The 144,179-nt window shown below is 46.6% G+C and overlaps 2 long non-coding RNA genes across 2 annotated transcripts; both read right to left on the bottom strand.

Moving 5' to 3' along the window:
- Nucleotides 1-1,103: 1,103 nt before the first annotated feature.
- LOC121274769 lies at nt 1,104-78,439 on the bottom strand. Its single transcript, XR_005942299.1, has 2 exons — nt 78,309-78,439; nt 1,104-1,379 (listed from the first exon to the last, which is right to left on the bottom strand). It is a non-coding gene; the product is annotated as an uncharacterized LOC121274769 (long non-coding RNA).
- Nucleotides 78,440-87,939: 9,500 nt separating this feature from the next.
- LOC121274768 lies at nt 87,940-91,070 on the bottom strand. Its single transcript, XR_005942298.1, has 2 exons — nt 90,888-91,070; nt 87,940-88,232 (listed from the first exon to the last, which is right to left on the bottom strand). It is a non-coding gene; the product is annotated as an uncharacterized LOC121274768 (long non-coding RNA).
- Between the last annotated feature and the right edge of the window lie 53,109 nt (nt 91,071-144,179).

Raw genomic sequence — 144,179 nt, forward strand, 5'->3', positions numbered from 1 at the left:
CACAATTGGAACTTGCCTGGAGAGGCTCAAACAGAGACAGTTACACATTTAACGCTCAATTGCTGAACAGAGGCAATTCCCATGTGGGTAACCTGTGTGGGCTCCTCACGCCCACTTCCACTGAGCGTGGGCAGTGGGCAGCCTGGCACACAGCGGCACAATGCCGGATGGTTCTCTTACCAAGGGAGAGGGTGGGCAGGCTCTCGGACAGGGCATTGCAGGTTCTGGGGGGTAAGCTACAGAGGGTGAAGGATGTCCTGAACGGACAAGCACCAAGGGCACCGCCTCAACCTCCTGAGACTCTCCCCCAACATCAGTTGGTGCCTCTATTCCTGTTCTCACATCCTCTTCCCTCTCCCCCTCCAGGCTGGGGGACCTGTTGCAAGATGCCAATGACCAAGGTCTGGCATCATTCCAGCGAGCCCGAGTAGGTGCCCAACATGGTCAATCGTCACAAGGACTGTGTGGTGGTCATTCCTACCAACACCGTCAGGGACAGATGTATCTGCAGCAGGTAGATTGGTGAGGATGGGGTGGAGTAGAATCTTCCCTCTTGTTGGTTCACCTGCCTCAGGCCTAGTCTGCCTTTCAGGGCTCGGACACCTGGGTCTGTAACGGTGACCCTGAGACACTCTTGGTGATGGACATGCAGGTCCCACAGCAGAGAACATTATGTGCCCTCGATACGCTCAGTGCTTCCTCCATGTGGTGTTTAACATGGAGGAGGAGAGATTGATCAGATTCAGGAGAGCGGTAGGTGGGAGTCAGCAGGAGGTTTCCATTCCCCTGTTTGCCCTCATGTCTTGTGACATCAGAGAGACTGTGGACTTGTTGAGGACTCCCAGGACCAGCCTCTCCCGCCTGTATGTCACTGCTCTGTCACCTCTGGTGGGGACAGTCCTGTCAGAGGGACACGGGTTACCCAGGGAAAGGGGGGCACGCGATTAGCGCATTGTCTTTACGTTATGTTTCTGTGAGTGTGTCTACATTGGAGTTATAAGATGTCAATGTGACCCTGCCATTGTCTGACCTCCCCTCCCTCCCTGTCAATATGGAGACACACCGATGCGAGTGAGAAATGAGACACGGACAAGAGGCGGTGATCGATGCAGCCAGTTTTATTCACATGATTCAGAAAGCAGTGGGCCAGGGGTCATTGGATCCACACAATGTGTCAGAAGCAGAATTACAGGAATTACAGATAGCTTCAATCAGAGCCTCAGGCGGCTCTCACAGGGGGACATTTCCACTTTTTGTTACTCAGTCAGCCTTGCAGCACTTAAAAACGAGGAAGCATTTCTCCTTCGTCTCTGTCTCACCTTCCTTGCACCCGAGTGGTCTACAGGAGCCTCCAGTTTCACTACATCCCAAGGCTCGACCTAGGAAAGAGAAAGGAAGTCTTATTGATGCCAACAGTCATGGCCCTCGAGGGCCCAAGTTTAGTCTAACTGATGTACATTCAGAGCTAACCTGTAGAGAGTGCATCCGGAGTGATCTAACTAAGGGATACGGAGACACGAACTGTGCAGAGTGAGCCTAGTGTTGTCTAACCGAGGGATACGGAGACTGGAACTGTGCACAGTGATCCAAGTGTGGTCATACGATGGATAATGAAGATCAGAATGGTGCACAGTGCTCCGCGTGTTGTCTAAGCAAGGTATGAACAGTCCAGAACTGCTCTCAATCAGAATGCTACAATGTATTTTACACAACTGAATACCAGCACAGTCCTGATGGGCTGAATGGTCTCCCATTGCCCGTCTCAGTGTTTCTATAAATTGAGCACTGAGAGATGTACTCACTTCCTAATGTAGACGTTGCACTCACTCCTCCATCGGCAGTGATGGGCTGCACCAGCACCAGGAACCCAAGCAGCAAAAGCAGTGCTTTCCTCATTCTCCGCTGATCTCCCCCCAGTCACAATGAGATAGCAGGAGCACAGACGCTCTTTATATGTACACACAGAGCATTCTGTAGTTAATAATCACACACACGCAGAGCGGGTAGACTCTAACTTGGACACGTTGAAGGGAACGTTCACTAACTGAGTCCAACATGAACTGGAATCAAGTAGGTTTCTTTATTAATAAGAAGAGGGACAGATCTGAATAATGATTGAGCTGACAAAGGTTCGTAGGAATTGTTAGTTGTGTTTTTAATCTGAATCATACAACAGAGACGGAGGCCATTTGACCCATGGTATCTATGCTAGCATCTTGATCATGTTATCTCATTATTCCCAGTTTGCTCTGTGCTTTGCCCTTAGCTATGCAACATTTTCCCACTCAATTATTCATCCAATTCCTCTTCTGAAGTTTACTGTTCAATCTTCTCTGAATGTCTCTTCAGGAAGCGAGTTCCAGTTCACAAAAACTCCTTTAATAAACGAACATTCTCATCGTCCTCCATCTAGTTCTTTTGTCAATGAAATAGCATCTGTTTCTACTGGTTCCCTAATCTCACATCCTCGGAAATCTCCCACGATCTCTATTGGGAAAAAGGTTGGGGAGCTGTACCTGGTGTCCTGGGGCCAAGATTTATCCATCGGCCAACACAACGATCACATATTATCCAGTCGGTATTGCATTGCTGCTGGGATCTTGCTGTGCACAAATTGGCTGTCACATATTGTGGATTAAAACAGTGACTGTCCTTCAAATTGACGTTCAGTGAATATCACTCACTGTGCCCAGTGAGACCATGGTCCTTCTCTGGTGTGACTGAGCTCACCCAGAGATACATCCTCCACCCCTCCTTCTAGAGATACTACCATCTCTCCCACCCACTCCTATCCCCCCACACACCCCCACCCCCAAAACACCACATCTCAATTTTCTCCCCACTCGGCACCTCCAGCCCTGCAAGATTCCCTCCCTTTTACCTCATTCCCACAACCCTCTATCCATTCCCTCTTCCCAGGGCCCCTGTCCTCATTGATCCCTCACTGCCGTCTATCTGCATTGCCTGGATGGGCCGAATGGCTTCCTGAGCCGAGATGACCCAATGAATCCACCTTAATTGGCTGTTTAATTGTCTCCCAGTGATGGGCATTAGCTGGAGACTAAACTACTCTCCTGTATCCAGGAGTGGGATGAAAGTTTGGAGATGTCTGGAATGCAATGTGTGGATAAAGAGTTCCATGTCGGACATCAGAGTTGAAGCACAAATCAGCCACTTTGAGCAGTTTACCGGCCTGTTAAATATTTCCCTGGAACACGGAACTGAGCGGACACCAGGTGCCATCCTGTCTGACAGCCTTGAACAAGGTGTGAGGATCTGACAGGAATGAATCAGCACAGGATAGGGTCCAGCAGCTCACTGCCCGTCTGTGTGGACAATACACAGGCTTTAATCTTCTAAATACCCTCAGCAGCCCCTCCAGGGCTCTCACATCCCCCCTCATGTGTGGTGATCAGAGCTGGATGTATTAATCTAGCTGCGGCCTAACCAGGGCTTTATAATTGTTCAGAGTATCTTCCCCTGATTTTGCACTCAGTACCTGTACTTATGAGTGTCAGGTAATGACCATCTCCAACAAGGGAGAATCTAACCATCGCCCCTTGACATTCAATGCCATTACCATCACTGAATCCCCCACTAACTTCATCCTGGGGTTTACCATTCAGCAGAAACTGAACTGGACCAGCCATATAAATATTGTGGCTACAAGAGCAGTTCAGAGGCTGGGAATCCTGCGGACAGTAACTCACCTGTTGTCTTCCCAAAAACCTGTCCACCATCGACAAGGCACAAGTCAGGATTTTGTTGGAATACTCTCCACTTGCCCGAATGAGTGCGGCTCCCAAAACACTCAAGAAGCTTGACACCATCCAGGACAAAGCAGCCCTACTTGATCAGCACCCCATCCACAAATATTCCCTCACTCTACCAATGACACACAGTAGCTGCAGTGTGTACCATCGACAAGATGCACTGCAGGAACTCACCAGGACAGCATCTTGCAAACCCACGACCTCTCCCATCTAGAAGGACAAGGGCAGCAGACAAATGGGAACACCACCACCTGGAAGTTCCCCTCTGAGCCATTCACCATCCTGACTTGGAAATATATCGGCCATTCCTTCACTGTTGCTGGGTCAAAATCCTGGATCTCCCTCCTGAGCTGCACAATGTACCTACAACACAGGGACTGCAGCGGCTCACCACCACCTTCTCAAGAGGCAATTTGGGAGGGGCATTAAATGCTGGCCTAGCCAGCGATGCCCACATTCCATGAATGAATTTTAAGCAATGGAGTCCAATACCCTCCACGCTTCACTAACTGCTCTCTCATCCTGCCCTGCCAAATGTCAAAGATAAAATTTCGGAACACCCCATATCCCTCTGTCTCTGAACGCTCTTTAAAATTGTGTCTTGTAGCCCATAATGCCTCTCCCTATTCCTCCTGTCAAAATGCATCACCTCATACCCCTCTCTACAAAATTCCATCTGCCACTTTTCCGCCCATTCTGCCCTCCTACCTACGTCCTGTTTCCATCGATATCTATCGGCCTCACTGGTTGCCATGACTTCAAGTATTGTTTCATCGACAAGTTTTGGAATGTCACCGTATTCCTGATGTCAGTAATTGGAGGAACAGCACTGTCTACATGCTCCAATCTGACAAACAGCCCTTTACTCCAAGAGCACTTGTGCTGGATCATCGGCTGAGGGAGGGCAGTAGATGAGAATCAGAGGGAGCCATTTTCTTGCCCATGTTTGACCTGATGTCATGAGTCAATATTGAGGACTCCAATGGAAACTCCCTCCCACCTGCAGAGCACTGAGTCACTGCCGGTGGGACAGGGAAATACCCAGGGATGGTGATGGACACGTCTGGGACAATGTCTCTGAGACATGACTCTGTGAAAATGATTATGCTGGAGCTACAGGACCTGAATGTGGCCCTGCCATTGTCTGACCTCCCCCTTCCCTCCCTGTCAATGTGGAGACTCACCGATCCGAGTGAGAAATGAGACACGGACAAGAGGCGGTGACCAACGCAGCCAGTTTTATTCACATGATCCAGGAACCAGTGGGTCAGGGGGCATGGGCCCTACACAGTCCGTGGAGCCTCTAGACGGTGCTGGAGTCATGAGCCTTGCTGACCCAAATGTGATTCCTCCTTTTATGATTCACTTTACCACGCAGCATTCATACAACCAATAGCACTTGTAGAGTGTCAAACCCTTGTTTCTGCAGCACTGTCCCCATTGACAGGTTCCCCCCTTAATTCTGTCACATGCAGAGACAACACCTGAAATGCAGAAAGGAATCCGCTGTTGATGCCACCAGTAAGGACCCTCAACTCTCGCTCAAACATTCATTATGTATCACCCTCAATGTTTAAGTCCCTCATTCACTTCAAAATCCTGATATTGCACTATCATCAGTTTGGTCTGTGAGGCCCAGACAAAGGACATGGAGAACAGGACTACTCACAGCGTTCGATGGGTGGCCTAACCAAGTGATATGGAGAGCAGAACTGAGCACAGTGCTTCAATTGTTGTCCATCTGAGGGATATGGAGATGAGAACTCTGCACAGTGTTCCAGGTGTGACCGAACAGAGGGATATGGAGACCAGAACTCTGCACAGTGCTTAAAGTGTCGTTAAGCGATGGATATGGAGGGCAAAACTTTGCACAATGCTCCAAGTGTGGTCTAACTGAGGGATATGGAGAGCAGATCTGTGCACAGTGCTCCAAGTGCCGTGAACCTAGGGAAATGGAGTCCAAAACTGTTCACAGTTCTCCGAGTATGGTGAACCGATAGATGTGGAGTATAAAACTGTGCACAGTGCTACGAGTGTGATCTACCGGTGGGATTTGGAGACCAGAACTGTGCAGAGTGTGACAAGTGTGGTCTAACTGAGGGATATGGAGTCCAGAACTGAGCACAGTGCTCCGAGTGTGGTCTAACTGAGGGATACGGAGTCCAGAACTGTGCACAGTACTCCAAATGCAGCCAGGCCAAGGGATATGGAGACCGAAACTGTGTTCATTGCACCATGTGTCATCAACAGATGGATATGGAGGCCAAAAATGCACAGTTCTCCGAGTCCGGTGAACTGAGAGATATGGAGGACAAAACTGCACGATGCTCCGAGTGTGGTCTAACTGAGTGGTATGGAGACCAGAACGGTGCACAATGCTCTATGTGTGGAAAGGCCCAGGGATATTGAGACTAGAACTGTGCTCAGAGCTCCACGTGTAGACAGGCCAAGGGATATAGAGACAAGAACTGTTCACAGTGCTCCAAGTGTGGCTAAACAGAGGGATATGGAGGCCAAAATTGAGCCAGCGCCTGCAGTGTGGTCAAGCGAGGGACAAGGAGGTCAAATCTGTACACAGTGCTCGGAGTGTGATCTAACTGAGGGATTTGGAGACCAGAAAGTTGCCCAGTGCTCCAGGCGTGGTCTAAACGAGGGATATGGAGACCAGAACTGTGCACAGTGCTCCAGGTGTGGCCAGGCCAAGGGAAATGGAGAACAGAACTATGCACAGTGCACCAAATGTCATCTAACAGATGTGGTCCAAACCAGGGATATGGATAGCAGAACTGTCCACAGTGCTCTAGGTGTGTCAGAACAAGGGAAAAAGAGGCCCGAACAGTGCACAGTGCTCGAAGTGTGGTCTAACCGAGCGATACAGAGACAAGAACTGTGCACAGTGCTCCGCTGCCTATCCTTTGTAGGGACAGTGTATCACTCACTGCTCCCAATGAGACCCTGATCCTTCTCTTGTGTGACCGAGCTCACCCAAAGATAAAGTCTCCACCCCTCATTCCAAAACCCCTATCTCCTCTCCCACCTGCCCCCTCACATCATATTTCCCTCCCCACTCGGTTCCTCCAACCCTGGAAAATCTGCTCTCTACTACCTCATTCCCACAACACCCTATCTATTTCCTCTTCCCAAGTCTGCTCACCTCAATGATCCCTCACTGTCAGCATGGACTAGATGGGCTGAATGGATTCCTGAGATGGCAGATTCCCTTCCCTAAGGGAATGAGTCAACCAGGTGGGTCTTCACCACAATCCACTAGTTTCACTCTCACCAGCACCGCTATTTGTGTTTTATTTTAAATCCGGGGTTATAATTTCCCCAACCCCACACCCTACAGTGAGTCTGCAGTCAGGGGCCCGGACAATCCTCCAGGCGGCATTTCCGGGGGCTGTGTTCAGCATCGTGAACTCTATCCTTTGTAGGGTCAGTGTATATCACTCACTGTGCCCAGTGAGACCATGGTCCTTCTCTGGTGTGACTGAGCTCACCCAGAGATACAGCCTCCACCCCTCCTTCTAGAGACACTATCATCTCTCCCACCCCCTCCTATCCCACCACACACCCCCACCCCCAACTCCCCACATCTCAATTGTCTCTCCACTCGGCACCTCCAGCCGTGCAAGATTCCCTCCCTTTTACCTCATTCCCACAACCCTCTATCCATTCCCTCTTCCCAGGGCCCCTGTCCTCATTGATCCCTCACTGCCGTCTATCTGCATTGCCTGGATGGGCCGAATGGCTTCCTGAGCCATGATGACCCAATGAATCCACCTTAATTGGGTGTTTAATTGTCTCCCAGTGATTGGTATTAGCTGGAGACGAAACTACTCTCCGGTATCCAGGAGTGGGATGAAAGGTTGGAGATGTCTGGAATGCAATGTGTGGATAAAGAGTTCCATGTCGGACATCAGAGTTGAAGCACAAATCAGTCACTGTGAGCAGTTTACCGGCCTGTTAAATATTTCCCTAGAACACGGAACTGAGCGGACACCAGATGCCATCCTGTCTGACAGCCTTGAACAAGGTGTGAGGATCTGACAGGAATGAATCAGCACAGGATAGGGTCCAGCAGCTCACTGCCCATCTGTGTGGACAATACACAGGCTTTAATCTTCTAAATACCCTCAGCAGCCCCTCCAGGGCTCTCACATCCACCCTCATGTGTGGTGATCAGAGCTGGATGTATTAATCTAGCTGCGGCCTAACCAGGGCTTTATAATTCTTCAGAGTAACGTTCCCTGATTTTGTCCCCAATACTTTTATTTTTGAGTGTCAGGTAATGACCATCTCCAACAAGGGAGAATCTAACCATCGCCCCTTGACGTTCAATGCCATTACCATCACTGAATCCCCCACTAACTTCATCTTGGGGGTTACCATTGACCAGAAACTGAACTGGACCAGCCATATAAATACTGTGGCTACAAGAGCAGGTCAGAGGCTGGGAATCCTGCGGACAGTAACTCACCTCCTGACTCCCCAAAACCTGTCCACCATCGACAAGGCACCAGTCAGGAGTGTGATGGAATACTCCCCACTTGCCTAGATGAGTGCGGCTCCCACAACACTCAAGAAGTTTGACAAAATCTAGAACAAAGCATCCCCCACTTGATCGGACCCCCATCCACAAACATTCACTCCCTCCACCACTGACGCACAGTAGCTGCAGTGTGTGTACCATCTACAAGATGCACTGCAGGGACTCACCAATGTTCCTTCGAAAGCGCTGCCCAAATCCACCTCCTCTACCATCTAGAAGGACAAGGGCAGCAGACAAATGGGAACACCACCACCTGGAAGTTCCCCTCTGAGCCACTAACCATTCTGACTTGGAAATATATCGGCCGTTCCTTCACTATCGCTGGGTCAAAATCCTGGAACTCCCTCCCTAACAGCGCTATGGGTGTACCTGTACCACAGGGACTGCAGCGGCTCACCACCACCTTCTCAAGGGACAATTTGGGAGGGGCATTAAATGTGGGCCTAGCCAGCGAATCCCACGTTCCATGAATTAATTTTAAACAATGGAGCCCAATACCCTCCACACTTCACTAACTGCTCTCTCATCCTGCCCTGCCAAATGTCAAAGATAAAATTTCAGAACACCCTATATCCCTCTGTCTCTGAACGCTCTTTAAAATTGTGTCATGTAGCCCATAATGCCTCTCCCTATTCCTTCTGTCAAAATGCATCACCTCATATCCCTCTCTACAAAATTTCATCTGCCACTTTTCTGCCCATTCTGCCCTCCTATCTACATCCTGTTTCCATTGATATCTATCGTCCTCACTGGTTGCCATGACTTCAAGTATTGTTTCATCGACAAGTTTTGGAATGTCATCGTATTCCTGGTGTCAGTAATTGGGGGAACAGCCCTGTCTACATGCTCCAATCTGACAAACAGCCCTTTACTCCAAGAGCACTTGTGCTGGATCATCGGCTGAGGGAGGGCAGTAGACGAGAATCAGAAGGAGCCATTTTCTTGCCCATGTTTGACCTGATGTCATGAATCAATATTGAGGACTCCAATGGAAACTCCCTCCCACCTGCAGAGCACTGAGTCATTGCCGGTGGGACAGGGACATACCCAGGGATGGTGATGGACACGTCTGGGACAATGGCTCTGAGACATGACTCTGTGAAAATGATTATGCTGGAGCTACAGGACCTGAATGTGGCCCTGCCATTGTCTGACCTCCCCCTTCCCTCCCTGTCAATGTGGAGACTCACCGATCCGAGTGAGAAATGAGACACGGACAAGAGGCGGTGACCAACGCAGCCAGTTTTATTCACATGATCCAGGAACCAGTGGGTCAGGGGGCACGGTCCCTACACAGTCCGTGGAGCCTCTAGACGGTGCTGGAGTCATGGGCCTTGTAATTGGGTCCGGAGTCACTGGACTTTGTCAGATTGCCAGTTACTTCCTGATATGATTCGCTTCACCACGCAGCAAACATAAAAGCAAGCGCATTTCTTGCGTATCAAACCCTCGTATCTGCGACAGTGACCCCTTCGACAGGTTCCCCCTCGTATTCTGTCACATCCTAAGTGCGTTCCTGAAATGCAGAAAGTCTGTTGAGGCCACCAGTAAGGACCCTCGACTCTCGTTCAAACATTTATTATGTACCACCCTAAATGTTGAAGCCCCCCTTTCACCACCACTTCCAGATATTGCACTATCGTCAGTTTGGTCTGTGAGGCCCAGACAAAGGACATGGAGAAAGGTGCTAGACACAGGGCTCTGGGGATGATCTAATCGAGGGATACGGAGAGCAGAACTCTACACAGTAGACTATGTGTGGTTCAATTAAATGATATGAAGGACAAAATTTTGCACAGAGTCCATGTGTGTTCCAACCAAGGGGTATGGAGAACAGAACTGTGCACAGTGCTCCAAATGTACTCTAACTGAGGGATACAGAGAACAGAACTGTGCACAGTGCTCCAAATGTAATCTAACTGAGGGATACAGAGAACAGAACTGTGCACAGTGCTCCAAATGTACTCTAACTGAGGGATACAGAGAACAGAACTGTGCACAGTGCTCCAAATGTAATCTAACTGAGGGATACAGAGAACAGAACTGTGCACAGTGCTCCAAATGTAATCTAACTGAGGGATACAGAGAACAGAACTGTGCACAGTGCTCCAAATGTACTCTAACTGAGGGATACAGAGAACAGAACTGTGCACAGTGCTCCAAATGTACTCTAACTGAGGGATACAGAGAACAGAACTGTGCACAGTGCCCCAAATGTAATCTAACTGAGGGATACAGAGAACAGAACTGTGCACAGTGCTCCAAATGTAATCTAACTGAGGGATACAGAGAACAGAACTGTGCACAGTGCTCCAAATGTAATCTAACTGAGGGATACAGAGAACAGAACTGTGCACAGTGCTCCAAATGTAATCTAACTGAGGGATACAGAGAACAGAACTGTGCACAGTGCTCCAAATGTAATCTAACTGAGGGATACAGAGAACAGAACTGTGCACAGTGCTCCAAATGTAATCTAACTGAGGGATACAGAGAACAGAACTGTGCACAGTGCTCCAAATGTAATCTAACTGAGGGATACAGAGAACAGAACTGTGCACAGTGCTCCAAATGTAATCTAACTGAGGGATACAGAGAACAGAACTGTGCACAGTGCTCCAAATGTACTCTAACTGAGGGATACAGAGAACAGAACTGTGCACAGTGCTCCAAATGTAATCTAACTGAGGGATACAGAGAACAGAACTGTGCACAGTGCTCCAAATGTAATCTAACTGAGGGATACAGAGAACAGAACTGTGCACAGTGCTCCAAATGTAATCTAACTGAGGGATACAGAGAACAGAACTGTGCACAGTGCTCCAAATGTAATCTAACTGAGGGATACAGAGAACAGAACTGTGCACAGTGCTCCAAATGTAATCTAACTGAGGGATACAGAGAACAGAACTGTGCACAGTGCTCCAAATGTAATCTAACTGAGGGATACAGAGAACAGAACTGTGCACAGTGCTCCAAATGTCCTCTAACTGAGGGATACAGAGAACAGAACTGTGCACAGTGCTCCAAATGTACTCTAACTGAGGGATACAGAGAACAGAACTGTGCACAGTGCTCCAAATGTACTCTAACTGAGGGATACAGAGAACAGAACTGTGCACAGTGCTCCAAATGTACTCTAACTGAGGGATACAGAGAACAGAACTGTGCACAGTGCTCCAAATGTACTCTAACTGAGGGATACAGAGAACAGAACTGTGCACAGTGCTCCAAATGTACTCTAACTGAGGGATACAGAGAACAGAACTGTGCACAGTGCTCCAAATGTACTCTAACTGAGGGATACAGAGAACAGAACTGTGCACAGTGCTCCAAATGTACTCTAACTGAGGGATACAGAGAACAGAACTGTGCACAGTGCTCCAAATGTACTCTAACTGAGGGATACAGAGAACAGAACTGTGCACAGTGCTCCAAATGTACTCTAACTGAGGGATACAGAGAACAGAACTGTGCACAGTGCTCCAAATGTAATCTAACTGAGGGATACAGAGAACAGAACTGTGCACAGTGCTCCAAATGTACTCTAACTGAGGGATACAGAGAACAGAACTGTGCACAGTGCTCCAAATGTAATCTAACTGAGGGATACAGAGAACAGAACTGTGCACAGTGCTCCAAATGTAATCTAACTGAGGGATACAGAGAACAGAACTGTGCACAGTGCTCCAAATGTAATCTAACTGAGGGATACAGAGAACAGAACTGTGCACAGTGCTCCAAATGTACTCTAACTGAGGGATACAGAGAACAGAACTGTGCACAGTGCTCCAAATGTAATCTAACTGAGGGATACAGAGAACAGAACTGTGCACAGTGCTCCAAATGTACTCTAACTGAGGGATACAGAGAACAGAACTGTGCACAGTGCTCCAAATGTACTCTAACTGAGGGATACAGAGAACAGAACTGTGCACAGTGCTCCAAATGTAATCTAACTGAGGGATACAGAGAACAGAACTGTGCACAGTGCTCCAAATGTAATCTAACTGAGGGATACAGAGAACAGAACTGTGCACAGTGCTCCAAATGTAATCTAACTGAGGGATACAGAGAACAGAACTGTGCACAGTGCTCCAAATGTAATCTAACTGAGGGATACAGAGAACAGAACTGTGCACAGTGCTCCAAATGTAATCTAACTGAGGGATACAGAGAACAGAACTGTGCACAGTGCTCCAAATGTAATCTAACTGAGGGATACAGAGAACAGAACTGTGCACAGTGCTCCAAATGTACTCTAACTGAGGGATACAGAGAACAGAACTGTGCACAGTGCTCCAAATGTACTCTAACTGAGGGATACAGAGAACAGAACTGTGCACAGTGCTCCAAATGTAATCTAACTGAGGGATACAGAGAACAGAACTGTGCACAGTGCTCCAAATGTAATCTAACTGAGGGATACAGAGAACAGAACTGTGCACAGTGCTCCAAATGTACTCTAACTGAGGGATACAGAGAACAGAACTGTGCACAGTGCTCCAAATGTACTCTAACTGAGGGATACAGAGAACAGAACTGTGCACAGTGCTCCAAATGTAATCTAACTGAGGGATACAGAGAACAGAACTGTGCACAGTGCTCCAAATGTCCTCTAACTGAGGGATACAGAGAACAGAACTGTGCACAGTGCTCCAAATGTAATCTAACTGAGGGATACAGAGAACAGAACTGTGCACAGTGCTCCAAATGTAATCTAACTGAGGGATACAGAGAACAGAACTGTGCACAGTGCTCCAAATGTAATCTAACTGAGGGATACAGAGAACAGAACTGTGCACAGTGCTCCAAATGTACTCTAACTGAGGGATACAGAGAACAGAACTGTGCACAGTGCTCCAAATGTAATCTAACTGAGGGATACAGAGAACAGAACTGTGCACAGTGCTCCAAATGTAATCTAACTGAGGGATACAGAGAACAGAACTGTGCACAGTGCTCCAAATGTACTCTAACTGAGGGATACAGAGAACAGAACTGTGCACAGTGCTCCAAATGTACTCTAACTGAGGGATACAGAGAACAGAACTGTGCACAGTGCTCCAAATGTACTCTAACTGAGGGATACAGAGAACAGAACTGTGCACAGTGCTCCAAATGTACTCTAACTGAGGGATACAGAGAACAGAACTGTGCACAGTGCTCCAAATGTACTCTAACTGAGGGATACAGAGAACAGAACTGTGCACAGTGCTCCAAATGTACTCTAACTGAGGGATACAGAGAACAGAACTGTGCACAGTGCTCCAAATGTACTCTAACTGAGGGATACAGAGAACAGAACTGTGCACAGTGCTCCAAATGTACTCTAACTGAGGGATACAGAGAACAGAACTGTGCACAGTGCTCCAAATGTAATCTAACTGAGGGATACAGAGAACAGAACTGTGCACAGTGCTCCAAATGTACTCTAACTGAGGGATACAGAGAACAGAACTGTGCACAGTGCTCCAAATGTAATCTAACTGAGGGATACAGAGAACAGAACTGTGCACAGTGCTCCAAATGTACTCTAACTGAGGGATACAGAGAACAGAACTGTGCACAGTGCTCCAAATGTACTCTAACTGAGGGATACAGAGAACAGAACTGTGCACAGTGCTCCAAATGTAATCTAACTGAGGGATACAGAGAACAGAACTGTGCACAGTGCTCCAAATGTAATCTAACTGAGGGATACAGAGAACAGAACTGTGCACAGTGCTCCAAATGTAATCTAACTGAGGGATACAGAGAACAGAACTGTGCACAGTGCTCCAAATGTACTCTAACTGAGGGATACAGAGAACAGAACTGTGCACAGTGCTCCAAATGTACTCTAACTGAGGGATACAGAGAACAGAACTGTGCACAGTGCTCCAAATGTAATCTAACTGAGGGATACAGAGAACAGAACTGTGCACAGTGCTCCAAATGTAATCTAACTGAGGGATACAGAGAACAGAACTGTGCACAGTGCTCCAAATGTAATCTAACTGAGGGATACAGAGAACAGAACTGTGCACAGTGCTCCAAATGTAATCTAACTGAGGGATACAGAGAACAGAACTGTGCACAGTGCTCCAAATGTACTCTAACTGAGGGATACAGAGAACAGAACTGTGCACAGTGCTCCAAATGTAATCTAACTGAGGGATACAGAGAACAGAACTGTGCACAGTGCTCCAAATGTAATCTAACTGAGGGATACAGAGAACAGAACTGTGCACAGTGCTCCAAATGTAATCTAACTGAGGGATACAGAGAACAGAACTGTGCACAGTGCTCCAAATGTAATCTAACTGAGGGATACAGAGAACAGAACTGTGCACAGTGCTCCAAATGTAATCTAACTGAGGGATACAGAGAACAGAACTGTGCACAGTGCTCCAAATGTAATCTAACTGAGGGATACAGAGAACAGAACTGTGCACAGTGCTCCAAATGTAATCTAACTGAGGGATACAGAGAACAGAACTGTGCACAGTGCTCCAAATGTAATCTAACTGAGGGATACAGAGAACAGAACTGTGCACAGTGCTCCAAATGTAATCTAACTGAGGGATACAGAGAACAGAACTGTGCACAGTGCTCCAAATGTAATCTAACTGAGGGATACAGAGAACAGAACTGTGCACAGTGCTCCAAATGTAATCTAACTGAGGGATACAGAGAACAGAACTGTGCACAGTGCTCCAAATGTAATCTAACTGAGGGATACAGAGAACAGAACTGTGCACAGTGCTCCAAATGTACTCTAACTGAGGGATACAGAGAACAGAACTGTGCACAGTGCTCCAAATGTAATCTAACTGAGGGATACAGAGAACAGAACTGTGCACAGTGCTCCAAATGTACTCTAACTGAGGGATACAGAGAACAGAACTGTGCACAGTGCTCCAAATGTAATCTAACTGAGGGATACAGAGAACAGAACTGTGCACAGTGCTCCAAATGTAATCTAACTGAGGGATACAGAGAACAGAACTGTGCACAGTGCTCCAAATGTAATCTAACTGAGGGATACAGAGAACAGAACTGTGCACAGTGCTCCAAATGTAATCTAACTGAGGGATACAGAGAACAGAACTGTGCACAGTGCTCCAAATGTAATCTAACTGAGGGATACAGAGAACAGAACTGTGCACAGTGCTCCAAATGTAATCTAACTGAGGGATACAGAGAACAGAACTGTGCACAGTGCTCCAAATGTACTCTAACTGAGGGATACAGAGAACAGAACTGTGCACAGTGCTCCAAATGTAATCTAACTGAGGGATACAGAGAACAGAACTGTGCACAGTGCTCCAAATGTAATCTAACTGAGGGATACAGAGAACAGAACTGTGCACAGTGCTCCAAATGTAATCTAACTGAGGGATACAGAGAACAGAACTGTGCACAGTGCTCCAAATGTAATCTAACTGAGGGATACAGAGAACAGAACTGTGCACAGTGCTCCAAATGTAATCTAACTGAGGGATACAGAGAACAGAACTGTGCACAGTGCTCCAAATGTAATCTAACTGAGGGATACAGAGAACAGAACTGTGCACAGTGCTCCAAATGTAATCTAACTGAGGGATACAGAGAACAGAACTGTGCACAGTGCTCCAAATGTAATCTAACTGAGGGATACAGAGAACAGAACTGTGCACAGTGCTCCAAATGTAATCTAACTGAGGGATACAGAGAACAGAACTGTGCACAGTGCTCCAAATGTAATCTAACTGAGGGATACAGAGAACAGAACTGTGCACAGTGCTCCAAATGTAATCTAACTGAGGGATACAGAGAACAGAACTGTGCACAGTGCTCCAAATGTAATCTAACTGAGGGATACAGAGAACAGAACTGTGCACAGTGCTCCAAATGTAATCTAACTGAGGGATACAGAGAACAGAACTGTGCACAGTGCTCCAAATGTAATCTAACTGAGGGATACAGAGAACAGAACTGTGCACAGTGCTCCAAATGTAATCTAACTGAGGGATACAGAGAACAGAACTGTGCACAGTGCTCCAAATGTAATCTAACTGAGGGATACAGAGAACAGAACTGTGCACAGTGCTCCAAATGTACTCTAACTGAGGGATACAGAGAACAGAACTGTGCACAGTGCTCCAAATGTAATCTAACTGAGGGATACAGAGAACAGAACTGTGCACAGTGCTCCAAATGTAATCTAACTGAGGGATACAGAGAACAGAACTGTGCACAGTGCTCCAAATGTAATCTAACTGAGGGATACAGAGAACAGAACTGTGCACAGTGCTCCAAATGTAATCTAACTGAGGGATACAGAGAACAGAACTGTGCACAGTGCTCCAAATGTAATCTAACTGAGGGATACAGAGAACAGAACTGTGCACAGTGCTCCAAATGTAATCTAACTGAGGGATACAGAGAACAGAACTGTGCACAGTGCTCCAAATGTAATCTAACTGAGGGATACAGAGAACAGAACTGTGCACAGTGCTCCAAATGTAATCTAACTGAGGGATACAGAGAACAGAACTGTGCACAGTGCTCCAAATGTACTCTAACTGAGGGATACAGAGAACAGAACTGTGCACAGTGCTCCAAATGTAATCTAACTGAGGGATACAGAGAACAGAACTGTGCACAGTGCTCCAAATGTAATCTAACTGAGGGATACAGAGAACAGAACTGTGCACAGTGCTCCAAATGTACTCTAACTGAGGGATACAGAGAACAGAACTGTGCACAGTGCTCCAAATGTAATCTAACTGAGGGATACAGAGAACAGAACTGTGCACAGTGCTCCAAATGTAATCTAACTGAGGGATACAGAGAACAGAACTGTGCACAGTGCTCCAAATGTAATCTAACTGAGGGATACAGAGAACAGAACTGTGCACAGTGCTCCAAATGTAATCTAACTGAGGGATACAGAGAACAGAACTGTGCACAGTGCTCCAAATGTAATCTAACTGAGGGATACAGAGAACAGAACTGTGCACAGTGCTCCAAATGTAATCTAACTGAGGGATACAGAGAACAGAACTGTGCACAGTGCTCCAAATGTAATCTAACTGAGGGATACAGAGAACAGAACTGTGCACAGTGCTCCAAATGTAATCTAACTGAGGGATACAGAGAACAGAACTGTGCACAGTGCTCCAAATGTAATCTAACTGAGGGATACAGAGAACAGAACTGTGCACAGTGCTCCAAATGTAATCTAACTGAGGGATACAGAGAACAGAACTGTGCACAGTGCTCCAAATGTAATCTAACTGAGGGATACAGAGAACAGAACTGTGCACAGTGCTCCAAATGTACTCTAACTGAGGGATACAGAGAACAGAACTGTGCACAGTGCTCCAAATGTAATCTAACTGAGGGATACAGAGAACAGAACTGTGCACAGTGCTCCAAATGTAATCTAACTGAGGGATACAGAGAACAGAACTGTGCACAGTGCTCCAAATGTAATCTAACTGAGGGATACAGAGAACAGAACTGTGCACAGTGCTCCAAATGTAATCTAACTGAGGGATACAGAGAACAGAACTGTGCACAGTGCTCCAAATGTAATCTAACTGAGGGATACAGAGAACAGAACTGTGCACAGTGCTCCAAATGTAATCTAACTGAGGGATACAGAGAACAGAACTGTGCACAGTGCTCCAAATGTAATCTAACTGAGGGATACAGAGAACAGAACTGTGCACAGTGCTCCAAATGTAATCTAACTGAGGGATACAGAGAACAGAACTGTGCACAGTGCTCCAAATGTAATCTAACTGAGGGATACAGAGAACAGAACTGTGCACAGTGCTCCAAATGTACTCTAACTGAGGGATACAGAGAACAGAACTGTGCACAGTGCTCCAAATGTAATCTAACTGAGGGATACAGAGAACAGAACTGTGCACAGTGCTCCAAATGTACTCTAACTGAGGGATACAGAGAACAGAACTGTGCACAGTGCTCCAAATGTAATCTAACTGAGGGATACAGAGAACAGAACTGTGCACAGTGCTCCAAATGTAATCTAACTGAGGGATACAGAGAACAGAACTGTGCACAGTGCTCCAAATGTAATCTAACTGAGGGATACAGAGAACAGAACTGTGCACAGTGCTCCAAATGTAATCTAACTGAGGGATACAGAGAACAGAACTGTGCACAGTGCTCCAAATGTAATCTAACTGAGGGATACAGAGAACAGAACTGTGCACAGTGCTCCAAATGTAATCTAACTGAGGGATACAGAGAACAGAACTGTGCACAGTGCTCCAAATGTAATCTAACTGAGGGATACAGAGAACAGAACTGTGCACAGTGCTCCAAATGTACTCTAACTGAGGGATACAGAGAACAGAACTGTGCACAGTGCTCCAAATGTAATCTAACTGAGGGATACAGAGAACAGAACTGTGCACAGTGCTCCAAATGTAATCTAACTGAGGGATACAGAGAACAGAACTGTGCACAGTGCTCCAAATGTAATCTAACTGAGGGATACAGAGAACAGAACTGTGCACAGTGCTCCAAATGTAATCTAACTGAGGGATACAGAGAACAGAACTGTGCACAGTGCTCCAAATGTACTCTAACTGAGGGATACAGAGAACAGAACTGTGCACAGTGCTCCAAATGTAATCTAACTGAGGGATACAGAGAACAGAACTGTGCACAGTGCTCCAAATGTAATCTAACTGAGGGATACAGAGAACAGAACTGTGCACAGTGCTCCAAATGTACTCTAACTGAGGGATACAGAGAACAGAACTGTGCACAGTGCTCCAAATGTAATCTAACTGAGGGATACAGAGAACAGAACTGTGCACAGTGCTCCAAATGTAATCTAACTGAGGGATACAGAGAACAGAACTGTGCACAGTGCTCCAAATGTAATCTAACTGAGGGATACAGAGAACAGAACTGTGCACAGTGCTCCAAATGTAATCTAACTGAGGGATACAGAGAACAGAACTGTGCACAGTGCTCCAAATGTAATCTAACTGAGGGATACAGAGAACAGAACTGTGCACAGTGCTCCAAATGTAATCTAACTGAGGGATACAGAGAACAGAACTGTGCACAGTGCTCCAAATGTAATCTAACTGAGGGATACAGAGAACAGAACTGTGCACAGTGCTCCAAATGTAATCTAACTGAGGGATACAGAGAACAGAACTGTGCACAGTGCTCCAAATGTAATCTAACTGAGGGATACAGAGAACAGAACTGTGCACAGTGCTCCAAATGTAATCTAACTGAGGGATACAGAGAACAGAACTGTGCACAGTGCTCCAAATGTAATCTAACTGAGGGATACAGAGAACAGAACTGTGCACAGTGCTCCAAATGTAATCTAACTGAGGGATACAGAGAACAGAACTGTGCACAGTGCTCCAAATGTAATCTAACTGAGGGATACAGAGAACAGAACTGTGCACAGTGCTCCAAATGTAATCTAACTGAGGGATACAGAGAACAGAACTGTGCACAGTGCTCCAAATGTAATCTAACTGAGGGATACAGAGAACAGAACTGTGCACAGTGCTCCAAATGTAATCTAACTGAGGGATACAGAGAACAGAACTGTGCACAGTGCTCCAAATGTACTCTAACTGAGGGATACAGAGAACAGAACTGTGCACAGTGCTCCAAATGTAATCTAACTGAGGGATACAGAGAACAGAACTGTGCACAGTGCTCCAAATGTAATCTAACTGAGGGATACAGAGAACAGAACTGTGCACAGTGCTCCAAATGTAATCTAACTGAGGGATACAGAGAACAGAACTGTGCACAGTGCTCCAAATGTAATCTAACTGAGGGATACAGAGAACAGAACTGTGCACAGTGCTCCAAATGTAATCTAACTGAGGGATACAGAGAACAGAACTGTGCACAGTGCTCCAAATGTAATCTAACTGAGGGATACAGAGAACAGAACTGTGCACAGTGCTCCAAATGTACTCTAACTGAGGGATACAGAGAACAGAACTGTGCACAGTGCTCCAAATGTAATCTAACTGAGGGATACAGAGAACAGAACTGTGCACAGTGCTCCAAATGTAATCTAACTGAGGGATACAGAGAACAGAACTGTGCACAGTGCTCCAAATGTAATCTAACTGAGGGATACAGAGAACAGAACTGTGCACAGTGCTCCAAATGTAATCTAACTGAGGGATACAGAGAACAGAACTGTGCACAGTGCTCCAAATGTACTCTAACTGAGGGATACAGAGAACAGAACTGTGCACAGTGCTCCAAATGTAATCTAACTGAGGGATACAGAGAACAGAACTGTGCACAGTGCTCCAAATGTAATCTAACTGAGGGATACAGAGAACAGAACTGTGCACAGTGCTCCAAATGTAATCTAACTGAGGGATACAGAGAACAGAACTGTGCACAGTGCTCCAAATGTACTCTAACTGAGGGATACAGAGAACAGAACTGTGCACAGTGCTCCAAATGTACTCTAACTGAGGGATACAGAGAACAGAACTGTGCACAGTGCTCCAAATGTAATCTAACTGAGGGATACAGAGAACAGAACTGTGCACAGTGCTCCAAATGTAATCTAACTGAGGGATACAGAGAACAGAACTGTGCACAGTGCTCCAAATGTACTCTAACTGAGGGATACAGAGAACAGAACTGTGCACAGTGCTCCAAATGTAATCTAACTGAGGGATACAGAGAACAGAACTGTGCACAGTGCTCCAAATGTACTCTAACTGAGGGATACAGAGAACAGAACTGTGCACAGTGCTCCAAATGTAATCTAACTGAGGGATACAGAGAACAGAACTGTGCACAGTGCTCCAAATGTAATCTAACTGAGGGATACAGAGAACAGAACTGTGCACAGTGCTCCAAATGTACTCTAACTGAGGGATACAGAGAACAGAACTGTGCACAGTGCTCCAAATGTAATCTAACTGAGGGATACAGAGAACAGAACTGTGCACAGTGCTCCAAATGTAATCTAACTGAGGGATACAGAGAACAGAACTGTGCACAGTGCTCCAAATGTAATCTAACTGAGGGATACAGAGAACAGAACTGTGCACAGTGCTCCAAATGTAATCTAACTGAGGGATACAGAGAACAGAACTGTGCACAGTGCTCCAAATGTAATCTAACTGAGGGATACAGAGAACAGAACTGTGCACAGTGCTCCAAATGTACTCTAACTGAGGGATACAGAGAACAGAACTGTGCACAGTGCTCCAAATGTAATCTAACTGAGGGATACAGAGAACAGAACTGTGCACAGTGCTCCAAATGTACTCTAACTGAGGGATACAGAGAACAGAACTGTGCACAGTGCTCCAAATGTAATCTAACTGAGGGATACAGAGAACAGAACTGTGCACAGTGCTCCAAATGTACTCTAACTGAGGGATACAGAGAACAGAACTGTGCACAGTGCTCCAAATGTAATCTAACTGAGGGATACAGAGAACAGAACTGTGCACAGTGCTCCAAATGTAATCTAACTGAGGGATACAGAGAACAGAACTGTGCACAGTGCTCCAAATGTAATCTAACTGAGGGATACAGAGAACAGAACTGTGCACAGTGCTCCAAATGTACTCTAACTGAGGGATACAGAGAACAGAACTGTGCACAGTGCTCCAAATGTAATCTAACTGAGGGATACAGAGAACAGAACTGTGCACAGTGCTCCAAATGTAATCTAACTGAGGGATACAGAGAACAGAACTGTGCACAGTGCTCCAAATGTAATCTAACTGAGGGATACAGAGAACAGAACTGTGCACAGTGCTCCAAATGTAATCTAACTGAGGGATACAGAGAACAGAACTGTGCACAGTGCTCCAAATGTAATCTAACTGAGGGATACAGAGAACAGAACTGTGCACAGTGCTCCAAATGTAATCTAACTGAGGGATACAGAGAACAGAACTGTGCACAGTGCTCCAAATGTAATCTAACTGAGGGATACAGAGAACAGAACTGTGCACAGTGCTCCAAATGTAATCTAACTGAGGGATACAGAGAACAGAACTGTGCACAGTGCTCCAAATGTAATCTAACTGAGGGATACAGAGAACAGAACTGTGCACAGTGCTCCAAATGTAATCTAACTGAGGGATACAGAGAACAGAACTGTGCACAGTGCTCCAAATGTAATCTAACTGAGGGATACAGAGAACAGAACTGTGCACAGTGCTCCAAATGTAATCTAACTGAGGGATACAGAGAACAGAACTGTGCACAGTGCTCCAAATGTACTCTAACTGAGGGATACAGAGAACAGAACTGTGCACAGTGCTCCAAATGTACTCTAACTGAGGGATACAGAGAACAGAACTGTGCACAGTGCTCCAAATGTAATCTAACTGAGGGATACAGAGAACAGAACTGTGCACAGTGCTCCAAATGTAATCTAACTGAGGGATACAGAGAACAGAACTGTGCACAGTGCTCCAAATGTACTCTAACTGAGGGATACAGAGAACAGAACTGTGCACAGTGCTCCAAATGTAATCTAACTGAGGGATACAGAGAACAGAACTGTGCACAGTGCTCCAAATGTAATCTAACTGAGGGATACAGAGAACAGAACTGTGCACAGTGCTCCAAATGTAATCTAACTGAGGGATACAGAGAACAGAACTGTGCACAGTGCTCCAAATGTAATCTAACTGAGGGATACAGAGAACAGAACTGTGCACAGTGCTCCAAATGTAATCTAACTGAGGGATACAGAGAACAGAACTGTGCACAGTGCTCCAAATGTAATCTAACTGAGGGATACAGAGAACAGAACTGTGCACAGTGCTCCAAATGTAATCTAACTGAGGGATACAGAGAACAGAACTGTGCACAGTGCTCCAAATGTACTCTAACTGAGGGATACAGAGAACAGAACTGTGCACAGTGCTCCAAATGTACTCTAACTGAGGGATACAGAGAACAGAACTGTGCACAGTGCTCCAAATGTAATCTAACTGAGGGATACAGAGAACAGAACTGTGCACAGTGCTCCAAATGTACTCTAACTGAGGGATACAGAGAACAGAACTGTGCACAGTGCTCCAAATGTAATCTAACTGAGGGATACAGAGAACAGAACTGTGCACAGTGCTCCAAATGTAATCTAACTGAGGGATACAGAGAACAGAACTGTGCACAGTGCTCCAAATGTAATCTAACTGAGGGATACAGAGAACAGAACTGTGCACAGTGCTCCAAATGTAATCTAACTGAGGGATACAGAGAACAGAACTGTGCACAGTGCTCCAAATGTACTCTAACTGAGGGATACAGAGAACAGAACTGTGCACAGTGCTCCAAATGTACTCTAACTGAGGGATACAGAGAACAGAACTGTGCACAGTGCTCCAAATGTAATCTAACTGAGGGATACAGAGAACAGAACTGTGCACAGTGCTCCAAATGTAATCTAACTGAGGGATACAGAGAACAGAACTGTGCACAGTGCTCCAAATGTACTCTAACTGAGGGATACAGAGAACAGAACTGTGCACAGTGCTCCAAATGTACTCTAACTGAGGGATACAGAGAACAGAACTGTGCACAGTGCTCCAAATGTAATCTAACTGAGGGATACAGAGAACAGAACTGTGCACAGTGCTCCAAATGTAATCTAACTGAGGGATACAGAGAACAGAACTGTGCACAGTGCTCCAAATGTAATCTAACTGAGGGATACAGAGAACAGAACTGTGCACAGTGCTCCAAATGTAATCTAACTGAGGGATACAGAGAACAGAACTGTGCACAGTGCTCCAAATGTAATCTAACTGAGGGATACAGAGAACAGAACTGTGCACAGTGCTCCAAATGTAATCTAACTGAGGGATACAGAGAACAGAACTGTGCACAGTGCTCCAAATGTAATCTAACTGAGGGATACAGAGAACAGAACTGTGCACAGTGCTCCAAATGTAATCTAACTGAGGGATACAGAGAACAGAACTGTGCACAGTGCTCCAAATGTAATCTAACTGAGGGATACAGAGAACAGAACTGTGCACAGTGCTCCAAATGTAATCTAACTGAGGGATACAGAGAACAGAACTGTGCACAGTGCTCCAAATGTAATCTAACTGAGGGATACAGAGAACAGAACTGTGCACAGTGCTCCAAATGTACTCTAACTGAGGGATACAGAGAACAGAACTGTGCACAGTGCTCCAAATGTACTCTAACTGAGGGATACAGAGAACAGAACTGTGCACAGTGCTCCAAATGTACTCTAACTGAGGGATACAGAGAACAGAACTGTGCACAGTGCTCCAAATGTAATCTAACTGAGGGATACAGAGAACAGAACTGTGCACAGTGCTCCAAATGTAATCTAACTGAGGGATACAGAGAACAGAACTGTGCACAGTGCTCCAAATGTACTCTAACTGAGGGATACAGAGAACAGAACTGTGCACAGTGCTCCAAATGTAATCTAACTGAGGGATACAGAGAACAGAACTGTGCACAGTGCTCCAAATGTAATCTAACTGAGGGATACAGAGAACAGAACTGTGCACAGTGCTCCAAATGTAATCTAACTGAGGGATACAGAGAACAGAACTGTGCACAGTGCTCCAAATGTACTCTAACTGAGGGATACAGAGAACAGAACTGTGCACAGTGCTCCAAATGTAATCTAACTGAGGGATACAGAGAACAGAACTGTGCACAGTGCTCCAAATGTAATCTAACTGAGGGATACAGAGAACAGAACTGTGCACAGTGCTCCAAATGTAATCTAACTGAGGGATACAGAGAACAGAACTGTGCACAGTGCTCCAAATGTACTCTAACTGAGGGATACAGAGAACAGAACTGTGCACAGTGCTCCAAATGTAATCTAACTGAGGGATACAGAGAACAGAACTGTGCACAGTGCTCCAAATGTACTCTAACTGAGGGATACAGAGAACAGAACTGTGCACAGTGCTCCAAATGTAATCTAACTGAGGGATACAGAGAACAGAACTGTGCACAGTGCTCCAAATGTAATCTAACTGAGGGATACAGAGAACAGAACTGTGCACAGTGCTCCAAATGTAATCTAACTGAGGGATACAGAGAACAGAACTGTGCACAGTGCTCCAAATGTAATCTAACTGAGGGATACAGAGAACAGAACTGTGCACAGTGCTCCAAATGTAATCTAACTGAGGGATACAGAGAACAGAACTGTGCACAGTGCTCCAAATGTACTCTAACTGAGGGATACAGAGAACAGAACTGTGCACAGTGCTCCAAATGTACTCTAACTGAGGGATACAGAGAACAGAACTGTGCACAGTGCTCCAAATGTAATCTAACTGAGGGATACAGAGAACAGAACTGTGCACAGTGCTCCAAATGTACTCTAACTGAGGGATACAGAGAACAGAACTGTGCACAGTGCTCCAAATGTAATCTAACTGAGGGATACAGAGAACAGAACTGTGCACAGTGCTCCAAATGTAATCTAACTGAGGGATACAGAGAACAGAACTGTGCACAGTGCTCCAAATGTAATCTAACTGAGGGATACAGAGAACAGAACTGTGCACAGTGCTCCAAATGTACTCTAACTGAGGGATACAGAGAACAGAACTGTGCACAGTGCTCCAAATGTAATCTAACTGAGGGATACAGAGAACAGAACTGTGCACAGTGCTCCAAATGTAATCTAACTGAGGGATACAGAGAACAGAACTGTGCACAGTGCTCCAAATGTAATCTAACTGAGGGATACAGAGAACAGAACTGTGCACAGTGCTCCAAATGTACTCTAACTGAGGGATACAGAGAACAGAACTGTGCACAGTGCTCCAAATGTAATCTAACTGAGGGATACAGAGAACAGAACTGTGCACAGTGCTCCAAATGTAATCTAACTGAGGGATACAGAGAACAGAACTGTGCACAGTGCTCCAAATGTACTCTAACTGAGGGATACAGAGAACAGAACTGTGCACAGTGCTCCAAATGTAATCTAACTGAGGGATACAGAGAACAGAACTGTGCACAGTGCTCCAAATGTAATCTAACTGAGGGATACAGAGAACAGAACTGTGCACAGTGCTCCAAATGTAATCTAACTGAGGGATACAGAGAACAGAACTGTGCACAGTGCTCCAAATGTACTCTAACTGAGGGATACAGAGAACAGAACTGTGCACAGTGCTCCAAATGTACTCTAACTGAGGGATACAGAGAACAGAACTGTGCACAGTGCTCCAAATGTAATCTAACTGAGGGATACAGAGAACAGAACTGTGCACAGTGCTCCAAATGTAATCTAACTGAGGGATACAGAGAACAGAACTGTGCACAGTGCTCCAAATGTAATCTAACTGAGGGATACAGAGAACAGAACTGTGCACAGTGCTCCAAATGTAATCTAACTGAGGGATACAGAGAACAGAACTGTGCACAGTGCTCCAAATGTAATCTAACTGAGGGATACAGAGAACAGAACTGTGCACAGTGCTCCAAATGTAATCTAACTGAGGGATACAGAGAACAGAACTGTGCACAGTGCTCCAAATGTACTCTAACTGAGGGATACAGAGAACAGAACTGTGCACAGTGCTCCAAATGTACTCTAACTGAGGGATACAGAGAACAGAACTGTGCACAGTGCTCCAAATGTAATCTAACTGAGGGATACAGAGAACAGAACTGTGCACAGTGCTCCAAATGTACTCTAACTGAGGGATACAGAGAACAGAACTGTGCACAGTGCTCCAAATGTACTCTAACTGAGGGATACAGAGAACAGAACTGTGCACAGTGCTCCAAATGTAATCTAACTGAGGGATACAGAGAACAGAACTGTGCACAGTGCTCCAAATGTAATCTAACTGAGGGATACAGAGAACAGAACTGTGCACAGTGCTCCAAATGTAATCTAACTGAGGGATACAGAGAACAGAACTGTGCACAGTGCTCCAAATGTAATCTAACTGAGGGATACAGAGAACAGAACTGTGCACAGTGCTCCAAATGTACTCTAACTGAGGGATACAGAGAACAGAACTGTGCACAGTGCTCCAAATGTAATCTAACTGAGGGATACAGAGAACAGAACTGTGCACAGTGCTCCAAATGTAATCTAACTGAGGGATACAGAGAACAGAACTGTGCACAGTGCTCCAAATGTAATCTAACTGAGGGATACAGAGAACAGAACTGTGCACAGTGCTCCAAATGTAATCTAACTGAGGGATACAGAGAACAGAACTGTGCACAGTGCTCCAAATGTAATCTAACTGAGGGATACAGAGAACAGAACTGTGCACAGTGCTCCAAATGTAATCTAACTGAGGGATACAGAGAACAGAACTGTGCACAGTGCTCCAAATGTAATCTAACTGAGGGATACAGAGAACAGAACTGTGCACAGTGCTCCAAATGTAATCTAACTGAGGGATACAGAGAACAGAACTGTGCACAGTGCTCCAAATGTAATCTAACTGAGGGATACAGAGAACAGAACTGTGCACAGTGCTCCAAATGTAATCTAACTGAGGGATACAGAGAACAGAACTGTGCACAGTGCTCCAAATGTACTCTAACTGAGGGATACAGAGAACAGAACTGTGCACAGTGCTCCAAATGTAATCTAACTGAGGGATACAGAGAACAGAACTGTGCACAGTGCTCCAAATGTAATCTAACTGAGGGATACAGAGAACAGAACTGTGCACAGTGCTCCAAATGTAATCTAACTGAGGGATACAGAGAACAGAACTGTGCACAGTGCTCCAAATGTAATCTAACTGAGGGATACAGAGAACAGAACTGTGCACAGTGCTCCAAATGTAATCTAACTGAGGGATACAGAGAACAGAACTGTGCACAGTGCTCCAAATGTAATCTAACTGAGGGATACAGAGAACAGAACTGTGCACAGTGCTCCAAATGTAATCTAACTGAGGGATACAGAGAACAGAACTGTGCACAGTGCTCCAAATGTACTCTAACTGAGGGATACAGAGAACAGAACTGTGCACAGTGCTCCAAATGTAATCTAACTGAGGGATACAGAGAACAGAACTGTGCACAGTGCTCCAAATGTAATCTAACTGAGGGATACAGAGAACAGAACTGTGCACAGTGCTCCAAATGTAATCTAACTGAGGGATACAGAGAACAGAACTGTGCACAGTGCTCCAAATGTACTCTAACTGAGGGATACAGAGAACAGAACTGTGCACAGTGCTCCAAATGTAATCTAACTGAGGGATACAGAGAACAGAACTGTGCACAGTGCTCCAAATGTAATCTAACTGAGGGATACAGAGAACAGAACTGTGCACAGTGCTCCAAATGTAATCTAACTGAGGGATACAGAGAACAGAACTGTGCACAGTGCTCCAAATGTAATCTAACTGAGGGATACAGAGAACAGAACTGTGCACAGTGCTCCAAATGTAATCTAACTGAGGGATACAGAGAACAGAACTGTGCACAGTGCTCCAAATGTAATCTAACTGAGGGATACAGAGAACAGAACTGTGCACAGTGCTCCAAATGTAATCTAACTGAGGGATACAGAGAACAGAACTGTGCACAGTGCTCCAAATGTAATCTAACTGAGGGATACAGAGAACAGAACTGTGCACAGTGCTCCAAATGTACTCTAACTGAGGGATACAGAGAACAGAACTGTGCACAGTGCTCCAAATGTACTCTAACTGAGGGATACAGAGAACAGAACTGTGCACAGTGCTCCAAATGTAATCTAACTGAGGGATACAGAGAACAGAACTGTGCACAGTGCTCCAAATGTAATCTAACTGAGGGATACAGAGAACAGAACTGTGCACAGTGCTCCAAATGTACTCTAACTGAGGGATACAGAGAACAGAACTGTGCACAGTGCTCCAAATGTAATCTAACTGAGGGATACAGAGAACAGAACTGTGCACAGTGCTCCAAATGTAATCTAACTGAGGGATACAGAGAACAGAACTGTGCACAGTGCTCCAAATGTAATCTAACTGAGGGATACAGAGAACAGAACTGTGCACAGTGCTCCAAATGTACTCTAACTGAGGGATACAGAGAACAGAACTGTGCACAGTGCTCCAAATGTAATCTAACTGAGGGATACAGAGAACAGAACTGTGCACAGTGCTCCAAATGTAATCTAACTGAGGGATACAGAGAACAGAACTGTGCACAGTGCTCCAAATGTACTCTAACTGAGGGATACAGAGAACAGAACTGTGCACAGTGCTCCAAATGTAATCTAACTGAGGGATACAGAGAACAGAACTGTGCACAGTGCTCCAAATGTACTCTAACTGAGGGATACAGAGAACAGAACTGTGCACAGTGCTCCAAATGTAATCTAACTGAGGGATACAGAGAACAGAACTGTGCACAGTGCTCCAAATGTAATCTAACTGAGGGATACAGAGAACAGAACTGTGCACAGTGCTCCAAATGTAATCTAACTGAGGGATACAGAGAACAGAACTGTGCACAGTGCTCCAAATGTAATCTAACTGAGGGATACAGAGAACAGAACTGTGCACAGTGCTCCAAATGTAATCTAACTGAGGGATACAGAGAACAGAACTGTGCACAGTGCTCCAAATGTAATCTAACTGAGGGATACAGAGAACAGAACTGTGCACAGTGCTCCAAATGTACTCTAACTGAGGGATACAGAGAACAGAACTGTGCACAGTGCTCCAAATGTACTCTAACTGAGGGATACAGAGAACAGAACTGTGCACAGTGCTCCAAATGTAATCTAACTGAGGGATACAGAGAACAGAACTGTGCACAGTGCTCCAAATGTAATCTAACTGAGGGATACAGAGAACAGAACTGTGCACAGTGCTCCAAATGTAATCTAACTGAGGGATACAGAGAACAGAACTGTGCACAGTGCTCCAAATGTAATCTAACTGAGGGATACAGAGAACAGAACTGTGCACAGTGCTCCAAATGTAATCTAACTGAGGGATACAGAGAACAGAACTGTGCACAGTGCTCCAAATGTAATCTAACTGAGGGATACAGAGAACAGAACTGTGCACAGTGCTCCAAATGTAATCTAACTGAGGGATACAGAGAACAGAACTGTGCACAGTGCTCCAAATGTAATCTAACTGAGGGATACAGAGAACAGAACTGTGCACAGTGCTCCAAATGTAATCTAACTGAGGGATACAGAGAACAGAACTGTGCACAGTGCTCCAAATGTAATCTAACTGAGGGATACAGAGAACAGAACTGTGCACAGTGCTCCAAATGTAATCTAACTGAGGGATACAGAGAACAGAACTGTGCACAGTGCTCCAAATGTAATCTAACTGAGGGATACAGAGAACAGAACTGTGCACAGTGCTCCAAATGTACTCTAACTGAGGGATACAGAGAACAGAACTGTGCACAGTGCTCCAAATGTAATCTAACTGAGGGATACAGAGAACAGAACTGTGCACAGTGCTCCAAATGTAATCTAACTGAGGGATACAGAGAACAGAACTGTGCACAGTGCTCCAAATGTAATCTAACTGAGGGATACAGAGAACAGAACTGTGCACAGTGCTCCAAATGTAATCTAACTGAGGGATACAGAGAACAGAACTGTGCACAGTGCTCCAAATGTAATCTAACTGAGGGATACAGAGAACAGAACTGTGCACAGTGCTCCAAATGTACTCTAACTGAGGGATACAGAGAACAGAACTGTGCACAGTGCTCCAAATGTACTCTAACTGAGGGATACAGAGAACAGAACTGTGCACAGTGCTCCAAATGTAATCTAACTGAGGGATACAGAGAACAGAACTGTGCACAGTGCTCCAAATGTAATCTAACTGAGGGATACAGAGAACAGAACTGTGCACAGTGCTCCAAATGTAATCTAACTGAGGGATACAGAGAACAGAACTGTGCACAGTGCTCCAAATGTAATCTAACTGAGGGATACAGAGAACAGAACTGTGCACAGTGCTCCAAATGTAATCTAACTGAGGGATACAGAGAACAGAACTGTGCACAGTGCTCCAAATGTAATCTAACTGAGGGATACAGAGAACAGAACTGTGCACAGTGCTCCAAATGTAATCTAACTGAGGGATACAGAGAACAGAACTGTGCACAGTGCTCCAAATGTAATCTAACTGAGGGATACAGAGAACAGAACTGTGCACAGTGCTCCAAATGTAATCTAACTGAGGGATACAGAGAACAGAACTGTGCACAGTGCTCCAAATGTACTCTAACTGAGGGATACAGAGAACAGAACTGTGCACAGTGCTCCAAATGTACTCTAACTGAGGGATACAGAGAACAGAACTGTGCACAGTGCTCCAAATGTAATCTAACTGAGGGATACAGAGAACAGAACTGTGCACAGTGCTCCAAATGTAATCTAACTGAGGGATACAGAGAACAGAACTGTGCACAGTGCTCCAAATGTAATCTAACTGAGGGATACAGAGAACAGAACTGTGCACAGTGCTCCAAATGTAATCTAACTGAGGGATACAGAGAACAGAACTGTGCACAGTGCTCCAAATGTAATCTAACTGAGGGATACAGAGAACAGAACTGTGCACAGTGCTCCAAATGTACTCTAACTGAGGGATACAGAGAACAGAACTGTGCACAGTGCTCCAAATGTAATCTAACTGAGGGATACAGAGAACAGAACTGTGCACAGTGCTCCAAATGTAATCTAACTGAGGGATACAGAGAACAGAACTGTGCACAGTGCTCCAAATGTAATCTAACTGAGGGATACAGAGAACAGAACTGTGCACAGTGCTCCAAATGTAATCTAACTGAGGGATACAGAGAACAGAACTGTGCACAGTGCTCCAAATGTAATCTAACTGAGGGATACAGAGAACAGAACTGTGCACAGTGCTCCAAATGTACTCTAACTGAGGGATACAGAGAACAGAACTGTGCACAGTGCTCCAAATGTAATCTAACTGAGGGATACAGAGAACAGAACTGTGCACAGTGCTCCAAATGTACTCTAACTGAGGGATACAGAGAACAGAACTGTGCACAGTGCTCCAAATGTAATCTAACTGAGGGATACAGAGAACAGAACTGTGCACAGTGCTCCAAATGTAATCTAACTGAGGGATACAGAGAACAGAACTGTGCACAGTGCTCCAAATGTACTCTAACTGAGGGATACAGAGAACAGAACTGTGCACAGTGCTCCAAATGTACTCTAACTGAGGGATACAGAGAACAGAACTGTGCACAGTGCTCCAAATGTACTCTAACTGAGGGATACAGAGAACAGAACTGTGCACAGTGCTCCAAATGTACTCTAACTGAGGGATACAGAGAACAGAACTGTGCACAGTGCTCCAAATGTAATCTAACTGAGGGATACAGAGAACAGAACTGTGCACAGTGCTCCAAATGTAATCTAACTGAGGGATACAGAGAACAGAACTGTGCACAGTGCTCCAAATGTAATCTAACTGAGGGATACAGAGAACAGAACTGTGCACAGTGCTCCAAATGTACTCTAACTGAGGGATACAGAGAACAGAACTGTGCACAGTGCTCCAAATGTAATCTAACTGAGGGATACAGAGAACAGAACTGTGCACAGTGCTCCAAATGTAATCTAACTGAGGGATACAGAGAACAGAACTGTGCACAGTGCTCCAAATGTAATCTAACTGAGGGATACAGAGAACAGAACTGTGCACAGTGCTCCAAATGTAATCTAACTGAGGGATACAGAGAACAGAACTGTGCACAGTGCTCCAAATGTAATCTAACTGAGGGATACAGAGAACAGAACTGTGCACAGTGCTCCAAATGTAATCTAACTGAGGGATACAGAGAACAGAACTGTGCACAGTGCTCCAAATGTAATCTAACTGAGGGATACAGAGAACAGAACTGTGCACAGTGCTCCAAATGTAATCTAACTGAGGGATACAGAGAACAGAACTGTGCACAGTGCTCCAAATGTACTCTAACTGAGGGATACAGAGAACAGAACTGTGCACAGTGCTCCAAATGTAATCTAACTGAGGGATACAGAGAACAGAACTGTGCACAGTGCTCCAAATGTAATCTAACTGAGGGATACAGAGAACAGAACTGTGCACAGTGCTCCAAATGTAATCTAACTGAGGGATACAGAGAACAGAACTGTGCACAGTGCTCCAAATGTAATCTAACTGAGGGATACAGAGAACAGAACTGTGCACAGTGCTCCAAATGTAATCTAACTGAGGGATACAGAGAACAGAACTGTGCACAGTGCTCCAAATGTAATCTAACTGAGGGATACAGAGAACAGAACTGTGCACAGTGCTCCAAATGTAATCTAACTGAGGGATACAGAGAACAGAACTGTGCACAGTGCTCCAAATGTAATCTAACTGAGGGATACAGAGAACAGAACTGTGCACAGTGCTCCAAATGTAATCTAACTGAGGGATACAGAGAACAGAACTGTGCACAGTGCTCCAAATGTAATCTAACTGAGGGATACAGAGAACAGAACTGTGCACAGTGCTCCAAATGTAATCTAACTGAGGGATACAGAGAACAGAACTGTGCACAGTGCTCCAAATGTAATCTAACTGAGGGATACAGAGAACAGAACTGTGCACAGTGCTCCAAATGTAATCTAACTGAGGGATACAGAGAACAGAACTGTGCACAGTGCTCCAAATGTAATCTAACTGAGGGATACAGAGAACAGAACTGTGCACAGTGCTCCAAATGTAATCTAACTGAGGGATACAGAGAACAGAACTGTGCACAGTGCTCCAAATGTAATCTAACTGAGGGATACAGAGAACAGAACTGTGCACAGTGCTCCAAATGTACTCTAACTGAGGGATACAGAGAACAGAACTGTGCACAGTGCTCCAAATGTAATCTAACTGAGGGATACAGAGAACAGAACTGTGCACAGTGCTCCAAATGTACTCTAACTGAGGGATACAGAGAACAGAACTGTGCACAGTGCTCCAAATGTAATCTAACTGAGGGATACAGAGAACAGAACTGTGCACAGTGCTCCAAATGTACTCTAACTGAGGGATACAGAGAACAGAACTGTGCACAGTGCTCCAAATGTACTCTAACTGAGGGATACAGAGAACAGAACTGTGCACAGTGCTCCAAATGTAATCTAACTGAGGGATACAGAGAACAGAACTGTGCACAGTGCTCCAAATGTACTCTAACTGAGGGATACAGAGAACAGAACTGTGCACAGTGCTCCAAATGTAATCTAACTGAGGGATACAGAGAACAGAACTGTGCACAGTGCTCCAAATGTAATCTAACTGAGGGATACAGAGAACAGAACTGTGCACAGTGCTCCAAATGTAATCTAACTGAGGGATACAGAGAACAGAACTGTGCACAGTGCTCCAAATGTAATCTAACTGAGGGATACAGAGAACAGAACTGTGCACAGTGCTCCAAATGTAATCTAACTGAGGGATACAGAGAACAGAACTGTGCACAGTGCTCCAAATGTAATCTAACTGAGGGATACAGAGAACAGAACTGTGCACAGTGCTCCAAATGTAATCTAACTGAGGGATACAGAGAACAGAACTGTGCACAGTGCTCCAAATGTAATCTAACTGAGGGATACAGAGAACAGAACTGTGCACAGTGCTCCAAATGTAATCTAACTGAGGGATACAGAGAACAGAACTGTGCACAGTGCTCCAAATGTAATCTAACTGAGGGATACAGAGAACAGAACTGTGCACAGTGCTCCAAATGTAATCTAACTGAGGGATACAGAGAACAGAACTGTGCACAGTGCTCCAAATGTAATCTAACTGAGGGATACAGAGAACAGAACTGTGCACAGTGCTCCAAATGTAATCTAACTGAGGGATACAGAGAACAGAACTGTGCACAGTGCTCCAAATGTAATCTAACTGAGGGATACAGAGAACAGAACTGTGCACAGTGCTCCAAATGTAATCTAACTGAGGGATACAGAGAACAGAACTGTGCACAGTGCTCCAAATGTAATCTAACTGAGGGATACAGAGAACAGAACTGTGCACAGTGCTCCAAATGTAATCTAACTGAGGGATACAGAGAACAGAACTGTGCACAGTGCTCCAAATGTAATCTAACTGAGGGATACAGAGAACAGAACTGTGCACAGTGCTCCAAATGTAATCTAACTGAGGGATACAGAGAACAGAACTGTGCACAGTGCTCCAAATGTAATCTAACTGAGGGATACAGAGAACAGAACTGTGCACAGTGCTCCAAATGTAATCTAACTGAGGGATACAGAGAACAGAACTGTGCACAGTGCTCCAAATGTAATCTAACTGAGGGATACAGAGAACAGAACTGTGCACAGTGCTCCAAATGTAATCTAACTGAGGGATACAGAGAACAGAACTGTGCACAGTGCTCCAAATGTAATCTAACTGAGGGATACAGAGAACAGAACTGTGCACAGTGCTCCAAATGTAATCTAACTGAGGGATACAGAGAACAGAACTGTGCACAGTGCTCCAAATGTAATCTAACTGAGGGATACAGAGAACAGAACTGTGCACAGTGCTCCAAATGTAATCTAACTGAGGGATACAGAGAACAGAACTGTGCACAGTGCTCCAAATGTAATCTAACTGAGGGATACAGAGAACAGAACTGTGCACAGTGCTCCAAATGTAATCTAACTGAGGGATACAGAGAACAGAACTGTGCACAGTGCTCCAAATGTAATCTAACTGAGGGATACAGAGAACAGAACTGTGCACAGTGCTCCAAATGTAATCTAACTGAGGGATACAGAGAACAGAACTGTGCACAGTGCTCCAAATGTAATCTAACTGAGGGATACAGAGAACAGAACTGTGCACAGTGCTCCAAATGTAATCTAACTGAGGGATACAGAGAACAGAACTGTGCACAGTGCTCCAAATGTAATCTAACTGAGGGATACAGAGAACAGAACTGTGCACAGTGCTCCAAATGTAATCTAACTGAGGGATACAGAGAACAGAACTGTGCACAGTGCTCCAAATGTAATCTAACTGAGGGATACAGAGAACAGAACTGTGCACAGTGCTCCAAATGTAATCTAACTGAGGGATACAGAGAACAGAACTGTGCACAGTGCTCCAAATGTAATCTAACTGAGGGATACAGAGAACAGAACTGTGCACAGTGCTCCAAATGTAATCTAACTGAGGGATACAGAGAACAGAACTGTGCACAGTGCTCCAAATGTAATCTAACTGAGGGATACAGAGAACAGAACTGTGCACAGTGCTCCAAATGTAATCTAACTGAGGGATACAGAGAACAGAACTGTGCACAGTGCTCCAAATGTAATCTAACTGAGGGATACAGAGAACAGAACTGTGCACAGTGCTCCAAATGTAATCTAACTGAGGGATACAGAGAACAGAACTGTGCACAGTGCTCCAAATGTAATCTAACTGAGGGATACAGAGAACAGAACTGTGCACAGTGCTCCAAATGTAATCTAACTGAGGGATACAGAGAACAGAACTGTGCACAGTGCTCCAAATGTAATCTAACTGAGGGATACAGAGAACAGAACTGTGCACAGTGCTCCAAATGTAATCTAACTGAGGGATACAGAGAACAGAACTGTGCACAGTGCTCCAAATGTAATCTAACTGAGGGATACAGAGAACAGAACTGTGCACAGTGCTCCAAATGTAATCTAACTGAGGGATACAGAGAACAGAACTGTGCACAGTGCTCCAAATGTAATCTAACTGAGGGATACAGAGAACAGAACTGTGCACAGTGCTCCAAATGTAATCTAACTGAGGGATACAGAGAACAGAACTGTGCACAGTGCTCCAAATGTAATCTAACTGAGGGATACAGAGAACAGAACTGTGCACAGTGCTCCAAATGTAATCTAACTGAGGGATACAGAGAACAGAACTGTGCACAGTGCTCCAAATGTAATCTAACTGAGGGATACAGAGAACAGAACTGTGCACAGTGCTCCAAATGTAATCTAACTGAGGGATACAGAGAACAGAACTGTGCACAGTGCTCCAAATGTAATCTAACTGAGGGATACAGAGAACAGAACTGTGCACAGTGCTCCAAATGTAATCTAACTGAGGGATACAGAGAACAGAACTGTGCACAGTGCTCCAAATGTAATCTAACTGAGGGATACAGAGAACAGAACTGTGCACAGTGCTCCAAATGTAATCTAACTGAGGGATACAGAGAACAGAACTGTGCACAGTGCTCCAAATGTAATCTAACTGAGGGATACAGAGAACAGAACTGTGCACAGTGCTCCAAATGTAATCTAACTGAGGGATACAGAGAACAGAACTGTGCACAGTGCTCCAAATGTAATCTAACTGAGGGATACAGAGAACAGAACTGTGCACAGTGCTCCAAATGTAATCTAACTGAGGGATACAGAGAACAGAACTGTGCACAGTGCTCCAAATGTAATCTAACTGAGGGATACAGAGAACAGAACTGTGCACAGTGCTCCAAATGTAATCTAACTGAGGGATACAGAGAACAGAACTGTGCACAGTGCTCCAAATGTAATCTAACTGAGGGATACAGAGAACAGAACTGTGCACAGTGCTCCAAATGTAATCTAACTGAGGGATACAGAGAACAGAACTGTGCACAGTGCTCCAAATGTAATCTAACTGAGGGATACAGAGAACAGAACTGTGCACAGTGCTCCAAATGTAATCTAACTGAGGGATACAGAGAACAGAACTGTGCACAGTGCTCCAAATGTAATCTAACTGAGGGATACAGAGAACAGAACTGTGCACAGTGCTCCAAATGTAATCTAACTGAGGGATACAGAGAACAGAACTGTGCACAGTGCTCCAAATGTAATCTAACTGAGGGATACAGAGAACAGAACTGTGCACAGTGCTCCAAATGTAATCTAACTGAGGGATACAGAGAACAGAACTGTGCACAGTGCTCCAAATGTAATCTAACTGAGGGATACAGAGAACAGAACTGTGCACAGTGCTCCAAATGTAATCTAACTGAGGGATACAGAGAACAGAACTGTGCACAGTGCTCCAAATGTAATCTAACTGAGGGATACAGAGAACAGAACTGTGCACAGTGCTCCAAATGTAATCTAACTGAGGGATACAGAGAACAGAACTGTGCACAGTGCTCCAAATGTAATCTAACTGAGGGATACAGAGAACAGAACTGTGCACAGTGCTCCAAATGTAATCTAACTGAGGGATACAGAGAACAGAACTGTGCACAGTGCTCCAAATGTAATCTAACTGAGGGATACAGAGAACAGAACTGTGCACAGTGCTCCAAATGTAATCTAACTGAGGGATACAGAGAACAGAACTGTGCACAGTGCTCCAAATGTAATCTAACTGAGGGATACAGAGAACAGAACTGTGCACAGTGCTCCAAATGTAATCTAACTGAGGGATACAGAGAACAGAACTGTGCACAGTGCTCCAAATGTAATCTAACTGAGGGATACAGAGAACAGAACTGTGCACAGTGCTCCAAATGTAATCTAACTGAGGGATACAGAGAACAGAACTGTGCACAGTGCTCCAAATGTAATCTAACTGAGGGATACAGAGAACAGAACTGTGCACAGTGCTCCAAATGTAATCTAACTGAGGGATACAGAGAACAGAACTGTGCACAGTGCTCCAAATGTAATCTAACTGAGGGATACAGAGAACAGAACTGTGCACAGTGCTCCAAATGTAATCTAACTGAGGGATACAGAGAACAGAACTGTGCACAGTGCTCCAAATGTAATCTAACTGAGGGATACAGAGAACAGAACTGTGCACAGTGCTCCAAATGTAATCTAACTGAGGGATACAGAGAACAGAACTGTGCACAGTGCTCCAAATGTAATCTAACTGAGGGATACAGAGAACAGAACTGTGCACAGTGCTCCAAATGTAATCTAACTGAGGGATACAGAGAACAGAACTGTGCACAGTGCTCCAAATGTAATCTAACTGAGGGATACAGAGAACAGAACTGTGCACAGTGCTCCAAATGTAATCTAACTGAGGGATACAGAGAACAGAACTGTGCACAGTGCTCCAAATGTAATCTAACTGAGGGATACAGAGAACAGAACTGTGCACAGTGCTCCAAATGTAATCTAACTGAGGGATACAGAGAACAGAACTGTGCACAGTGCTCCAAATGTAATCTAACTGAGGGATACAGAGAACAGAACTGTGCACAGTGCTCCAAATGTAATCTAACTGAGGGATACAGAGAACAGAACTGTGCACAGTGCTCCAAATGTAATCTAACTGAGGGATACAGAGAACAGAACTGTGCACAGTGCTCCAAATGTAATCTAACTGAGGGATACAGAGAACAGAACTGTGCACAGTGCTCCAAATGTAATCTAACTGAGGGATACAGAGAACAGAACTGTGCACAGTGCTCCAAATGTAATCTAACTGAGGGATACAGAGAACAGAACTGTGCACAGTGCTCCAAATGTAATCTAACTGAGGGATACAGAGAACAGAACTGTGCACAGTGCTCCAAATGTAATCTAACTGAGGGATACAGAGAACAGAACTGTGCACAGTGCTCCAAATGTAATCTAACTGAGGGATACAGAGAACAGAACTGTGCACAGTGCTCCAAATGTAATCTAACTGAGGGATACAGAGAACAGAACTGTGCACAGTGCTCCAAATGTAATCTAACTGAGGGATACAGAGAACAGAACTGTGCACAGTGCTCCAAATGTAATCTAACTGAGGGATACAGAGAACAGAACTGTGCACAGTGCTCCAAATGTAATCTAACTGAGGGATACAGAGAACAGAACTGTGCACAGTGCTCCAAATGTAATCTAACTGAGGGATACAGAGAACAGAACTGTGCACAGTGCTCCAAATGTAATCTAACTGAGGGATACAGAGAACAGAACTGTGCACAGTGCTCCAAATGTAATCTAACTGAGGGATACAGAGAACAGAACTGTGCACAGTGCTCCAAATGTAATCTAACTGAGGGATACAGAGAACAGAACTGTGCACAGTGCTCCAAATGTAATCTAACTGAGGGATACAGAGAACAGAACTGTGCACAGTGCTCCAAATGTAATCTAACTGAGGGATACAGAGAACAGAACTGTGCACAGTGCTCCAAATGTAATCTAACTGAGGGATACAGAGAACAGAACTGTGCACAGTGCTCCAAATGTAATCTAACTGAGGGATACAGAGAACAGAACTGTGCACAGTGCTCCAAATGTAATCTAACTGAGGGATACAGAGAACAGAACTGTGCACAGTGCTCCAAATGTAATCTAACTGAGGGATACAGAGAACAGAACTGTGCACAGTGCTCCAAATGTAATCTAACTGAGGGATACAGAGAACAGAACTGTGCACAGTGCTCCAAATGTAATCTAACTGAGGGATACAGAGAACAGAACTGTGCACAGTGCTCCAAATGTAATCTAACTGAGGGATACAGAGAACAGAACTGTGCACAGTGCTCCAAATGTAATCTAACTGAGGGATACAGAGAACAGAACTGTGCACAGTGCTCCAAATGTAATCTAACTGAGGGATACAGAGAACAGAACTGTGCACAGTGCTCCAAATGTAATCTAACTGAGGGATACAGAGAACAGAACTGTGCACAGTGCTCCAAATGTAATCTAACTGAGGGATACAGAGAACAGAACTGTGCACAGTGCTCCAAATGTAATCTAACTGAGGGATACAGAGAACAGAACTGTGCACAGTGCTCCAAATGTAATCTAACTGAGGGATACAGAGAACAGAACTGTGCACAGTGCTCCAAATGTAATCTAACTGAGGGATACAGAGAACAGAACTGTGCACAGTGCTCCAAATGTAATCTAACTGAGGGATACAGAGAACAGAACTGTGCACAGTGCTCCAAATGTAATCTAACTGAGGGATACAGAGAACAGAACTGTGCACAGTGCTCCAAATGTAATCTAACTGAGGGATACAGAGAACAGAACTGTGCACAGTGCTCCAAATGTAATCTAACTGAGGGATACAGAGAACAGAACTGTGCACAGTGCTCCAAATGTAATCTAACTGAGGGATACAGAGAACAGAACTGTGCACAGTGCTCCAAATGTAATCTAACTGAGGGATACAGAGAACAGAACTGTGCACAGTGCTCCAAATGTAATCTAACTGAGGGATACAGAGAACAGAACTGTGCACAGTGCTCCAAATGTAATCTAACTGAGGGATACAGAGAACAGAACTGTGCACAGTGCTCCAAATGTAATCTAACTGAGGGATACAGAGAACAGAACTGTGCACAGTGCTCCAAATGTAATCTAACTGAGGGATACAGAGAACAGAACTGTGCACAGTGCTCCAAATGTAATCTAACTGAGGGATACAGAGAACAGAACTGTGCACAGTGCTCCAAATGTAATCTAACTGAGGGATACAGAGAACAGAACTGTGCACAGTGCTCCAAATGTAATCTAACTGAGGGATACAGAGAACAGAACTGTGCACAGTGCTCCAAATGTAATCTAACTGAGGGATACAGAGAACAGAACTGTGCACAGTGCTCCAAATGTAATCTAACTGAGGGATACAGAGAACAGAACTGTGCACAGTGCTCCAAATGTAATCTAACTGAGGGATACAGAGAACAGAACTGTGCACAGTGCTCCAAATGTAATCTAACTGAGGGATACAGAGAACAGAACTGTGCACAGTGCTCCAAATGTAATCTAACTGAGGGATACAGAGAACAGAACTGTGCACAGTGCTCCAAATGTAATCTAACTGAGGGATACAGAGAACAGAACTGTGCACAGTGCTCCAAATGTAATCTAACTGAGGGATACAGAGAACAGAACTGTGCACAGTGCTCCAAATGTAATCTAACTGAGGGATACAGAGAACAGAACTGTGCACAGTGCTCCAAATGTAATCTAACTGAGGGATACAGAGAACAGAACTGTGCACAGTGCTCCAAATGTAATCTAACTGAGGGATACAGAGAACAGAACTGTGCACAGTGCTCCAAATGTAATCTAACTGAGGGATACAGAGAACAGAACTGTGCACAGTGCTCCAAATGTAATCTAACTGAGGGATACAGAGAACAGAACTGTGCACAGTGCTCCAAATGTAATCTAACTGAGGGATACAGAGAACAGAACTGTGCACAGTGCTCCAAATGTAATCTAACTGAGGGATACAGAGAACAGAACTGTGCACAGTGCTCCAAATGTAATCTAACTGAGGGATACAGAGAACAGAACTGTGCACAGTGCTCCAAATGTAATCTAACTGAGGGATACAGAGAACAGAACTGTGCACAGTGCTCCAAATGTAATCTAACTGAGGGATACAGAGAACAGAACTGTGCACAGTGCTCCAAATGTAATCTAACTGAGGGATACAGAGAACAGAACTGTGCACAGTGCTCCAAATGTAATCTAACTGAGGGATACAGAGAACAGAACTGTGCACAGTGCTCCAAATGTAATCTAACTGAGGGATACAGAGAACAGAACTGTGCACAGTGCTCCAAATGTAATCTAACTGAGGGATACAGAGAACAGAACTGTGCACAGTGCTCCAAATGTAATCTAACTGAGGGATACAGAGAACAGAACTGTGCACAGTGCTCCAAATGTAATCTAACTGAGGGATACAGAGAACAGAACTGTGCACAGTGCTCCAAATGTAATCTAACTGAGGGATACAGAGAACAGAACTGTGCACAGTGCTCCAAATGTAATCTAACTGAGGGATACAGAGAACAGAACTGTGCACAGTGCTCCAAATGTAATCTAACTGAGGGATACAGAGAACAGAACTGTGCACAGTGCTCCAAATGTAATCTAACTGAGGGATACAGAGAACAGAACTGTGCACAGTGCTCCAAATGTAATCTAACTGAGGGATACAGAGAACAGAACTGTGCACAGTGCTCCAAATGTAATCTAACTGAGGGATACAGAGAACAGAACTGTGCACAGTGCTCCAAATGTAATCTAACTGAGGGATACAGAGAACAGAACTGTGCACAGTGCTCCAAATGTAATCTAACTGAGGGATACAGAGAACAGAACTGTGCACAGTGCTCCAAATGTAATCTAACTGAGGGATACAGAGAACAGAACTGTGCACAGTGCTCCAAATGTAATCTAACTGAGGGATACAGAGAACAGAACTGTGCACAGTGCTCCAAATGTAATCTAACTGAGGGATACAGAGAACAGAACTGTGCACAGTGCTCCAAATGTAATCTAACTGAGGGATACAGAGAACAGAACTGTGCACAGTGCTCCAAATGTAATCTAACTGAGGGATACAGAGAACAGAACTGTGCACAGTGCTCCAAATGTAATCTAACTGAGGGATACAGAGAACAGAACTGTGCACAGTGCTCCAAATGTAATCTAACTGAGGGATACAGAGAACAGAACTGTGCACAGTGCTCCAAATGTAATCTAACTGAGGGATACAGAGAACAGAACTGTGCACAGTGCTCCAAATGTAATCTAACTGAGGGATACAGAGAACAGAACTGTGCACAGTGCTCCAAATGTAATCTAACTGAGGGATACAGAGAACAGAACTGTGCACAGTGCTCCAAATGTAATCTAACTGAGGGATACAGAGAACAGAACTGTGCACAGTGCTCCAAATGTAATCTAACTGAGGGATACAGAGAACAGAACTGTGCACAGTGCTCCAAATGTAATCTAACTGAGGGATACAGAGAACAGAACTGTGCACAGTGCTCCAAATGTAATCTAACTGAGGGATACAGAGAACAGAACTGTGCACAGTGCTCCAAATGTAATCTAACTGAGGGATACAGAGAACAGAACTGTGCACAGTGCTCCAAATGTAATCTAACTGAGGGATACAGAGAACAGAACTGTGCACAGTGCTCCAAATGTAATCTAACTGAGGGATACAGAGAACAGAACTGTGCACAGTGCTCCAAATGTAATCTAACTGAGGGATACAGAGAACAGAACTGTGCACAGTGCTCCAAATGTAATCTAACTGAGGGATACAGAGAACAGAACTGTGCACAGTGCTCCAAATGTAATCTAACTGAGGGATACAGAGAACAGAACTGTGCACAGTGCTCCAAATGTAATCTAACTGAGGGATACAGAGAACAGAACTGTGCACAGTGCTCCAAATGTAATCTAACTGAGGGATACAGAGAACAGAACTGTGCACAGTGCTCCAAATGTAATCTAACTGAGGGATACAGAGAACAGAACTGTGCACAGTGCTCCAAATGTAATCTAACTGAGGGATACAGAGAACAGAACTGTGCACAGTGCTCCAAATGTAATCTAACTGAGGGATACAGAGAACAGAACTGTGCACAGTGCTCCAAATGTAATCTAACTGAGGGATACAGAGAACAGAACTGTGCACAGTGCTCCAAATGTAATCTAACTGAGGGATACAGAGAACAGAACTGTGCACAGTGCTCCAAATGTAATCTAACTGAGGGATACAGAGAACAGAACTGTGCACAGTGCTCCAAATGTAATCTAACTGAGGGATACAGAGAACAGAACTGTGCACAGTGCTCCAAATGTAATCTAACTGAGGGATACAGAGAACAGAACTGTGCACAGTGCTCCAAATGTAATCTAACTGAGGGATACAGAGAACAGAACTGTGCACAGTGCTCCAAATGTAATCTAACTGAGGGATACAGAGAACAGAACTGTGCACAGTGCTCCAAATGTAATCTAACTGAGGGATACAGAGAACAGAACTGTGCACAGTGCTCCAAATGTAATCTAACTGAGGGATACAGAGAACAGAACTGTGCACAGTGCTCCAAATGTAATCTAACTGAGGGATACAGAGAACAGAACTGTGCACAGTGCTCCAAATGTAATCTAACTGAGGGATACAGAGAACAGAACTGTGCACAGTGCTCCAAATGTAATCTAACTGAGGGATACAGAGAACAGAACTGTGCACAGTGCTCCAAATGTAATCTAACTGAGGGATACAGAGAACAGAACTGTGCACAGTGCTCCAAATGTAATCTAACTGAGGGATACAGAGAACAGAACTGTGCACAGTGCTCCAAATGTAATCTAACTGAGGGATACAGAGAACAGAACTGTGCACAGTGCTCCAAATGTAATCTAACTGAGGGATACAGAGAACAGAACTGTGCACAGTGCTCCAAATGTAATCTAACTGAGGGATACAGAGAACAGAACTGTGCACAGTGCTCCAAATGTAATCTAACTGAGGGATACAGAGAACAGAACTGTGCACAGTGCTCCAAATGTAATCTAACTGAGGGATACAGAGAACAGAACTGTGCACAGTGCTCCAAATGTAATCTAACTGAGGGATACAGAGAACAGAACTGTGCACAGTGCTCCAAATGTAATCTAACTGAGGGATACAGAGAACAGAACTGTGCACAGTGCTCCAAATGTAATCTAACTGAGGGATACAGAGAACAGAACTGTGCACAGTGCTCCAAATGTAATCTAACTGAGGGATACAGAGAACAGAACTGTGCACAGTGCTCCAAATGTAATCTAACTGAGGGATACAGAGAACAGAACTGTGCACAGTGCTCCAAATGTAATCTAACTGAGGGATACAGAGAACAGAACTGTGCACAGTGCTCCAAATGTAATCTAACTGAGGGATACAGAGAACAGAACTGTGCACAGTGCTCCAAATGTAATCTAACTGAGGGATACAGAGAACAGAACTGTGCACAGTGCTCCAAATGTAATCTAACTGAGGGATACAGAGAACAGAACTGTGCACAGTGCTCCAAATGTAATCTAACTGAGGGATACAGAGAACAGAACTGTGCACAGTGCTCCAAATGTAATCTAACTGAGGGATACAGAGAACAGAACTGTGCACAGTGCTCCAAATGTAATCTAACTGAGGGATACAGAGAACAGAACTGTGCACAGTGCTCCAAATGTAATCTAACTGAGGGATACAGAGAACAGAACTGTGCACAGTGCTCCAAATGTAATCTAACTGAGGGATACAGAGAACAGAACTGTGCACAGTGCTCCAAATGTAATCTAACTGAGGGATACAGAGAACAGAACTGTGCACAGTGCTCCAAATGTAATCTAACTGAGGGATACAGAGAACAGAACTGTGCACAGTGCTCCAAATGTAATCTAACTGAGGGATACAGAGAACAGAACTGTGCACAGTGCTCCAAATGTAATCTAACTGAGGGATACAGAGAACAGAACTGTGCACAGTGCTCCAAATGTAATCTAACTGAGGGATACAGAGAACAGAACTGTGCACAGTGCTCCAAATGTAATCTAACTGAGGGATACAGAGAACAGAACTGTGCACAGTGCTCCAAATGTAATCTAACTGAGGGATACAGAGAACAGAACTGTGCACAGTGCTCCAAATGTAATCTAACTGAGGGATACAGAGAACAGAACTGTGCACAGTGCTCCAAATGTAATCTAACTGAGGGATACAGAGAACAGAACTGTGCACAGTGCTCCAAATGTAATCTAACTGAGGGATACAGAGAACAGAACTGTGCACAGTGCTCCAAATGTAATCTAACTGAGGGATACAGAGAACAGAACTGTGCACAGTGCTCCAAATGTAATCTAACTGAGGGATACAGAGAACAGAACTGTGCACAGTGCTCCAAATGTAATCTAACTGAGGGATACAGAGAACAGAACTGTGCACAGTGCTCCAAATGTAATCTAACTGAGGGATACAGAGAACAGAACTGTGCACAGTGCTCCAAATGTAATCTAACTGAGGGATACAGAGAACAGAACTGTGCACAGTGCTCCAAATGTAATCTAACTGAGGGATACAGAGAACAGAACTGTGCACAGTGCTCCAAATGTAATCTAACTGAGGGATACAGAGAACAGAACTGTGCACAGTGCTCCAAATGTAATCTAACTGAGGGATACAGAGAACAGAACTGTGCACAGTGCTCCAAATGTAATCTAACTGAGGGATACAGAGAACAGAACTGTGCACAGTGCTCCAAATGTAATCTAACTGAGGGATACAGAGAACAGAACTGTGCACAGTGCTCCAAATGTAATCTAACTGAGGGATACAGAGAACAGAAACTGTGCACAGTGCTCCAAATGTAATCTAACTGAGGGATACAGAGAACAGAACTGTGCACAGTGCTCCAAATGTAATCTAACTGAGGGATACAGAGAACAGAACTGTGCACAGTGCTCCAAATGTAATCTAACTGAGGGATACAGAGAACAGAACTGTGCACAGTGCTCCAAATGTAATCTAACTGAGGGATACAGAGAACAGAACTGTGCACAGTGCTCCAAATGTAATCTAACTGAGGGATACAGAGAACAGAACTGTGCACAGTGCTCCAAATGTAATCTAACTGAGGGATACAGAGAACAGAACTGTGCACAGTGCTCCAAATGTAATCTAACTGAGGGATACAGAGAACAGAACTGTGCACAGTGCTCCAAATGTAATCTAACTGAGGGATACAGAGAACAGAACTGTGCACAGTGCTCCAAATGTAATCTAACTGAGGGATACAGAGAACAGAACTGTGCACAGTGCTCCAAATGTAATCTAACTGAGGGATACAGAGAACAGAACTGTGCACAGTGCTCCAAATGTAATCTAACTGAGGGATACAGAGAACAGAACTGTGCACAGTGCTCCAAATGTAATCTAACTGAGGGATACAGAGAACAGAACTGTGCACAGTGCTCCAAATGTAATCTAACTGAGGGATACAGAGAACAGAACTGTGCACAGTGCTCCAAATGTAATCTAACTGAGGGATACAGAGAACAGAACTGTGCACAGTGCTCCAAATGTAATCTAACTGAGGGATACAGAGAACAGAACTGTGCACAGTGCTCCAAATGTAATCTAACTGAGGGATACAGAGAACAGAACTGTGCACAGTGCTCCAAATGTAATCTAACTGAGGGATACAGAGAACAGAACTGTGCACAGTGCTCCAAATGTAATCTAACTGAGGGATACAGAGAACAGAACTGTGCACAGTGCTCCAAATGTAATCTAACTGAGGGATACAGAGAACAGAACTGTGCACAGTGCTCCAAATGTAATCTAACTGAGGGATACAGAGAACAGAACTGTGCACAGTGCTCCAAATGTAATCTAACTGAGGGATACAGAGAACAGAACTGTGCACAGTGCTCCAAATGTAATCTAACTGAGGGATACAGAGAACAGAACTGTGCACAGTGCTCCAAATGTAATCTAACTGAGGGATACAGAGAACAGAACTGTGCACAGTGCTCCAAATGTAATCTAACTGAGGGATACAGAGAACAGAACTGTGCACAGTGCTCCAAATGTAATCTAACTGAGGGATACAGAGAACAGAACTGTGCACAGTGCTCCAAATGTAATCTAACTGAGGGATACAGAGAACAGAACTGTGCACAGTGCTCCAAATGTAATCTAACTGAGGGATACAGAGAACAGAACTGTGCACAGTGCTCCAAATGTAATCTAACTGAGGGATACAGAGAACAGAACTGTGCACAGTGCTCCAAATGTAATCTAACTGAGGGATACAGAGAACAGAACTGTGCACAGTGCTCCAAATGTAATCTAACTGAGGGATACAGAGAACAGAACTGTGCACAGTGCTCCAAATGTAATCTAACTGAGGGATACAGAGAACAGAACTGTGCACAGTGCTCCAAATGTAATCTAACTGAGGGATACAGAGAACAGAACTGTGCACAGTGCTCCAAATGTAATCTAACTGAGGGATACAGAGAACAGAACTGTGCACAGTGCTCCAAATGTAATCTAACTGAGGGATACAGAGAACAGAACTGTGCACAGTGCTCCAAATGTAATCTAACTGAGGGATACAGAGAACAGAACTGTGCACAGTGCTCCAAATGTAATCTAACTGAGGGATACAGAGAACAGAACTGTGCACAGTGCTCCAAATGTAATCTAACTGAGGGATACAGAGAACAGAACTGTGCACAGTGCTCCAAATGTAATCTAACTGAGGGATACAGAGAACAGAACTGTGCACAGTGCTCCAAATGTAATCTAACTGAGGGATACAGAGAACAGAACTGTGCACAGTGCTCCAAATGTAATCTAACTGAGGGATACAGAGAACAGAACTGTGCACAGTGCTCCAAATGTAATCTAACTGAGGGATACAGAGAACAGAACTGTGCACAGTGCTCCAAATGTAATCTAACTGAGGGATACAGAGAACAGAACTGTGCACAGTGCTCCAAATGTAATCTAACTGAGGGATACAGAGAACAGAACTGTGCACAGTGCTCCAAATGTAATCTAACTGAGGGATACAGAGAACAGAACTGTGCACAGTGCTCCAAATGTAATCTAACTGAGGGATACAGAGAACAGAACTGTGCACAGTGCTCCAAATGTAATCTAACTGAGGGATACAGAGAACAGAACTGTGCACAGTGCTCCAAATGTAATCTAACTGAGGGATACAGAGAACAGAACTGTGCACAGTGCTCCAAATGTAATCTAACTGAGGGATACAGAGAACAGAACTGTGCACAGTGCTCCAAATGTAATCTAACTGAGGGATACAGAGAACAGAACTGTGCACAGTGCTCCAAATGTAATCTAACTGAGGGATACAGAGAACAGAACTGTGCACAGTGCTCCAAATGTAATCTAACTGAGGGATACAGAGAACAGAACTGTGCACAGTGCTCCAAATGTAATCTAACTGAGGGATACAGAGAACAGAACTGTGCACAGTGCTCCAAATGTAATCTAACTGAGGGATACAGAGAACAGAACTGTGCACAGTGCTCCAAATGTAATCTAACTGAGGGATACAGAGAACAGAACTGTGCACAGTGCTCCAAATGTAATCTAACTGAGGGATACAGAGAACAGAACTGTGCACAGTGCTCCAAATGTAATCTAACTGAGGGATACAGAGAACAGAACTGTGCACAGTGCTCCAAATGTAATCTAACTGAGGGATACAGAGAACAGAACTGTGCACAGTGCTCCAAATGTAATCTAACTGAGGGATACAGAGAACAGAACTGTGCACAGTGCTCCAAATGTAATCTAACTGAGGGATACAGAGAACAGAACTGTGCACAGTGCTCCAAATGTAATCTAACTGAGGGATACAGAGAACAGAACTGTGCACAGTGCTCCAAATGTAATCTAACTGAGGGATACAGAGAACAGAACTGTGCACAGTGCTCCAAATGTAATCTAACTGAGGGATACAGAGAACAGAACTGTGCACAGTGCTCCAAATGTAATCTAACTGAGGGATACAGAGAACAGAACTGTGCACAGTGCTCCAAATGTAATCTAACTGAGGGATACAGAGAACAGAACTGTGCACAGTGCTCCAAATGTAATCTAACTGAGGGATACAGAGAACAGAACTGTGCACAGTGCTCCAAATGTAATCTAACTGAGGGATACAGAGAACAGAACTGTGCACAGTGCTCCAAATGTAATCTAACTGAGGGATACAGAGAACAGAACTGTGCACAGTGCTCCAAATGTAATCTAACTGAGGGATACAGAGAACAGAACTGTGCACAGTGCTCCAAATGTAATCTAACTGAGGGATACAGAGAACAGAACTGTGCACAGTGCTCCAAATGTAATCTAACTGAGGGATACAGAGAACAGAACTGTGCACAGTGCTCCAAATGTAATCTAACTGAGGGATACAGAGAACAGAACTGTGCACAGTGCTCCAAATGTAATCTAACTGAGGGATACAGAGAACAGAACTGTGCACAGTGCTCCAAATGTAATCTAACTGAGGGATACAGAGAACAGAACTGTGCACAGTGCTCCAAATGTAATCTAACTGAGGGATACAGAGAACAGAACTGTGCACAGTGCTCCAAATGTAATCTAACTGAGGGATACAGAGAACAGAACTGTGCACAGTGCTCCAAATGTAATCTAACTGAGGGATACAGAGAACAGAACTGTGCACAGTGCTCCAAATGTAATCTAACTGAGGGATACAGAGAACAGAACTGTGCACAGTGCTCCAAATGTAATCTAACTGAGGGATACAGAGAACAGAACTGTGCACAGTGCTCCAAATGTAATCTAACTGAGGGATACAGAGAACAGAACTGTGCACAGTGCTCCAAATGTAATCTAACTGAGGGATACAGAGAACAGAACTGTGCACAGTGCTCCAAATGTAATCTAACTGAGGGATACAGAGAACAGAACTGTGCACAGTGCTCCAAATGTAATCTAACTGAGGGATACAGAGAACAGAACTGTGCACAGTGCTCCAAATGTAATCTAACTGAGGGATACAGAGAACAGAACTGTGCACAGTGCTCCAAATGTAATCTAACTGAGGGATACAGAGAACAGAACTGTGCACAGTGCTCCAAATGTAATCTAACTGAGGGATACAGAGAACAGAACTGTGCACAGTGCTCCAAATGTAATCTAACTGAGGGATACAGAGAACAGAACTGTGCACAGTGCTCCAAATGTAATCTAACTGAGGGATACAGAGAACAGAACTGTGCACAGTGCTCCAAATGTAATCTAACTGAGGGATACAGAGAACAGAACTGTGCACAGTGCTCCAAATGTAATCTAACTGAGGGATACAGAGAACAGAACTGTGCACAGTGCTCCAAATGTAATCTAACTGAGGGATACAGAGAACAGAACTGTGCACAGTGCTCCAAATGTAATCTAACTGAGGGATACAGAGAACAGAACTGTGCACAGTGCTCCAAATGTAATCTAACTGAGGGATACAGAGAACAGAACTGTGCACAGTGCTCCAAATGTAATCTAACTGAGGGATACAGAGAACAGAACTGTGCACAGTGCTCCAAATGTAATCTAACTGAGGGATACAGAGAACAGAACTGTGCACAGTGCTCCAAATGTAATCTAACTGAGGGATACAGAGAACAGAACTGTGCACAGTGCTCCAAATGTAATCTAACTGAGGGATACAGAGAACAGAACTGTGCACAGTGCTCCAAATGTAATCTAACTGAGGGATACAGAGAACAGAACTGTGCACAGTGCTCCAAATGTAATCTAACTGAGGGATACAGAGAACAGAACTGTGCACAGTGCTCCAAATGTAATCTAACTGAGGGATACAGAGAACAGAACTGTGCACAGTGCTCCAAATGTAATCTAACTGAGGGATACAGAGAACAGAACTGTGCACAGTGCTCCAAATGTAATCTAACTGAGGGATACAGAGAACAGAACTGTGCACAGTGCTCCAAATGTAATCTAACTGAGGGATACAGAGAACAGAACTGTGCACAGTGCTCCAAATGTAATCTAACTGAGGGATACAGAGAACAGAACTGTGCACAGTGCTCCAAATGTAATCTAACTGAGGGATACAGAGAACAGAACTGTGCACAGTGCTCCAAATGTAATCTAACTGAGGGATACAGAGAACAGAACTGTGCACAGTGCTCCAAATGTAATCTAACTGAGGGATACAGAGAACAGAACTGTGCACAGTGCTCCAAATGTAATCTAACTGAGGGATACAGAGAACAGAACTGTGCACAGTGCTCCAAATGTAATCTAACTGAGGGATACAGAGAACAGAACTGTGCACAGTGCTCCAAATGTAATCTAACTGAGGGATACAGAGAACAGAACTGTGCACAGTGCTCCAAATGTAATCTAACTGAGGGATACAGAGAACAGAACTGTGCACAGTGCTCCAAATGTAATCTAACTGAGGGATACAGAGAACAGAACTGTGCACAGTGCTCCAAATGTAATCTAACTGAGGGATACAGAGAACAGAACTGTGCACAGTGCTCCAAATGTAATCTAACTGAGGGATACAGAGAACAGAACTGTGCACAGTGCTCCAAATGTAATCTAACTGAGGGATACAGAGAACAGAACTGTGCACAGTGCTCCAAATGTAATCTAACTGAGGGATACAGAGAACAGAACTGTGCACAGTGCTCCAAATGTAATCTAACTGAGGGATACAGAGAACAGAACTGTGCACAGTGCTCCAAATGTAATCTAACTGAGGGATACAGAGAACAGAACTGTGCACAGTGCTCCAAATGTAATCTAACTGAGGGATACAGAGAACAGAACTGTGCACAGTGCTCCAAATGTAATCTAACTGAGGGATACAGAGAACAGAACTGTGCACAGTGCTCCAAATGTAATCTAACTGAGGGATACAGAGAACAGAACTGTGCACAGTGCTCCAAATGTAATCTAACTGAGGGATACAGAGAACAGAACTGTGCACAGTGCTCCAAATGTAATCTAACTGAGGGATACAGAGAACAGAACTGTGCACAGTGCTCCAAATGTAATCTAACTGAGGGATACAGAGAACAGAACTGTGCACAGTGCTCCAAATGTAATCTAACTGAGGGATACAGAGAACAGAACTGTGCACAGTGCTCCAAATGTAATCTAACTGAGGGATACAGAGAACAGAACTGTGCACAGTGCTCCAAATGTAATCTAACTGAGGGATACAGAGAACAGAACTGTGCACAGTGCTCCAAATGTAATCTAACTGAGGGATACAGAGAACAGAACTGTGCACAGTGCTCCAAATGTAATCTAACTGAGGGATACAGAGAACAGAACTGTGCACAGTGCTCCAAATGTAATCTAACTGAGGGATACAGAGAACAGAACTGTGCACAGTGCTCCAAATGTAATCTAACTGAGGGATACAGAGAACAGAACTGTGCACAGTGCTCCAAATGTAATCTAACTGAGGGATACAGAGAACAGAACTGTGCACAGTGCTCCAAATGTAATCTAACTGAGGGATACAGAGAACAGAACTGTGCACAGTGCTCCAAATGTAATCTAACTGAGGGATACAGAGAACAGAACTGTGCACAGTGCTCCAAATGTAATCTAACTGAGGGATACAGAGAACAGAACTGTGCACAGTGCTCCAAATGTAATCTAACTGAGGGATACAGAGAACAGAACTGTGCACAGTGCTCCAAATGTAATCTAACTGAGGGATACAGAGAACAGAACTGTGCACAGTGCTCCAAATGTAATCTAACTGAGGGATACAGAGAACAGAACTGTGCACAGTGCTCCAAATGTAATCTAACTGAGGGATACAGAGAACAGAACTGTGCACAGTGCTCCAAATGTAATCTAACTGAGGGATACAGAGAACAGAACTGTGCACAGTGCTCCAAATGTAATCTAACTGAGGGATACAGAGAACAGAACTGTGCACAGTGCTCCAAATGTAATCTAACTGAGGGATACAGAGAACAGAACTGTGCACAGTGCTCCAAATGTAATCTAACTGAGGGATACAGAGAACAGAACTGTGCACAGTGCTCCAAATGTAATCTAACTGAGGGATACAGAGAACAGAACTGTGCACAGTGCTCCAAATGTAATCTAACTGAGGGATACAGAGAACAGAACTGTGCACAGTGCTCCAAATGTAATCTAACTGAGGGATACAGAGAACAGAACTGTGCACAGTGCTCCAAATGTAATCTAACTGAGGGATACAGAGAACAGAACTGTGCACAGTGCTCCAAATGTAATCTAACTGAGGGATACAGAGAACAGAACTGTGCACAGTGCTCCAAATGTAATCTAACTGAGGGATACAGAGAACAGAACTGTGCACAGTGCTCCAAATGTAATCTAACTGAGGGATACAGAGAACAGAACTGTGCACAGTGCTCCAAATGTAATCTAACTGAGGGATACAGAGAACAGAACTGTGCACAGTGCTCCAAATGTAATCTAACTGAGGGATACAGAGAACAGAACTGTGCACAGTGCTCCAAATGTAATCTAACTGAGGGATACAGAGAACAGAACTGTGCACAGTGCTCCAAATGTAATCTAACTGAGGGATACAGAGAACAGAACTGTGCACAGTGCTCCAAATGTAATCTAACTGAGGGATACAGAGAACAGAACTGTGCACAGTGCTCCAAATGTAATCTAACTGAGGGATACAGAGAACAGAACTGTGCACAGTGCTCCAAATGTAATCTAACTGAGGGATACAGAGAACAGAACTGTGCACAGTGCTCCAAATGTAATCTAACTGAGGGATACAGAGAACAGAACTGTGCACAGTGCTCCAAATGTAATCTAACTGAGGGATACAGAGAACAGAACTGTGCACAGTGCTCCAAATGTAATCTAACTGAGGGATACAGAGAACAGAACTGTGCACAGTGCTCCAAATGTAATCTAACTGAGGGATACAGAGAACAGAACTGTGCACAGTGCTCCAAATGTAATCTAACTGAGGGATACAGAGAACAGAACTGTGCACAGTGCTCCAAATGTAATCTAACTGAGGGATACAGAGAACAGAACTGTGCACAGTGCTCCAAATGTAATCTAACTGAGGGATACAGAGAACAGAACTGTGCACAGTGCTCCAAATGTAATCTAACTGAGGGATACAGAGAACAGAACTGTGCACAGTGCTCCAAATGTAATCTAACTGAGGGATACAGAGAACAGAACTGTGCACAGTGCTCCAAATGTAATCTAACTGAGGGATACAGAGAACAGAACTGTGCACAGTGCTCCAAATGTAATCTAACTGAGGGATACAGAGAACAGAACTGTGCACAGTGCTCCAAATGTAATCTAACTGAGGGATACAGAGAACAGAACTGTGCACAGTGCTCCAAATGTAATCTAACTGAGGGATACAGAGAACAGAACTGTGCACAGTGCTCCAAATGTAATCTAACTGAGGGATACAGAGAACAGAACTGTGCACAGTGCTCCAAATGTAATCTAACTGAGGGATACAGAGAACAGAACTGTGCACAGTGCTCCAAATGTAATCTAACTGAGGGATACAGAGAACAGAACTGTGCACAGTGCTCCAAATGTAATCTAACTGAGGGATACAGAGAACAGAACTGTGCACAGTGCTCCAAATGTAATCTAACTGAGGGATACAGAGAACAGAACTGTGCACAGTGCTCCAAATGTAATCTAACTGAGGGATACAGAGAACAGAACTGTGCACAGTGCTCCAAATGTAATCTAACTGAGGGATACAGAGAACAGAACTGTGCACAGTGCTCCAAATGTAATCTAACTGAGGGATACAGAGAACAGAACTGTGCACAGTGCTCCAAATGTAATCTAACTGAGGGATACAGAGAACAGAACTGTGCACAGTGCTCCAAATGTAATCTAACTGAGGGATACAGAGAACAGAACTGTGCACAGTGCTCCAAATGTAATCTAACTGAGGGATACAGAGAACAGAACTGTGCACAGTGCTCCAAATGTAATCTAACTGAGGGATACAGAGAACAGAACTGTGCACAGTGCTCCAAATGTAATCTAACTGAGGGATACAGAGAACAGAACTGTGCACAGTGCTCCAAATGTAATCTAACTGAGGGATACAGAGAACAGAACTGTGCACAGTGCTCCAAATGTAATCTAACTGAGGGATACAGAGAACAGAACTGTGCACAGTGCTCCAAATGTAATCTAACTGAGGGATACAGAGAACAGAACTGTGCACAGTGCTCCAAATGTAATCTAACTGAGGGATACAGAGAACAGAACTGTGCACAGTGCTCCAAATGTAATCTAACTGAGGGATACAGAGAACAGAACTGTGCACAGTGCTCCAAATGTAATCTAACTGAGGGATACAGAGAACAGAACTGTGCACAGTGCTCCAAATGTAATCTAACTGAGGGATACAGAGAACAGAACTGTGCACAGTGCTCCAAATGTAATCTAACTGAGGGATACAGAGAACAGAACTGTGCACAGTGCTCCAAATGTAATCTAACTGAGGGATACAGAGAACAGAACTGTGCACAGTGCTCCAAATGTAATCTAACTGAGGGATACAGAGAACAGAACTGTGCACAGTGCTCCAAATGTAATCTAACTGAGGGATACAGAGAACAGAACTGTGCACAGTGCTCCAAATGTAATCTAACTGAGGGATACAGAGAACAGAACTGTGCACAGTGCTCCAAATGTAATCTAACTGAGGGATACAGAGAACAGAACTGTGCACAGTGCTCCAAATGTAATCTAACTGAGGGATACAGAGAACAGAACTGTGCACAGTGCTCCAAATGTAATCTAACTGAGGGATACAGAGAACAGAACTGTGCACAGTGCTCCAAATGTAATCTAACTGAGGGATACAGAGAACAGAACTGTGCACAGTGCTCCAAATGTAATCTAACTGAGGGATACAGAGAACAGAACTGTGCACAGTGCTCCAAATGTAATCTAACTGAGGGATACAGAGAACAGAACTGTGCACAGTGCTCCAAATGTAATCTAACTGAGGGATACAGAGAACAGAACTGTGCACAGTGCTCCAAATGTAATCTAACTGAGGGATACAGAGAACAGAACTGTGCACAGTGCTCCAAATGTAATCTAACTGAGGGATACAGAGAACAGAACTGTGCACAGTGCTCCAAATGTAATCTAACTGAGGGATACAGAGAACAGAACTGTGCACAGTGCTCCAAATGTAATCTAACTGAGGGATACAGAGAACAGAACTGTGCACAGTGCTCCAAATGTAATCTAACTGAGGGATACAGAGAACAGAACTGTGCACAGTGCTCCAAATGTAATCTAACTGAGGGATACAGAGAACAGAACTGTGCACAGTGCTCCAAATGTAATCTAACTGAGGGATACAGAGAACAGAACTGTGCACAGTGCTCCAAATGTAATCTAACTGAGGGATACAGAGAACAGAACTGTGCACAGTGCTCCAAATGTAATCTAACTGAGGGATACAGAGAACAGAACTGTGCACAGTGCTCCAAATGTAATCTAACTGAGGGATACAGAGAACAGAACTGTGCACAGTGCTCCAAATGTAATCTAACTGAGGGATACAGAGAACAGAACTGTGCACAGTGCTCCAAATGTAATCTAACTGAGGGATACAGAGAACAGAACTGTGCACAGTGCTCCAAATGTAATCTAACTGAGGGATACAGAGAACAGAACTGTGCACAGTGCTCCAAATGTAATCTAACTGAGGGATACAGAGAACAGAACTGTGCACAGTGCTCCAAATGTAATCTAACTGAGGGATACAGAGAACAGAACTGTGCACAGTGCTCCAAATGTAATCTAACTGAGGGATACAGAGAACAGAACTGTGCACAGTGCTCCAAATGTAATCTAACTGAGGGATACAGAGAACAGAACTGTGCACAGTGCTCCAAATGTAATCTAACTGAGGGATACAGAGAACAGAACTGTGCACAGTGCTCCAAATGTAATCTAACTGAGGGATACAGAGAACAGAACTGTGCACAGTGCTCCAAATGTAATCTAACTGAGGGATACAGAGAACAGAACTGTGCACAGTGCTCCAAATGTAATCTAACTGAGGGATACAGAGAACAGAACTGTGCACAGTGCTCCAAATGTAATCTAACTGAGGGATACAGAGAACAGAACTGTGCACAGTGCTCCAAATGTAATCTAACTGAGGGATACAGAGAACAGAACTGTGCACAGTGCTCCAAATGTAATCTAACTGAGGGATACAGAGAACAGAACTGTGCACAGTGCTCCAAATGTAATCTAACTGAGGGATACAGAGAACAGAACTGTGCACAGTGCTCCAAATGTAATCTAACTGAGGGATACAGAGAACAGAACTGTGCACAGTGCTCCAAATGTAATCTAACTGAGGGATACAGAGAACAGAACTGTGCACAGTGCTCCAAATGTAATCTAACTGAGGGATACAGAGAACAGAACTGTGCACAGTGCTCCAAATGTAATCTAACTGAGGGATACAGAGAACAGAACTGTGCACAGTGCTCCAAATGTAATCTAACTGAGGGATACAGAGAACAGAACTGTGCACAGTGCTCCAAATGTAATCTAACTGAGGGATACAGAGAACAGAACTGTGCACAGTGCTCCAAATGTAATCTAACTGAGGGATACAGAGAACAGAACTGTGCACAGTGCTCCAAATGTAATCTAACTGAGGGATACAGAGAACAGAACTGTGCACAGTGCTCCAAATGTAATCTAACTGAGGGATACAGAGAACAGAACTGTGCACAGTGCTCCAAATGTAATCTAACTGAGGGATACAGAGAACAGAACTGTGCACAGTGCTCCAAATGTAATCTAACTGAGGGATACAGAGAACAGAACTGTGCACAGTGCTCCAAATGTAATCTAACTGAGGGATACAGAGAACAGAACTGTGCACAGTGCTCCAAATGTAATCTAACTGAGGGATACAGAGAACAGAACTGTGCACAGTGCTCCAAATGTAATCTAACTGAGGGATACAGAGAACAGAACTGTGCACAGTGCTCCAAATGTAATCTAACTGAGGGATACAGAGAACAGAACTGTGCACAGTGCTCCAAATGTAATCTAACTGAGGGATACAGAGAACAGAACTGTGCACAGTGCTCCAAATGTAATCTAACTGAGGGATACAGAGAACAGAACTGTGCACAGTGCTCCAAATGTAATCTAACTGAGGGATACAGAGAACAGAACTGTGCACAGTGCTCCAAATGTAATCTAACTGAGGGATACAGAGAACAGAACTGTGCACAGTGCTCCAAATGTAATCTAACTGAGGGATACAGAGAACAGAACTGTGCACAGTGCTCCAAATGTAATCTAACTGAGGGATACAGAGAACAGAACTGTGCACAGTGCTCCAAATGTAATCTAACTGAGGGATACAGAGAACAGAACTGTGCACAGTGCTCCAAATGTAATCTAACTGAGGGATACAGAGAACAGAACTGTGCACAGTGCTCCAAATGTAATCTAACTGAGGGATACAGAGAACAGAACTGTGCACAGTGCTCCAAATGTAATCTAACTGAGGGATACAGAGAACAGAACTGTGCACAGTGCTCCAAATGTAATCTAACTGAGGGATACAGAGAACAGAACTGTGCACAGTGCTCCAAATGTAATCTAACTGAGGGATACAGAGAACAGAACTGTGCACAGTGCTCCAAATGTAATCTAACTGAGGGATACAGAGAACAGAACTGTGCACAGTGCTCCAAATGTAATCTAACTGAGGGATACAGAGAACAGAACTGTGCACAGTGCTCCAAATGTAATCTAACTGAGGGATACAGAGAACAGAACTGTGCACAGTGCTCCAAATGTAATCTAACTGAGGGATACAGAGAACAGAACTGTGCACAGTGCTCCAAATGTAATCTAACTGAGGGATACAGAGAACAGAACTGTGCACAGTGCTCCAAATGTAATCTAACTGAGGGATACAGAGAACAGAACTGTGCACAGTGCTCCAAATGTAATCTAACTGAGGGATACAGAGAACAGAACTGTGCACAGTGCTCCAAATGTAATCTAACTGAGGGATACAGAGAACAGAACTGTGCACAGTGCTCCAAATGTAATCTAACTGAGGGATACAGAGAACAGAACTGTGCACAGTGCTCCAAATGTAATCTAACTGAGGGATACAGAGAACAGAACTGTGCACAGTGCTCCAAATGTAATCTAACTGAGGGATACAGAGAACAGAACTGTGCACAGTGCTCCAAATGTAATCTAACTGAGGGATACAGAGAACAGAACTGTGCACAGTGCTCCAAATGTAATCTAACTGAGGGATACAGAGAACAGAACTGTGCACAGTGCTCCAAATGTAATCTAACTGAGGGATACAGAGAACAGAACTGTGCACAGTGCTCCAAATGTAATCTAACTGAGGGATACAGAGAACAGAACTGTGCACAGTGCTCCAAATGTAATCTAACTGAGGGATACAGAGAACAGAACTGTGCACAGTGCTCCAAATGTAATCTAACTGAGGGATACAGAGAACAGAACTGTGCACAGTGCTCCAAATGTAATCTAACTGAGGGATACAGAGAACAGAACTGTGCACAGTGCTCCAAATGTAATCTAACTGAGGGATACAGAGAACAGAACTGTGCACAGTGCTCCAAATGTAATCTAACTGAGGGATACAGAGAACAGAACTGTGCACAGTGCTCCAAATGTAATCTAACTGAGGGATACAGAGAACAGAACTGTGCACAGTGCTCCAAATGTAATCTAACTGAGGGATACAGAGAACAGAACTGTGCACAGTGCTCCAAATGTAATCTAACTGAGGGATACAGAGAACAGAACTGTGCACAGTGCTCCAAATGTAATCTAACTGAGGGATACAGAGAACAGAACTGTGCACAGTGCTCCAAATGTAATCTAACTGAGGGATACAGAGAACAGAACTGTGCACAGTGCTCCAAATGTAATCTAACTGAGGGATACAGAGAACAGAACTGTGCACAGTGCTCCAAATGTAATCTAACTGAGGGATACAGAGAACAGAACTGTGCACAGTGCTCCAAATGTAATCTAACTGAGGGATACAGAGAACAGAACTGTGCACAGTGCTCCAAATGTAATCTAACTGAGGGATACAGAGAACAGAACTGTGCACAGTGCTCCAAATGTAATCTAACTGAGGGATACAGAGAACAGAACTGTGCACAGTGCTCCAAATGTAATCTAACTGAGGGATACAGAGAACAGAACTGTGCACAGTGCTCCAAATGTAATCTAACTGAGGGATACAGAGAACAGAACTGTGCACAGTGCTCCAAATGTAATCTAACTGAGGGATACAGAGAACAGAACTGTGCACAGTGCTCCAAATGTAATCTAACTGAGGGATACAGAGAACAGAACTGTGCACAGTGCTCCAAATGTAATCTAACTGAGGGATACAGAGAACAGAACTGTGCACAGTGCTCCAAATGTAATCTAACTGAGGGATACAGAGAACAGAACTGTGCACAGTGCTCCAAATGTAATCTAACTGAGGGATACAGAGAACAGAACTGTGCACAGTGCTCCAAATGTAATCTAACTGAGGGATACAGAGAACAGAACTGTGCACAGTGCTCCAAATGTAATCTAACTGAGGGATACAGAGAACAGAACTGTGCACAGTGCTCCAAATGTAATCTAACTGAGGGATACAGAGAACAGAACTGTGCACAGTGCTCCAAATGTAATCTAACTGAGGGATACAGAGAACAGAACTGTGCACAGTGCTCCAAATGTAATCTAACTGAGGGATACAGAGAACAGAACTGTGCACAGTGCTCCAAATGTAATCTAACTGAGGGATACAGAGAACAGAACTGTGCACAGTGCTCCAAATGTAATCTAACTGAGGGATACAGAGAACAGAACTGTGCACAGTGCTCCAAATGTAATCTAACTGAGGGATACAGAGAACAGAACTGTGCACAGTGCTCCAAATGTAATCTAACTGAGGGATACAGAGAACAGAACTGTGCACAGTGCTCCAAATGTAATCTAACTGAGGGATACAGAGAACAGAACTGTGCACAGTGCTCCAAATGTAATCTAACTGAGGGATACAGAGAACAGAACTGTGCACAGTGCTCCAAATGTAATCTAACTGAGGGATACAGAGAACAGAACTGTGCACAGTGCTCCAAATGTAATCTAACTGAGGGATACAGAGAACAGAACTGTGCACAGTGCTCCAAATGTAATCTAACTGAGGGATACAGAGAACAGAACTGTGCACAGTGCTCCAAATGTAATCTAACTGAGGGATACAGAGAACAGAACTGTGCACAGTGCTCCAAATGTAATCTAACTGAGGGATACAGAGAACAGAACTGTGCACAGTGCTCCAAATGTAATCTAACTGAGGGATACAGAGAACAGAACTGTGCACAGTGCTCCAAATGTAATCTAACTGAGGGATACAGAGAACAGAACTGTGCACAGTGCTCCAAATGTAATCTAACTGAGGGATACAGAGAACAGAACTGTGCACAGTGCTCCAAATGTAATCTAACTGAGGGATACAGAGAACAGAACTGTGCACAGTGCTCCAAATGTAATCTAACTGAGGGATACAGAGAACAGAACTGTGCACAGTGCTCCAAATGTAATCTAACTGAGGGATACAGAGAACAGAACTGTGCACAGTGCTCCAAATGTAATCTAACTGAGGGATACAGAGAACAGAACTGTGCACAGTGCTCCAAATGTAATCTAACTGAGGGATACAGAGAACAGAACTGTGCACAGTGCTCCAAATGTAATCTAACTGAGGGATACAGAGAACAGAACTGTGCACAGTGCTCCAAATGTAATCTAACTGAGGGATACAGAGAACAGAACTGTGCACAGTGCTCCAAATGTAATCTAACTGAGGGATACAGAGAACAGAACTGTGCACAGTGCTCCAAATGTAATCTAACTGAGGGATACAGAGAACAGAACTGTGCACAGTGCTCCAAATGTAATCTAACTGAGGGATACAGAGAACAGAACTGTGCACAGTGCTCCAAATGTAATCTAACTGAGGGATACAGAGAACAGAACTGTGCACAGTGCTCCAAATGTAATCTAACTGAGGGATACAGAGAACAGAACTGTGCACAGTGCTCCAAATGTAATCTAACTGAGGGATACAGAGAACAGAACTGTGCACAGTGCTCCAAATGTAATCTAACTGAGGGATACAGAGAACAGAACTGTGCACAGTGCTCCAAATGTAATCTAACTGAGGGATACAGAGAACAGAACTGTGCACAGTGCTCCAAATGTAATCTAACTGAGGGATACAGAGAACAGAACTGTGCACAGTGCTCCAAATGTAATCTAACTGAGGGATACAGAGAACAGAACTGTGCACAGTGCACCAAATGTACTCTAACTGAGGGATACAGAGAACAGAACTGTGCACAGTGCTCCAAATGTACTCTAACTGAGGGATACAGAGAACAGAACTGTGCACAGTGCTCCAAATGTAATCTAACTGAGGGATACAGAGAACAGAACTGTGCACAGTGCTCCAAATGTACTCTAACTGAGGGATACAGAGAACAGAACTGTGCACAGTGCTCCAAATGTCCTCTAACTGAGGGATACAGAGAACAGAACTGTGCACAGTGCTCCAAATGTACTCTAACTGAGGGATACAGAGAACAGAACTGTGCACAGTGCTCCAAATGTACTCTAACTGAGGGATACAGAGAACAGAACTGTGCACAGTGCTCCAAATGTACTCTAACTGAGGGATACAGAGAACAGAACTGTGCACAGTGCTCCAAATGTAATCTAACTGAGGGATACAGAGAACAGAACTGTGCACAGTGCTCCAAATGTACTCTAACTGAGGGATACGGAGAACAGAACTGTGCACAGTGCTCCAAATGTAATCTAACTGAGGGATACAGAGAACAGAACTGTGCACAGTGCTCCAAATGTACTCTAACTGAGGGATACAGAGAACAGAACTGTGCACAGTGCTCCAAATGTAATCTAACTGAGGGATACAGAGAACAGAACTGTGCACAGTGCTCCAAATGTAATCTAACTGAGGGATACAGAGAACAGAACTGTGCACAGTGCTCCAAATGTAATCTAACTGAGGGATACAGAGAACAGAACTGTGCACAGTGCTCCAAATGTAATCTAACTGAGGGATACAGAGAACAGAACTGTGCACAGTGCTCCAAATGTAATCTAACTGAGGGATACAGAGAACAGAACTGTGCACAGTGCTCCAAATGTAATCTAACTGAGGGATACAGAGAACAGAACTGTGCACAGTGCTCCAAATGTACTCTAACTGAGGGATACAGAGAACAGAACTGTGCACAGTGCTCCAAATGTAATCTAACTGAGGGATACAGAGAACAGAACTGTGCACAGTGCTCCAAATGTAATCTAACTGAGGGATACAGAGAACAGAACTGTGCACAGTGCTCCAAATGTACTCTAACTGAGGGATACAGAGAACAGAACTGTGCACAGTGCTCCAAATGTAATCTAACTGAGGGATACAGAGAACAGAACTGTGCACAGTGCTCCAAATGTAATCTAACTGAGGGATACAGAGAACAGAACTGTGCACAGTGCTCCAAATGTAATCTAACTGAGGGATACAGAGAACAGAACTGTGCACAGTGCTCCAAATGTACTCTAACTGAGGGATACAGAGAACAGAACTGTGCACAGTGCTCCAAATGTACTCTAACTGAGGGATACAGAGAACAGAACTGTGCACAGTGCTCCAAATGTAATCTAACTGAGGGATACAGAGAACAGAACTGTGCACAGTGCTCCAAATGTACTCTAACTGAGGGATACAGAGAACAGAACTGTGCACAGTGCTCCAAATGTACTCTAACTGAGGGATACAGAGAACAGAACTGTGCACAGTGCTCCAAATGTAATCTAACTGAGGGATACAGAGAACAGAACTGTGCACAGTGCTCCAAATGTAATCTAACTGAGGGATACAGAGAACAGAACTGTGCACAGTGCTCCAAATGTAATCTAACTGAGGGATACAGAGAACAGAACTGTGCACAGTGCTCCAAATGTAATCTAACTGAGGGATACAGAGAACAGAACTGTGCACAGTGCTCCAAATGTAATCTAACTGAGGGATACAGAGAACAGAACTGTGCACAGTGCTCCAAATGTAATCTAACTGAGGGATACAGAGAACAGAACTGTGCACAGTGCTCCAAATGTAATCTAACTGAGGGATACAGAGAACAGAACTGTGCACAGTGCTCCAAATGTAATCTAACTGAGGGATACAGAGAACAGAACTGTGCACAGTGCTCCAAATGTAATCTAACTGAGGGATACAGAGAACAGAACTGTGCACAGTGCTCCAAATGTACTCTAACTGAGGGATACAGAGAACAGAACTGTGCACAGTGCTCCAAATGTAATCTAACTGAGGGATACAGAGAACAGAACTGTGCACAGTGCTCCAAATGTAATCTAACTGAGGGATACAGAGAACAGAACTGTGCACAGTGCTCCAAATGTAATCTAACTGAGGGATACAGAGAACAGAACTGTGCACAGTGCTCCAAATGTACTCTAACTGAGGGATACAGAGAACAGAACTGTGCACAGTGCTCCAAATGTAATCTAACTGAGGGATACGGAGAACAGAACTGTGCACAGTGCTCCAAATGTAATCTAACTGAGGGATACAGAGAACAGAACTGTGCACAGTGCTCCAAATGTAATCTAACTGAGGGATACTGAGAACAGAACTGTGCACAGTGCTCCAAATGTAATCTAACTGAGGGATACAGAGAACAGAACTGTGCACAGTGCTCCAAATGTACTCTAACTGAGGGATACAGAGAACAGAACTGTGCACAGTGCTCCAAATGTAATCTAACTGAGGGATACAGAGAACAGAACTGTGCACAGTGCTCCAAATGTAATCTAACTGAGGGATACAGAGAACAGAACTGTGCACAGTGCTCCAAATGTAATCTAACTGAGGGATACAGAGAACAGAACTGTGCACAGTGCTCCAAATGTAATCTAACTGAGGGATACAGAGAACAGAACTGTGCACAGTGCTCCAAATGTAATCTAACTGAGGGATACAGAGAACAGAACTGTGCACAGTGCTCCAAATGTAATCTAACTGAGGGATACAGAGAACAGAACTGTGCACAGTGCTCCAAATGTAATCTAACTGAGGGATACAGAGAACAGAACTGTGCACAGTGCTCCAAATGTAATCTAACTGAGGGATACAGAGAACAGAACTGTGCACAGTGCTCCAAATGTAATCTAACTGAGGGATACAGAGAACAGAACTGTGCACAGTGCTCCAAATGTAATCTAACTGAGGGATACAGAGAACAGAACTGTGCACAGTGCTCCAAATGTAATCTAACTGAGGGATACAGAGAACAGAACTGTGCACAGTGCTCCAAATGTAATCTAACTGAGGGATACAGAGAACAGAACTGTGCACAGTGCTCCAAATGTAATCTAACTGAGGGATACAGAGAACAGAACTGTGCACAGTGCTCCAAATGTAATCTAACTGAGGGATACAGAGAACAGAACTGTGCACAGTGCTCCAAATGTAATCTAACTGAGGGATACAGAGAACAGAACTGTGCACAGTGCTCCAAATGTAATCTAACTGAGGGATACAGAGAACAGAACTGTGCACAGTGCTCCAAATGTAATCTAACTGAGGGATACAGAGAACAGAACTGTGCACAGTGCTCCAAATGTACTCTAACTGAGGGATACAGAGAACAGAACTGTGCACAGTGCTCCAAATGTAATCTAACTGAGGGATACAGAGAACAGAACTGTGCACAGTGCTCCAAATGTAATCTAACTGAGGGATACAGAGAACAGAACTGTGCACAGTGCTCCAAATGTAATCTAACTGAGGGATACAGAGAACAGAACTGTGCACAGTGCTCCAAATGTAATCTAACTGAGGGATACAGAGAACAGAACTGTGCACAGTGCTCCAAATGTAATCTAACTGAGGGATACAGAGAACAGAACTGTGCACAGTGCTCCAAATGTAATCTAACTGAGGGATACAGAGAACAGAACTGTGCACAGTGCTCCAAATGTACTCTAACTGAGGGATACAGAGAACAGAACTGTGCACAGTGCTCCAAATGTAATCTAACTGAGGGATACAGAGAACAGAACTGTGCACAGTGCTCCAAATGTAATCTAACTGAGGGATACAGAGAACAGAACTGTGCACAGTGCTCCAAATGTAATCTAACTGAGGGATACAGAGAACAGAACTGTGCACAGTGCTCCAAATGTAATCTAACTGAGGGATACAGAGAACAGAACTGTGCACAGTGCTCCAAATGTAATCTAACTGAGGGATACAGAGAACAGAACTGTGCACAGTGCTCCAAATGTAATCTAACTGAGGGATACAGGAGAACAGAACTGTGCACAGTGCTCCAAATGTACTCTAACTGAGGGATACAGAGAACAGAACTGTGCACAGTGCTCCAAATGTAATCTAACTGAGGGATACAGAGAACAGAACTGTGCACAGTGCTCCAAATGTAATCTAACTGAGGGATACAGAGAACAGAACTGTGCACAGTGCTCCAAATGTAATCTAACTGAGGGATACAGAGAACAGAACTGTGCACAGTGCTCCAAATGTAATCTAACTGAGGGATACAGAGAACAGAACTGTGCACAGTGCTCCAAATGTAATCTAACTGAGGGATACAGAGAACAGAACTGTGCACAGTGCTCCAAATGTAATCTAACTGAGGGATACAGAGAACAGAACTGTGCACAGTGCTCCAAATGTAATCTAACTGAGGGATACAGAGAACAGAACTGTGCACAGTGCTCCAAATGTAATCTAACTGAGGGATACAGAGAACAGAACTGTGCACAGTGCTCCAAATGTACTCTAACTGAGGGATACAGAGAACAGAACTGTGCACAGTGCTCCAAATGTAATCTAACTGAGGGATACAGAGAACAGAACTGTGCACAGTGCTCCAAATGTAATCTAACTGAGGGATACAGAGAACAGAACTGTGCACAGTGCTCCAAATGTACTCTAACTGAGGGATACAGAGAACAGAACTGTGCACAGTGCTCCAAATGTACTCTAACTGAGGGATACAGAGAACAGAACTGTGCACAGTGCTCCAAATGTAATCTAACTGAGGGATACAGAGAACAGAACTGTGCACAGTGCTCCAAATGTACTCTAACTGAGGGATACGGAGAACAGAACTGTGCACAGTGCTCCAAATGTAATCTAACTGAGGGATACAGAGAACAGAACTGTGCACAGTGCTCCAAATGTACTCTAACTGAGGGATACAGAGAACAGAACTGTGCACAGTGCTCCAAATGTAATCTAACTGAGGGATACAGAGAACAGAACTGTGCACAGTGCTCCAAATGTACTCTAACTGAGGGATACGGAGAACAGAACTGTGCACAGTGCTCCAAATGTACTCTAACTGAGGGATACAGAGAACAGAACTGTGCACAGTGCTCCAAATGTAATCTAACTGAGGGATACAGAGAACAGAACTGTGCACAGTGCTCCAAATGTACTCTAACTGAGGGATACAGAGAACAGAACTGTGCACAGTGCTCCAAATGTAATCTAACTGAGGGATACAGAGAACAGAACTGTGCACAGTGCTCCAAATGTACTCTAACTGAGGGATACAGAGAACAGAACTGTGCACAGTGCTCCAAATGTACTCTAACTGAGGGATACAGAGAACAGAACTGTGCACAGTGCTCCAAATGTAATCTAACTGAGGGATACAGAGAACAGAACTGTGCACAGTGCCCCAAATGTACTCTAACTGAGGGATACAGAGAACAGAACTGTGCACAGTGCTCCAAATGTACTCTAACTGAGGGATACAGAGAACAGAACTGTGCACAGTGCTCCAAATGTACTCTAACTGAGGGATACAGAGAACAGAACTGTGCACAGTGCTCCAAATGTAATCTAACTGAGGGATACAGAGAACAGAACTGTGCACAGTGCTCCAAATGTAATCTAACTGAGGGATACAGAGAACAGAACTGTGCACAGTGCTCCAAATGTAATCTAACTGAGGGATACAGAGAACAGAACTGTGCACAGTGCTCCAAATGTACTCTAACTGAGGGATACAGAGAACAGAACTGTGCACAGTGCTCCAAATGTACTCTAACTGAGGGATACAGAGAACAGAACTGTGCACAGTGCTCCAAATGTCCTCTAACTGAGGGATACAGAGAACAGAACTGTGCACAGTGCTCCAAATGTAATCTAACTGAGGGATACAGAGAACAGAACTGTGCACAGTGCTCCAAATGTACTCTAACTGAGGGATACAGAGAACAGAACTGTGCACAGTGCTCCAAATGTAATCTAACTGAGGGATACAGAGAACAGAACTGTGCACAGTGCTCCAAATGTAATCTAACTGAGGGATACAGAGAACAGAACTGTGCACAGTGCTCCAAATGTACTCTAACTGAGGGATACAGAGAACAGAACTGTGCACAGTGCTCCAAATGTAATCTAACTGAGGGATACAGAGAACAGAACTGTGCACAGTGCTCCAAATGTAATCTAACTGAGGGATACAGAGAACAGAACTGTGCACAGTGCTCCAAATGTAATCTAACTGAGGGATACAGAGAACAGAACTGTGCACAGTGCTCCAAATGTAATCTAACTGAGGGATACAGAGAACAGAACTGTGCACAGTGCTCCAAATGTAATCTAACTGAGGGATACAGAGAACAGAACTGTGCACAGTGCTCCAAATGTAATCTAACTGAGGGATACAGAGAACAGAACTGTGCACAGTGCTCCAAATGTAATCTAACTGAGGGATACAGAGAACAGAACTGTGCACAGTGCTCCAAATGTAATCTAACTGAGGGATACAGAGAACAGAACTGTGCACAGTGCTCCAAATGTACTCTAACTGAGGGATACAGAGAACAGAACTGTGCACAGTGCTCCAAATGTACTCTAACTGAGGGATACAGAGAACAGAACTGTGCACAGTGCTCCAAATGTACTCTAACTGAGGGATACAGAGAACAGAACTGTGCACAGTGCTCCAAATGTACTCTAACTGAGGGATACAGAGAACAGAACTGTGCACAGTGCTCCAAATGTAATCTAACTGAGGGATACAGAGAACAGAACTGTGCACAGTGCTCCAAATGTAATCTAACTGAGGGATACAGAGAACAGAACTGTGCACAGTGCTCCAAATGTAATCTAACTGAGGGATACAGAGAACAGAACTGTGCACAGTGCTCCAAATGTAATCTAACTGAGGGATACAGAGAACAGAACTGTGCACAGTGCCCCAAATGTAATCTAACTGAGGGATACAGAGAACAGAACTGTGCACAGTGCCCCAAATGTACTCTAACTGAGGGATACAGAGAACAGAACTGTGCACAGTGCTCCAAATGTAATCTAACTGAGGGATACAGAGAACAGAACTGTGCACAGTGCTCCAAATGTAATCTAACTGAGGGATACAGAGAACAGAACTGTGCACAGTGCTCCAAATGTAATCTAACTGAGGGATACAGAGAACAGAACTGTGCACAGTGCTCCAAATGTAATCTAACTGAGGGATACAGAGAACAGAACTGTGCACAGTGCTCCAAATGTAATCTAACTGAGGGATACAGAGAACAGAACTGTGCACAGTGCTCCAAATGTAATCTAACTGAGGGATACAGAGAACAGAACTGTGCACAGTGCTCCAAATGTAATCTAACTGAGGGATACAGAGAACAGAACTGTGCACAGTGCTCCAAATGTAATCTAACTGAGGGATACAGAGAACAGAACTGTGCACAGTGCTCCAAATGTAATCTAACTGAGGGATACAGAGAACAGAACTGTGCACAGTGCTCCAAATGTAATCTAACTGAGGGATACAGAGAACAGAACTGTGCACAGTGCTCCAAATGTAATCTAACTGAGGGATACAGAGAACAGAACTGTGCACAGTGCTCCAAATGTAATCTAACTGAGGGATACAGAGAACAGAACTGTGCACAGTGCTCCAAATGTAATCTAACTGAGGGATACAGAGAACAGAACTGTGCACAGTGCTCCAAATGTAATCTAACTGAGGGATACAGAGAACAGAACTGTGCACAGTGCTCCAAATGTAATCTAACTGAGGGATACAGAGAACAGAACTGTGCACAGTGCTCCAAATGTAATCTAACTGAGGGATACAGAGAACAGAACTGTGCACAGTGCTCCAAATGTAATCTAACTGAGGGATACAGAGAACAGAACTGTGCACAGTGCTCCAAATGTAATCTAACTGAGGGATACAGAGAACAGAACTGTGCACAGTGCTCCAAATGTAATCTAACTGAGGGATACAGAGAACAGAACTGTGCACAGTGCTCCAAATGTAATCTAACTGAGGGATACAGAGAACAGAACTGTGCACAGTGCTCCAAATGTACTCTAACTGAGGGATACAGAGAACAGAACTGTGCACAGTGCTCCAAATGTACTCTAACTGAGGGATACAGAGAACAGAACTGTGCACAGTGCTCCAAATGTACTCTAACTGAGGGATACAGAGAACAGAACTGTGCACAGTGCTCCAAATGTACTCTAACTGAGGGATACAGAGAACAGAACTGTGCACAGTGCTCCAAATGTAATCTAACTGAGGGATACAGAGAACAGAACTGTGCACAGTGCTCCAAATGTAATCTAACTGAGGGATACAGAGAACAGAACTGTGCACAGTGCTCCAAATGTACTCTAACTGAGGGATACAGAGAACAGAACTGTGCACAGTGCTCCAAATGTAATCTAACTGAGGGATACAGAGAACAGAACTGTGCACAGTGCTCCAAATGTACTCTAACTGAGGGATACAGAGAACAGAACTGTGCACAGTGCTCCAAATGTACTCTAACTGAGGGATACAGAGAACAGAACTGTGCACAGTGCTCCAAATGTACTCTAACTGAGGGATACAGAGAACAGAACTGTGCACAGTGCTCCAAATGTAATCTAACTGAGGGATACAGAGAACAGAACTGTGCACAGTGCTCCAAATGTAATCTAACTGAGGGATACAGAGAACAGAACTGTGCACAGTGCTCCAAATGTAATCTAACTGAGGGATACAGAGAACAGAACTGTGCACAGTGCTCCAAATGTAATCTAACTGAGGGATACAGAGAACAGAACTGTGCACAGTGCTCCAAATGTAATCTAACTGAGGGATACAGAGAACAGAACTGTGCACAGTGCTCCAAATGTACTCTAACTGAGGGATACAGAGAACAGAACTGTGCACAGTGCTCCAAATGTACTCTAACTGAGGGATACAGAGAACAGAACTGTGCACAGTGCTCCAAATGTACTCTAACTGAGGGATACAGAGAACAGAACTGTGCACAGTGCTCCAAATGTAATCTAACTGAGGGATACAGAGAACAGAACTGTGCACAGTGCTCCAAATGTACTCTAACTGAGGGATACAGAGAACAGAACTGTGCACAGTGCTCCAAATGTAATCTAACTGAGGGATACAGAGAACAGAACTGTGCACAGTGCTCCAAATGTACTCTAACTGAGGGATACAGAGAACAGAACTGTGCACAGTGCTCCAAATGTACTCTAACTGAGGGATACAGAGAACAGAACTGTGCACAGTGCTCCAAATGTACTCTAACTGAGGGATACAGAGAACAGAACTGTGCACAGTGCTCCAAATGTAATCTAACTGAGGGATACAGAGAACAGAACTGTGCACAGTGCTCCAAATGTAATCTAACTGAGGGATACAGAGAACAGAACTGTGCACAGTGCTCCAAATGTAATCTAACTGAGGGATACAGAGAACAGAACTGTGCACAGTGCTCCAAATGTACTCTAACTGAGGGATACAGAGAACAGAACTGTGCACAGTGCTCCAAATGTAATCTAACTGAGGGATACAGAGAACAGAACTGTGCACAGTGCTCCAAATGTACTCTAACTGAGGGATACAGAGAACAGAACTGTGCACAGTGCTCCAAATGTACTCTAACTGAGGGATACAGAGAACAGAACTGTGCACAGTGCTCCAAATGTACTCTAACTGAGGGATACAGAGAACAGAACTGTGCACAGTGCTCCAAATGTAATCTAACTGAGGGATACAGAGAACAGAACTGTGCACAGTGCTCCAAATGTAATCTAACTGAGGGATACAGAGAACAGAACTGTGCACAGTGCTCCAAATGTAATCTAACTGAGGGATACAGAGAACAGAACTGTGCACAGTGCTCCAAATGTAATCTAACTGAGGGATACAGAGAACAGAACTGTGCACAGTGCTCCAAATGTACTCTAACTGAGGGATACAGAGAACAGAACTGTGCACAGTGCTCCAAATGTACTCTAACTGAGGGATACAGAGAACAGAACTGTGCACAGTGCTCCAAATGTAATCTAACTGAGGGATACAGAGAACAGAACTGTGCACAGTGCTCCAAATGTACTCTAACTGAGGGATACAGAGAACAGAACTGTGCACAGTGCTCCAAATGTAATCTAACTGAGGGATACAGAGAACAGAACTGTGCACAGTGCTCCAAATGTAATCTAACTGAGGGATACAGAGAACAGAACTGTGCACAGTGCTCCAAATGTACTCTAACTGAGGGATACAGAGAACAGAACTGTGCACAGTGCTCCAAATGTACTCTAACTGAGGGATACAGAGAACAGAACTGTGCACAGTGCTCCAAATGTAATCTAACTGAGGGATACAGAGAACAGAACTGTGCACAGTGCTCCAAATGTAATCTAACTGAGGGATACAGAGAACAGAACTGTGCACAGTGCTCCAAATGTAATCTAACTGAGGGATACAGAGAACAGAACTGTGCACAGTGCTCCAAATGTAATCTAACTGAGGGATACAGAGAACAGAACTGTGCACAGTGCTCCAAATGTAATCTAACTGAGGGATACAGAGAACAGAACTGTGCACAGTGCTCCAAATGTACTCTAACTGAGGGATACAGAGAACAGAACTGTGCACAGTGCTCCAAATGTAATCTAACTGAGGGATACAGAGAACAGAACTGTGCACAGTGCTCCAAATGTACTCTAACTGAGGGATACAGAGAACAGAACTGTGCACAGTGCTCCAAATGTAATCTAACTGAGGGATACAGAGAACAGAACTGTGCACAGTGCTCCAAATGTACTCTAACTGAGGGATACAGAGAACAGAACTGTGCACAGTGCTCCAAATGTAATCTAACTGAGGGATACAGAGAACAGAACTGTGCACAGTGCTCCAAATGTAATCTAACTGAGGGATACAGAGAACAGAACTGTGCACAGTGCTCCAAATGTAATCTAACTGAGGGATACAGAGAACAGAACTGTGCACAGTGCTCCAAATGTAATCTAACTGAGGGATACAGAGAACAGAACTGTGCACAGTGCTCCAAATGTAATCTAACTGAGGGATACAGAGAACAGAACTGTGCACAGTGCTCCAAATGTAATCTAACTGAGGGATACAGAGAACAGAACTGTGCACAGTGCTCCAAATGTACTCTAACTGAGGGATACAGAGAACAGAACTGTGCACAGTGCTCCAAATGTAATCTAACTGAGGGATACAGAGAACAGAACTGTGCACAGTGCTCCAAATGTACTCTAACTGAGGGATACAGAGAACAGAACTGTGCACAGTGCTCCAAATGTAATCTAACTGAGGGATACAGAGAACAGAACTGTGCACAGTGCTCCAAATGTACTCTAACTGAGGGATACAGAGAACAGAACTGTGCACAGTGCTCCAAATGTAATCTAACTGAGGGATACAGAGAACAGAACTGTGCACAGTGCTCCAAATGTAATCTAACTGAGGGATACAGAGAACAGAACTGTGCACAGTGCTCCAAATGTACTCTAACTGAGGGATACAGGAGAACAGAACTGTGCACAGTGCTCCAAATGTAATCTAACTGAGGGATACAGAGAACAGAACTGTGCACAGTGCTCCAAATGTAATCTAACTGAGGGATACAGAGAACAGAACTGTGCACAGTGCTCCAAATGTAATCTAACTGAGGGATACAGAGAACAGAACTGTGCACAGTGCTCCAAATGTAATCTAACTGAGGGATACAGAGAACAGAACTGTGCACAGTGCTCCAAATGTAATCTAACTGAGGGATACAGAGAACAGAACTGTGCACAGTGCTCCAAATGTAATCTAACTGAGGGATACAGAGAACAGAACTGTGCACAGTGCTCCAAATGTAATCTAACTGAGGGATACAGAGAACAGAACTGTGCACAGTGCTCCAAATGTACTCTAACTGAGGGATACAGAGAACAGAACTGTGCACAGTGCTCCAAATGTACTCTAACTGAGGGATACAGAGAACAGAACTGTGCACAGTGCTCCAAATGTAATCTAACTGAGGGATACAGAGAACAGAACTGTGCACAGTGCTCCAAATGTACTCTAACTGAGGGATACAGAGAACAGAACTGTGCACAGTGCTCCAAATGTACTCTAACTGAGGGATACAGAGAACAGAACTGTGCACAGTGCTCCAAATGTAATCTAACTGAGGGATACAGAGAACAGAACTGTGCACAGTGCTCCAAATGTAATCTAACTGAGGGATACAGAGAACAGAACTGTGCACAGTGCTCCAAATGTAATCTAACTGAGGGATACAGAGAACAGAACTGTGCACAGTGCTCCAAATGTAATCTAACTGAGGGATACAGAGAACAGAACTGTGCACAGTGCTCCAAATGTACTCTAACTGAGGGATACAGAGAACAGAACTGTGCACAGTGCTCCAAATGTAATCTAACTGAGGGATACAGAGAACAGAACTGTGCACAGTGCTCCAAATGTAATCTAACTGAGGGATACGGAGAACAGAACTGTGCACAGTGCTCCAAATGTAATCTAACTGAGGGATACAGAGAACAGAACTGTGCACAGTGCTCCAAATGTAATCTAACTGAGGGATACAGAGAACAGAACTGTGCACAGTGCTCCAAATGTAATCTAACTGAGGGATACAGAGAACAGAACTGTGCACAGTGCTCCAAATGTACTCTAACTGAGGGATACAGAGAACAGAACTGTGCACAGTGCTCCAAATGTAATCTAACTGAGGGATACAGAGAACAGAACTGTGCACAGTGCTCCAAATGTACTCTAACTGAGGGATACAGAGAACAGAACTGTGCACAGTGCTCCAAATGTAATCTAACTGAGGGATACAGAGAACAGAACTGTGCACAGTGCTCCAAATGTAATCTAACTGAGGGATACAGAGAACAGAACTGTGCACAGTGCTCCAAATGTAATCTAACTGAGGGATACAGAGAACAGAACTGTGCACAGTGCTCCAAATGTAATCTAACTGAGGGATACGGAGAACAGAACTGTGCACAGTGCTCCAAATGTACTCTAACTGAGGGATACAGAGAACAGAACTGTGCACAGTGCTCCAAATGTACTCTAACTGAGGGATACAGAGAACAGAACTGTGCACAGTGCTCCAAATGTCCTCTAACTGAGGGATACGGAGAACAGAACTGTGCACAGTGCCCCAAATGTAATCTAACTGAGGGATACAGAGAACAGAACTGTGCACAGTGCTCCAAATGTAATCTAACTGAGGGATACAGAGAACAGAACTGTGCACAGTGCCCCAAATGTAATCTAACTGAGGGATACAGAGAACAGAACTGTGCACAGTGCTCCAAATGTAATCTAACTGAGGGATACAGAGAACAGAACTGTGCACAGTGCTCCAAATGTCCTCTAACTGAGGGATACAGAGAACAGAACTGTGCACAGTGCTCCAAATGTAATCTAACTGAGGGATACAGAGAACAGAACTGTGCACAGTGCTCCAAATGTCCTCTAACTGAGGGATACAGAGAACAGAACTGTGCACAGTGCTCCAAATGTCCTCTAACTGAGGGATACAGAGAACAGAACTGTGCACAGTGCTCCAAATGTAATCTAACTGAGGGATACAGAGAACAGAACTGTGCACAGTGCTCCAAATGTAATCTAACTGAGGGATACGGAGAACACAACTGTGCACAGTGCCCCAAATGTAATCTAACTGAGGGATACGGAGAACACAACTGTGCACAGTGCTCCAAGTGTGGCCTAACCAAGGGTTAAGGACACCTGAACTGTGCAAAGTTCTCCAAGTGTGTTCTAACCGAGTGATATGGAGACCTGAACTGTAGCTAAAAACCAAAATATCTTCGAATTTTGTTGCAATTTTAAGATTTTCTAGTGGTCAATTGTGGAGGTTGGAGCACAATTGAAATTAATATATATAATTTACCAACTTTCCAACCATTCCCACGCTGAGATTGAAGGCTTTTGGTACCAAGGTACGGTTCATGTTCCAGAACCAAGCTGCAGAAATGGATTTAAATACAGATCAACAATGATCCAATCGAATGGCAACACATGTTTGAGTGGGTGAATGGCCTATTCCTGTTCCTGTGAAAAGTTTCATAGATTGGCGACTGAAAGATTCACTAACCTCCTTCAAATTCAATTGCAGCGATGCTGTGTCCCAGCACCAGGAGCACCAGCACCAAGAGCTGTGCTTTCCTCATCTTCCACTGAGCTCCTCAGAGCCTCACTGAGCTGCCTGGGATACAGGAGCTCTTTATATGAACTCAGAGTATAATCTGTAGTTAATAATCACACACACACACCCACACAGACACGGTGAGGATTGGCTCCACCTTGGGCACGTTGAAGGGATAGGTCACTCACTGAGAGCAACAGTAACTGGAATCAGTGATTAAATGTGTCTCGCTGGGCGATTATGTGTTAAACAACAGAGACGGCCCTGTGTAAGGATTGAACTGGGGAAGGTTTGTAGAAATATCTTTCTGCGATGAAGGTAAGAATAAAACAGCAGAGAAGAGGGCCATTCGGCCCATCGAGCCTTGTCGTCTCTCTGAAGAAACTATCCAATTATTCCCACGCTGCTTTCCTCTGTCAATATGCCGGCTGTTTTGATTGGCCCTCATGATCCACCCAATAGCGTCAGGTGTCCCCACACCCGCCCCTTTCAGTTCCCCTTCCCTAACACTGAATCTACTTTCCAATGTACAGGTCACCAGAGAATAACCGGCAATGGCTTCTCTTTCTGTTCCCACGCCCATACCTCTGGTGTCCCCCAAGGATCTACACCCCACCCTCCACACCTCCCCATACCCACACCCACACCCACTCCCACACCCACACCCCCACTACCCCCACACCCACACACCCACCACCCCCACACCCACACCCCCACCACCCCCACCACCCCCACACCCACAACCCCACACCCCCACACCCACACCCACACCCACACCCCCACCCATCCACCCCCACACCCACACCCCCACCACCCACCCCCATACCCACACACCCACCACCCCCACACCCACACCCCCACACCCCCACCCACCCACACCCACACCCACACCCCCACCCACCCACCCCCACACCCACACCCCCACCCACCCACCCCCACACACCCACCCACCCCCACACCCACACCCACACCCCCACCACCCACCCCCACACCCACACCCCCGACACCCACACACCCACCACCCCCACCCCCACACACCCACCCACCCCCACACCCACACCCCCACCACCCCCACACCCACACCCCCACACCCACACCCCCACCCCACACCCCCACACCCACACCCCACACCCCCACACCCACACCCCACACCCCCACACCCACACCCCCACACCCACACCCCCACACGCACACCCACACCCCCACACCACCACAAACACCCCCACCACCCCCTCACCCACACCCCCACACCCACACCCACACTCACACAGTGCCCACACCCACACCCCCACACCCACACCCCTACACCCACACCCACACCCACACACCCACACCCACACCCCCACCCCCACACCCACACACCCACACCCATACCCCCACACCCACACCCACACCCCCACCCCCACACCCACACCCCCCACACCCACACCCCCAAACCCACACATCCCCACACCCACACCCCCACACCCACCACCCCCACCACCCCATACCCACACCCCCACCCTCACACCCCCACACCCACCACCCCCACCACCCCCATACCCACACCCCAACACACAGGGTAGGGCAAGAAAGCTGGTGAGCGAGAGAGAGAGAGACAGGGCAAGAAAGCTGGTGAGAGGGAGAGAGACAGGGCAAGACAGCTGATGTGAGAGAGAACGAGAGACAGAGAGACAGGGCAAGACAGCTGGTGAGAGAGAGAGAGAGCGACGGGGCAAGAAAGCTCGTGATACAGGGAGAGAGAGAGACAGGGCAAGAAAGCTGGTAAGCGAGAGAGAGACTGGGCAAGAAAGCTGGTGAGAGATAGAGGGCAAGAAAGATGGTCAGAGAGAGGAGAGAGACATTGCAAGACAGCTGGTGAGAGAGAGAGAGAGACAAGGCAAGAAATCTGGTGAGAGAGAGAGAGAGAGAGCGAGACAGGGCAAGAAAGCTGGTGAGGGAGAGAGAGAGAGAGACAGGGCAAGAAAGCTGGTGAGAGAATGAGAAAGAGAAAGTGCAAGACAGCTGGTGAGAGTGAGAGAGAGAGACAAGGCAAGAAATCTGGTGAGAGAGAGAAAGAGAGAGACAGGGCAAGACAGCTGGTGAGAGAGAGAGAGAGAGAGAAAGAGACTGGGCAAGTAAGCTGGTGAGAGAGAGAGAGAGAGAGAGAGAGAGGGCAAGACAGCTGGTAAGAGAGAGAGAGACAGGGCATGAAAGCTGTTGAGAAAGAGAGAGACAGGGCAAGAAAGCTGTGGAGAGACAGAGAGACAGGGCAAGAAAGCTGGCGATATAGAGAGAGAGAGAGACAGGGCAAGACAGCTGGTAAGTGAGAGAGAGAGACTGGGCAAGAAAGCTGGTGAGAGAGACACACACAGCAAGAAAGCTGGTGAGAGAGAGAGAGAGAAAGGGCAAGAAAGCTGGTGAGGGAGTGAGGGCAAGAAAGCTTGTCAGAAAGAGAGAGACAGGGCAAGAAAGCTGGTGAGAGGGAGAGAGACAGGGCAAGACAGCTGGTGTGAGAGAGAACGAGAGACAGAGAGACAGGGCAAGACAGCTGGTGAGAGAGAGAGAGAGCGACAGGGCAAGAAAGCTGGTGATAGAGGGAGAGAGAGAGACAGGGCAAGAAAGCTGGTAAGCGAGAGAGAGACTGGGCAAGAAAGCTGGTGAGAGAGAGAGGGCAAGAAAGATGGTCAGAGAGAGAGAGAGAGACATTGCAAGACAGCTGGTGAGAGAGAGAGAGAGACAAGGCAAGAAATCTGGTGAGAGAGAGAGAGAGAGAGAGCGAGACAGGGCAAGAAAGCTGGTGAGAGAATGAGAACGAGAAAGTGCAAGACAGCTGGTGAGAGTGAGAGAGAGAGACAAGGCAAGAAATCTGGTGAGAGAGAGAAAGAGAGAGACAGGGCAAGACAGCTGGTGAGAGAGAGAGAAAGAGACTGGGCAAGTAAGCTGGTGAGAGAGAGAGAGAGAGAGAGAGAGAGGGCAAGACAGCTGGTAAGAGAGAGAGAGACAGGGCATGAAAGCTGTTGAGAAAGAGAGAGACAGGGCAAGAAAGCTGTGGAGAGACAGAGAGACAGGGCAAGAAAGCTGGCGATATAGAGAGAGAGAGAGACAGGGCAAGACAGCTGGCAAGTGAGAGAGAGAGACTGGGCAAGAAAGCTGGTGAGAGAGACACACACAGCAAGAAAGCTGGTGAGAGAGAGAGAGAGAAAGGGCAAGAAAGCTGGTGAGGGAGTGAGGGCAAGAAAGCTTGTCAGAGAGAGAGAGACAGGGCAAGAAAGCTGGTGAGAGAGAGAGGGCAAGAAAGTTGGACAGAGAGAGAGAGAGACAAGCCAAGAAATCTGGTGAGAGAGAGAGAGACAGGGCAAGACAGCTGGTGACAGAGAGAGAGAGACAGGGAAAGAAAGCTGGTGAGAGAGAGAGAGAGACATGGCAAGTAAACTGGTGAGAGAATGAGAGAGAGACAGGGCAAGACAGCTGGTGAGAGTGAGAGAGAGACAGGGCAAGAAAACTGTTGAGAAAGAGAGAGACAGGGCAATAAAGCTGGTGATATAGAGAGAGAGAGAGACAGGGCAAGAAAGCTGTTGAGAGAGAGAGAGACAGGGCAAGAAAGCTGGCGATATAGAGAGAGAGAGAGACAGGGCAAGAAAGCTGGTAAGCGAGAGAGAGAGACTGGGCAAGAAAGCTGGTGAGAGAGAGACACACACAGCAAGAAAGCTGGTGAGAGAGAGAGAGAGAGAGAGAGACAGGGCAAGAAAGCTGGTGAGAGAGAGAGAGAGAGACAGGGCAAGAAAGCTAGTGAGAGAGAGACATGGCAAATAAGCTGGTGAGAGAATGAGAGAGAGACAGGGTAAGACAGCTGGTGAGAGTGAGAGAGAGACAGGGCAAGAAAGCTGGTGAGAGTGAGAGAGAGACAGGGCAAGAAAGCTGGTGAGAGTGAGAGAGAGACAGGTCAAGAAAGCTGGTGAGAGAAAGAGAGAGAGAGACAGGGCAAGAAAGCTGGAGAGAGAGAGTGGGCAAGAAAGCTTGTCAGAGAGAGAGAGAGACAGGGCAAGAAAGCTGGTGAGAGAGAGAGAGAGACAGGGCAATAAAGCTGGTGAGAGAGAGAGAGACAGGGCAAGAAAGATGGTGAGAGAGAGAGAGCAAGAAAGCTGGTGAGAGAGAGAGAGAGACAGGGCAAGAAAGTTGGTGAGGGAGAGAGAGTGAGAGATGGCAAGAAATTTGGTGCGAGAGAGAGAGAGAGTGCAAGACAGCTGGTGAGAGAGAGCGAGAGACAGGTCAAGATATCTGGTGAGAGAGAGAGAGAGACAAGGCAAGAAAGCAGGTGAGAGAGAGAGAGACAGGGCAAGAAAGCTGGCGATATAGAGAGAGAGAGAGACAGGGCAAGACAGCTGGTAAGCGAGAGAGAGAGACTGGGCAAGAAAGCTGGTGAGAGTGACACACACAGCAAGAAAGCTGGTGAGAGAGAGAGAGAAAGGGCAAGAAAGCTGGTGAGGGAGTGAGGGCAAGAAAGCTGGTCAGAGAGAGAGAGACAGGGCAAGAAAGCTGGTGAGAGAGAGAGGGCAAGAAAGTTGGACAGAGAGAGAGAGAAACAAGCCAAGAAATCTGGTGAGAGAGAGAGAGACAGGTCAAGACAGCTGGTGACAGAGAGAGAGAGACAGGGAAAGAAAGCTGGTGAGAGAGAGAGAGACAGGGCAAGAAAGCTGGCAATATAGAGAGAGAGAGAGACAGGGCAAGAAAGCTGGTAAGCGAGAGAGAGAGACTGGGCAAGAAAGCTGGTGAGAGAGAGACACACACAGCAAGAAAGCTGGTGAGAGAGAGAGTGAGAGAGACAGGGCAAGAAAGCTGGTAAGCGAGAGAGAGAGACAGGGCAAGAAAGCTGGTGAGAGAGAGACACACACAGCAAGAAAGCTGGTGAGAGTGAGAGAGAGACAGGGCAAGAAAGCTGGTGAGATATATAGAGAGAGAGACAGGGCAAGAAAGCTCGTGGGAGCGAGAGAGAGGCAAGGCAAGAAAGCTGGAGAGAGAGAGAGACAGGGCAAGAAAGCTGCTGAGAGAGTGAGAGACAGGGCAAGAAAGCTCGTGGGAGCGAGAGAGAGGCAAGGCAAGAAATCTGGTGAGAGAGAGAGAAAGAGACAGGGCAAGAAAGCTAGTGAGAGAGAGACATGGCAAATAAGCTGGTGAGAGAATGAGAGAGAGACAGGGCAAGACAGCTGGTGAGAGTGAGAGAGAGACAGGGCAAGACAGCTGGTGAGAGAGAGAGAGAGACAAGGCAAGACAGCTGGTGAGAGAGAGAGAGAGACAGGGCATGAAAGCTGGTGAGATAGAGAGACAGAGAGTCAGGGCAAGAAAGCTGGTGAGATAGAGAGAGAGATAGACAGGGCAAGAAAGCTCCTGAGAGAGAGAGAGAGACAGGGCAAGAAAACTGGTGAGATAGAGAGAGAGAGAGACAGGGCAAGACAGCTGGTGAGAGGGAGAGAGAGACAGGGCAAGATACCTGGTGAGACAGTGAGTGAGAGAGAGAGAGACAGGGCAAGAAAGCTGATGAGAGAGAGAGAGACAGGGCAAGAAAGCTGGTGAGAGAGAGAGAGACAGGGCAAGAAAGCTGGTGAGAGCGAGAGAGAGACAGGGCAAGAAAGCTGGTGAGATATATAGAGAGAGAGACAGGGCAAGAAAGCTCGTGGGAGCGAGAGAGAGGCAAGGCAAGAAAGCTGGAGAGAGAGAGAGACAGGGCAAGAAAGCTGCTGAGAGAGAGAGACAGGGCAAGAAAGCTCATGAGAGTGAGAGAGAGACAGGGCAAGAAAGCTGGTGAGAGAGAGAGACAGGGCAAGAAAGCTGCTGAGAGAGTGAGAGACAGAAAATGAAAGCTGGTGAGAGTGAGAGAGAGACAGGGCAAGAAAGCTGGTGTGAGAGTGAGTGAGAGAGAGAGACAGGGCAAGAAAGCTGGTGAGAGAGTGAGTGAGAGAGAGAGAGACAACACTCGGAGCACTGTGTACCATTCTGATCTTCATTATCCATCGTATGACCCCACTTGGATCACTGTGCACAGTTCCAGTCTCTGTATCCCTCGGTTAGACAACACTAGGCTCACTCTGTACAGTTCGTGTCTCCGTATCCCTTAGATCACTCCGGATGCACTCTCTACAGGTTAGCTCTGAATGTACATCAGTTAGACTAAACTTGGGCCCTCGAGGGCCATGATTGTTGGCATCAATGAAGTCTTCCTTTCTCTTTCCTAGGTCGAGCCTTGGGATGTAGTGAAACTGGAGGCTCCTGTAGACCACTCGGGTGCAAGGAAGGTGAGACAGAGACGAAGGAGAACTGCTTCCTCGTTTTTAAGTGCTGCAAGGCTGACTGAGTAACAAAAAGTGGAAATGTCCCCTTGTGAGAGCCGCCTGAGGCTCTGATTGAAAGTATCTGTAATTCCTGTAGTTCTGCTTCTGACACATTGTGTGGATCCAATGACCCCTGGCCCACAGCTTTCTGAATCACGTGAATAAAACTGGCTGCATCGATCACCACCTCTCGTCCGTGTCTCATTTTTCGCTCGTTTCGGTGTGTCTCCATATTGACAGGGAGGGAGGGGAGGTCAGACAATGGCAGGGTCACATTGACATCTTATAACTCCAATGTAGACACACTCACAGAAGCATAACGTAAAGACAATGCGCTAATCGCGTGCCCCCCATTCCCTGGGTATCCCGTGTCCCTCTGACAGGACTGTCCCCACCAGAGGTGACAGAGCAGTGACATACAGTCGGGAGAGGCTGGTCCTGGGAGTCCTTAACAAGACCACAGTCTCTCTGATGTCACAAGACATGAGGGCAAACAGGGGAATGGAAACCTCCTGCTGACTCCCACCTACCGCTCTCCCGAATCTGATCAATCTCTCCTCCTCCATGTTAAACACCACATGGAGGAAGCACTGAGCGTATCGAGGGCACATAATGTTCTCTGCTGTGGGAGCTGCATATCCATCACCAAGAGTGTCTCAGGGTCACCGTTACAGACCCAGGTGTCTGAGCCCTGAAAGGCAGAATAGGCCTGAGGCAGGTGAACCAACAAGAGGGAAGATTCTACTCCACCCCATCCTCACCAATCTACCTGCTGCAGATACATCTGTCCCTGACGGCGTTGGTAGGAATGACCACCGCACAGTCCTTGTGACGATTGGCTCCTGTCCTCACACTGAGGACACTCTCCATTGTGTTGTGTGGCACTCATTGCTTTCAATGGGATCGATTCAGAACAGGTCACACAGCTTACAGGGCAATGGCATATCACTCACTGCGGAGTGAGACCATGGTGTTTCTCTGGTGTGACTGAGCTCACCCAGAGATACAGCCTACACCCCTCCTTCTAGAGATACTATCATCTCTCCCACCCACTCCTATCCCCACAAACACCCCCACCCACAACACATCACATCTCAATTGTCTCCCCACTCAGCACCTCCAGCTCTGCAAGATTCCTTCCCTTTTCCCTCATTTCCACAACCCTCTATCCATTCCCTCTTCCCAGGGCCCCTGTCCTCATTGATCCCTCACTGCCATCTATCTGCCTTGCCTGGATGGGCCGAATGGCTTCCTGAGCCATGATGACCCAATGAATCCACCTTAATTGGGTGTTTAATTGTCTCCCAGTGATGGACATTAGCTGGAGACTAAACTACTCTCCTGTATCCAGGATTGGGATGAAAGTCTGGAGATGTCTGGAATGCAATGTGTGGATAAAGAGTTCCATGTCAGACATCAGAGTTGAAGCACAAATCAGTCACTTTGAGCAGTTTACCGGCCTGTTAAATATTTCCCTGGAACACGGAACTGAGCGGACACCAGGTGCCACCCTGTCTGACAGCATTGAACAAGGTGTGAGGATCTGACAGGAATGAATCAGCACAGGATAGGGTCCAGCAGCTCACTGCCCGTCTGTGTGGACAATACACAGGCTTTAATCTTCTAAATACCCTCAGCAGCCCCTCCAGGGCTCTCACATCCCCCCTCATGTGTGGTGATCAGAGCTGGATGTATTAATCTAGCTGCGGCCTAACCAGGGCTTTATAATTGTTCAGAGTATCTTCCCCTGATTTTGTCCCCAATACTTGTATTTTTGAGTGTTAGGTAATGACCATCTCCAACAAGAGAGAATCTAACCATCGCCCCTTGACATTCAATGCCATTACCATCACTGAATCCCCCACTAACTTGATCCTGGGGGTTACCATTGACCAGAAACTGAACTGGACCAGCCATATAAATACTGTGGCTACAAGAGCAGGTCAGAGGCTGGGAATCCTGCGGAGAGTAACTCACCTGCTGACTCCCTAAAACCTGTCCACCATCTACAAGGCACCAGTCAGGTCTATGATGGAATGCTCCCCACTTGCCTGGATGAGTGCTGCTCCCACAACACTCAAGACGCTCGACACCATCCGGAAATAAGCAGGCCCACTTGATCGGCCCCCCATCCACAAACATTCACTCCCTCCACCAACGACGCACAGTAGCAGCAGTGTGTGTACCATCTACAAGATGCACTGCAGCAAGTCACCAAGGCTCCTTCGATAGCGCTGCCCAAACCCACCTCCTCTACCATCTAGAAGGACAAGGGCAGCAGACACATGGGAAACCCACCACCTGGAAGTTCCCCTCTGAGCCACTCACCATCCTGACTTGGAAATATATCGTCCGTTCCTTCACTGTCGCCTGGTCAATATCCTGGAACTCCCTCCCTAACAGCGCTGTGGATGTACCTACACCACAGGGACTGCAGCGGCTCACCACCACCTTCTCAAGGGGCAATTTGGGAGGGGCATTAAATGCTGGCCTAGCCAGCGATGCTCACATTCCATGAATGAATTTGAAACAATGGAGCCCAATACCCTCCACGCTTCACTAACTGCTCTCTCATCCTGCCCTGCCAAATGTCAAAGATAAAATTTCAGAACACCCCAAATCCCTCTGTCTCTGAACGCTCTTTAAAATTGTGTCATGTAGCCCATAATGCCTCTCCCTATTCCTTCTGTCAAAATGCATCACCTCATACCCCTCTCTACAAAATTCCATCTGCCACTTTTCTGCCCATTCTGCCCTCCTATCTATGTCCTGTTTCCATCGATATCTATCGTCCTCACTGGTTGCCATGACTTCAAGTATAGTTTCATCGACAAGTTTTGGAATGTCACCGTATTCCTGATGTCAGTAATTGGGGGAACAGCACTGTCTACATGCTCCAATCTGACAAACAGCCCTTTACTCCAAGAGCACTTGTGCTGGATCATCGGCTGAGGGAGGGCAGTAGATGAGAATCAGAAGGAGCCATTTTCTTGCCCATGTTTGACCTGATGTCATGAGTCAATATTGAGGACTCCAATGGAAACTCCCTCCCACCTGCAGAGCACTGAGTCACTGCCGGTGGGACAGGGACATACCCAGGGATGTTGATGGACACGTCTGTGACAATGGCTCTGAGACATGACTCTGTGAAAATGATTATGCTGGAGCTACAGGACCTGAATGAGGCCCTGCCATTGCCTGGCCTCCCCCTTCCCTCCCTGTCAATGTGGAGACTCACCGATCCGAGTGAGAAATGAGACACAGACAAGAGGCAGTGACCAACGCAGCCAGTTTTATTCACATGATCCAGGAACCAGTGGGTCAGGGGGCATGGGCCCTACACAGTCCGTGGAGCCTCAAGGCAGTGCTGGAGACACGGGCCTTTGGATTGGGGCTGGAGTCACTGGCCTTGATTTCCCTTCCCTCCTTCATCCTCTCATGAATCGATACGGCATGCAGCATTTATACCCCTTGAAGCACCTCAAGGGTATCTGAACCTCTTTCTTGTAGCAGGAACCACTTCGACATCTGCCCCCTCGTATTCTGGCACATCCATAGGAGAATCCTGAAATGCAGAAAGGAATCCTCTGTTGATGCCACCATTATGCACCCTTGACTCTCGCTCAAACATTTATTATGTATCAGCCTAAATGGTGAAGTCCCCCTTTCACTATCACATCCCGATACTGAACTATCATCAGTTTGGTCTGTGAGGCCTAGACAAAGGACATGGAAAACAGAACAGCGCACAGGGTTCTATGGGACGCCTAACCAAGGGATATGGAGAGCAGGACTGTACCCAGTGGATCAACTGTGTTCTAACCGAGCGATATGGAGAGCAGAACTGTACCCAGTGGAGCAAAAGTGGTCTAACTGAGGGATGTGGAGTGCAGAACTGTTCATGGTGCTCCAGATGTCATCTAACTGAGTGATATGGAGACCAGAACTGTGCACAGTGTTCCAAGTGCAGTCTAACCAAGGTTTATAGAGACCAGAACTGTGCACAGTGCTCCAAGTGCAGTCTAACCAAGGTTTATAGAGACCAGAACTGTGCACAGTGCTCCAAGTGCAGTCTAACCAAGGTTTATAGAGACCAGAACTGTGCACAGTGCTCCAAGTGCAGTCTAACCAAGGTTTATAGAGACCAGAACTGTGCACAGTGCTCCAAGTGCAGTCTAATCGAGGGATATAGAAACCAGAACTGTGCACAGTGCTCCAAATGTAGTCTAACCGAGGGATATAGAGACCAGAACTGTGCACAGTACTCCAAGTGTGGTCTAACCGAGGGATAGAGAGACCAGAACTGTGCACAGTGCTCCAAGTGTGGTCTAACCGAGGGATAAGGAGACCAGAACTGTGCACAGTACTCCAAGTGTGGTCTAACCGAGGGATATAGAGACCAGAACTGTGCACAGTACTCCAAGTGTGGTCTAACCGATGATTAACGAGGCAAGAATTGTGCAGAATGCTCCAAGTGTGTTGTGGCCAGGGCATATGGAGACCAGATCTGGGCCCCACGATAATGACACAACTTCTATATTCACTTGAACAGATAGAAAAGGCCCAATTTGCCTCACAGGAGCTAAGTAAACAAAATGGAGACTGAGACCCAGCAGCTGATATCAGGGCCTGTTGACCGGAAGAGGTTTGTTGTATAGAGCGTCTTAAAGGAGGGGAGAGAGTTGGAGCGATTTCTACAGGTAATTCCATCGCTTTGGCTCCAGGCAGCTGAAGGCTCGGCTGTCAATGGTGGGTCACTTAAACACTGGGAATACACAGGAGAGAAGAACAGGAGAATCACAGAGATCTGGAAAGGTGTTGGGTCTGGGGGCAATGTCAGAGATATGGAGGGGGTGAGGCTGTGGAGGGGTTTGGAAACACAGGCCAGGGGTCTAGGTTCCCCCCCCGCCCGGCAGGACATTACAGTCCCAGCGGAGTGAACGGAGATTAAAATGTCTCATCACATCCACCATCGGGAGACACACTGCGGCAGGGCCAGAAAACACTGACCAATGTCCAATTGGAAGGACAGTTAGAGAGTTCCCCTAAACTGTGGTCAACCGAGTGATATGGGGATAGAGGGAGTTGTGGAGCTGGAGGGGGTAATGGGGATAGAGAGAGTTGTGGGGCTGGAGGTGGTTACAGGGATAGAGAGAGTTGTGGGGCTGGAGGGGTTTATGGGGATGGAGAGAGTTGTGGGGCTGGAGGGTGTTATGGGGATAGAGAGAGTTGTGGGGCTGGAGGGGGTTATGGGGATAGAGAGAGTTGTGGGGCTGGAGGGTGTTATGGGGATAGAGGGAGTTGTGGGGCTGGTGGGGGTTATGAGGATAGAGAGAGTTGTGGGGCTGGAGGGGGTTATGGGGATAGAGAGAGTTGTGGGGCTGGAGGGTGTTATGGGGATAGAGGGAGTTGTGGGGCTGGTGGGGTTATGAGGATAGAGAGAGTTGTGGGGCTGGAGGGGTTTATGGGGATGGAGAGAGTTGTGGGGCTGGAGGGGTTTATGGGGATGGAGAGAGTTGTGGGGCTGGAGCATGTTATGGGGATAGAGAGAGTTGTGGGGCTGGAGGGGGTTATGGGGATAGAGTGAGTTGTGGGGCTGGAGGTAGGTTATGGGGATAGAGAGTTGTGGGGATCAAGGGGGTTACGGGAATAGAGAGAGTTGTGGGGCTGGAGGGGGTTATGGGGATAGAGAGAGTTGTGGGGCTGGAGGGCGTTATGGGGATAGAGAGAGTTGTGGGGCTGGAGGGTGTTATGGGGATAGAGAGGGTTGTGGGGCTGGATGGGGTTATGGGGATAGAGTTGTGGCCCCTGGGGGAACTTACAGAGATACAGGGTCTTGTAGTGCCTGGCGGTATATTTCTGATGGGCAGTTATGAAACACCTGTAGGATGTTGCGGAGAGACAGACAGTTGTAGGGGCTGGAGATTTTCACAGGGACTGGGAAGGTTTGGGTGGACGGAGTAGGTTACACTGGTCTGGGCTCTCAAGGGATGTGGAGGGATTTGGATGTAAGAATGAGAAAGACAAGGAGGCTGGTGTAATTCCCACTCCAACATTCTCTCTTTGCTTTCCTTGAGCAGTGATTGGAAGGGACAGGGAGTGAGAGAGCTCCACAATCCTGCCCTCTCACCCTGCACCCTAACAACCACACAGAGAATCAAAGAGTTCCAAATGGACATTGTTCCAAACAGCTGCTGAAGACAGGGAGGTCGCTACTCACCCATGACCTGGAAATCCTGAGCGATCAGCAGGAGAGCAAGAACCAGGATCAGAGGCTTCATTATCTTGACCAGAGTCCTTCCGTGTCGGGATCAGAGAACTGGAGACTCCAGACGGTGTGTGTGTGTGTGTGTGTGGAGTCAAGAGAGAGAGCTTGGGAGAATTTATGATTCCAGAGATGGGGAGTGACTCCTGCCTAGGAAAATATCTTCTCTTAATGTGAGAGGTGAATGGCCGTTTGGCTCAGGGAGCAAGACAATGGGTGTGGACAATTCCGAGTTTCACCCCGAGTGACCTCGACTCATGTTAATCCTGGAAGCTATTCCGTCTGTTGAGACACATGGATCAGTGGGGGTGACAACAGATTGAGTCCAGGTAAATGTCTGGTATCTCATAAGGAGAAACTCTTCCCTGAGACAGGATGGTCAGGGGCAATGAGGACACAGACTGAAGCTGTTTGGTAAAAGAACAATCGTGAGATGCAAGGAAACATTTCATGACATAGCGAGTTGTGCTGATCTGGATAAACACATTAAATTAAGACTTTAACAGGGCAATGAAGCAAGAGAAGGGGAAGTGGGACTAATTAAAGACTTTTACAAAACATCTAGCAGAAACACGATGGGTTTCAGGGTGTTTTGTTTCTTTCTGTTATATGTGACTCACGCTCCAGTCCAAAATGTTCAGTCATATGTCTTCTTAAACCCAAACTTTACATACAGAGCAAAAAGTCCCTTATACACAGGATATATTTACATAAAAACTGTGATTGCTCAGGGGCGATGGAGGAACCTGTTTCCCTGAGACACTAACCATCAGAGCATTGTGTGGAAACAAACTGAGAGACAGGAGCGTGGATCACTGAGGGTAAAGTCACTGAATGTTCCCCACTGGGACAGAACAATCTCGGGGTAAATGGTTGTGAGCAGATAACACCGTGAAATATTCGGTGTCAGTCATGAAGGAGGTTGGGACAGAGAAGCTGGGAGATACAGAGTGAGGGGATTGTGGAAACCTATTTAAAACATTCTCTGGAACTTGATTCCAACCATTTCTTTAATTTCGAGACTATCGTAACCTTCATCCTGCTGAATACCTGACAAACATAATCAAAGGCAGAAACTAGAGAAAGACACAGAGCACAGATAACACTCTGAACAAAGACCACAGTTTGTACATAAACCCCTCTTTATACAAAGACCACACACTGAAAACAGAGCCCAATCTAAACACAGATCCTAGTCAAAACTTACAGCACAGTTTGTACACAAACCCCTCTTTATACAAAGACCTCACTCTGAACACATATCACTCACTGGACACAGAGCCCAATCTAAACACAGATCCTGGTCTAAACTAACAGCACATTTTGTACACAAACCCCTCTTTATACAAAGACCTCACTCTGAACACATATCCCATCCTGAAAACAGACATCACCCTAAACACAGACTCTATTCTAAACTAATACCACAAACTGAACACAGACCCCACTCTGAAAACAGACCTCGATGTAAACTCACATCCTAGACTGACGAAACACCACAATCAGGAGACATCCCAGATACTGAACGCAGGAACTGCTCTGGACACAGGCCCTTCATCTAATCAAAGGCCCCAGACTGAACACCAACCTCTCTCTGTGTACACCCGCCTCCCTGATAACACATTTCACACTCAGCATAGCCCCCTCTCCAAACACAGAACCCACTCTGAGCACCTTCCCCACTCTGAACACACAGTCCACACTGAATATAGACACCCCTCTGAACACAGGACACACACTGAGCACGATCCCTGCTCTGAACATACACCCCACTCTGAACATAGACAGCTCTCTGAACGCAGAGCTCTCTATTGGAGCACAGGCCCCTCTCTGAACACAAACCCATACATAACACAGACGCCTCTCTGAACACAGACCACGCACCGAATGTAGTGTTTGTGAATGTGTGCAGAGTGGGCTCTGTATTCAGGGTTACATTTTCAGAATGGGGCCTCTGTTTTGAATGGGAACTTTATGAGACTGACCTTGTGAGGAGATAAACAGACTGGTGAAATGGGCAAGTGTGAAGAGATACATCTTCCACAGGAGAATGAGCAGAGACTATAAAATATTAATGGTAAAAGTTCAAAACTGTTCCAGGAGCAGAGAGATCTGGGGGTGCTGGACACAGGTCATTGAATGTGGCAGTAGGAGGGGAGGAGGGATTGGGAAGCAGATGGAATCATTGCCTTTATAAAGAGAGGGTGAGAATACTACACTAAGGAAAGTGTCACTGAGCTCTTTATAACACACTGGTTAGGAGCCAGATTGAGTTTTGTGCCCCATTCTGAATCCACACGTTAGGAAGGATGTCAAGGCCTTGGAGAGGGAGCAGAGTCTATTTTCTGATCTGATCCCAGGAATGAGGGTCTCCAGCTCATGTGGAGAGACTGCGGAAGGTGGGTTGTTCTCCTTTGAACAGAGGAGGTTCAGTAAAATTTCATTCGAGGCGTTGAACATCAGGGAGTTTATTGATTGAGTCAATAAGGAGAAGCTCATTCCTGAGACAGGATGGTCAGTGAGAGAAAGGACACAGACTGAAGCTGTTTGGCAAAATAACAATTGTGCGATGCAAGGAATCATTTCATGAAATGTTCAGTGATGCTGATCTGGGAAAATGCTTCTAATTAAGACTTTAACAGGGATATGGATCAAGAGAAGGGGAAGTGGGACTAATTAACTTGTTTTAGAAAAGATCTAGCAGGAACACGATGGGTTGAATGGCTTCTGGTTTTTGTTGTATCTGATGTGCCTGATGCTCTAAACGAAAAGGTTTCATCATTTGTCTTGTTAAATCTAAACTTTACATACATAGCAACAAAGGCACCTTACCGACAGAATCTATTTACATAAACACTGTGATCGCTCAGGGTGGATGGAGGAACCTGTTTCCCTGAGACACTAACCATCAGGACATTGTGTGGAAACAAACTGAGAGGCAGGAGCTTGGGTCACTGAGGGTAAAGTCACTGAATGTTCCCCACTGGGACAGAACAACCTCGGGGTAAATGGTTGTGTGCAGCTAACACCATGAAATATTCGGTGTCAGTCATGAAGGAGGCTGGGACAGAGAAGCTGGGAGATACAGAGTGAGGGGATTGTGGAAACCTATTTAAAACATTCTCTGGAACTTTATTCCAACCATCTCTTTAATTTCGAGACTATCGTAACCTCCATCCTGCTGAATGCCTGACAAACAATGCAAGGTATAGATCGATAATCAAAGGCAGAACTAGAGAAAGACACAGAGCACAGATAACACTCTGAACAAGGACCACAGTTTGTACACAAACCCCTCTTTATACAAAGACCACACTCTGAACCTATATCACACACTGAAAACAGAGCACAATCTAAACACAGATCCTAGTCTAAACTAACGGCACAGTATGTACACAAACCCCTCTTTATACAAAGACCTCACTCTGAACACATATCACACCCTGAAAACAGAGCCCAATCTAAACACAGATCCTAGTCTAAACTAACAGCACAGTTTGTACACAAATCCCTCTTTATACAAAGACCTCACTCTGAACACATATCACACACTGAAAACAGACATCACCCTAAACACAGACTCTATTCTAAACAAATACCACAAACTGAACACAGACCCCACTCTGAAAACAGACCTCGATGTAAACTCACATCCTAGACTGACGAAACACCACAATCAGGAGACATCCCGGATACTGAACGCAGGAACTGCTCTGGACACAGGCCCCTCATCTAATCAAAGGCCCCAGACTGAACACCAACCACTCTCTGTGTACACCCGCCTCCCTGATAACACATTTCACACTCAGCATAGTCCCCTCTCCAAACACAGAACCCACTCTGAGCACCTTCCCCACTCTGAACACACAGTCCACACTGAATATAGACACCCCTCAGAACACAGGACACACACTGAGCACGATCCCTGCTCTGAACATACACCCCACTCTGAACATAGACAGCTCTCTGAACGCAGAGCTCTCTATTGGAGCACAGGCCCCTCTCTGAACACAAACCCATACATAACACAGACGCCTCTCTGAACACAGGCCACGCACCGAATGTAGTGTTTGTGAATGTGTGCAGAGTGGGCTCTGTATTCAGGGTTACATTTTCAGAATGGGGCCTCTGTTTTGAATGAGAACTTTATGAGACTGACCTTGTGAGGTGATAAACAGACTGGTGAAATGGGCAAGTGTGAAGAGATACATCTTCCACAGGAGAATGAGCAGAGACTATAAAATAATAATGGTAAAAGTTCAAAATTGTTCCAGGAGCAGAGAGATCTGGGGGTGCTGGACACAAGTCATTGAATGTGGCAGTAGGAGGGGAGGAGGGATTGGGAAGCAGATGGAATCATTGCCTTTATAAAGAGAGGGTGAGAATACTACACTAAGGAAAGTGTCACTGAGCTCTTTATAACACACTGGTTAGGAGCCAGATTGAGTTTTGTGCCCCATTCTGAATCCACACGTTAGGAAGGATGTCAAGGCCTTGGAGAGGGAGCAGAGTCTATTTTCTGATCTGATCCCAGGAATGAGGGTCTCCAGCTCATGTGGAGAGACTGCGGAAGGTGGGTTGTTCTCCTTTGAACAGAGGAGGTTCAGTAAAATTTCATTCGAGGCGTTGAACATCAGGGAGTTTATTGATTGAGTCAATAAGGAGAAGCTCATTCCTGAGACAGGATGGTCAGTGAGAGAAAGGACACAGACTGAAGCTGTTTGGCAAAATAACAATTGTGTGATGCAAGGGATCATTTCATGACATGGTCAGTGATGCTGATCTGGGTAAATGCTTCTATTTAAGACTTTAACAGGGATATGGAGCAAGAGAAGGGGAAGTGGGACTAATTAACTCGTTTTAGAAAAGATCTAGCAGGAACACGATGGGTTGAATGGCTTCTGGTATTTGTTGTATCTGATGTGCCTGACGCTCTAAACAAAAAGGTTTCATCATTTGTCTTGTTAAGTCTAAACTTTACATACATAGCAACAAAGGAACCTTACCGACAGAATCTATTTACATAAATACTGTGATCGCTCAGGGTCGATGGAGGAACCTGTTTCCCTGAGACACTAACCATCAGGACATTGTGTGGAAACAAACTGAGAGACAGGAGCTTGGTTCAGTGAGGGGGAAGCTGCTGGACATTCCACACTGGAACTGAATCATCTCCGAGATCATGGCTGTGTGGCGATCACGTCCTGAAAGGTTTCGTTTCCGTGATGTGGGACGTGTTTAAGATTTCCCTGCATTGTCCGGGGGGCTTTGAAGGGCCTGAATGAGGGGCTTTTGGCAACATTCTAAAAGTTACAGATGGCCCTTATTCATTGATTCATTATCTTATCCCCTTTTTATCCCTTTCCTATCCCTTTTCCCCCAATCACAGCCTCCCCAGCACACCCCCCAAAGTGCCATCTGTAAATAGTTCCATGTTGTTCTTTCACAGACGCTGAGCTTTGTTCTGCTCTCCATACATTCTGCTTCCTCAGTTTGATGCCACTATCAGCACCTTCTTCAGTCCTCACCCCCACCATTAACACTCCCTTTGTCCCGTGTCTATGACATTTTTGTCAAACACCCCTCAACCACACAGATTCAAGGTGATTGGCAAACCAGAGGGGTTGGGTCGGGGGGAGATAAGGAAACTTTTTGTTGCGCAGTTAGTAGGTGTGATCTCGAAATCATTGACGGGACTATTGAGAAAGGAGAGCGAGCAGTGGACAAATTGAATTGTTTTAGCAAAGATCTAGTACACACATGATGGACAGAATGTGAACCTTCTGGACAAGAATTCGATCGAATTTGCATCTTGGTGTTTTTTTCCACATTTATTTGCCTGATTCTGTAACAGAAGAAGCTCAGTCTCTTTTATTGTTCATCTCAAGCCTAAACTTTGCATCGATAGCACCAAAGTCCCCTCATCACCAGAACATATTTCCATCGTTCCAGAGATGACTCAGGGACAATGGGAGCATCTGGTTCCCTGAAACCCTCCCTCTCAGGGACAGTGTGATTCAAACTGAGAGACAGGAGCTTGTTTCACTGAGGGGGAAGCTGCTGAATCTCCCCACGCCCCCCCCCACTGGGACAGGACAATCTCGGGGGAAACACTTGTGTGGAAATCACACCCTGAAATGTTTCGTGTCTGTCATAAAGAATGTCCTGAATCATTTCCTTCATTGGGAGAGGGCTCAAGGGAACCCCGTGAAGATTCCTTAGAAATTCCTGAAAAATTCTCTTATATTTTATTCCAAACAACTCGTTAATCCTGACATACTCTTGTGTCCCCCCCTTCCTGTTGGAAGACTGTTAAAGCACAACTTGGTGTCGATTGACAACAAGGCCTGAGACTGAATGCAAGAGACTGAACGCAAAATACACACTGAATGCTAACCTCACTCTGAACATAGTCCCCACTGTCAACACAGACCCCACAGTGAACACAGACCCCACTCTCAGCTCAGGCCCCACTCTGAAAATAGACACCACCACGAGAACATACCCCCTCTGATCACAGACCTCACACTGAACACAGGCCCCATTCTCAGCCCAGGCCCCACTCCAATAGGTTACTCTCTGTTGAAGGGCGATATCTACAGTGGTCCTCAGGGATCAATGTTTTGATCACAGCTCTCTGTGATAAAGTTTAATGAGCTGGAGTTTGTTATACAGGATAAACTTTTAAGTTTACATTCTGTATAAATCACAGAAATAAGGGTAAAACACTTCAAGTGGCAGAGGGGGTGGTAACCAGAGGGAAACAGACAGACGGAGATTGGTAAGAGAACCCGGGGGGAGATGAGGAAACATTTTTCTCACAGTCTGACTTGTTTAGACCTGGATGGACACGTTATGCAATTACATTGAAAGGACTATTGGGGAAGAACTGGGTGCAGTGGAACAAATCGAATAGATTCACAGAAGAACGTGCAGAGACATGATAGGCTGAATGGCCACTTTGTGGGCTAGAATTCTATTATTTTATCAAATATGTTTTTAGCTTCTCTTTCTCATTTTTAGCTGCCTGACCTTGTAACAAGGGATAAAAACAAAAGAACTGCGGATGCTGGAAATCCAAAACAAAAACAGAATTACCTGGAAAAACTCAGCAGGTCTGGCAGCATCGGTGGAGAAGAAAAGAGTTGACGTTTCGAGTCCTCATGACCCTTCGACAAAACTTGAGTGAAAACTCGAAGTTCTGTCGAAGGGTCATGAGGACTTGAAACGTCAACTCTTTTCTTCTCCGCCGATGCTGCCAGACCTGTAACAAGGGAAATTGCAATTTCTTCATCCTTCTCATTGAATCTTCCTGTGCCTGGAACAGGAGGTAATTGGACATTTCCAGCAGTGTCCAGCAGAGGGTAGATTGCTAAATGTGTGTGTGTGTGTGTGTGTGTGTGTGAGTGTGTGATTCCAGCAGTGTCCAGCAGGGGGTAGATTGCTAAAGGTGTATGTGTGTGTGTGTGTGTGTGTGTGTGTGAGATTCTGGCTGTGTCCAGAAGGGGGCAGATTCCTAAAGGTGTGTGTGTGTGTGTGTGTGTGTGTGTGTGTGTGAGTGTGTGTGTGTGTGTGTGTGATTCCGGCTGTGTCCAGCAGGGGGTAGATTGCTAAAGGTGTGTGTGTGTGTGCGTGTGTGTGTGTGTGTGTGTGTGTGTGCATGTGATTCCAGCCGTGTCCCGCAGGGGGTAGGTTGCTAAAGGTGTGTGTGTGTGTGCGTGTGTGTGTGTGTGTGTGTGTGTGCATGTGATTCCAGCCGTGTCCCGCAGGGGGTAGATTGCTAAAGGTGTGTGTGTGTATGTGTGTGTATGTGTGTGTGTGTGTGTGTGTGTGTGTGTGTGTGTGTGTGCATGTGATTCCAGCAGTGTCCAGCAGGGAGTAGATTGCTAAAGGTGTGTGTGTGTGTGTGTGTGTGTGTGTTTCCAGCAGTGTCCAGCAGGGGGTAGGTTGCACATCTGTCTGGTGTCCCTGACGAGTTTCACTGGGTAAACACTGTGGGGAGAGTTTCAGAGTGAGGGTGGGAGCAGGAGCTAAAGGCCTGGTCCCCATGTTGCTCCTAATTGGTGATGGCCACAATTGGAACTTGCCTGGAGAGGCTCAAACAGAGACAGTTACACATTTAACGCTCAATTGCTGAACAGAGGCAATTCCCATGTGGGTAACCTGTGTGGGCTCCTCACGCCCACTTCCACTGAGCGTGGGCAGTGGGCAGCCTGGCACACAGCGGCACAATGCCGGATGGTTCTCTTACCAAGGGAGAGGGTGGGCAGGCTCTCGGACAGGGCACTGCAGGTTCTGGGGGGTAAGCTACAGAGGGTGAAGGATGTCCTGAACGGAGAAGCACCAAGGGCACCGCCTCACCCTCCTGAGCCTCTCCCCCAACATCATTTGGTGCCTCTATTCCTGTTCTCACATCCTCTTCCCTCTCCCCCTCCAGGCTGGGGGACCTGTTGCAAGATGCCAATGACCAAGGTCTGGCATCATTCCAGCGAGCCCGAGTAGGTGTCAAACATGGTCAGTCATCACAAGGACTGTGCGGTGCTCATTCCTACCAACAGCGTCAGGGACAGATGTACCTGCAGCAGGTAGATTGGTGAGCATGGGGTGGAGTAGAATCTTCCCTCTTGTTGGTTCACCTGCCTCAGGCCTATTCTGCCTTTCAGGGCTCGGACACCTGGGTCTGTAACGGTGACCCTGAGACACTCTTGGTGATGGACATGCAGGTCCCACAGCAGAGAACATTATGTGCCCTCGATACGCTCAGTGCTTCCTCCATGTGGTGTTTAACATGGAGGGGGAGAGATTGATCAGATTCGGGAGAGCGGTAGGTGGGAGTCAGCAGGAGGTTTCCATTCCCCTGTTTGCCCTCATGTCTTGTGACATCAGAGAGACTGTGGTCTTGTTGAGGACTCCCAGGACCAGCCTCTCCCGACTGTATGACATTGCTCTGTCACCTCTGGTGGGGACAGTACTGTCAGAGGGACACGGGATACCCAGGGAATGGGGGGCACGTGATTAGCGCATTGTCTTTACATTATGTTTCTGTGAGTGTGTCTACATTGGAGTTATAAGATGTCAATGTGACCCTGCCATTGTCTGACCTCCCCTCCCTCCCTGTCAATATGGAGACACACCGATGCGAGTGAGAAATGAGACACGGACAAGAGGCGGTGATCGATGCAGCCAGTTTTATTCACATGATTCAGAAAGCAGTGGGCCAGGGGTCATTGGATCCACACAATGTGTCAGACGCAGAATTACAGGAATTACAGATAGCTTCAATCAGAGCCTCAGGCGGCTCTCACAGGGGGACATTTCCCCTTTTTGTTACTCAGTCAGCCTTGCAGCACTTAAAAAAGACGAAGCATTTCTCCTTCGTCTCTGTCTCACCTTCTTTGCACCCGAGTGGTCTACAGGAGCCTCCAGTGTCACTACATCCCAAGGCTCGACCTCGGAAAGAGAAAGGAAGACTTCATTGATGCCAACAGTCATGGCCCTCGAGGGCCCAAGTTTAGTCTAACTGATGTACATTCAGAGCTAACCTGTAGAGAGTGCATCCGGAGTGATCTAACTAAAGGATACGGAGACACAAACTGTGCACAGTGATCCAAGTGTGGTCATACGAAGGATAATGAAGATCAGAATGGTGCACAGTGCTCTGAGCGTTGTCTAAGCAAGGTATAAACAGACCAGAACTGCTCTCAATCAGAATGCTACAATGTATTTTACACAACTGAATACCAGCACAGTCCTGCTGGGCTGAATGGCCTCCCGTTGCCCGTCTCAGTGTTTCTATAAATTGAGCACTGAGAGATGTACTCACTTCCCAATGTAGACGTTGCACTCACTCCTCCATCGGCAGTGATGGGCTGCACCAGCACCAGGAACCCAAGCAGCAAAAGCAGTGCTTTCCTCATTCTCCGCTGATCTCCTCCCGGTCACAATGAGATAGCAGGAGCACAGACGCTCTTTTTAATGTACACACAGAGCATTCTGTAGTTAACAATCACACACACGCGGAGCGGGTTAGACTCTAACTTGGACACGTTGAAGGGAACATTCACTAAGTGAGTCCAACATTAACTGGAATCAAGTAGGTTTCTTTATTAATAAGAAGAGGTACAGATCTGAATAATGATTGAGCTGACGAAGGTTCATAGGAATTGTTAGCTGTGTTTTTAATCAGAATCATACAACAGAGACGGAGGCCATTTGACCCATGGTGCCTATGCTAGCATCTTGATCATGTTATCTCATTATTCCCAGTTTGCTCTGTGCTTTGTCCTTAGCTATGCAACATTTTCCCACTCAATTATTCATCCAATTCCTCTTCTGAAGATTACTATTCAATCTTGTCTGAATGTCCCTTCAGGCAGCGAGTTCCAGTTCACAAAAACTCCTTTAAAAAACAGAAATTCTCATCATCCTCCATCTAGTTCTTTTGTCAATGAAATAAAGTCTGTTTCTACTGGTTCCCTAATCTCCCATCCTCGGAAATCTCCCACGATCTCTATTGGGAGAAGAGTTGGGGAGCTCTACCTGGTGTCCTGGGGCCAATGTTTATCCAATGGCCAACACCACGATCACATATTAACCAGTCAGTATTGCATTGCTGCTGGGATCTTGCTGTGCACAAATTGGCTGTCACATATTGTGGATTCAAACAGTGACTGTCCTTCAGTGTTGACTGTGATGAATGTTGCATTGCTCTGGTAAAGGGTTCCATATAAACCCAAATCTTCATTTTATTATTTCTCTCTTTATCTGCTTTTCCTTTTCTCTCTCCTTTTCTCTCACTTTGTCCCTTTGACTGTCTGTCTGTCTGCCTGTCTCTCTGACAGTCTGTAGTCTGTCACTCTGTCTGCTTGTCTGTCTGACTGTATGCCTGTCTATCTGTCTGTCTGCCTGCCTGGCTGTCTGTCTCTATCTTTCTGTCTGTCTGTCTGTCTGTCTCTCTCTATCTCTCTCTCTGTTTGTCTGCCTGTCTGTCTGTGTATCTGCCTGTCTGCCTCTCAGTCAGAATGCTACAATGTATTTTACACAACTGAAGGAGGGGTGGAGAATGTATCTCAGGGTGAGCTCAGTCACACCAGAGAAGGACCATGGTCTCACTGGGCACAGTGAGTGATACACACTGACCCTACAAAGGATTGAGTTCACGATGCTGAACACTTCAAGATGTACAAAATGCTCCAAGTGTCGTCAAATGAGGAATATGGAGAACAGAACTGTCTACAATGCTCCAAGTGTGTCAGGCCAAGGGATATGGAGGCCAGAACTGTGCACAGTGCTCTAAGTGTGGTCTAAACGATGGATATGGCCACCAGAACTGTGCACAGTGCTCTAAGTGTGGTCTAAACGATGGATATGGAGGCCAGAACTGTGCACAGTGTTAGAAGCATCATCAACTGAGGGATACGGAGGGGAAAACTGTGCACAGTGCTCCGAGTATTGTCAACCGAGGGACATGGAGGACAAACCTGGGCACAGTGCACCGAGTGTGGTCTAACTGAGGGATTTGGAACCAGAACAGTGCAGAGCGCTCCAAGTGCGGCCAGGCCAAGGGATATTAAGTGCAGAATTGTGCACAGTGCTCCACGTGTGGTCAGGCCAAGAGTTATGAAGTTTAGAACTGTACACAGTGCTCCAAGTGTGGCCAAACAAGGGGGTATGGAGACCAGAACTGTGCACAGTGCTCCGAGTGTGGTCTATCCTTTGTAGGGCCAGTGTATCACTCACATTTCCCAATGAGACCATGATCCTTCTCTGGTGTGACTGAGCTCACAAAGAGGTACAGCTTCTACCATCCTCTTCTAGAGAACCTAGTTCCTCTCCCACCCACCCACTCACATCTTAATAGCCACCCCACTTGGTACATCCAACCCTGGAAATTCTGCTCTCGATTACCTCATTCCCAAAACCCTCTATCCATTCCCTCTTCCCAGGGGTCCTGTCTGTGTTTATCCCTCACTGCCGTCTATCTGCATGGACTGGATGGGCCGAATGGCTTCCTGAGCCGTGATGACTCTATGAACCTCCCTTTAATGGGTCTTCAATTGTCTCCCAGTGATGGGCATTAGCTGGAGACTAAACTACTCTCCTGTATCCAGGAGTGGGATGAAAGGTTGGAGATGTCTGGAATGCAATGTGTGGATAAAGAGTTCCATGTCGGACATCAGAGTTGAAGCACAAATCAGTCACTTTGAGCAGTTTACCGGCCTGTTAAATATTTCCCTGGAACATGGAACTGACCGGACACCAGGTGCCATCCTGTCTGACAGCCTTGAACAAGGTGTGAGGATCTGATAGGAATGAATCAGCACAGGATAGGGTCCAGCAGCTCACTGCCCGTCTGTGTGGACAATACACAGGCTTTAATCTTCTAAATACCCTCAGCAGCCCCTCCAGGGCTCTCACATCCTCCCCCATGTGTGGTGATCAGAGCTGGATGTATTAATCTAGCTGCGGCCTAACCAGGGCTTTATAATTGTTCAGAGTATCTTCCCCTGATTTTGTCCCCAATACCTGTATTTTTGAGTGTCAGGTAATCACCATCTGCAACAAGGGAGAATCTAACCATCGCCCCTTGACATTCAATGCCATTACCATCGCTGAATCCCCCACTAACTTCATCCTGGGGGTTAGCATTGACCAGAAACTGAACTGGACCAGCCATATAAATACTGTGGCTACAAGAGCAGGTCAGAGGCTGGGAATCCTGTGGAGAGTAACTCACCTCCTGACTCCCCAAAACCTGTCCAACATCGACAAGGCACCAGTCAGGACTATGATGGAATACTCCCCACTTGCCTGGCGAGCACTGAGTCACTTGTGGTGTGTCAAACCCTCGTTTCTGCAGCACTGTCCCCATTGACAGGTGCCCCCTTTAATTCTGTCACATGCAGAGACAACACCTGAAATGCAGAAAGGAATCCGCTGTTGATGCCACCAGTAAGGACCCTCGACTCTCGCTCAAACATTTATTATGTGTCACCCTAAATGTTAAAGGCCCTCATTCACTTCTAAATCCTGATATTGCTCTATCATCACTTTGGTCTGTGAGGCCTAGACAAAGGACATGGAGAACAGAGTGGCCTAACCAAGCGAAATGGTGACCAGAACTGTGCACAGTGCTCCAAGTGCCATGAAGTGAGGGAAATGGAGTCCAAAACTGTGCAAAGTGCTCCGGGTATGGTGATCCGATGGATATGGAGGCGAAAACTATTCACTGTGCTCCGAGGGATTTGGAGAACAGAACAGTGCACAGTGCTCCAAATGTGGCCAAGCCGAGAGATATGGAGGCCATAACTGTGTTTAGTGTTCCAAGTGTTGCCTAACTGAGGGATATGGAGGCTATAACTATGTATTGTGCTCCAGGTGTGGCTGATCAGAGGGATATGGAGGCCAGAACTGTGCACAGTGCTCAAAGTGTCTCAAACTGATGGATATGGAGGCCTGAACTGTGCACAGTGCTCCGAGTATGGTCTTACTGAGGGATTCGGAGACCAGAGCTGTGCACAGTGCTCTTGGTGTGGCCAGGCCAAGGGAAATGGAGAACAGAACTGTGCCCAGTGCAGCAAGTGTGATCTAACTGTGGGATATGAAGACCAGAACTGTGCACAGTGCCCAGATGTAGTACAACCAAGGGTTTGGAGACCAGAATTGTGAACAGTGCCCAAGCGGGTCAACCGAGGGATATGAAGGTCAACACTGCGCAGTGCTCTGAGTGTGGACAACCGAGGGATATGGAGGACAAAACTGTGCCCAGTGCTGCAGATGTGGTCCAAACGAGGGATTTGGAGAGCAGAACTGTGCACAGTGCTCCAGGTGTGTCAGGTCAAGGGATATAGAGGCCTGAACAGTGCACAGTGCTCTAAGTGTAGTCTAACCGAGCGATACAGAGACAAGAACTGTGCACAGTGCTCCACGTGTGGCCTATCCTTTGTAGGGACAGTGTATCACTCACTGCTCCCAATGAGACCCTGATCCTTCTCTTGTGTGACTGAGCTCACCCAGAGATAAAGTCTCCAACGCTCATTCCAAAACCCCTATCTCCTCTCCCACCTGCCCCCTCACATCTTATTTCTCTCCCCACTCGGTTCTTCCAACCCTGGAAAATCTGCTCTCTACTACATCATTCCCACAACCCTCTATCTATTCCCGCTTCCCAAGTGTGATCACCTCATTGATCCCTCACTGCCATCTATCAGCATGGACTAGATGGGCTGAATGGATTCCAGAGATGGCAGATTCCCTTCCCTAAGTGACATGAGTCCACCAGGTGTGTCTTCAGCACAATCCACTAGTTTCACTCTCACCATCACCGCTATTTGTGTTTTATTTTAAATCCGGGGCTATAATTTCCCCAACGCCACACCCTACAGTGAGTCTGCAGTCAGGGGCCCGGACAATCCTCCAGGCGGCATTTCCGGGGGCTGTGTTCAGCATCGTGAACTCTATCCTTTGTAGGGTCAGTGTATATCGCTCACTGTGCCCAGTGAGACCATGGTCCTTCTCTGGTGTGACTGAGCTCACCCAGAGATACAGCCTCCACCCCTCCTTCTAGAGACACTATCATCTCTCCCACCCCCTCCTATCCCCCAACACACCCCCACCCCCAACACCCCACATCTCAATTGTCTCCCCACTCGGCACCTCCAGCCCTGCAAGATTCCCTCCCTTTTACCTCATTCCCACAACCCTCTATCCATTCCCTCTTCCCAGGGCCCCTGTCCTCATTGATCCCTCACTGCCGTCTATCTGCATTGTCTGGATGGGCCGAATGGCTTCCTGAGCCGTGATGACCCAATGAATCCACCTTAATTGGGTGTTTAATTGTCTCCCAGTGATGGACATTAGCTGGAGACTAAACTACTCTCCTGTATCCAGGAGTGGGATGAAAGGTTGGAGATGTCTGGAATGCAATGTGTGGATAAAGAGTTCCATGTCGGCCATCAGAGTTGAAGCACAAATCAGTCACTTTGAGCAGTTTACCGGCCTGTTAAATATTTCCCTGGAACACGGAACTGAGCGGACACCAGGTGCCATCCTGTCTGACAGCCTTGAACAAGGTGTGAGGATCTGACAGGAATGAATCAGCACAGGATAGGGTCCAGCAGCTCACTGCCCGTCTGTGTGGACAATACACAGGCTTTAATCTTCTAAATACCCTCAGCAGCCCCTCCAGGACTCTCACATCCCCCCTCATGTGTGGTGATCAGAGCTGGATGTATTAATCTAGCTGCGGCCTAACCAGGGCTTTATAATTGTTCAGAGTATCTTCCCCTGATTTTGTACCCAATACCTGTATTTTTCAGTGTCAGGTAATGACCATCTGCAACAAGGGAGAATCTAACCATCTCCCCTTGAGGTTCATTCCCATTACAATCACTGAAACCCCCACTACAACATCCTGGGGGTTACCATTGACCAGAAAATGAACTGGACCAGCCATATAAACACTGTGGTTACAAGAGCAGATCAGAGGCTGGGAATCCTGCGGAGAGTAACTCACCTCCTGACTCCCCAAAACCTGTCCACCATCGACAAGGCACCAGTCAGGACGATGATGGAATACTCCCCACTTGCCTGGATGAGTGCGGCTCCCACAACACTCAAGAAGCTCGACACCATCCAGGACAAATCAGCCCCGCTTGATCAGCACCCCATCCACAAAAACTCACTCCCTCCACCACCGACGCACAGTAGCTGCAGTGCGTGTACCATCTACAAGATGCACTGCAGCAACTCACCAAGGCTCCTTCGATAGCGCTGCCCAAATCCACCTCCTCTACCATCTCGACGGACAAGGGCAGCAGACACATGGGAACACCACCACCTGGAAGTTCCCCTCTGAGCCACTCACCATCCTGACTTGGAAATATATCGGCCGTTCCTTCACTGTCGCTGGGTCAAAATCCTGGAACTCCCTCCCTAACAGCGCTATGGATGTACCTACACCACAGGGACTGCAGCGGCTCATCACCACCTTCTCAAGGGGCAATTTGTGAGGGGCATTAAATGCTGGCCTAGCCAGTGATGCCCACATTCCCTGAATGAATTTTAAGCAATGGAACCCAATACCCTCCACGCTTCACTGACTGCTCTCTCATCCTGCCCTGCCAAATGTCAAAGATAAAATTTCAGAACACCCCATATCCCTCTGTCTCTGAACACTCTTTAAAATTGTGTCATGTAGCCCATAATGCCTCTCCCTATTCCTTCTGTCAAAATGCATCACCTCATACCCCTCTCTACAAAATTCCATCTGCCACTTTTCTGCCCATTCTGCCCTCCTATCTACGTCCTGTTTCCATCGATATCTATCGTCCTCACTGGTTGCCATGACTTCAAGTATTGTTTCATCGACAAGTTTTGGAATGTCACCGTATTCCTGATGTCAGTAATTGGGGGAACAGCACTGTCTACATGCTCCAATCTGACAAACAGCCCTTTACTCCAAGAGCACTTGTGCTGGATCATCGGCTGAGGGAGGGCAGTAGACGAGAATCAGAAGGAGCCATTTTCTTGCCCATGTTTGACCTGATGTCATGGGTCAATATTGAGGACTCCAATGGAAACTCCCTCCCACCTGCAGAGCACTGAGTCACTGCCGGTGGGACAGGGACATACCCAGGGATGGTGATGGACACGTCTGGGACAATGGCTCTGAGACATGACTCTGTGAAAATGATTATGCTGGAGCTACAGGACCTGAATGTGGCCCTGCCATTGTCTGACCTCCCCCTTCCCTCCCTGTCAATGTGGAGACACACCGATCCGAGTGAGAAATGAGACACAGACAATAGGCGGTGACCAAAGCAGCCAGTTTTATTCACATGATCCAGGAACCAATGTGTCAGGGGGCACGGGCCCTACACAGTCCGTGGAGCCTCTAGACGGTGCTGGAATCACAGGCCTTGCTGACCCAAACGTGATTCCTCCTTTTATGATACACTTCACCACGCAGAATTCATACAACCAATAGCACTTGTGGCGTGTCAATCCCTCGTTTCTGCAGCACTGTCCCCATTGACAGGTGCCCCCTTTAATTCTGTCACATGCAGAGACAACACCTGAAATGCAGAAAGGAATCCGCTGTTGATGTCACCAGTAAGGACCCTCGACTCTCGCTCAAACATTTATTTTGTATCACCCTAAATGTTAAAGTCCCCCATTCACTTCCAAATCCTGATATTGTACTATCATCAGTTTGGTCTGTGAGGCCTAGACAAAGGACATGGAGAGCAGGACTATTCACAGCGCTTGATGGGTGGACTAACCAAGTGTTATGGGGAGCAGAACTGAACACAATGCTTCAAGTGCGGTCCAACTGAGGGATTTGGAGACCAGAACTCTGCACAGTGCTCCAAGTGTGGTCTAACGGAGAGATTTGAAGACCAGAACTGTGCAGATTGCGACAAGTGTGGTCTAACTGAGGGATTTGGAGACCAGAACTGTGCACAGTGCTCCAAGTGCAGGCAGGCCAAGGGATATGGAGAACGAAACTGTGTCCTTTGCACCATGTGTCATCAACAGATGGATATGCAGGACAAAACTGTGCACAGTTCTCCGAGTGTGGTCTAACTGAGGGATATGGAGACTAGAACTGTGAACAGTGCTCCAAGTGTGGCCAGGCCAAGCAACATGGAGACCAAAACTGTGCGCAGTGTTTCAAGTTTGTACAGGCCCAGGGATAGGAAGAGCAAAAATGTGCACAGTGCTCCAAGTGTCATCAACTGAGGGATATGAAGGTCAAAACTGTGCACAGTGCTCCGAGTGCGTTGTAACTGAGTGATATGGAGACAAGAACTGTGCAGAGTGCTCCAAGTGTGGTCTGCCCAATGGGTAGGGAGGACATAACTGTGTATAGTGCTCCAGGTGTGGCCGAACAGAGTGATATGGAAGCCAGAACTGTGCACTGGGCACAAAGTGTCTCCAACCGAGTGACATGGAGGCCAACACTATGCACAGTGCTCCGAGTATGGTCAACCGAGGGACATGGAGACCAAAACTGTGCCCAGTGATCTATGTGTGACCAGGCCAAAGGAAATGGAGAGCAGAACTGTGCACAGTGCACCAAATGTCGTCTAACTGAGGGTAAAATTTCAGAACACCCCTTATCTCTCTGTCTCTGAACGCTCTTTAAAATTGTGTCATGTAGCCCATAATGCCTCTCCCTATTCCTTCTGTCAAAATGCATCACCTCATACCCCTCTCTACAAAATTCCATCTGCCACTTTTCTGCCCATTCTGCGCTCCTTTCTACGTCCTGTTTCCATCGATATCTATCGTCCTCACTGGTTGTCATGACTTCAAGTATTGTTTCATCGACAAGTTTTGGAATGTCACCGTATTCCTGATGTCAGTAATTGGGGGAACAGCACTGTCTACATGCTCCAATCTGACAAACAGCCCTTTACTCCAAGAGCACTTGTGCTGGATCATCGGCTGAGGGAGGGCAGTAGACGAGAATCAGAAGGAGACATTTTCTTGCCCATGTTTGACCTGATGTCATGAATCAATATTGAGGACTCCAATGGAAACTCCCTCCCACCTGCAGAGCACTGAGTCACTGCCGGTGGGACAGGGACATACCCAGGGATGGTGATGGACACGTCTGGGACAATGGCTCTGAGACATGACTCTGTGAAAATGATTATGCTGGAGCTACAGGACCTGAATGTGGCCCTGCCATTGTCTGACCTCCCCCTTCCCTCCCTGTCAATGTGGAGACACACCGATCCGAGTGAGAAATGAGACACGGACAAGAGGCTGTGATCAACGCAGCCAGTTTTATTCACATGATCCAGGAACCAGTGGGTCAGGGGGCACGGGCCCTACACAGTCCGTGGAGCCTCTAGACGGTGCTGGAGTCAGGGGCCTTGCTGACCCAAACGTGATTCCTCCTTTTATGATACGCTTCACCACGCAGCATTCATACAACCAATAGCACTTGTGGCGTGTCAAACCCTCGTTTCTGCAGCACTGTCCCCATTGACAGGTGCCCCCTTTAATTCTGTCAAATGCAGAGACAACACCTGAAATGCAGAAAGGAATCCTCTGTTGATGTCACCACTAAAGACCCTCGACTCTCACTCAAACATTTATTATGTGTCACCCTAAATGTTGAAGTCCCCCTTTCACTGCCACATCCTGATATTGCATTATCATCAGTTTGGTCTGTGAGGCCTAGACAAAGGACATGGAGAACAGGACTACTCACAGCATTCGATGGGTGGCTTTTCCAAGCGATATGGAGATCAGAACTATGCACCGTGCTCCGAGTCTGGTCTAACGGAGGGATTTGGAGTCAAGAACTGTGCACAGTGCTCCAAGTGTTCTCTAACTGAGGGATATAGAGGCCACAACTGTACACAGTGCTCCGAGTGTGGCCCAACTGAGGGATTTGGAACCATAACTGTGCAATGTGCTTCAAGTGTGGCCAGGCCAAGGGAAATTGAGAGCAGAACTGTGGCCAGAGCTCCACGTGTGACCAGGCCAATAGATATGGAGAGCAGAACTGTGCACAGTGATCCAAGTGTGTTCCAACGGGGTTATGAAGACCTGAACTGTACACAGTACTCCAAATGTGCTCTAACCACGGGCTATGGAGACAGGAACTGTGCAGAGTGCTCTAGGTGTGGCCTAACCGAGTGATACAGAGACCAGAAATGTGCATAGTGCTCCAAGTGTTTCAGGCCGAGGGATATGGGGACCAGAACTGTGCACGTTGCTCTATGTGTGGTCCAACAGAGAGATATAGAGACCAGAACTGTGGGCAGTGCTCCAAATGTCGTCAACTGAGGGATATGGGGGCCAAATCTGTGCACAGTGCTCCGAGTGTGGTCTAACTGAGGGATTTGGAACCAGAACTGTGCACAGTGCTCCAAGTGTGGTCTATCCGCGGGATATGGAGACCAGAACTGTGCACAGTTCTCCGAGTGTGATCTATCCTTTGTAGGGCCAGAGTATCTCTCTCTTCTCCCAGTGAGACCATGATCCTTCTCTGGTGTGACTGAGCTCACCCACAGGTACAGCCTCTACCCTCCCCTTCTAGAGAACTTAGTTCCTCTACCACCTGCCCCCTCACATCTTTATTGCCGCCCCCCTCGGTATCTCCAACCTTGGAAAATCTGCTCTCTTTTACCTCATTCCCGCAAGACGGTATCAATTCCCTTTTCCCAGGGGTCCTGTCTGCGTTTGTCCCTCACTGCCGTCTATCTGCATGGACTGGATGGGCCGAATGGCTTCCTGAGCAGTGATGACTCTATGAACCTCCCTTTAATGGGTCTTCAATTGTACCCCAGTGATGGACATTAGCTGGAGACTAAACTACTCTCCTGAATCCAGGATTGGGATGAAAGGTTGGAGATGTCTGGAATGCAATGTGTGGATAAAGAGTTCCATGTCGGCCATCAGAGTTGAAGCACAAATCAGTCACTTTGAGCAGTTTACCGGCCTGTTAAATATGTCCCTGGAACATGGAACTGAGCGGACACCAGGTGCCACCCTGTCTGACAGCATTGAACAAGGGGTATGAGTTGATACACTTTGACAGAAGGATTAGGGAAAGGCATTATGGGCTACATGACACAATTTTAAAAAGCGTTCAGAGACAGAGTGATATGGGGTGTTCCGAAATTGACATTTGGCAGGGCAGGATGAGAGAGCAGTTAGTGAAGCGTGGAGGGTATTGGGCTCCATTACTTAAAATTAATTCAGGGAATGTGGGCATCGCTGGCTAGGCCAGCATTTAATGCCCCTCCCAAATTGCCCCTTGAGAAGGTGGCGGTGAGCTGCTGCGGTCCCTGTGGTGTAGGTACATCCACAGCGCTGTTAGGGAAGGAGTTCCAGGATTTTGACTAAGCGACAGTGAAGTAAAGTCAGATATATTTCCAAGTCAGGATGGTGAGTGGCTCAGAGGGGAACTTCCAGGTGGTGGTGTTCCCATGTGTCTGCTGCCCTTGTCCTTCTAGATGTTAGAGGAGGTGGATTTGGGCGGCGCTATCGAAGTAGCCTTGATGAGTTGCTGCAGTGCATCTTGTAGATGGTACACTGTAGCTACTGTGCTTCGGTGGTGGAGGGAGTGAGTGTTTGTGGATGGGGTGCCAATCAAGCGGAGCTGCTTTGTACCAGATGGTGTTGAGCTTCTTGAGTGTTGTGGGAGCCGCACTCATCCAGGCAAGTGGAGAGTATTCCATCATATTCCTGACTAGTGCCTTTTAGATGCTGGACAGGCTTTGGGGAGTCAGGAGGTGAGTTACTCTCCACAGGATTCCCAGCCTCTGACCTGCTCTTGTAGCCACAGTGTTTATATGGCTGAGAGTTCAGTTTCTGGTCAATGGTAACCCCCAGGATGAAGGTAGTGGGGGATTCAGTGATGGTAATGGCATTGAATGTCAAGGGGCGATGGTTTGATTCTCTCTTGTTGCAGATGGTCATTACCTGAAACTCAAAAATACAGGTATTGGGGACAAAATCAGGGGAAGATACTCTGAACAATTATAAAGCCCTGGTTAGGCCGCAGCTAGATTAATACATCCAGCTCTGATCACCACACATGAGGCGGGATGTGAGAGCCCTGGAGGGGCTGCTGAGGGTATTTAGAAGATTAAAGCCTGTGTATTGTCCACACAGACGGGCAGTGAGCTGCTGGACCCTATCCTGTGCTGATTCATTCCTGTCAGATCCTCACACCTTGTTCAAGGCTGTCAGACAGGATGGCACCTGGTGTCCGCTCAGTTCCGTGTTCTAGGGAAATATTTAACAGGCCGGTAAACTGCTCAAAGTGACTGATTTGTGCTTCAACTCTGATGTCCGACATGGAACTCTTTATCCACACATTGCATTCCAGACATCTCCAACCTTTCATCCCAATCCTGGATACAGGAGAGTAGTTTAGTCTCCAGCTAATGCCCATCACTGGGAGACAATTGAAGACCCATTAAAGGGAGGTTCATAGAGTCATCACGGCTCAGGAAGCCATTCGGCCCATCCAGTCCATGCAGATGGACGGCCGTGAGGGATAAATAAAGAGAGGACCCCTGGGAAAAGGGGTTGGATAGAGTGTTGTGGGAATGAGGTAATCAAGAGCAGATGTTCCAGGGTTGGAGGTAACAAGTGTGGCAGCAATTAAGATGTGAGGGGGCGGCTGGGAGAGGAACTAGGTTCTCTAGAAGGGGAGTGTAGAGGCTGTACCTCTGGGTGAACTCAGTCACACCAGAGAAGGATCATGGTTTCATTGGGAGAAGTGAGTGATACACTGGCCCTACAAAGGATAGACCATAGTTGGAGAACTGTGCACTGTTCTGGTCTCCATATCCCTCATTTGACGGCAGTTGAAGCATCTTGCACAGTTGTGGTCTCCATTTCCCTTTGTTCGGCCACACTTAGATCACTGTGTACAGTTCTGATCTCCATAACTCTTGGCCTGACCACACGTGGAGCACTGTGCACAATTCTGCACTTAACATCCCTTGCCCCGGCCGCAATTGGAGCGCTCTGCACTGTTCTGGTTCCGAATCCCTCAGTTAGACCACACTCGGTGCACTGTGCCCAGGTTTGTCTTCCATGTGCCTCGGTTGACAATACTCGGAGCACTGTGTACAGTTTTCTCCTCCATATCCCTCAGTTGATGACGCGCTTAGCACTGTGCACAGTTTAGGCCCCCATATCCCTATTTTCAGACAAACCTGGAGCCCTGTGCACAGTTATGGGCTCCAGAACCCTCGGCTAGACCACACTTGAAGCACAGGGCACAGAAATGGTCTCCATTTCACTTGGCCTGGCTACATTTGCAGCACTGTGCACAGTTCTGCCCTCCATATCCATCGTTTAGACCACACTGAGAGCACTGTGCACAGTTCTAGTGTCCATATCCATCGTTTAGACCACACTGAGAGCACTGTGAACAGTTCTGATGGCCATATCACTTGGCCTGAAACACTTGGAGCACTGTGCACAGTTCTGGCCTCCATATCCCTCATTTGGACCACATCTAGAGCACTGTGCACAGAACTGGTCTCCCTATTCCTCAGTTAGAGTGTGCTTGGAGCACTGTGGACAGTTCTGGCCGTCATATCCATCATTTAGACCAATCCTGGAGCACTGTGCACCATACTGGCCTGTATATCCCTCGTCCTGGCCACACTTGAAGCACTGTGCACAGTTCTGGTTTCATTTCCCCTCAGGAAGACCACACTTGGAGCACTGCGCACAGTCCTGGTCTCCCTGTCCCTCTGTTAGACCATGCACTGTGCACAGTTTTGGCCTCCATATCCCTCGGTTGACCACACTTGGACACTGTTCACAGTTCTGATCTCCAAACCCGTGATTGGACCACATCTGGGAAACTGTTCACAGTTCTCGTCTTCATATCCCAGGGTTAGAGCACACTTGCTGCACCGTGGACAGTTCTGGTCTGCATATCTCTTGGCCTGGCCACACTTGGAGCACTGTGCACAGTGCTGGTTTCCATATGCCTTGTTAGGATCACGTCTGGAGCACTGTGGAGAGTTATGGGCTCCATATCCCTCGGCTACACCACACTTGGAGCATTGGACACAGTTATTGTCTCCATATCGCTTGGCCTGGCTTCACCTGGAGCACTGTGCACAGTTCTGGCCTTCATATCCCTTGGCCTGACTCTCTTGGAGCACTGTGGGCAGTTCTGTTCTCCATATCCCTCATTTGGACCACATCTGGAGCGCTGTGCACAGACCTGGTCTCCCTGTTCCTTGGTTAGAGCGTGCTTTGAGCACTGTGGACAGTTCTGGTTTCGTCTATGCTTGGATGGATTACAGCTGGAGCTCTGTGCACTGTTCTGGTCTTCATATCCCTTGGTTAGAGCACATCTGGAGCACTATGCCCAGTCCTAGTCTCTATATCCAACGGTTAGACCACACTTGGAGCACTGTGCACAGTTCTGGACCTCATATCCTTCAGTTAGGCCATATATTGGGCACTGTGCACAGTTTGGCTCTGCATAATTCTTGGCCCCGCCACATTTGGAGTCCTTTGCACAAATCTGGTCTCCACAATCCATGGTTAGGCCACATTTGGTGCACTGTTGACATCGGTCTCCATACACATCGGTTAGACCATGCTTGGAGCACTGTGCACAGTTCTGGACCCTAATCCCTCAGTGAGAACACACTGTAATCACTGTACACAGTTTAGGCCTCCATATCCCTCAGTTGACGACACTTGGACCACTCTGCATGGTTCTGGAATCCATATCACTCCGTTCGGCAATACCTGGAGCACTGTGTAGAGTTATGGTCTCCGTATCCCTTAGTTAGACCAAACTAGGAGCACTAGACACAGTTATGGTCTCCATATCCCTTGGCCTGGCTACACCTGGAGCACTGTGCTCAGTTCTGCTCTCCATTACACTTACCCTGGCCACACCTGGATCACTGGGCACAGTTCTGGTCTCCAAATCCCTCCGTTAGACACACTCGGAGCAGTGTGCACAGTTCTGGTCTCCATATCCCTGTTAGATCACACTTGGAGTACTTGACACGTATATGGTCTCCATATCTCTTGGCCTGGCCACACTTGGAGCACTGAGCACAGTTCTGGTCTCCACATCCCTGGGCCTGAACAAACCTGAAACACTGTGTGCAGTTTTGGTCTCCATATCCCTTGGCCTGGCTACGCTTGAAGAACTGAGCTCAGTTCTGCTCTCTATATCACTTGGTTAGGCCACCCATCGAACGCTGTGAGTAGTCCTGTTCTCCATATCCTTTGTCTAGGCCTCACAGACCAAACTGATGATAGTGCAATATCAGGAAGTGGCAGTGAAAGGGGGACTTCAACATTTAGGGTGACACATAATAAATGTTTGAGCGAGAGTCGAGGGTCCTTACTGGTGACATCAACAGCGGATTCCTTTCTGTGTTTCAGGTGTTGTCTCTGCATGTGACAGAATTAAAGGGGGCACCTGTCAATGGGGACAGTGCTGCAGAAACGAGGGTTTGACACGCCACAAGTGCTATTGGTTGTATAAATGCTGCGTGGTGAAGCGAATCATAAAAGGAGGAATCATGTTTGGGTCAGCAAGGCTCGTGACTCCAGCACCGTCTAGAGGCTCCACGGACTGTGTAGGGCCCGTGCCCCCTGACCCACTGGTTCCTGGATCATGTGAATAAAACTGACTGCGTTGGAGACCGCCTCTTGTCCGTGTCTCATTTCTCTCTCGGATCGGTGTGTCACCACATTGACAGGGAGGGAAGGGGGAGGTCAGACAATGGCAGGGCCACATTCAGGTCCTGTAGCTCCAGCATAATCATTTTCACAGAGTCATGTCTCAGAGCCATTGTCCCAGACATGTCCATCACCATCCCTGGGTATGTCCCTGTCCCACCAGCAGTGACTCAGTGCTCTGCAGGTGGGACGGAGTTTCCATTGGAGTCCTCAATATTGACTCATGACATCAGGTCAAACATGGGCAAGAAAATGTCTCCTTCTGATTCTCGTCTACTGCCCTCCCTCAGCCGATGATCCAGCACAAGTGCTCTTGGAGTAAAGGGCTGTTTGTCAGATTGGAGCATGTAGACAGTGCTGTTCCCCCAATTACTGACATCAGGAATACGGTGACATTCCAAAACTTGTCGATGAAACAATACTTGAAGTCATGGCAACCAGTGAGGACGATAGATATCGATGGAAACAGGACGTAGATAGGAGGGCAGAATGGGCAGAAAAGTGGCAGATGGAATTTTGTAGAGAGGGGTATGAGGTGATGCATTTTGACAGAAGGAATATGGAGAGGCATTATGGGCTACATGACACAATTTTAAAGAGCGTTCAGAGACAGAGGGATATGGGGTCTTCCGAAATTTTATCTTTGACATTTGAAAGGACAGGATGAGAGAGCAGTTAGTGAAGCGTGGAGGGTATTGGGCTCCATTGCTTAAAATTCATTCAAGGAATGTGGGCATCGTTGGCTAAGCCAGCATTTAATGCCCCTCCCAAATTGCCCCTTGAGTAGGTGGCGGTGAGCCGCTGGAGTCCCTGTGGTGTAGGTACATCCATAGGGCTGTTAGGGGGGTAGTTCCAGGTTTTTGACCCAGCGACAGTGAAGGAACGGCCGATATATTTCCAATTCTATGATTGTGAGTGTGTTGCAGGGGCACTTCCAGGTGGTGGTGTAGGTATATCCACAGCACTGTTAGGGACGGAGTTCCAGGATTATGAGCCAGCGACAGTGAAGGAACGGCCGATATATTTCCAAGTCAGGATGGTGAGTGACTCAGAGGGGAACTTCCAGGTGGTGGTGTTCCCATGTGTCTGCTGCCCTTGTCCTTCTAGATGGTAGAGGAGATGGATTTGGGCAGCGCAATCGAAGGAGCATTGGTGAGTCACTGCAGTGCATCTTGTAGATGGTACACACACTGCAGCTACTGTGCGTCGGTGGTGGAGGGAGTGAATGTTTGTGGATGGAGTGCCAATCAAGCGGGGCTGCTTTGTCCTGGATGGTGTCAAGCTTCTTGAGTGTTGTGGGAGCTGCACTCATCCAGGCAAGTGGGGAGTATTCCATCAGAGTCCTGACAGGTGCCTTGTCGATGGTGGACAGGCTTTGGGGAGTCAGGAGGTGAGTTACTCTCCGCAGGATTCCCAGCCTCTGACCTGCTCTTGTAGCCACAGTTTTTATATGGCTGGTCCAGTTCAGTTTCTGGTCAATGGTAATCTCCAGGATGAAGTTAGTGGGGGATTCAGTGATGGTAATGGCATTGAATGTTAAGGGGCGATGGTTAGATTCTCCCTTGTTGCAGATGGTCATAAACTGACACTCAAAAATACAGGTATTGGGGACAAAATCAGGGGAAGATACTCTGAACAATTATAAAGCCCTGGTTAGGCCGCAGCTAGATTAATACATCCAGCTCTGATCACCACACATGAGGGGGGATGTGAGAGCCCTGGAGGGGCTGCTGAGGGTATTTAGAAGATTAAAGCCTGTGTATTGTCCACACAGACGGGCAGTGAGCTGCTGGACCCTATCCTGTGCTGATTCATTCCTGTCAGATCCTCACACCTTGTTCAAGGCTGTCAGACAGGATGGCACCTGGTGTCCGCTCAGTTCCGTGTTCCAGGGAAATATTTAACAGGCCGGTAAACTGCTCATAGTGACTGATTTGTGCTTCAACTCTGATGTCCGACATGGAACTCTTTATCCACACATTGCATTCCAGACATCTCCAACCTTTCATCCCACTCCTGGATACAGGAGAGTAGTTTAGTCTCCAGCTAATGTCCATCACTGGGAGACAATTAAACACCCAATTAAGGTGGATTCATTGGGTCATCATGGCTCAGGAAGCCATTCGGCCCATCCAGGCAATGCAGATAGACGGCAGGAGGATCACTTGGACAGGGACCCTGGGAAGAGGGAATGGTTTGAGGGTTGTGGGAATGAGGAAAAAGGGAGGGAATCTTGCAGGGCTGGATTTGCCGAGTGGGGAGACAATTGAGATGTGGGGTTTTGGGGGTGGGGGTGTGTGGGGGGATAGGAGGGGGTGGGAGAGATGATAGTGGCTCTATAAAAAGGGTTGGAGGCTGTATGTCTGGGTGAGCTCAGTCACACCAGAGAAGGACCATGCTCTCACTGGGCACAATGAGTGATATACACTGAACGTCCATTTGAAGGACAGTGACTGTTTTAATCCACAATATGTGACAGCCAATTTGTGCACAGCAAGATCCCAGCAGCAATGCAATACTGACTGGATAATATGTGATAATGGTGTTGGCCGATGGATAAACTTTGGCCCCAGGACACCAGGTAGAGCTCCCCAACTCTTCTCCCAATAGAGATCGTGGGAGATTTCCAAGGATGGGAGATTAGGGAACCAGTAGAAACAGATTTCATTTCATTGACAAAATAACTAGATGGAGGTTGCTGAGAATTTTGGTTTATTAAAGGAGTTTTTGTGAACTGGAACTCGCTGCCTGAAGGGACATTCAGAGAAGATTGAACAGTAATCTTCAGCAGAGGAATTGGATGAATAATTGAGTGGGAAAATGTTGCATAGCTAAGGCCAAAGCAGAGAGGAAACTGGGAATAATGAGATAACATGATCAAGATGCTAGCATAGGCTCCATAGGTCAAATGGCCTCCGTCTCTGTTGTATGATTCTGATTAAAAACACAACTAACAATTCCTATGAACCTTTGTCAGCTCAATCATTATTCAGATCTGTCCCTCTTCTTATTAATGAAGAAACCTACTTGATTCCAGTTAATGTTGGACTCAGTTAGTGAACGTTCCCTTCCAAGTGTCCAAGTTAGAGTCTACCCGCTCTGCGTGTGTGTGATTATTAACTACAGAATGCTCTGTGTGTACATATAAAGAGCGTCTGTGCTCCTGCTATCTCATTGTGACTGGGAGGAGATCAGCGGAGAATGAGGAAAGCACTGCTTTTGCTGCATGGGTTCCTGGTGCTGCTTCAGCCCATCACTGCCGATGGAGGAGTGAGTGCAACGTCTACATTGGGAAGTGAGTACATCCCTCAGTGCTCAATTCATAGAAACACTGAGACGGGCAATAGGAGACCATTCAGCCCATCAGGACTGTGCTGGTATTCATTTCGGTAAAATACATTGTAGCATTCTGATTGAGAGCAGTTCTGGTCCGTTGATACCTTGCTTAGACAACACTTGGAGCACTGTGCACCATTCTGATCTTTATTATCCTTCGTATGAATACACTTGAATCACTTTGCACAGTTCCAATCTCTGTACCCTCGGTTAGACAACACTAGGCTCACTCTACACAGTTTGTGTCTCCATATCCCTTAGTTAGATCACTCCGGATGCAATCTCTACAGCTTGGTCTGAATGTACATCAGTTAGACTAAACTTGGGCCCTCGAGGGCCATGACTGTTGGCATCAATGAAGTCTTCCTTTCTCTTTCCTAGGTCGAGACTTGGGATGTGGTGTAATTGGAGGCTCCTGTAGGCTACTCAATTGCAGAGTAGGTGAGAGAGAGACGAAGGGGAGTTGCCTCGTCAATTATAAGTGCTGCATGGCTAAATGAGCAACAAAAGGGGAAATGTCCCCCTGTGAGAGCCGCCTGAGGCTCTGATTGAAGCTATCTGTAATTCCTGTCATTCTGCTTCTGACTCATTGTGTGGATCCAATGACCCCTGACCCACTGCTTTCTGAATCATGTGAATAAAACTGGCTGCATCGATCACCGCCTCTTGTCCGTGTCTCATTTCTCACTCGCTTCGGTGTGTCTCCATGTTGACAGGAAGGGAGGGGAGGTCAGACAGTGGCAAGGTCACATTGACATCTTCTAACTCCAATGTAGACACACTCACAGAAACATAACGTAAAGACAATGTGCTAATCGTTTGCCCCCTTTCCCTGGGTATCCCGTGTCCCTCTGACAGGACTGTCCCCACCAGAGGTGACAGAGCAGTGACATACAGTCGGGAGAGGCTGGTCCTGGGAGTCCTCAACAAGACCACAGTCTCTCTGATGTCACAAGACATGAGGGCAAACAAGGGAATAGAAACCTCCTGTTGACTCCCACCTACCGCTTTCCCGAATCTGATCAATCTCTCCTCCTCCATGATAAACACCACATGGAGGAAGCACTGAGCGTATCGAGGGCTCATAATGTTCTCTGCTGTGGGCCCTGCATGTCCATCACCAAGAGTGTCTCAGGGTCACCGTTACAGACCCAGGTGTCCGAGCCCTGAAAGGCAGAATAGGCCTGAGGCAGGTGAACCAACAAGAGGGAAGATTCTACTCCACCCCATCCTCACCAATCTACCTGCTGCAGATACATCTGTCCCTGACGGTGTTGGTAGGAATGAGCACCGCACAGTCCTTGTGACGATTGGCTCCTGTCCTCACACTGAGGACACTCTCCATTGTGTTGTGTGGCACTCATTGCTTTCAATGGGATCGATTCAGAACAGGTCACACAGCTTAAATCTCAACACCCACCATGTGCTTTGGGTCATCATCAACAGCAGAATTAAATTCAAACACAACCTGCAAGGTCATGGCCTGGATATTCCTGACACTTCCATAACCTTCAAGACAAGGGATCAAGCCTGATTCCCTGAAGAATGCAGGAGAGATTGTCAAGAGCAGAGCCAAGGAATATTGAAAAGAAAATGATGTTCTAACCATCTTAGGAATCACCTCATTCATCCGTTGGTGTAATTATTGTTGCTTCCTAAAGCAATTCTACTGTACGTAATGTTAGTGATGACATTCCTTGACATGTATGTATTATTGGAATGTTGTTAAGATGTCTTTGGCTTGACAGCTCTTTAACAGTCCAACTGCTTTCATGTAGCTTTAAGGAGATTAAAAAGAGGAGGTATGAACTGAGATTGCATTTGGCCACATTTTGCATTTGGGCTCCAATGAGTCCAGCATACCACACCCACACACCCACACCCCCACCACCCCCATACCCACACCCACACCCCCACCCCCACCACCCCCATACCCACACCCACACCACCCCCACACCCACACCCCCAGCACACCCACACCCCCACACCCACACCCATACCCCCACCACACCCCCCACACCCACACCCCCAAACCCACACCCCCACCACACCCACACCCCCACCACCCCCACTCCCAGCACACCCACACCCCCAGCACACCCACACCCCACACCCACACCCACACCCCCACCACACCCAACCCCCACCACACCCACACCCACACTCCCAGCACACCCACACCCCCAGCACACCCACACCCCTACACCCACACCAACACCCACACCCACACCCCCCACACCCACACCCCCACACCCACACCCTCACCCCCAGCACCCCACACCCCCACCACCCCCACACCCACACCCCCACCACACCCCCCACACCCACACCCCCACCACACCCACACCCCCACCACCCCCACACCCACACCCACACCCACACCCCCACACCCACACCCACACCCACCCCCATTCCCACACCCACACCCCCAACACCCCCACACCCACACCCCCAGCTCCCAAACACCCACACCCACACCCCCACCCCCACACCCACACCCCCAGCACACCCACACCCCCACACCCACACCCCCACCACCCCCACACCCAAACCCGCACCACCCCCACACCCACACTCCCAGCACACCCACACCCACACCCATCCCCACCCCCACACCAGCACACCCCCACCAGCCCCACACCCACCCCCACCCCCACCCCCACACCTACCCCTACCCCTACCCTCACCCTCTGCCAGATGCTCTTTGAATTACACACACTCACCTTTACTGATCCACCCCCTGCTGGATGCTCCCAGAATTACACACACTCACCTTTACTGATCTACCCCCTGCTGGAGGCTCCTAGAATTACACATACTCACCATTACTGATCTACCCCCTGCTGGACGCTCCCAGAATTACACACACTCACCTTTACTGATCTACCCCCTGCTGGATGGTCCTAGAATTACACACACTCACCTTTACTGATCTACCCCCTGCTGGATGCTCCCAGAATTACACCCACTCTCCTTTACTGATCTACCCCCTGCCGGCTGCTCCCAGAATTACACACACTCACCTTTACTGATCTACCCCCTGCTGGATGCTCCCAGAATTACACACACTCTCCTTTACTTATCTACCCTTCTGCGTGATGCTCCCAGAATTACACACATTTTTTTTGAAAAATATGCTTTATTCATCAAATATCTGGAAGAAGATTCCAAACTATTTCAAAATCACCATCACAAAAGTCCAATCAGATTCAACTTTTCCACATGGATCACAAGGAGCATCAATACAATCAATGAATATTCCAATCATTTCAATCTGCTCAATGCAGACACTCAGACAATGGGATTGGAGTTATCCACATACATCATGTTGCTCTCTGAGGTGCTTCAGTACATTTCTAATACAATTAGTATTCACTGCAGACATTCATTGGGAGCTGTACAGCCCGAGGGGCTCTCAACAGTTCCCAGTCCCTCCGTGCCCTGTGACAGAAAGGTCTTAGACAGCGATCCCACAGGATCCACCCTCTCCTTTTCCCTCAGGGCCTTTAAGATGTTCCGTGCCGACCACAGCCTGACGGACTTTTGGTCAAAGGTGTTTCTCTGCATAAATTTTCCCACCAGGGACAGGTGGTGCCACACGGTCCAACTACTTGGAGCGTTTCCCCGCAGCGTGGCCAGACCCATCCTTCACAACCCCGGGGAGAGGTAGAACCTCAGCACCTAGTGACACTTGGTGTTTGTGTACCGAGGGTCTACGCACAGCTTGATGCAGCCACACACAAAGGTGGCCATCAGTATGAGGGCGATGTTGGGCACGGTTATTCCCCCTTTATCTAGAGGCTTGTACATCGTGTCCCTGTGGACAGGATCCATTTTCCACCTCCAGATAAAGCGGAAGATGTCTCGGGTGATCGCCATCGAGCAGGAGTCTGGAATGGGCCAGACCTGCGCCACGTACAGCAACAGCGAGAGGGCCTCACACCTGATGACCAGGTTCTTACCCGCAATGGAGAGGGACCGTCGCTCCCACATGCCCAGTTTCTTTTTCATCATCGAAACTCGCTCCTTCCAGTTTCTAACGTGTGTCCCGGTCCCTCCTGAACCATATCCCCAGCACCTTCAGGCCGTCAGCCCTGACTGTGAAGGGGGCAAAGGATCGGTCAGCCCAGTTCCCAAAGAACTTGGCCTCGCTCTTCCCAGGATTTACCTTGGCTCCCGAGGCCAGTTCGAACTGGTCGCAGATGTGGATCAGTCTGCGCACCGACAGCGGATCCGAGCAGAAGATGGCGACATCATCCACGTACAGGGAGACTTTGATCTGAATGCCTCCACTGCCTGGGATTGTCACTCCTCTTATACCAGGATCCTTCCTGATGGACTCAGCAAAGGGTTCTATACAACATACAAACAGGACAAGGGAGAGAGGGCAGCCCTGCCTGACTCCAGATTTAATCGGAAAGCTATCTGATTCCCACCCATTGATTGAGACTGTGCTACTGATGTTAGTGTAGAGATAACCCTGCTCCCAGAATGCTTCAGACACTTCTCACCAGCGCCCTCTGTTGGATTCTCTTCCTCCTGTTGAGTACAAGAGTCCTTCTCCTTGATTCCCTCCTGAGTCGCGGTGTCTGCAGTGACTTCTCCCAGTCAGGGCTCTCACATTCTCCCGCATGTGTGGTGATCAGAGCTGGATATATTAATCTAGGAGCAGCATAAGCAGGGATAATAAATTAAGAGTAACTTCCCCTGATTTTGTCCCCAATACCTGTATTTTTGAGTGTCAGGTAATGACCATCGGCATGAAGAGAGAATCTAACCATCATCCTTTGACATTCAATGCCATGACAATCACTGAATCCCCCACTAACTTCATCCTGGGGGTTACCATTGACCAGAAACTGAACTGGACCAGCCATATAAATACTGTGGCTACAAGAGCAGGTGAGAGGCTGGGAATCCTGCGGAGAGTAACTCACCTCCTGACTCCCCAAAGCCTCTCCAACATCTAAAAGGCACCAGTCAGGACTATGCTGGAACAATCCCCACTTTCCTGGATGAGTGTGGCTCCCAGAAAACTCAAGAAGCTCAACATCATCAAGGGCAAAGCAGCCCAGCTTGATTGGCACCCCATCCACAAACATTCACTCCCTCCACAACCGACGCACAGTAGCAGCAGTGTGTGTACCATCTACAAGATACACTGCAGCGACTCACCAAGACTCCTTCGAAAGCACCGCTCAACACCACAACTTCTACCATCTATAGGGACAAGGGCAGCAGACACATGGCAGCACGTCCACTGGATGTTGCGCTTTACGCAATTCACAATCATAGGCTTGGAAATAATTCGGCCTTTCCTTCACTGTCGCTGGGTCAAAATCCTGGGAATCCCTCACTAACAGCATGGTGGATGTACCTACAAATGCAGCTGCTCACCACCAACTTCTCAAGGGGCAATTTGGGAGGGGCATTAAATGCTGGCCTAGCCAGCGATGCCCACATTCCATGAATGAATTTTAAACAATGGAGCCCAATACCCTCCACGCTTCACTAACTGCTCTCTCATCCTGCCCTGACAAATGTCAAAGATAAAATTTCAGAACACCCCATATCCCTCTGTCTCTGAACACTCTTTACAATTGTGTCATGTAGCCCATAATGCCTCTCCCTATTCCTTCTGTCAAAATGCATCACCTCATACCCCTCTCTACAAAATTCCATCTGCCACTTTTCTGCCCATTCTGCCCTCCTATCTACGTCCTGTTTCCATCGATATCTATCGTCCTCACTGGTTGCCATGACTTCAAGTATTGTTTCATTGACAAGTTTTGGAATGTCACCATATTCCTGATGTCAGTAATTGGGGGAACAGCACTGTCTACATGCTCCAATCTGACAAACAGCCCTTTACTCCAAGAGCACTTGTGCTGGATCATCGGCTGAGGGAGGGCAGTAGACGAGAATCAGAAGGAGACATTTTCTTGCCCATGTTTGACCTGATGTCATGAATCAATATTGAGGACTCCAATGGAAACTCCCTCCCACCTGCGGAGCACTGAGTCACTGCCGGTGGGACAGGGACATACCCAGGGATGGTGATGGACACATCTGGGACAATGGCTCTGAGACATGACTCTGTGAAAATGATTTTGCTGGAGCTACAGGACATAAATGTGGCCCTGCCATTGTCTGACCTCCTCCTTCCCTCCCTGTCAATGTGGAGACTCACCGATCCAAGTGAGAAATGAGACACGGACAAGAGGCAGGATCAACGCAGCCATTTTTATTCACATGATCCAGGAACCTGTGTGTCAGGGGGCACGGGCCCTACACAGTCCGTGGAGCCACTAGATGGTGCTGGAGTCACGGGCCTTGTAATTGGGAATGGGGTCACTGGCATTGCTCACAAATCCCTGTTTCCTCCTTTTCTGATTCACTTCACCATGAAGCATCTACGCCACCAATAGCACTTGTTGCGGTACCAAATCTCAAATCTGTAGCAGCGTCGTCTTCCAGCGGTACCCCTTCGAATTCTGTCACATCCAGAGACAACACCTGAAATGCAGAAAGGAATCCGCTGTTGATGCCACCAGTAAGGACCCTCGACTCTCGCTCAAACATTTATTATGTGTCACCCTAAATGTTAAAGGCCCCCTTTCACTGCCACATCCTGATATTGCACTATCATCAGTTTGATCTGTGAGGCCTAGATAAAGGACATGGAGAACAGGATTACTCACAGTGTTCGATGGGTGGACTAACCAAGCGACATGGAGAGCAGAACTGTGCACACTGCTCCAAGTGTGGTCTAAACGAGGGATATAGAGACCAGATCTGTGCACAGAACTCCAGGTGGGGCCTAAAATAGTGATATGGAGAGCTGAGCTGTGCACAGTCCTCCAACAGTGGTCAAACCGAGAGATATGGAGAGCTGAACTGTGCACAGTTCTCTAGGTGTGGTCGAACCGAGAGATATGGAGGATCTAACCGAGGGTCAACACGTCGATGAGAAACACAAGGCGACTAGGAAAGCTGCTTGGGTTTTTATCGAGAAGGATGGTTATTTTTCTTTTAAAGGTGATTTATGGAAGGGTGCTACACTGAGATGGACAGCTTTCTGTTTGGGAAATGTTTTAAGGGTTGTGGAACAAAGATGAGCGGATGAAGTTAAGACGCCAATTGATGGGTAGCGTGAAGAGGCTGAATGGCCTCCTCTTCATTCCCTGAATGTTCCTGCTGTGTCACTCCTGGGAGTTATACTCACGGCTCTGCCTTGGACTCACTACTCCACCCTCAGCGATGGACTGTAGCAGCACCAGGAGTCCAAGCAGCAAGAGCAGTGCTTTCTTCATCTTCTGCTGATCCTCTCAGAGTCACAATGAGGTGACAGGATTACGCTGCCCTTTATATCAACGGCTAGAGCATTCTGTAGTTAATATTCACACAACCACACGGTGAGCACTGGCTTCAACTTGAGCTTGTTAATGGAGCTGTTCATTAATTGAGACCAACAGCTTCTCCAGTGAAAGACTAAATGTACCTACCAAGTCATCCTTTATTTCATTAGTATTCAGAGAGACAGATCTGTGTAATGATTGAAATGTTGGAGGTTAAAAGGGATTCTTCACTGTGTTTAAAGTAAATATATGTTTGCAATGTAGGGGTCCATTTGGCCCATCGAGTCTCTGCTGTCTCTTTGAAAGATCTAATAAATTATGCCTACTCAACCTGTTCTCTTCACCCACCGCCCGACCATTATGTTCCCAGTCAATTACTAATCCAATTCCCCTTAGCTATTGAATCTGCTTCCATTATCCATTCAGGCAGCACATTCCAGATCACAACAACTCTTTGTGTCAAAAGGAATTCTCCTCATCTTCCTTCTCGTTCTCCTGCTAATCATTTTAATTTGTTTCCAATTAGTTTCTAATCTCCCGACATTGAAATTGTCCCTCCCCTTCTTGAGTACTGAGTTCCCCTCCCACCCGCCCCCTCACATCTGAATTGCCGCCCCACTCGGTTCCTCCAACACTGGAAATTCTGCTCTCGACTACCTCATTCCTACAACCCCCTATCCATTCCCTCTTCCCAGGGGTCCTGTCTGCATTTATCCCTCACTGCCGTCTATCTGCATGGACTGGATGGGCCAAATGGCTTCCTGAGCCATGATGACTCTATGAACCTCCCTTTAATGGGTCTTCTATTGTCTCCCAGTGATGGGTATTAGCTGGGGACTAAACTACTCTCCTGTATCCAGGATTGGGATGAAAGTTTGGAGGTGTCTGGAATGCAATGTGTGGATAAAGAGTTCCATGTCGGACATCAGAGTTGAAGCACAAATCAGTCACTTTGAGCAGTTTACCGGCCTGTTAAATATTTCCCTAGAACACGGAACTGACCGGACTCCAGGTGCCATCCTGTCTGACAGCCTTGAACAAGGTGTGAGGATCTGACAGGAATGAATCAGCACAGGATAGGGTCCAGCAGCTCACTGCCCGTCTGTGTGGACTATACACAGGCTTTAATCTTCTAAGTATTCTCAGCAGCCCCTCCAGGGCTCTCACATCCTCCCTCATGTGTGGTGATCAGAGCTGGATGTATTAATTTAGCTGCGGCCTAACCAGGGCTTTATAATTGTTCAGAGTATCTTCCCCTGATTTTGTCCCCAATACCTGTATTTTTGAGTATCAGGTAATGACCATCTGCAACAAGAGAGAAAATAACTATCACCATTTGACATTCAATGCCATTACCATCACTGAATCCCCCACTAACTTCATCCTGGGGGTTACCATTGACCAGAAACTGAACTGGACCTGCCATATAAACACTGTGGCTAAAAGAGCAGGTCAGAGGCTGGGAATCCTGCGGAGAGTAATTCACCTCCTGACTCCCCAAAAGCCTGTCCACCATCTACAAGGCACCAGTCAGAATTTTGTTAGAATACTCCCCACTTGCCTGGATGAGTGCAGCTCCCACAACACTCACGAAGCTCAACACCATCCGGGACAAACCAGCCCCGCTTGATTGGCACCCCATCCACAAACATTCACTCCGTCCACCACCGACGCACAGTGGCAGCAGTGTGTGTAACATCTTCAAGATGCACTGCAGGAACTCACCAAGACTCCTTCGATAGCGCTGCCCAAATCCACCTCCTCTACCATCTAGAAGGACAAGGGCAGCAGACACATGGGAACACCACCCCCTGGAAGTTCCCCTCTGAGCCACTCAGCATTCTGACTTGGAAATATATCGGCCGTTCCTTCACGGTCGCTAGGTCATAATCCTGGAACTCCCTCCCTAACAGCGCTACGGATGTACCTACACAACAGGGTCTGCAGCGGCTCAGCACCACCTACTCAAGGGGCAATTTGGGAGGGGCATTAAATGCTGGTCTTGCCAGCGATGCCCACATCCCATGAATGAATTTTAAACAATGGAGCCCAATACCCTCCACGCTTCACTAACTGCTCTCTCATCCTGCCCTGACAAATGTCAAAGATAAAATTTCAGAACACTCCATATCCCTCTGTCTCTGAACGCTCTTTAAAATTGTGTCAAGTAGCCCATAATGCCTCTCCCTATTCCTTCTGTCAAAATGCATCACCTCATACCCCTCTCTACAAAATTCCATCTGCCACTTTTCTGCCCATTCTGCCCTCCTATCTACGTCCTGTTTCCATCGATATCTATCGTCCTCACTGGTTGCCATGACTTCAAGTATTGTTTCATCAACATGTTTTGGAATGTCACCGTATTCCTGATGTCAGTAATTGGGGGAACAGCACTGTCTACATGATGCAATCTGACAAACAGCCCTTTACTCCAAGAGCACTTGTGCTGGATCATCGGCTGAGGGAGGGCAGTAGTCGAGAATCAGAAGGAGCCATTTTCTTGCCCATGTTTGACCTGATGTCATGAATCAATATTGAGGACTCCAATGGAAACTCCGTCCCACCTGCAGAGCACTGAGTCACTGCCGGTGGGACAGGGACATACCCAGGGATGGTGATGGACACGTCTGGGACAATGGCTCTGAGACATGACTCTGTGAAAATGGTTATGCTGGAGCTACAGGACCTGAATGTGGCCCTGCAAATGTCTGACCTCCCCCTTCTCTCCCTGTCAATGTGGAGACACACCGATCTGAGTGAGAAATGAGACACGGACAAGAGGCGATGACCAACACAGCCAGTTTTATTCACATGAATGAGAAACCAGTGGGTCAGGGGACATGGGACCTACACAGTCCATGTAGCCTCAAGGCAGTGCTGGAGTCAGGGACCTTTGAATTGGGGCTGGAGTCACTGGCCTTGATTTCCCTTCCCTCCTTCATCCTCTCATGAATCGATACGGCACGCAGCATTCATACCCCCCGAAGCACTTCATGGTTATCTGAATCTCTTTCTTGTAGCAGGAACCACTTCGACATCTGCCCACTCGTATTCTGGCACATCCAAAGGAGAATCCCGAAATGCAGAAAGGAATCCTCTGTTGATGCCACCATTATGCAACCTTGACTCTCGCTCAAACTTTTATTATGTATCAGCCTAAATGGTGAAGTCCCCCTTTCACTACCACATCCCAATATTACCCTATCGTCAGTTTGGACTATGAGGCCTAGACAAAGGACATGGAGAACAGAACAGCGCACAGGGCTCTATGGGACACCAAAACAAGGCATATGGAGAGCAGACCTGTACCCAGTGGACCAACTGTGTTCTAACCAAGGGATATGGAGAGCGGAACTGTACCCAGTGGACCAAAAGTGGTCTAACTGAGGGATGTGGAGTCCAGAACTGTGCATGGTGCTCCAGATGTGGTCTAACTGAGTGATATGGAGACCAGAAATGTGCACAGTGCTCCAAGTGTGGTCTAACTGAGGGATATAGAGACCAGAACTGTGCACAGTGCTCCAAGTGCGGTCTAACCGAGGGATATAGAGACTAGAACCGTGCACAGTGCTCCAAGCGTGGTCTAACCGAGGGATATAGAGACCAGAACTGTGCACAGTGCTCCAAGTGCGGTCTGACCAAGGGATATAGAGACCAGAACTGTGCTCAGTGCTCCGAGTGTGGTCTAACAGAGGGATATAGAGTCCAGAACTGTGCTCAGTGCTCCAAGTGTGGTCTAACAGAGGGATATAGAGACCAGAACTGTACACAGTGCTCCAAGTGTGGTCTAACTGAGGGATATAGAGACCAGAACTGTGCACAGTGCTCCAAGTGTGGTCTAACCGAGGGATAAGGAGACCAGAACTGTACACAGTGCTCCAAGTGCGGTCTAACCGATGATTAAGGAGGCAAGAATTGTGCAGAATGCTCCAAGTGTGTTGTGGCCAGGGCATATGGAGACCAGATCTGGGCCCCACGATAATGACACAATTTCTATATTCATTTGAACAGATAGAAAAGGCCCAATTTGCCTCACAGGAGCTAACTAAACAAAATGGAGACTGAGACCCAGCAGCAGATATCAGGGTCTGTTGACCCAAAGAGGTTTGTTGTATAGAGCGTCTTAAAGGAGGGGAGAGAGTTGGAGCGATTTCCACAGGTAATTCCATCGCTTTGGCCCCAGGCAGCTGAAGGCTCGGCTGTCAATGGTGGGTCACTTAAACACTGGGAATACACAGGAGAGCAGAACAGGAGAATCACAGAGATCTGGAAAGGTGTTGGGTCTGGGGGCGATGTCAGAGATATGGAGGGGGCGAGAACGTGGAGGGGTTTGGAAACACAGGCCAGGGGTCTAGGTTCCCCCCCCGCCCGGCAGGACATTACAGTCCCAGCGGAGTGAACAGAGATTAAAATGTCTCACCACATCCACCAGGGGGAGACACACTGCGGCAGGGCCAGAAAACACTGACCAATGTCCAATTGGAAGGACAGTTGGGGAGTTCTCCTCAACTGTGGTCAACCGAGTGATATGGGGACAGAGAGAGTTGTGGGGCTGGAGGGGGTTATGGGGATAGAGAGAGTTGTGGGGCTGGAGGGGGTTACAAGGATAGAGAGAGTTGTGGGGCTGGAGGGGGTTATGGGGATAGAGAGAGTTGTGGGGCTGGAGGGGGTTATGGGGATAGAGAGAGTTGTGGGGCAGGAGGGGGTTATGGGGATAGAGAGAGTTGTGGGGCTGGAGGGGGTTATGGGGATAGAGAGAGTTGTGGGGCTCGAGGGGGTTACAGGGACAGAGAGAGTTGTGGGGCTGGAGGGGTTTATGGGGATAGAGAGAGTTGTGGGTCTGGAGGAGGTTATGGGGATAGAGAGAGTTGTGGGGCTGGAGGGGGTTATGGGGATAGAGAGAGTTGTGGGGCTGGAGGGGGTTATGGGGATAGAGAGAGTTGTGGGGCAGGAGGGGGTTATGGGGATAGAGAGAGTTGTGGGGCTGGAGGGGGTTATGGGGATAGAGAGAGTTGTGGGGCTCGAGGGGGTTACAGGGACAGAGAGAGTTGTGGGTCTGGAGGGTGTTATGGGGATAGAGAGAGTTGTGGGGCTGGAGGGTGTTACAGGGATACAGAGAGTGGTGGGGCTGGAGGGTGTTATGGGGATAGAGAGAGTTGTGGGTTAGGAGGGTGTTATGGGGATAGAGAGAGTGGTGGGGCTGGAGTGTGTTATGGGGATAGAGAGGGCTGTGGGGCTGGAGGTGGTTATGACGATAGAGTTGTGGCCCCTGGGGGAACTTACAGTGATACAGGGTCTTGTAGTGCCTGGCGGTATATCTTTGATGGGCAGTTATGAAACACCTGTAGGATGTTGCGGAGAGACAGACAGTTGTAGGGTCTGGAGATTTTCACAGAGACAGGGAAGGTTTTGGTGGACGGAGGAGGTTACACTGCTCTGGGCTCTCAAGGGATGTGGAGGGATTTGGATGTAAGAATGAGAAGGACAAGGAGGCTGGTGTAATTCCCACTCCAACATTCTCCCTTTGCTTTCCTTGAGCAGTGATTGGAAGGGACAGGGAGTGAGAGAGCTCCACAATCCTGCCCTCTCACCCTGCACCCTAACAACCACACAGAGAATCAAAGAGTTCGAAATGGACATTGTTCCAAACAGCTGCTGAGACAGGGAGGTCGCTACTCACCCATGACCTGGAAATCCTGAGCGATCAGCAGGTGAGCAAGAACCAGGATCAGAGGCTTCATCATCTTGACCAGAGTCCTTCCGTGTCAGGATCAGAGAACTGGAGACTACAGACGCTGTGTGTGCATGTGTGTATGTGGAGTCACAGAGAGAGCTTGGGAGAATTTATGATTCCAGACATGGAGAGTGACTCCTGCCTAGGGAAATATCTTTTCTTAATATGAGAGGTGATTGGCCGTTTGGCTCAGGAAGCAAGACAATGGGTGTGGACAACTCCGGGTTTCACCCCGAGTGACCTCTACTCATGTTAATCCTGGAAGCTATTCCTTCTGTTGAGACACAGGGATCAGTGGGGGTGACAACAGATCGAGTCCTGGTAAATGCCTGGGATCTCAGAAGGAGAAACTCTTCCCTGAGACAGGATGGTCAGGAACAATAAGGACACAGACTGAAGCTGTCTCACTCTGAACAAGGACCACAGTTTATACACAAACCCCTCTTTATACAAAGACCTCACTCTGAACACATATCACACGCTAAACACAGAGCCCAATCTAAACACAGATCCTGGTCTAAACTAACAGCACAGTTTGTACACAAACCCCTCTTTATACAAAGACCTCACTCTGAACACATATCACACGCTAAACACAGAGCCCAATCTAAACACAGATCCTAGTCTAAACTAACAGCACAGTTTGTACACAAACCCCTCTTTATACAAAGACCTCACTCTGAACACATATCCCATCCTGAAAACAGACATCACCCTAAACACAGACTCTATTCTAAACAAATACCACAAACTGAACAAAGACCCCCCTCTGAAAACAAACCTCGATGTAAACTCACATCCTAGAGTGACCAAATACCACAATCAGGAGACATCCCAGATTCTGAATGCAGGAACTGCTCTGGACACAGGCCCCTCATCTAATCAAAGGCCCCAGACTGAACACCAACCTCTCTCTGTGTACACCCGCCTCCCTGATAACACATTTCACACTCAGCATAGCCCCCTCTCCAAACACAGAACCCACTCTGAGCACCTTCCCCACTCTGAACACACAGTCCACACTGAATATAGACACCCCTCTGAACACAGGACCCACACTGAGCACGATCCCTGCTCTGAACATACACCCCACTCTGAACATAGACAGCTCTCTGAACGCAGAGCTCTCTATTGGAGCACAGGCCCCTCTCTGAACACAAACCCATACATAACACAGACGCCTCTCTGAACACAGGTCACGCACCGAATGTGGTGTTTGTGAATGTGTGCAGAGTGGGCTCTGTATTCAGGGTTACATTTTCAGAATGGGGCCTCTGTTTTGAATGGGAACTTTATGAGACAGACCTTGTGAGGTGATAAACAGACTGGTGAAATGGGCAAGTGTGAAGAGATACATCTTCCACAGGAGAATGAGCAGAGACTATAAAATATTAATGGTAAAAGTTCAAAATTGTTCCAGGAGCAGAGAGATCTGGGGGTGCTGGACACAAGTCATTGAATGTGGCAGTAGGAGGGGAGGAGGGATTGGGAAGCAGATGGAATCATTGCCTTTATAAAGAGAGGGTGAGAATACTACACTAAGGAAAGTGTCACTGAGCTCTTTATAACACACTGGTTAGAAGCCAGATTGAGTTTAGTGCCCCATTCTGAATCCACACGTTAGGAAGGATGTCAAGGCCTTGGAGAGGGAGCAGAGTCTATTTTCTGATCTGATCCCAGGAATGAGGGTCTCCAGCTCATGTGGAGAGACTGCAGAAGGTGGGTTGTTCTCCTTTGAACAGAGGAGGTTCAGTAAAATTTCATTCGAGGCGTTGAACATCAGGGAGGTTATTGATTGAGTCAATAAGGAGAAGCTCATTCCAGAGACAGGATAGTCAGGGTGAGAAAGGACACAGACTGAAGCTGTTTGGCAAAATAACAATTGTGCGATGCAAGGAATCATTTCATGACATGGTCAGTGATACTGATCTGGGTAAATGCTTCTATTTAAGACTTTAACAGGGATATAGAGCAAGAGAAGGGGAAGTGGGAGTAATTAACTCGTTTTAGAAAAGATCTAGCAGGAACACGATGGTTTGAATGGCTTCTGGTTTTTGTTGTATCTGATGTGCCTGACGCTCTAAACAAAAAGGTTTCATCATTTGTCTTGTTAAAGCTAAACTTTACATACAGAGCAACAAAGGCACCTTACCGACAGAATATATTTACATAAACACTGTGATCGCTCAGGGGCGATGGAGGAACCTGTTTCCCTGAGACACTAACCATCAGGACATTGTTTGGAAACAAACTGAGAGACAGGAGCTTGGTTCACTGAGGGTAAAGTCACTGAATGTTCCCCACTGGGACAGAACAATCTCGGGGTAAATGGTTGTGAGCAGATAACACCGTGAAATATTCGGTGTCAGTCATGAAGGAGGCTGGGACAGAGAAGCTGGGAGATACCGAGTGAGGGGATTGTGGAAACCTATTTAAAACATTCTCTGGAACTTTTATCCCAACCGTCTCCTTAATTGCTGGACACTCATAACCTGCATCCTGCTGAATACCTGACAAGGCTTGGCAAGGCATGGATCGACAAACAAGGACAGACACTCAATACAGCAAGATACAGATCACAGATCAGAGCCTGAACAAGGACCACAGTTTGTATACAAACCCCTCTTTATACCAAGACCACACCTGAACACATATCACACACTGAACACAGAGCCCAATCTAACCACAGATCCTAGTCTAATCTAACAGCAGAGTTTGTACACAAACCCCTCTTTATACAAAGACCCTGAACACATATCACACAGTGAAAACAGAGCCCAATCTAAACACAGATCCTAGTCTAAACTAACAGCAGAGTTTGTACACAAACCCCTCTTTATACAAAGACTCTGAACACAGATCACACATTGAAAACAGCCCTCAACATAAACCCAGATGCTCGTCTGAACAAATACCACAGCCTGAACACTAACCCCACTCTGAAAGCAGACCTCAGTGTAAACATACATCCTAGATGGACCAAACCCCACAGTCGGAAGGCCCCCCGATTCTGAACACAGGAGCCGCTCTGAACACAGGGCATCATCTAAACAAAGGCCCCAGCCTGAGCATAAACCACTCTCTGAGCACATTCACCTCTCTGACAACACAGTTCACTCTCAACATAGACCGCTCTCCAAACCCAGAACCCACTCTGAACATGACCCCTGCTCTGAACACACACCCCACACTGAAGCTAGGCACCTCGAATCACAGAGCCCTGTCTGAACACCATCCCTACTCTCAACACACGCCCCACATTGAAAAGAGACATCTCTCTCAGCGCAGACCCTACTCTGAACACCACCCCTGGCCCTGAACACAGACCCCACATTGAACATAGATCCCTCCCTGAACACGGAGCACTCTGAACACCACCCCCTGTTGGAGCACAGACACCTCTCTGAACACAGGCCACACACTGAATGTGGTGTTTGCGAATGTGTGCAGAGTGGTGTCTGTATTCAGCGTTCTCTGCTCAGAATGGGCTGTTTACTCCCTCTGATTACAGACCTCACACTGAACACAGACCCCAATCTCAGTACAGGCCCCACTGTTTAAGGCCGCTCTCTGTTGAATAGGGCTATCTGCAGTGGTCCTCAGGGATCAATGTTTTGATCACAGCTCTCTGTGATAAAGATTAATGAGCTGTAGTTTGTTGTACAGGGTAGATTTTTAAGTTTACATTCTGTGTAAATTGCAGAAATGTAATAAAGAATGAGGAGGTTTGTAATATGTTTATTAGGGCACATAGTGTCGGGTGAATGGTGCAGGAACATGGCAGATGAATACTAACACAGAGGAGTGAAGAGGTACATTTTGATCGGAATTGTAAGAACTGGTGATGCACAAGAATGGTTCCATTTTCAAAGTGATTCAGGAACAGAGAGATCTGGCGACTTGGTGCAGAAATCATTGAAACACGAGTTGGGAATTCTCCCCAATACAGAGATGATATCCCTGACTTCGTCAATGCAGGAATAGAGCACAAATGAAAGGAAGCTATTGCTAAAACCCTTTCTAACACCCTGGTGATCCCCGAGCTGGATAACTGTGTCTAATGATGGGCACCAGGCTTTGGGAAAGGTGTCAATGCCTGAGAGAGAATGCGGAGGAGATTCACTAGAATGAATATCAGGGGTGAGGGGCTTCAGTCAATGTGCAGAGACTGGGGATGCTGGGATTATTCTCCTTGGAGCAGAAAAGGTGAAGTGGACATTTAACAGGACCCATTCAAAATCAGCCTGTCGTTGGAGTAAATAAGGGTAAAACACTTCAAGTGGCAGAGGGGGTGGTAACCAGAGGGAAACAGACAGACGGAGATTGGTAAGAGAACCCGGCGGGGAGATGAGGAAACATGTTTTCTCACAGTCTGACTTGTTTAGACCTGGATGGACACGTTATGCAATTACATTGAAAGGACTATTGGGGAAGAACTGGGTGCAGTGGAACAAATCGAATAGATTCACAGAAGGACGTGCAGAGACATGATGGGCTGAATGGCCGCTTTGTGGGCTAGAATTCTATTATTTTATCATATCTGTTTTTAGTTTCTCTTTCTCATTTTTAGCTGCCTCACCCTGTAACAAGGGAAATTGCTATTTCTTCGTCCTTCTCATTGAATCTTCCTGTGCCTGGAACAGGAGCTAATTGGACATTTCCAGCACTGTCCAGAAGGGGGTAGATTGCTAAATGTGTGTGTGTGTGTGTGTGTGTGTGTGAGAGTGATTCCAGCAGTGTCCAGCAGAGGGTGGATTGCTAAATGCGTGTGTGTGTGTGTGTGTGTGTGTGTGTGTGCGTGTGATTCCAGCAGTGTCCAGCAGAGGGTAGATTTCTAAATGTGTGAGTGTGTGTGTGTGTGTGCGTGTGTGTGTGTGATTCCGGCAATGTCCAACAGGGGGACGATTGCTAAATGCGTGTGTGTGTGTGTGTGTGTGTGTGTGTGTGTGTGTGTGTGCATGTTTGTTTGTATGTCACTGCTCTGTCACCTCTGGTGGGGACAGTCCTGTCAGAGGGACACGGGATACCCAGGGAATGGAGGGCATGCAATTAGTGCATTGTCTTTACGTTATGTTTCTGTGCGTGTGTCTACATTGGAGTTATAAGATGTCAATGTGACCCTGCCATTGTCTGACCTCCCCTCCCTCCCTGTCAATATGGAGACACACCGATCCGAGTGAGAAATGAGACACGGACAAGAGGCGGTGATCGATGCAGCCAGTTTTATTCACATGATTCAGAAAGCAGTGGCCAGGGGTCATTGGATCCACACAATGTGTCAGAAGCAGAATTACAGGAATTACAGATAGCTTTAAATGAGCCTCAGGCGGCTCTCACAGGGGGACATTTCCCCTTTTTGTTACTCAGTCAGACTTGCAGCACTTAAAAACGAGGAAGCATTTCTCCTTCGTCTCTGTCTCACCTTCCTTGCACCCGAGTGGTCTACAGGAGCCTCCAGTTTCACTACATCCCAAGGCTCGACCTAGGAAAGAGAAAGGAAGACTTCATTGATGCCAACAGTCATGGCCCTCGAGGGCCCAAGTTTAGTCTAACTGATGTACATTCAGAGCTAACCTGTAGAGAATACATCTGGAGTGATCTAATTAAGTGATCCAAGTGTGGTCATACGAAGGATAATGAAGATCAGAATGGTGCACAGTGCTCCAAGTGTTGTCTAAGCAAGGTATAAACAGACCAGAACTGCTCTCAATCAGAATGCTACAATGTATTTTACCCAACTGAATATCAGCACAGTCCTGATGGGCTGAATGGTCTCCTGTTGCCCATCTCAGTGTTTCTATAAATTGAGCACTGAGAGATGTACTCACTTCCCAATGTAGACGTTGCACTCACTCCTCCATCGGCAGTGATGGGCTGCACCAGCACCAGGAACCCAAGCAGTAAAAGCAGTGCTTTCCTCATTCTCCGCTGATCTCCTCCCAGTCACAATGAGATAGCAGGAGCACAGACGCTCTTTATATGTACACACAGAGCATTCTGTAGTTAATAATCGCACACACGCAGAGCGGGTAGACTCTAACTTGGACACGTTGAAGGGAACATTCACTAACTGAGTCCAACATTAACTGGAAACAAGTAGATTTCTTTATTAATAAGAAGAGAGACAGATCTGATTAATGATTGAGCTGACAAAGGTTCATAGGAATTGTTAGCTGCGTTTTTAATCAGAATCATACAACAGAGAAGGAGGCCATTTGACCCATGGTGCCTATGCTAGCATCTTGATCATGTTATCTCATTATTCCCAGTTTGCTCTGTGCTTTGTCCTTAGCTATGCAGCATTTTCCCACTCAATTATTCATCCAATTCCTCTTCTGAAGATTACTATTCAATCTTGTCTGAATGTCCATTCAGGCAGCGAGTTCCAGTTCACAAAAACTCCTTTAATAAACGGAAATTCTCATCATCCTCCATCTAGTTCTTTTGTTAATGAAATAAAATCTGTTTCTACTGGTTCCCTAATCTCCCATCCTTGGAAATCTCCCACGATCTCTATTGGGAGAAGAGTTGGGGAGCTCAAACCTGCTGTCCTGGGGCCAAAGTTTATCCATCGGCCAACACCACGATCATATATTATCAAGTCAGTATTGCATTGCTGCTGGGATCTTGCTGTGCACAATATGGCTGTCACATATTGTGGATTAAAACAGTGACGGTCCTTCAAATTGATGTTCAGTGTATATCACTCGCTGAGCCCAGTGAGACCAAGGCCCTTCTCTGGGCTTTAGCTGGAGACTAAACTACTCTCCTGTATCCTGGAGAGGGATGAAAGGTTGGAGATGTCTGGAATGCAATGTGTGGATAAAGAGTTCCATGTCGGCCATCAGAGTTGAAGCACAAATCAGTCACTTTGAGCAGTTTATCAGCCTGTTAAATATTTCCCTGGAACACGGAACTGAGCGGACACCAGGTGCCATCCTGTCTGACAGCCTTGAACAAGGTGTGAGGATCTGACAGGAATGAATCAGCACAGGATAGGGTCCAGCAGCTCACTGCCCGTCTGTGTGGACAATACACAGGCTTTAATCTTCTAAATACCCCCAGCAGCCCCTCCAGGGCTCTCACATCCCCCCTCATGTATTGTCCAATGCTGGATACCAGGAATCCATTCAGCCCATCTAGTCCATACTGATAGACGCCAGTGAGGGATCAATGAGGTGAGCACACTTGGGAAGAGGGAATAGACAGAGGGTTGTGGGAATGAGTTAGTAGAGATCAGATTTTCCAGGGTTGGAGGAACCGAGAGGGCAGAGAAATAAGATGTGAAGGCGTGGGTTGGAGAGGAGATAGGGGTTTTGGAATGAGTGGTGGAGACTTTATCTCTGGATTAGCTCAGTTGCACAAGAGAAGGATCAGGGTCTCATTGGGAGCTGTGAGTGTTACACTGACCCTACAAAGGATAGGCCACACGTGGAGCACTGTGCACACTTCTTGTCTCGGTATCGCTCAGTTAGGCCATACTCGGTGCACTGTGCATCCTGCCGCTTGTCCGTGTCTCATTTCTCACTCAGATCGGTGTGTCTCCACATTGACAGGGAGGGAAGGGGGAGGTCAGACAATGGCAGGGCCACATTCAGGTCCTGTAGCTCCAGCATAATCATTTTCACAGTCATGTCTCAGAGCCATTGTCCCAGACGTGTCCATCACAATCCTTGTGTATTTCCCTGTCCCACCGGCAGTGACTCAGTGCTCTTCAGGCAGGAGGGAGTTTCCATTGGAGTCCTCAATACTGACTCATGACATCAGGTCAAACTTGGCAAGAATATGGCTCCTTCTGATTCTCGTCTACTGCCCTCCCTCAGCCGATGATCCAGCACAAGTGCTCTTGGAGTAAAGGGCTGTTTGTCAGATTGGAGCATGTAGACAGTGCTGTTTCCCCAATTACTGACATCAGGAATACGGTGACATTCCAAAACTTGTCTGTGAATCAATATTTGAAGTCATGGCAACCAGTGAGGACGATAGATATCGATGGAAACAGGACGTAGATAGGAGGGCAGAATGGGCAGAAAAGTGGCAGATGGAATTTTGTAGAGAGGGGTACGAGGTGATGCATTTTGACAGAAGGAATAGGGAGAGGCATTATTGGCTACATGACACAATTTTAAAGAGCGTTCAGAGACAGAGGGATATGGGATGTTCTGAAATGTTATCTTTGACATTTGGCAGGGCAGGATGAGAGAGCAGTTAGTGAAGCGTGGAAGGTATTGGGCTCCATTGATTAAAATTCATTCATGGAATGTGGGCATCGCTGGCTAGGCCAGCATTTAATGCCCCTCCCAAATTGCCCCTTGAGAAGGTGGTGGTGAGCTGCTGCAGTCCCTGTGGTGTAGGTACATCCATAGCGGTGTTAGGGAGGGAGTTCCAGGATTTGACCCAGAGACAGTGAAGGAACGGCTGATATCTTTCCAAGTCAGGATGGTGAGTGGCTCAGAGGGGAACTTCCAGGTGGTGATGTTCTCATGTGTCTGATGCCCTTGTCCCTATAGATGGTAGAGGAGGTGGATTTGGGCAGCGCTGTCGAAGGAGCCTTGGTGAGGTGCTGCAGTGCATCTTGTAGATGGTACACACACGGCAGCCACTGTATGTTGGTGGTGGAGGGAGTGAATGTTTCTGGATAGGGTGCTGATCAAGCGGGGCTGCTTTGTCACGGATAGTGTCGAGCTTCTTGAGTGTTGTGGGAGCCGCACTCATCCAGGCAAGTGGGGAGTATTCCATCAAACTCCTGACTGGTGCCTTGTGGATTGTGGAGAGGCTTTGGGTAGTCAGGAGGGGAGTTACTGTCTGCAGGATTCCCAGCCTCTGACCTGCTCTTGCAACCAGATTATTCATATTGCTGGTCCAGTTCAGTTTCTGGTCAATGGTAACCCCCAGGATGAAGTTATTGGGGGATTCAGCGATGGTTATGGCATTGAATGTCAAGGTGCGATGGTTAGATTCTCTCTTGTTGCAGATGGTCATTACCTGACTCTAAAAAATACAGGTATTGTGGACAAAATTAGTGGAAGTTACTCTTAATTGATCAATTTATTATCCCTGCTTATGCTGCTCCTAGATTTATATATCCAGCTCTGATCATCACACATGAGGGAGAATGTGAGAGCCCTGGCTGGGAGAAGTCACGGCAGACACCGCGACTCAGGAAGGAATTGAGGAGAAGGACTCTTGTACTCAACAGGGGGAAGAGCATCCAACATAGGGCGCTGGTGAAAAGTGACTGAAGCATTCTGGGAGAAGTCACCGCAGACACCGCGACTCAGGAGGGAATCGAGGAGAAGGACTCTTGTACTCAACAGGAGGAAGAGCATCCAACAGAGGAAGTTGGTGAGAAGTGACTGAAGCATTCGGGGAGTAGGGTTATCTCTACACTAACATCAGTAGCACAGTCTCAATCAATGGGTGGGAATCAGGTAGCTTTCTGATTAAATCTGAAGTCAGGCAAGGCTGCTCTCTCTCCCCTGTCCTGTTGGTGTGTTGTATAGAACCCTTTGCTGAGTCCATCAGGAAGGATCCAGGTATAAGAGGAGTGATGATCCCAGGCAGTGGAGGAACTCAGGTCAAAGCCTCCCTGTACATGGACGATGTCACCATCTTCTGCTCGGATCCCCTGTTGGTGCACAGACTGATCCACATCTGCGACCAGTTCGAACTGGCCTCGGGAGCCAAGGTAAGTCCTGGGAAGAGCGAGGCCATGTTCTTTGGGAACTGGGCTGACCGATCCTTTGTCCCCTTCACTGTCAGGGCTGACGGCCTGAAGGTGCTGGGGATATGGTTCAGGAGGGACCGGGACACACGTTAGAAACTGGAAGGAGCGAGTGTCTATGGTGAAAAGGAAACTGGGCGTGTGGGAGCGACGCTCCCTCTCCATTGTGGGTAAGAACCTGGTCATCAGGTGTGAGGCACTATCGCTGTTGCTGTACGTGACGCAGGTCTGGCCCATTCCAGACTCCTGCTCGATGGCGATCACCCGAGACATCTTCCGCTTTATCTGGAGGTCAAAAATGGATCGTGTCCGCAGGGATGCGATGTACAAGCCTCTAGAAAAAGGGGGAATAAACGTGCCCAACATCACCCTCATACTGATGGCCACCTTTGTGTGTGGCTGCATCAAGCTGTGCGTAGACCCTCAGTACACAAACACCAAGTGTCACTAGGTGCTGAGTTTCTACCTGTCCCTGGGGTTGTGAAGGATTGCTCTAGCCACGCTGCCGGGGAAACGCTCCAAGTAGTTGGACCGTGTGGCACCACCTGTCCCCAGTGGAAACATTTATGCAGAAAAACACCTTTGACCACAAGTCCATCAGGCAGTGGTCGGCACGGAACATCTTAGAGGCCTTGAGGGATAAGGAGAGGGTGGATCCTGTGGGATAGTTCCCCGAGCAGCGCAAAGAGTTGTCCCTGAGCGGGTGTTGCAGACTGGCACATTCCAAAGTCCAGGACTACGTGCTGAGGGACACACTAAAGCTTGGGGCAGACACCACAAAGGCCCAATGGGGAAGGGTCGGTGTCTAAGACCTATCTGTCACAGTGCACCGAGGGACTGGGAACTGTTGAGAGCCCCTCGGGCTGTACAGCTCCCAATGAATGTCTGCAGTGAATACTAATTGTATTAGAAATGAATTGAAGCACCTCAGAGAGCAACATGATGTACGTGGATAACTCCAATCCCATTGTCTGAGTGTCTGCATTGAGCAGATTGAAATGATTGGAATATTCATTGATTGTATTGATGCTCCTTGTGATCCATGTGGAAAAGTTGAATCTGATTGGACTTTTGTGATGGTGATTTTGAAATGGTTTGGAATGTTCTTCCAGATATTTTATGAATAAAGTCTCGTTTTCAAAAAAAAGTGTGTAATAGATAGCAAAGACAAAGGCTTGAATTGTCAGAAAGAGAAAACGACGAGACAAGAAAAAAGTTCAAATTAGAAAAAAACGGAGAAAGAAAAAGGAAGGAAAAAGCTTGAAAAAGAAAGGGACAGGTTAAAATAAATAGACATTAATAAGCCTGAATGGAGAAAGGGGATCTGGAAAATATAAAATAACACATGACGAATTAGAAATGCAAAAGCTTAAATTCGGTTGGTGCCGAAATTAAGGGTGGATGGTCTTGAAAGATATTTCGCCTGATTTGAAAATGTCGCTATGGAATTGCATTGACTAATAGATGTTTGGACTGTAATGTAACAAAGTGTTTGTCAGGTACAAACCTATCAGAGGAGCAATCCGCAGATTACGACATAGTAAGGAAGGCACTATTAAATGCTTATGAGCGTGTTCCTGAAGTATATCAGTAGAAGGTAAGTACGATAAGAAAGATTCCTAATCAGACTTGTGCAGAGTTTGCAAAGTAAAAAAGAAGTAAACTGGGATCAATGTTTCAGGGCATTAACATTAGACAAGACTTTTGAAAAAATAAAAGACGTTATGAGTATGGAAAGATTTAGAAGTAGCATTCCAGTAAACATTGAGGCGCATTTGCAAGAAAAAACAGAGCAGAAAAGAACAGCAAAGGTGCTGTTTCCGCCTGTATGCACGATGCTTCGGATTATCAGTTGAATGCAGGAAAAAGACCATATGGAAATCTGC

Source organism: Carcharodon carcharias, assembly GCF_017639515.1.
Source record: "Carcharodon carcharias isolate sCarCar2 chromosome 38 unlocalized genomic scaffold, sCarCar2.pri SUPER_38_unloc_1, whole genome shotgun sequence".
Taxonomy (NCBI): domain Eukaryota; kingdom Metazoa; phylum Chordata; class Chondrichthyes; order Lamniformes; family Lamnidae; genus Carcharodon; species Carcharodon carcharias.